This window comes from Anabrus simplex, chromosome 6 (genome assembly GCF_040414725.1).
Source record: "Anabrus simplex isolate iqAnaSimp1 chromosome 6, ASM4041472v1, whole genome shotgun sequence".
In the NCBI taxonomy this organism is placed as follows: Eukaryota; Metazoa; Arthropoda; class Insecta; order Orthoptera; family Tettigoniidae; genus Anabrus; species Anabrus simplex.
Window position 1 is genome coordinate 186,930,562 of NC_090270.1, and position 144,179 is coordinate 187,074,740.

General features: G+C 39.8%; 1 protein-coding gene across 1 annotated transcript; it reads right to left on the bottom strand.

Moving 5' to 3' along the window:
• Positions 1-1,368: 1,368 nt before the first annotated feature.
• Positions 1,369-95,214, bottom strand: Pgd (phosphogluconate dehydrogenase). The gene is made up of 9 exons (XM_068228360.1): positions 94,979-95,214; positions 75,696-75,916; positions 74,113-74,357; positions 66,152-66,328; positions 44,280-44,364; positions 35,923-36,158; positions 26,227-26,360; positions 6,483-6,705; positions 1,369-2,337 (listed from the first exon to the last, which is right to left on the bottom strand). The coding sequence occupies exons 1-9, from the start codon at positions 94,987-94,989 to the stop codon at positions 2,218-2,220; spliced, it is 1,452 nt and encodes a 483-aa protein (XP_068084461.1). The 5' UTR covers positions 94,990-95,214; the 3' UTR covers positions 1,369-2,217.
• Positions 95,215-144,179: the final 48,965 nt, after the last annotated feature.

The window sequence follows — 144,179 nt, forward strand, 5'->3', positions numbered from 1 at the left end:
TTGAGCATCCATTTGGGTATATTGTGATACTGGTCGCCCACTTCTCACAGCTCCCCCCCACCCCACCCAGTACCTGAAGAACTTTGCATTGCCTGCAGGGTATGCCCTAACATTTTCCGAGTCCTCACCATATTTGCACTCATTTTAGGTTGTTATTATGGTGGGTTCGCCACTCCCAAAGGCATTTTAGAGTTGCTGCCAGCAGGTGATGAGGCCGCTCCAAACATGGAATACCGACGCCTTCTGCAGCTGCCCCTAACCTGGGGACAGACTCTGCTCAATGGGTTCCAGTGTAATTTTCTACACTTAGGGTCCATCACCCCACCTAAGAGAACTCATCCACCCGAAGCCATTGGTCCTCTTAGGAGGTACAGTTATTTCTCACTGCCCAACACTCGGCGCAGTGTCACTGGCTGTACGGTCTACTCTATTACCACAGTGGGAGATATCATTTCATATTATTATTATTATTATTGTGGAAAAGTATATAGGAAATTGTGGCTTTCTGGTCCATCCATAATGAATATATATCCTTAATGGACCAACTGACAATTTATCATCAATGCCCTCTTTTGTGAAAAAGATCTTTTGATGAGATCATGAAGAACAGGACATTTATAAATAAAGGTGAGGTGCTTTTCAACAGTACCTAGAACTGTAAACAATGTCTCTTTTTTAATTTCATGCAAAGAAGGGATAGTTTCTTAACAATATGGAAGAAAATCGTAACAATATCTTAGTTACAACCTATGTTATTGATTGATGAAAGGAGATGTTGATAACAAGTCTAGGTCTCTTTTAACCAGCTGGTTTCATTAGATGCATTCTTCTTAAACATGCCCATTAAAGGTTTAAAAAAAAAAAAAAAAAAATCATAGAAACACAGTCTACAAGACCTTGGTAGATCTGAGGTATTTTGATTCTGGGTTGCATAAGTAAAGAGGAATTAAGGTCTCAGGCAAGGATAGGGTTATTTTGCCACAACACATACATAAACTGAACTAATATATACTGAAGTAAGACCAACCAGAGTTGCTGCGCATGTTCCTGTTCATAAGCCACAGATGATTCTTCTCATTTTCTTACCCAATTTCATTCACCATCATTCATTTCATCTTCATTAGTTCATCAATCAAGGTTGGCGACAGAAAGGGCATCAGACTGTAAAACGTGCCATATAATTTCATCTCATCTCATCCCATCCCCAACCCTGTATCAGGAAATGGGACTAAGGGACAAACACATACAAACTGCAGTAATAATGAGCCTGTATGGTAGGTAAAATGATGTACTTGGAAACATGTAAGAGCCGACAACATTAAGAGGAAATGTAAGCATATGCAGCTATTAAGTTCATGTACTCATGCAGACTTTCTAAAATATTGTATTTTTTTCCAGTACTCTTTACAAAATGTACAAAAATATCTCTCAGAAAGAAATATCAACAATAACATGAAAGTCTCCTCTTCATTCTCTCAATAATACTAAAAATGTACATTTATTAAGACAATGATTTCCTCTGAAGCAACATACAATCACACAAATAACTTAAAAGAATACATGAAGATGGTCCCAAATGACAAAGTAGGTAGATCATTTTTATTGCCACAACAAGAACTATATAAAGCAGGTAACCTAACAGGAGCAGGAAGAAAGCCCACATTAAAACCACTACAGATTCAACATCTAGTCATTTAGGGCATTTACCGTGGTAATAACAAAATTACCTTACTCTCACATAGCTTCCTTCTGACAATATCTTGTTTACCAGACCACAGTTACTGCTAATCATTCTTATAATGATTTGCAAAGCTAAACCGTCACCAACAGCACACTGTCCCTCCAAAAACCTTAACCAATGGAAATTGCTCATACTACACCAGTCATTGCAAACAAGTGGCAAGTTCTGGCATTATTCAACAAAAGCACTATCATTCCAAGTATAGTGCTGCTAAAGGTGTCAATTGCAAACTCATGCTCCAATTTTACTTCTTTCTTGTGCCATCAGAAATGGTAATACTTGTAGAGAACTGGCACAAAATTAGCTAATACCCCACAAGATTTTCTCAGATTATTTCACTAGAAGCATGTACTTTACTAATGGCTTCAAATGCACAGAAAACGAGTTCCAAGGTTGACTTATGTCTGAAATCTTTCTCAATTAAGTATTCAGAGGATCTTGAATCAGAGTTTAACCTTGGTGAACATACTGGAGTACTAGGCTTGGTAAGTGCTGGCAGAGACATTTCCTCCATGACCAGTCCAGTTGGTATGCACAAACGTGCCAGGTTTGCTGAGCAACTCGTAGGTGTGTGCTCCGAAGTAGTCTCTCTGGGCCTGAAACAGGTACAATTAAAGTAATAAAAGCTATTCTTCTGCCACCATCCTTATACATTTCTTTACAATATTAAAAGTTGACACGCAATAAAGATTGGCATACCATAAGAATATATACGACAGTACTTGGATGTTTATTAATGAATACCAGTTGAAACTGCAATCCCTATCATTCCTCAGTGTAAAACTTAACAGCAATCTTAAATCTTTGACTGATCCATTCCAAAAACATAATACCCTCCTCGTAGTTAATGTTGCTAACATAAAAATAAAACTTGTTACTGTAATACACACATTCAACATCTTTTTTTGGGTGATTGCCAGGCCAAGTGGCTCGGACGGTTGAGGCATTGGCCTTCTGACCCCAGTTTGGCAGGTTCAATCCTGGCTCAGTCCGGTGGTATTTGAAGCTGCTCAAATACGTCAGCCTCATGTCCATAGGTTTACTTGCACATAAAACAAAGCCTGCAGAACTAAATTCCGGCACCTCGGCATCTCCAAAACCCATAAATGTAGTTGGACGTAAAGCCAATAACATTATTATTATTATTATTATTGGGTGATCTACCTTGACTCTGTAAAGTGATGCCCTCAATCATATCACAACGAGAATGTCAAAGAAATTGTTTTTCAAATTCAGGTATGGACCATCATGACAGGAATTCACTCGCCAGCAAGTGTGACGATTGTCTTCTGAGTGTTTCAATGTCATCGATTATGGGTTCTTAGATGGCTAGAGTCTAAGCTCTGCCACAATGCTGACACATCACATTAACCAAAGCTCTTTGCTGTTGGTGAACCTGGAAATCAGTACTGGTACTTTTCTGATTTCTCTTATTCTCTTCTATAATCTATTTTATCAGACTCGTGCCTTCACTCCTGTTGATCAAACTATTGTGGGTCGTCATGGATAGGGATCCAAGACATCCCAATTTTTTGAAGACAGTCCTGAGTTCTTTGCATCTTTGTAAGGGTTTTGCCCAGGACACTAAATGTCCTGATATTCAAAAGTATTATATTTTTAAAATCATAAACCTAACTTCTTTCTGCCTATAAGGAAAGTTGCCAAAACATGACTAATTTTTGCTTGTCGAAAAATGAAGCTAAGAAACTTGCTGGACACATCAGGAGAATGTAATTTAGGAAAATGTTTGTCTGTTTGAATATTTTGCTGATATTACGACTGAAGCACTTTCATAAATCGTTGCTTGAGGTACATTATGAGGATATGGAGGCCAAAGACCATCTCAAAACTTTGGGAGGCCACAAGTCAAAGTCCCGTACAGCAACAGATGAGAAGAAAGTGAAGAGAAGACCACAAAAAAGTATCATGAAGATGTCACTGAGCTGGAATTTGCAAGGTAGTCGCAGGCAAGGCAGACTGAGGATTACTTGGAACCACAGACAGGGAGCTGGAGTCAACCAGACTTGAAGAGAGGTGAAAGTATAGGCAGTAGATAGAACAAGTTTGAGAAATTTTGTAGAGGCCCTATGTTTCACCTAGGAATGAAAGGAAATAATTCAAGTCATGACTAACCGTATGAGATTGTAGAGTTAGACGGTTAGTTTGATTCGAGGAAAAAATTTAAGGCCTAAAATTATGTAATCCTAGTGTCATGGGAGAAATTTTCCTCTAATGAAATTTATTCTATATAAATAACCTATAACAGAATTGAATTTTAATATGAGTGTAGTTAATTGCACTAATACAATTAGGAAAGAGAGCAGCCACACAAAACCCATACTTAACCATAGGTTTCTTCATGTGTAGCTGGCATATTGGTATAATGATGTAATAAATGTCCTATGGCTGTAGAAACTTTTTAAAACTATTTTTCTTGTTGTTGACATACGAATACCACTGCCACTGACTCATAGTATTATTGAGGTGCACCTTTACTGCCAGTTCATCTGGCATGACCTCTTCCACCTCCATGACCGTTGGAAACCATAAGAGAATATGCTTACATATTTCCCTCCTGACAAAACAGATTATCTGTTCAAGAATTTGATTGTTTGATCTTGTATACAGATAAATCTTAATGTTTCACTAAACAATATAAGGTATTTCTTTCTAGTAACTCTCTTATTCAGACTGTAGAGTGATTTAGTGTACAGTTTAAGACACATTAGAAGCTGACAGAAATGATAAGGATTTTAAGGCCAATGGATGGAGGATGCAACAAACGAGGACCTTTCTTCAAGTCAGAAAACAGACTCGTATTATTATTAAAAGGAAAATGGAACACCCCTACCCAACCAAAAAAAAATTGCTATGAGGAAGTTTATCTGAACTACAGTCTTTCGGATAGGATTTCATTAAGAAATATTCACACGGACAAACATAAAAATATGCACGACTTGTGAAGCTGGGTACCTCTGGTAGTATGAAAGGCATGAACACTGACATTATCAAACTGCCCTACACCTGACCAAGTCTAACATAGAAACCAAATAAATGTGCACCTTAGCAAAGTCTGCGGTAGACATTGTACTGAATGGATTGCTATATGAACAGCATGAAAGGTTTGAGTTCTGCCACTACAAAATATTTTTTGTCCAGACAACTTTATTACCATATTTTAAAAGGCAAATCAGACTAAAACGAGCATCACTAATTTGGGCAAAAATCAGTGTTTTGACATATTTCTTGTCGTTTCTAGGCAAAATGCTCCATTTTTTTCTTTTTTTACAACTGGCTTTATGTCGCACTGACACAGATAGGTCTTATGGCGACGATGGGATAGGAAAGGCCTAGGAATGGAAAGGAAGCGGCTGTGGCCTTAATTAAGGTACAGCCCCAGCATTTGCCTGGTGTGAAAATGAGGGAACCATGGGAAACCATCTTCAGGGCTGCCGACAGTGGGGTTCGAACCTACTATCTCCCGGATGCAAGCTCACAGCTGCACGCCCCTAAACACACGGCCAACTTGCCCGTTAAATGCTTAACTGGATGCAAGTGTAAAGGACTAGCATAACTTGGAAATAATTCTCTAACCCATGGGTAAATAATGGAAACATCGAGCTTGATGATGATGATTATTATTATTATTATTATTATTATTATTATTATTATTGAGTTGTGAGGTGTGGCTATGATCATTATTATTATTTTTTACGTAGTCCTGTACAGACTTTATTTGATATAAATCGTGGTCTTATTATCTGTGTGTTGTATGTGAGTTTATGTTATGAAACATCTGCTGTATGTATATTAATATGAGTTTATTTAATGAAGAACACATTAATTAATAGTATATAATTTATTATTGCCTTATAAATGATGTATAAATCCAATTCAATTTTGTGCAACACACTGTTAATAGTCCAGAACAACGCACTTTGTCACTAGACGTTAATCGAGCATTCGATCCATTTGTAAATAGGCTACTGGAGACTCTCGAAATTAAGCGAAAACATGTGTCATTTTTCTACAAGCCTGACCAGGCAACGTATATAAAGAGGCAACAAGATCTTGGTACACGTGTAGGGCAAGCCCAGGAGTATAACAGGTTCAAGTAGTAAGGTGCAATTCTCAGCTGTTTCTGAGAAAATTAATTAGTGAAAAATTGCAGTAAGTCCTGCACGCTTAGAAAGTGCAAATGTTACAACTGAGCTACATACAGGGTGTTTAGAACTGTGGATGATGCTGGACTATCTTGCTACAGTTTCTGCCAGCACACTGAGAACTCTTCTGACATACGTTTATTCCATTATTGCATTTTCAGTATTTATATAAACATGTAAATTATTTTATTTTGGTTTGAGCGAAATATAAACATTTCTTAGTCTTAACAAAATGACTACACCTATACTTTTTCATAAAAACAGATACAACCAGAATTATGTAACCAACCAAACTTATTCAAATGCTATGGGTTGTCATGTATTCATTCACATTGTCATGAAAGGCACACCATCATACAATGGTCATAAATTGAATATACCATTCAAATATGGCTATTGCATATCTTCACTTGTTTATGCAAATTTTGTTACAACTGTACCCAGTCGAAGATACACAACTCTACACGTGCAAAATTTTATGTTTATCCAAGTGTACTGGAAGGATTCACAAACAATTCATTTGCAATTTAAACACAAACATTTAAAAGTTAAATCAAAATAAATGTAAAACTACTCACTTGTATAAGGTTTGCTGGCAGCCAGTCAGAGCGATAACCATCATAGAAAGCTAGAGCAGTACTGAATGTTGGTGTTGGAATGCCTAACTGAGCAGCAGTTGCTACTACAGTGCGCCATGATGACTGACAACGCTGGACTACGTTTGAGAAGAAACTGTCCAACAGTAGGTTGGGTAGATCTGGGTTTCGCTCAAAAGCAGTTTTGATGTTACCAAGGAATGCACTGGAAATATAAAAACATTTCTACATTTTATCTGGTATATTCAATTTTTTTAAAACTACCAATCTGAAAATTATTCTGTTATGGTGGGCAAGATTTCAATCACATGTACACGAAACTATCTCATAGAATAAAAGTACAATTGAAGCAAATAAAACATGACAAAAATATCTGAGCAATGAATGATCACTGAAGGTATTTATAAAACTATAGAGATACGTTTTATAGGCATAAATATGAAAAATGACTTCAGTACAAAGGGATGATATTTTCTCTATTCCTATACTGTATATAAATAATTTATTTCAATACTTTTTACTGCAAGTTTTGAATAATTTGACCAATTCTATATATAGGGCAGCAGTACATTGAGGTTTAGAGGTAGTGAAGAATTACCAATCATAAAAGTTTGATACTGCTGCAAAAGATGTACAAAACTATTTACTGTGGTAGTGGTCTTTGAACTGTACATTCAACTGTCTTTGAAGCTATATATAGTAACAAAAATTCCAGTAATGAAAAAGGATCATCATTCTTTGTTCAGGTATATTGCATTCAATTACAAACTAGGCCTAGCAGTTCCGGTTGCCATCCTGTTTCCCTTTTAGCCAAGTCTATCAATACTTGAGTTTCCTTGACATTTCTAAGCCTTCCTCATGTTTCTTTGTCCCAGATAATCCAATCTAATACTTTATTATAAATATGGTGATTGTATATAAACACATTCTGAAACCAGGGAAGGTCAAGTGACGAGACTGCAAATAAATTCTAGAATAAATGTGTAATACTGTGTTCTATAATTGTCATTATTTAATATTTTTAAGTGAAGATGAAGGTACCTTAGTGAACGTAGGGCCATGCCCTTTCCACATCAGTCTACCTAGTTCTAATGTCTCCTACCCTGTTCTTTTCCAAACCCAGATACATGCATACAGTGGTATGCATGAAATGTATATTTGCTATCACTTCTACTTTACAGCTGTCAGTGATTGAACAATTACAATTAACTAGTCTTAGAAAAAAGAAAATCCCTTTGTTGGTGAGACCTAGTATTTACAATGCACTATGTCTGCTGGTATAGGCTAGGAAAAAACTGATACTTTCATTAATCTGTCTGTCTGTCTCATCTTTGGCTTTGCAAAATACAAAAGTGATTTAGGATGAGCAATGCTAGTACCATTCCTTATGCAGCCAGTCTTTATGAAACGTGTGAAAATGTTGCTTATAGAGTCAGTTGGTGCATGCGTTTCAGTGGGCTTGGAAGACTGATATGCAATAATAACCTCTAGCTTGATGAGAAAAGCAACGGGAAACTACATCACTCATTTCCCTTGTACATCTCTTCAGTGATGCCTAGGCTATCATCTATGACAGCTGATGGCAGAATTGTTGAAGGTCCAAACAGCCTTCAGGCTGAGTACTCAACAGAAACAAGAACATTACAGATAAACAATTAAAAATCTGCTCAGAGATTTTTTTTTTTGCTAGGGGCTTTACGTCGCACCGACACAGATAGGTCTTATGGCGACGATGGGATAGGAAAGGCCTAGGTGTTGGAAGGAAGCGGCCGTGGCCTTAATTAAGGTACAGCCCCAGCATTTGCCTGGTGTGAAAATGGGGAAACCACGGAACACCATCTTCAGGGCTGCCGAAAGTGGGATTTGAACCTACTATCTTCCGGATGCAAGTTCACAGCCACGCGCCTCTACGCGCACGGCTAACTCGCCCGGTGCTCAAAGATCAACCGAGTGACTCACCAAACACACAGTATTAAGGTTGTACCTTATTGTGATCTGTTTGAATTTCTATACATTTTAAAAACATGGATTACAGTGTAAAATGTTAATACCTTAATGAGGCAAATAGAAAAACAGTGGGGTGGATGAAGACAAAAATTATCGAGGAGGTTGTTTGCTTGGTTAGGTCCACACAGCTGTTAGCTTGCATTTAGGAAATGGTGGGTTCAAGCACCACCATCAGCAGCCCTGAAGATTTTTCTCTAGTTCCGTATCTCCACACCAGGCAGATGCTGGGGCTGTTCATCAAGATCACATATGCTTCCTTCCTAGTCCAAGCACTTTCCTATACTATACTCACCAAAATAAGCCCTTCTTGTTGTCATCTCCCACGTAATGGATTTCATGATCATCATTACTACCATCATTTAATTTACTGAAATTTTTAGCAATGTATGAAAAATATTTACCAGCTATTATTACACTGGTAGGCATGTGTAAGTACACTGATAAACGTTTTGCAGCAAAGTTCAATAGTCTGTATGTCAGGGCTCAAAAAATCCTAGGCAACATGGTGACTGGAAATACAAGTGTAACGTTTAGCTTTTTTGATGTTAGTATTCCCAATTTTTACCAGCCAATAGATTTTATTTTTATGTGATCAGAAAATGAAAAATGAAAACCTACAACCTGTTTTCCAGTCATTGACCGGGTCAGGGATGTAATGAATGAAACATATATAGGCTGTTATTACAATAGGGTCGCCAATCCCAAGGTGACTTATTGAGTGATAAATGCTATGAAATGATAATGGAGTGTGTTTCTGGAATGAACGATGACAGGGAAAACCGGAGTACCCGGAGAAAAACCTGTCCCGCCTCCGCTTTGTCCAGTGGAAATCTCACATGGAGTCACCGGGATTTGAGCCATGGTATCCAGCGGTGAGAGGCCGACGCGCTGCCGTCTGAGCCACGGAAGCTACTTATGTGATCAGATCGATTTAAAAAATTAAAATAAATTTGTTATTAAGTTCCAAGTTTAATATTTACCTCGAACCTCAGACATATTTAATTCCGTTGAGTTACGAGTGTTGACAGTTTGCTTCCCTTGTGCACCAAGAAGCTTCTGATTTTAGAAAAGTTGCTTGGTACTGTGTCAGTGTTACCCATTTGAAGCGTTTTTTAAGAGAAAGGGTTTAGTTTAATGAACCTAATAAAGAACAATTTGAAGTGATCAATGCAATCAGACAGTTTTAATTATTTAATGTTTATTAACAAGAATGATCCATCACAGGATTATGGTTCATCCAGAACAGTGGACAATATTGGTATTTCAGCACTGGGATCTTTGGTCGCACAGAAAGGTGGCAATGAGCACACTGCTATGCTATGATGACAAAATGGTACTGTCCAAAAGGAAAAGGTAGCCTGAGTGTTCACAAGTAATACACTGTGCACTTGATCACACTCCAACATGGAGGTCCTCAAAACCAAGTATAAGCAAACTGATGCAAGCATGTACACTGCTCCTCTCCCCTAGTAAAAGATTGTGTGACCCCTCTAGCATGACCACAGAGCCCAATAACTGACAGAACAAGACATGTGCATGGATATAACACACACTGCTACTTTATAAAAACTTCACTTATATTGCCTTCAATTGCTGTAATAGTTGAGGGGAAATCTTTAAAATAAAGTAAGGTTGTACTTGTTATACCGGTTCTATAACTATAATTTAAGGCAAAAACTTCTAGGCCTATGCATTAGATTGTATTCGTATTATTGTGGCGACTGACTTTCAGAACTGGCACCTAGGTCAGAACAGTTGTTTTTTAGCTCAGGTCGATTACACTCAACAGCACAAAAGTTGGTCAGCAAAGAAATACACTGCTTTCCAAAAAAAGTGTTACACTTGATATTAAAAAAAGGAATCTCAGTTTAGTAAAATGTATTTGTATTTTAAAAACATTACAGAACAAAACAAATCTTTTCATACCTATTCCAGAGATGGTTCATGGCATGTGTTACTGTAGTCAAGTCCTAGTTCATGAATCATGGGCAACGGCTGAGTGGCCTAGTAAGTGGTCCTGAGAGTCAGGATACCAGCTGCTACGGAATGGGAGTGGGCATCTCGGACATATTCTAAGTTATGGCCCTCCTTTCGCTCGGCGGCTAGGACTATACAATCCATCGATGGTCCCTAGCCTATTGGAGGAGAGATCCTCGCTTTGACTATGTGTAAGTAGGGTAGCATCCTGCTTCACAAATTTACCGAGCTCAGAACATTTTAAGCAAGCCTTGGACCTACGGGAGTAACGGAGTCCCACTCCCATTTGACAGGCGAGGGACTCCTTGGAAAAAACTTGGCGAATGAAATGAATAATGATGGGCCTAATGGGAGAAAAAGTAGAACTGCCTGACTCAGCAAAGAGGATGCATATGGATGCGCTAGGAGTAGGTGATATTTGGGTAAGGGGACATAACGAGGAAGAGATAGGAGATTATAAAGTGTACTTGATGGGTGTTAAAAAGGGAAGGACAGAGTATGGGGTAGGACTGTTCATCAGGAATACTATTGCACGCAACATAGTTTCTGTTAGGCACGCAAATGAGCGAATTATATGGGTAGATTTGGCAGTTGGAGGAATTAGGACGAGAATTGTCTCAGTGTATTCACCATGTGAGGGTGCAGATGAAAAAGAAGTTGACAAATTTTATCAAGCATTGATTGACATAGTGCTAATGGGCGATTTCAATGCGAGAGTTGGAAATAGAACTGAAGGATACAAAAGGGCGACTGGTAAATATGGCAAAGATATAGAAGCTAATAGAAATGAGAAGCGTTTGATGGACTTCTGTGCTAGTATGGGTTTAGCAGTTACGAATACATTCTTCAAGCATAAGGCTATTCACCGTTACACATGGGAGGGCAGGGGTACCAGATCCATAATAGACTATATCTTAACCAACTTCAAATTAGAAAATCTGTTAGGAATGTACATGTTTTTTGGGGGATTTTTCAATGATACATACCACTATTTGATTTCTAGTGAACTAAGTATTTCTAGGCCTAGGATAGAAAAAATAAAATCTGTCTCCAAACGAATAAGGGTAGAAAATCTCCAGAACGAGGAAATTAGAAGTACATGGATATGATTAATGAGAAGTTCCAAACAGTGGACAATAAGCAGGTTCAGGTACAGGGATGCTGTAGTGGAAACAGCAAGTGAATGCCTAGGAACAACTGTGTGTAAAGATGGGAAAAGCAAACATCTTGGTGGAACAATGAAGTGAGAGCAGCTTGATAACGTAAAAAAGGAAGACTTAATCAGAAATGGCCCCAAACAAGGGCTGATGCAGACAGGGAATTGTACGTAGATGAAAGAAACAGAGTGAAACAAATAGTTGTTGAATCCAAAAAGATGCCGTGGGAAGATTTTGGTAATAACCTGGAAAGGCTAGGTCAAACAGCAGGAAAACCTTTCTGGACAGTAATAAAAAATTTTAGGAAGGGAGGGAAAAAGGAAATGAACAGAATTCAGGTGAACGCATAGTAGACCCCAGAGAATCACTGCACAGGAGGACGGAAGATTTTGAAAATCTTCTCAACATAAAAGGAAATCTTCATGGTGGTGTCGCAAACAACTAAGCTCATGGGGAGGAGGAAAATTATGTTTGAGAAATTACACTTAAGGAAGTGGAAAGGATGGTAAATAAACTCCATTGTCATAAAGCAGCAGGAATAGATGAAATCAGACCTGAAATGGTGAAGTATAGTGGGAAAGCAGGGATGAAATAGCTTCATAGAGTAGTAAGATTAGCATGGAGTGTTGGTAAGGTACTTTCAGATTGGACAAAAGCAGTAATTGCACCTATCTATAAGTAAGGGAACAGGAAGGATTGCAACAGCTATCGAGGTATCTCATTGATTAGCATACCAGGCAAAGTATTCACTGGCATCTTGGAAGGGAGGGTACGATCAGTGGTTGGGATGAAAACCAGAGTGGTTTCAGACCACAGAGGAGCGGTCAGGATCAGATAATTGAAAAATGGTACGAGAGGAATAGACAATTGTGTTTATGTTTTGTAGATCTAGAGAAAGCATATGACTGGGTACTGAGGGAAAAGATGTTCACCATACTGGGGAACTATGGAATTAAGGGTAGATTATTAAAAACAATCAAAGGCATTTATGTTGACAAGTGGGCTGTAGTGAGAATTGGTGGTAGAATGAGTTATTAGTTCAGGGTACTTACAGGGGTTAGACAAGGCTGTAATCTTTCACCTTTGTTGTTTATAGTTTACATGGATCTGCTGAAACGTATAAAATGGCAGGGAGGGATTCAGTTAGGTGGAAATGTAGTAAGCAGTCTGGCCTATGCTGACAACTTGGTCCTAAAGGGGAAATTGTGCCGAAATCCTGCAGTCTAATATCTTCGAACTTGAAAATAGGTGCAATGAGTATGGTATGAAAATTAGCCTTTCGAAGACTAAATTGATGTCAGTAGGTAAAAAATTCAACAGAACTTAATGTCAGATTGGTGATACAAAACTGGAACAGGTAGTTAATTTCAATTATTTAGGATGTGTGTTCTCCCAGGATGGTAATATAGTAAGTGAGATTGAATCGAGATGCAGTAACACTAATGCAGTGAGCTCACAGTTGCGATTAACAGTATTCTGTAAGAAGGAAGTCAGCCCCCAGACAAAACTATATTTACATCGGTCTGCTTTCAGACCAACTTTGCTTTACGGGAGCGAAAGCTGGGTGGACTCAAGATACCTTATTCATAAATTAGAAGTAAGATGATGATGATGCTTGTTGTTTAAAGGGGCCTAACATCGAGGTCATCGGCCCCTAATGGTATGAAATAAAATAACAAAAAATTCAAATTCATCCACTGACCAAAATAAAATAAAAAATGTCATCAAGAATGAATGGATGGACATGAACCCTACAAAAAAATACAGTGGATCAGACTCAAAAAGAAAGTAGTTAATTAGAGTATTACTGACCAAGGGACCATTTATAAAGCACAATGATGCTTGATGTCGGAAGGTGTACAGACCGGGCGAGTTGGCCATGCGCGTAGAGGCACGCGGCTGTGAGCTTGCATCCAGGAGATAGTAGGTTCGAATCCCACTATCGGCAACCCTGAAAATGGTTTTCCGTGGTTTCCCATTTTCACACCAGGCAAATGCTGGGGCTGTACCTTAATTAAGGCCACGGCCGCTTCCTTCCAACTCCTAAGCCTTTCCTATCCCATCGTCGCCATAAGACCTATCTGTATCGGTGCGATGCAAAGCCCCTAGCAAAAAAAAGGCCCCACAGAATGGTACATGTCGCGAGTAAAGTAGAAGCATGGTATTTGTCATTTTGGGGTACTGATGAAAAGTAGCGAAGACTCACGGTGGTCCACACAAGATGGTACTACTCACAAGTATTGCAATTCGTACAGGGAACGCAGGCCTATGGTGTTTCTCACACAATGGCGCCACTCATAGCCAACACAAACCGGTAAGGTTCCTCACCTAGGTGTGCTAGTCACGGGCGCCGGTATTCCCGTGGTGTTCCTAACATACTGGGTACCAATCACAGGCAACGCTGACCCACGGTGCCACTCATATAGCGGTGCAACTCACAGGCTACGCCCAGACCTGCGGTGTTGCCCACATGGGTACAACGCATGGGTACTGGAATCCACCAGGCCTGGCTTTTACTGCAACTAATCACAAACCTATTTCGGACCAATTTAGTGATACTACTTGCAAGTACATGCAACCCATGGTGTTCCCCGCATGATGGTACGAATCAAGAGTAGTTTCATGGTTCTAATTCAATCATCCCTTGGTCGCCCCTTGTAGTCGCCTCTTACAACAGGCAGGGGATACCGCGGGTGTATTCTACATGTGTGTCCCCCACCCGCAGGGGGTAGTTTGTTTGGTCTGCGAGAGGTATTTTATTTTCCTCAAGTCCGCCGGCAAGCCGGCTCTGAAGAGTCTAGTGTCAGACCTAAGACGAAACGCTGGTTAATAGAGCAAACGCCTGAAAAGCCATACATCTAATTTTTGATCTGATTTTTGATATGCTCTATTGGTGGAAAAATATCTAATTCCCTCCATGGGAACTTAGAATTTCCATTAGAACCCCCCTATCCTCCACCTGGGACATGCCACGTGAGAGTATCACCTCTCACCCTGCTACGCCTGCGTAGCAGGTTCGTGGAAATTAGACAAGAAAGTAGCGAGAATGATTGCTGGTACAAACAGGTGGGAACAATGGCAGGAGGGTACTCAGAATGAGGAGATAAAGGCTAAGTTAGGAATGAACTCTATGGATGAAGCTGTACGCATAAACCGGCTTCAGTGGTGGGGTCACGCGAGGCGAATGGAGGAAGATAGGTTACCTAGGAGAATAATGGACTTATGGAGGGTAAGAGAAGTAGAGGGAGACCAAGACGATGATGGTTGGACTTGGTTTCTAACGATATAAAGATAAGAGGTATAGAACTAACTGAGGCCACTAGTTGCAAAGGGAGGATTGTGGTGATGTTTAGTAAATTCAGAGAGGCTTTCAGATGATGTATGTGTGTATTCCACAGACAACGCTCAAAACATTTCTATTTTAAGAAGATAATTAAAAGAAGCATAATCTGGCAGATTTTCTGATTACCAAGATTATTTATTTCAATAATGTAAGTTTAAAGAAACTGTACTGGAAATTTGTTAGTTGTTGATTATGTGACCAGAGGTATTGCCACCCCTGGCTGCAAGAAGAATTCGAGAACACCACAAGAGGACATCCAGAGCTTGTGTACTTGTCATATGACTTGCCAATTTTTGGTTATAATGACTTAAGGCGACCTTTAGCAGATCGAAACGAGTCCCATGATGTTTATATGTTAATATAATTTTCATCATTTAACAATGTGTATTGATTAGGAGGATCTTTCCTTAATTTGATAATTGAATAGTTTATTTCTGAAACATGTCAAGCGACATTTTTTATCAGGAATTAGATTCATACATATTATAAATCATTTGCTGTAAACACACATTTTTATGCACAACCCCGTCAACTGCGATGTCTCTATGGGTTTGTTCAAACACAGAATATTGTGTTTAATTCAGAATCCTGCTAAGCGACATCACATGGTGTGTTTCTGCAGTTAATTTCATGTTTGTCTTGTGGTACCCCTGGTTGCTATTGTTTATCGTGTTGCATCACCTGTTTCAACCTTGATACTACATCAACCAGTTGTTATTGTTGTATGTGATATGTTAAACTCCATTAGCGTTGAGGTTATAATGTAATGTTTTGTGGGTTTACGTTATGTTTTATAATAGTTTGCTTTAAGAAATGGATAGCGGAAGTTCTGAAGATGAACCTAATTTTTTTTTAAACAAGGTATTGCCGTTTTGTTGTTATTGTTGTGCCTTCTCCATTACTGAAGGTTGGCCACAATCACACTGAAGTCTGTATGATGTTTGGATGTCATCAGTCTACTAGAATCTAGTCCTGTCCAATGCCGTAAGTTCCTCAGCCAAGAATGTTTCCTTTGACCGCGACCCTCTACGTCCATCAATTTTACCCTGCATGATCAATTTAGGTTGTACTTTTCATTCCTCATAATATATATTTCTTGACTGTACACATCAACATTCGTTCTCTCCTCATGCGTTTGAGTACAGCAACATTGGAGACAGAGTCAGTCTACGAGAACCATACCATCCTTCGGAACACCCACATCACAAAGGTATTTATTCTCTTAATGATGTTAAATTTCAGATGCCATGTTTCAGCTCCATACAGAAGTACTGAATATACATAGCATCTGACGAAGTTGTGACGTGTATCCAAGCAGAGGCTTCTGTCACACATTGGATTCCTCATTTTCAGAAAGCTAGTACGAGTCATTTCTATTCGTACATGGGAGGTACTGCCAATGAAGGTCAATATAAACATATTGTCATACGAAAAGCAAGAGTGAAATGTGAAGGATACACTAACTATAAAGCTAACATTGTTCCAGCAAAATCTAGTTCTGATGACCTTGTGTGCTTATGTCCACAGAAATGCAGTTTATCTCTTGATAATGACACAAAAAGTGCGATCCTGACTTATTTCTACTTTCTTGATACTGAAAAACCAACAAGATAGAACTTTGATAGAAGCTATCAATATTAAACGTAGAGTGAAGAAAGTAAAAAATTGCTCTGCTGGTACAAGTGAAAATCAATGCTCACAAACAAGAAATACGTAGGTCGAGTCATAAATCATGGCAACTATTTTTTTTTCTCATGAATAGGAGACAACACGGAAAATCTAAGATATGCATTTGGAAATGTACCGTATGTACTTGCGTATGATGTCACTAGATGCCATGCCATGCGTACAGATCTTTTGGACAACGCCATAAATCTACACGATAACGCGACAGCTCGCACAGCAGCCATCGTTCAGCGTCGCTTACAATGGTGGAGATGGGAGGTTCTTCCACACCCGCCTTATTCGCCTGATCTGAGCCCATGTGACTATAATCTAATCCCCAAAGTCAAGAAGCCATTACGTGGACAACGGTTTGCTAACCAAGAGGACATCGTAACAGCATTTTGGAGAGAGGTGTCACACGTTAGCGATACACATGCAGCGAATGGTATTCAGCGCCTGCCCTACCACTGGCAACGCGCAGTGGAAACCTTGGATGATTATTTCAAGCGCAGTGTAATAGCTGAACAAATAGTTCATCAGCGCAGAGCTAAGAAGTATTATATGAAACAGAAAAAATGAAAATAAGAAAGAAGATACAGTAGCATTTTGATTCGACTTTATGCAAAACCTTACGCATCCAAATATACTTGTTCAAGAGATTCTACATGCATCAGCTTTGGCCTAATGTATTTTGTGTTCATGATGTGAAGACAAAGCAAGTATGTACATTTACCATGAAGGTGAAGCCAATAAAACTCCAGAGGAGGTGTGCTCGATGTTACTGCATTATTTAAACACCGAAGTTCCTACTGGTGTAAAACATATTATTCTCTTCAGTGATGGCCCATCAGGCTGAAATAAAAATCACTGTGTTGAGCTATTTTTAATGAACATTTGTGATAGGGGAATATTTGAGACTGTGACTCACTACTCCCCCATAAGGGACAATCCTTTCTACAGTGTCAGTGATTTTGGGTGAATAAAACGTCTTGTGTGACAAGTGGACAGAGTATACACTGCAGATCAGCATGCTGAGATAGTTCTTGAAGCCAGTAAAACAGGGTGTCCACCAAGTAACCAGTGCAATGACCTACAGTTTTAATACGGGGTGGCCCCAGTTTTATAAAGAAGACTGTGAAATCAAATGAAACAAGTGGAAGGGGTGTTTGCAATGAAGAATAAATTCCTTTCAAAGTCATAACAGAGTACAAAGAATTTAAATACAGCAAAGCTGAACAAAGAAAGTTGTTGCATGATCAACATTACCTTGAAAAAGAACGTTGCTGTTCCTGAACAATAAAAACATGCCCATCTGGATGAATACCAATCAATATAAAGAAGCTTAATGATGTGCAGAAGCTTAGCAAATACACCAAACAGTATGAAGCTTTGATCAATCACTACTGATCTGCATTTAGGGCAGTCGCCCAGTTGGCAGATTCCCTATCTGTTGATTTCCTAGCCTTTTCTTGAATGAAAGATTTCAAAGAAATTGGAACTTAATTGAACATATCCCTTGGTAAGTTATTCCAATCCTTAACTCCACTTCCTAGAAACAAATATTTGCCCCAATTTGTCCTCTTGAATTCCAAATTTATCTTCATATTGTGATCTATCCTACTTTTCAAGACACCACTCAAACTTGTTCATCTAATAATGTCATTCCACGCCATATACTAAAGACAATGGGTTGGGATATAGTACCATATCTGAAGTACTTATTTGATTATTGTTTGCAGGAAGGAGCTACACCAAATGAATGGAGAGTTGGTATAGTAGACCCTGTGTATAAAGGAAAGTGTGATAGACAAAGCTGAAAATTACAGGCCAGTCAGTTTGACATGCATTGCATGTAAGCTTTGGGAAAGCATTCTTTCTGATTATACTAGACATGTTTGCGAAATTAATAACTGGTTCGATAGAAGGCAGTTTGGGTTTAGGAAAGGTTATTCCACTGAAGCTCAACTTATAGGATTCCAGCAAGATATAGCAGATATCCAGGATTCAGGAGTCAATTGGACTGTATCACGATTGACCTATCTAAGGCATTTGATAGGGTAGATCATGGGAGACTACTGGCAAAAATGAGTGCAATTGGACTTGACAAAAGAGTGACTGAATGGGTGACTATGTTTCTAGAAAATAGAACTCTGGTTAGCATGCTGGCCTTTGGTCACAGGGGTCCCGGGTTAGATTCCCGGCAGGGTCGGGAATTTTAACCTTAATTGGTTAATTTCGCTGGCACGGGGGCTGGGTGTATGTGTCGTTTTCATCATAATTTCATCATCACGACGCGCAGGTCGCCTACGGGAGTCAAATCAAAAGACCTGCATCTGGCGAGCCGAACTTGTCCTCGGACACTACCGGCACTAAAAGCCATACACCATTTCAATGATGTGTAAAGAAGTGGAATCAGAGATAAGGTTTTTTGCAGATGTTATTCTGTACAGAGCAATAAATGTTACAAGATTGTGAGCAACTGCAAAATGACCTTGATAATGTTGTGAGATGGACAGTAGGCAATAGTATGACGATAAACGTGGTTAAAAGTCAGGTTGTGAGTTTCACAAATAAAGTCCTCTCAGTTTTAATTACTGCAGTGATGGGGTGAAAGTTCCCTTTGGGGATTATTGTAAGTACCTAGGTCATAACATAAGGAAAGATCTTCATTGGGGTAATCACGTAAGTATGATTGTAAATAAAGGGTACAGATCGCTGCACATGGTTGAGAGGGTATTTAGGGGTTGCAATAAGGATGTAAAGGAGAGTGCATGTAAGTCTCTGGTAAGACCCCAACCAGAGTATGGTTCCAATGTATGGGACCCTCACCAGGATTACTTGATACAAGAACTGGAAAAAATCCAAAGAAAATCAGCTCGATTTGTTCTGGGTGATTTGCAACAAAAGAGTAACGTTACAAAAATTTTGCAAAGTTTGGGCTGGGAAGACTTGGGAGAAAGGAGAAGAGCTGCTCGACTAAGTGGTATGTTCTGAACTGTCAGTGGAACGTGTGGAAAATCAGCAACACTATTGCCGTCCTCGGACCAGCATTACAGACGAAAACATTCATGCGGTTAAAGACATCACTGACGACAATCGATGAGTGAGAAAATCAGGAATTGAGAACAAGCCAGAATTAGTTATGGAAGTTAACAAAGAATCATCTCTCATCGCCATAAGACCTATCTGTGTCAGTGCGACGTAAAGCAAATAGAAGGGAAAAAAAATCATCACAACCGACCTACAGTTCCGTAAAGTGTGTTCCAGATGGGTCCCTCGCCTTTTGACCGAAAATCTGAAGTTGAAAAGTTTGTAGGTTTGTCAGCGTTTTACAGCAAGGTTTGTGGAAGAAGGTGATCATTTTTGAATCGGATCGTCACCTGTGACTAAACGTGGACCCACCACTACACTCCCGAATCCAAACAAGCCAGTAAGGAGTTGTGGAGGAAAGGGGAGGCAGCATCAGTGAAAGCCAAGACTCGACTGTCAGCTGGCAAGGTTCTTGCAACCGTTTTTTCGATCGGCGGGGCGTTTTGCTGATTTGAATTTTTACATGAGCGACACACAATCAATGCTGCTTACTACTGCAAGCCATTGAACAAGGCGGAGGTTGTATATCGCCGCAAAAGATGAGACCAACTGATTCGACAGGTCATCTTCCTCCACGACAACGCATGGCCCCGTACTGCAGCTCTAACCGTCTCCAAGCTACAGGAAATGCACTGGACTACACGTGATCATCCTTCTTACAGCCCAAACTTATCGCCCTCGTTTTCCATTTGTTTGGACCGCTTAAAGAAGCTCTAGGAGGGCAAGGATTTGAAGATGGCGTGAGTGTGGAAGACTTCGTGCGCAACTGGCTGGAGACAAGACCCCGTTCTTTTTACGATGAGAGCATCAAAAAGCTGCACATATGCTGGAACAAATGAATTTAGAAAGCAGGAAACTATGTGGAAAAATAAATTGTAATTATCTTGTGTTTTTCAATAAATTAAATAAAAAATAAAATCCTGTTTATATTTGATACCTCCTCGTATTTAATACTCTATACAGAATAACATCATCTGCAAAAAGCCGTATCTCTGATTCCACTTCATTACTCATATCATTTATATATATAAGAAAACAAAGGTCCAATAATACTGCCTTGAGGAATTCCCCTCATATATTACAGGGTCAGATAAAGCTTCACCTACTCTAATTCTCCAAGATCTATTTTCTAGATATATAGCAACCCATTCAGTCACTCTTTTGTCTAGTCCAACTGCACTCATTTTTGCCAGTATTCCTCCATGATCCACCCTACCAAATGCCTTTGACAGGTCAATCGCGGTACAGTCCATTTGACCTCCTGAATTCAAGATATCTGCTATATCTCGCTGGAATCCTATAAGTTGAGCTTCATTGGAATAACCTTTCCTAAACCCAAACTGCCTTCTATCGAACCAGTTATTAATTTTGCAAATATGTCTAGTATAATCAGAAAGAATATTTTCCCAAAGCTTACATCCAATGCATGTCAAACTGACTGGCCTCTAATTTTCAGCTTTATGTCTATCACCCTTTACATTGTACACAGGGGCTATTATAGCAACTGTCCATTCATTTGGTATAGCTCCTTCATGCAAAAAATAATCAAACAAGTACTTCAGATATGGTACTATATCCCAATCCATTGTCTTTAGTACATCCACCGAAATCTTATCAATTCCAGCAGCTTTTCTAGTTTTCAACTTTTGTATCTCATTGTAAATATAATTTTTATCATAGGTAAATTTTAATGCTTCTTTAGGATTAGTCACCTCCTCCATCTGGACATTATCCTTGTAACCAACAATCTTTATATACTGCTGACTGAATACATCTCCTTTTAAAGATCCTCACATACACACTCCTCTTGTTCACTAATGATTCCTGGAATGTCCTCCTTGGAACCACTTTCTGCCTTAACTCATTGCGGACCGTAGACGGCGTAAGACGTTTAAGCTTGCTCCTATGCTGCGGGCCGTGGACGGCGTAAGTCGTTTAATGTGCCGCGCGAAGCAATGCTGTTTATATTCGTCATCTATGGATTCTTACACCTTAGTCAGCGTTACTGGTTGTAGCAGGAAGTTGCTTGACCTATTTGAGAACTCTCGCGTTGAGTGGACTCATGTTTATCTTAGCTGTTTTAGCGGGAATATCTCAGCACTTCCTCGCGCGTCAAGACGGTACTTGAGATTCCAATGCAGTGCGTGTCGTTCTTACCGAGTGTAGTATAATGGCTTATAATACAAAGTTTCTTATGGAAGATTAATTATTAGATATTGTTCACAATGATTATTCTGGTGATGAACTTATTCCTGAAATAGACTCAGGTAGTGAAAGTGTGAGTGACGAGGAAATTCCGATTCCCGAATCCGATAGGCCTATAAAGAAAAGTGAAGTGCCTGATACATATCATCCTAGTTAATGTCCACCCGTTCCAGCATTTACAGAGAATTCAGGTACAAACGTTCAAATAGAAATTAGCAGGATATTTTGAGTTACGTGAGTATTTTTATGAATGACGAATTTTATCAGTATGTGTGTGAGCAGAACATTCTATACGCGAGTCAAGTGATAAGTGCGGTGCCCTGGCCTTTCACAAAGAATTCGATCATGCAATCGTGGAAACCGACTAATCCAAAATCCTGATATAAAAATGTACTGGACCGAAGACCCTGTTCTTCATACTCCGATATTTTCTAATACAATGTTCCGAATGCGCTTCTTTCATATTCTTTCATTTCTTCACTTCGGTGACAGTAATCATTATGGCGAATATACAGATAGGCTGTATAAAATTAGACGTATTTTGAAACCTGTGACACCAGATATCACACCCTAAATATTTACTAGAGGCAAGTACAAAGTATCATTTTTCTAACATTTATAGTTTAGGAGTAATTGTAAATTGTATTAAGTGATGCACGTCAAGAGGGCCGGGCATGAAAGTGTCCCGCTCAGAAGCAGGTACTGAACGTGTTAAAGTACCTATACATACCCTTCCATTTTTCACTAAAATTTATGTCTGCCAATTATGCTTGCCATCATGTTATCCTTAGCTGACTTCTTTGCTAGATTCAATTTCTTAGTAAGTTCCTTTAATTTCTCCTTACTTCCACAGTCATTTCTATTTCTTTCCAATCTGCACCTTCTTAGTCTCTTTACTTCTCTGTTATAATAAAATGGGTCTTAACCATTTCTTACCACCTTTAAAGGTACAAACCTGTTTTCACATTCCTCAACAATTGCATTAAACCCATCCCAGAGTCTGTTTACATTTTTATTTATAGTTTTCTACCGATTATATTTATGTTTTAAAAACTCCCTCGTGCCTGCTTTATCAGCCATATGGTACTTCCTAATAGTCCTACTTTTAAGACCTTCCTTTCTATCACATTTATTTTAAACTATGAGAAAAACTGCTTTGTGATCACTAATTCCATCTATTACTTCAGTTTCTCTATAGAGCTAATCTGGTTTTACCAGCACCACATCCAGTATATTCTTCCCTCTAGTTGGTTCCATCACTTTCTGAATCAGCTGTCCTTCCCATATTAACTTATTTGCCATTTGTTGATCATGCTACCTTTCCAACTGACATTTGGTAAATTGAAATTTCCCGCTACAGTCACATTCCTTTCCATGTCGTTGCCCACATAGCTGATTATCTCATAAAATAATTCTGAATCAGCGTCAACGCTACCCTGTCACTCCAAAGACTATCAAGTTGCCTATTATCTTTAGAGATGAGCCTTACACCTAGAATTTCATATTTGTCATCTTTAACTTTTTCGTAGCTTACAAATTCTTCTTTCACCAGAATTAATACTCCCCCTCCTACCATTCCTATGCTATCTCTACAATACACATTCCAGTTCCGTGAGAAAATTTCTGCATCCATTATATCATCTCTTAGCCATGATTCAACTCCTATTAGAATATCTATTAAGTACACATCTATTAAATTACTTAATTCTATTCCTTTCTTTACAATACTTCTACAGTTCAATGCTAACATTTTTATGTCATCCCTACTTGACTTCCAGATCCCTGTACCCTTATCACCATACCCTATAACACCCTGATTCCCTGAATGTACCTCCCTATAACCCATCTAAAATTTCCTAATTATACATACCACTGCGGTTTAAGTGAAGGCCATCTGAGCACAGATCCCTATCTCCTACCCACCCATTAGGATCTAGAAATCTGTTCCAGTTTCCCCACATACCCACTCCATATCCTCATTTAAATCCCCAATCACCTTCCAGTCACTATCCCTCCTATACAGTATTCCACTTATAACAATCTTCGCTTTCTTAAACTTCACTCTTGCTGCATTTACCAGATCCCACACATCCCCAGCTATGTTGGTACTTATACCTGCTTGCCTTACTTTTGTTGGTACCAATGTGAAATACTACCACCTTCTCCTTTCCCTCCTCCTCCTCTTCTACTTTCTTCAACATCTGCTTCAACCTAATTTCTGGATAACACTCTACCCGGGTTCCCTTTCCTCCACACACTTTCCCCCACCCACACGTCTAACAATGGAATCCCCCATGACCAGAGCCTCAACCCTACTCACTTCATTTGATCCCCTCCCCTCCTGGTCATCCCTATCTTTCTTGTGATGATGATGATGCTTGTTGTTTAAAGGGGCCTAACATCGAAGGTCATCGGCCCACCCTATCTTTCCTCACTGGTGCAGAAGCTACCTCCTCCTCCCAAGACCCTGTTTCACCTGTCTTTTCCTATCCTCTACATTTCCCTTTCCCACCTTTCCTCTTCCTCCTATTTCCACATTTCTCAGCAACAGTTCCCTGTTCCTCACCTTCCTTCTGTCGTTCTACCTGCAGTGACTTGTACCGATTTCTCACAGACACCTGTCCTGCATTCTGAACTTGAATAGAGCCCTTAGCCTGCAATCTCCTTCCCCTTAGAACATTTGACCACCTGTCTTCTACAATTTCTCACTTTCCTTCTCATCTCTCTTTTATACCTATTGTATCCTGTACACTGTTTGAGGAAGGCCTACCTTTCTTCCTGTCTTCTGAGATAATCCTAACTATATCCCTCAAACTCCTCCCTCATACTCCTTAATGCCTAGTTTTCTATGACAGTATCCCCCAGCAACCTACTACGGAAGTGGAGTACAACATAGACAAGGAATACCAAGATGAGTAGGAACATAGACAAATAAGTTAGTATTTTGTGCACTGTATTAATATGTTGTATCTGTTAAAATTCTGTTCATGCACAAAAATAATACAATATTTATGTATTTGTTATTGCATTTTAATAAATAGTTTTTATTGGTTTGGACGATAGCTACAGGGTAAATTTTTAAACAATCTGATAAGATACCAGAAAAGCATTTGTAAAATTTTAGAAGTGTGTGTGGAAAATACTCAAAACTGATTTGTTTATTGTTTCACTATTTGTGCTAATAATACATTTAAGTTTATATTATAGCAGTTTTGTTTTTACACATCCTACTGGTACTTACCAAAATTAAATGAAGCTTTAAAAAAGAAATGAAAAGAACTTTTACTGCAGAAACCTGTCAAACTGATGAGATTTTATTAATTTTTTTCAAAACAGTAAAACAATTTAAATTTAAAATATAAGCACCATCTCTTTTGAGAAGGTATAAAATATTAATCTGAATTTTTTTAGGCAAAAATCAACATTCATTTAAATAAGTTTTCTTTCTTTACCAAAAATTTTAAAATGTACACTTAGCGGGTTTCTGAGATAAATGATTCAATAGTGATTGCTTATCAATAAAGATCATTATGAAATTCATAATTTACAACATGTGGTATGTTTTGAGCTGTCAGTGAAGAGATGGTGTGGAATGACATTGGTAGAAAAATAGGTTAAGCAGAGGTTTTATAAGTAGGAAAGATCATAATATGAAGATAAAGTTGGAATTCAAGAGAACAAATTGGGCAAATATTAATTTATAGGATGAGGATAAAGGGATTGGAATAAGGAAAATGTTAGATAGATTTCCAAGTTCTTTGAAAACCTTTAAGGGAAAGCTAAGTAAACAACTGATAGGGAATCTGCCACCTGAGCGACAGCCCTAAATGCAGATCATTGATGACTGATTGATGCCACAATAATGGCCCCTCAATGAGTGTTGATGCTCGCCCTCCTGATTAAGCTGGGAAGCAGAAGGGAGCTTCTCAGAGGCTGAGAAGAGGTGGATGAAGAATAACTGGGACTGATGAGGAAAGAGCCTATGTGTTCGAAGATAACAATGTATGAAGATGTAGAGATTGCCCTTGAACTTGTGTGTTTTCATATTTGTCCCTGTCTCCTCTTTCTGTTGCCCCCTCTACCCACAATGACCTGCCATTATTTAAGTCCTATTTTGTTCCTATCTATCTCTCTCTCTCTCTCTCTCTCTCATATATATATGTGTGATGACCTGTTAGTGTGTATAATGCCAAGTTAAGTTTCCATTCTTGTCAGGTTTCACTCATTGGTGTACACTCTCGAGATTGAATTGAACTCACAATACACACAACACATTACTCACCTACGAATAATACAGCCTCCACGCCACATGAGTGCAATAGCGCCATAGTTTAGTTTCCAGTTATGAACACGGGCTGCTTCTCGGAGGAGCATAAAGCCCTGAGCATATGATACAATTTTTGATGCGTATAATGCCTGAAACATAGACATATTCATTAGCATTCTTGAGATGACAAAGAAAAATATATTACATGAATAGGCCAGAAACCAAATACCGTATTTCTCCGAATCCAAGATGACTTTTTTTTTCTCTGAATTTCACGTGAAAAATCATGGGTTATCTTGCATTCGTGACGTGACAGTAATGAACGCCACTGCAGCCACACTGCTTCCCCTCACTATCCCACCACAAAACTATCTTCAACGTCCGCGTCTTTATTATACATCAATTGATTGATTGTACTGGTTCTCGGAAAATAGTGAAGACAGAATGACATTCTACTAACATCTACAAAAATACCGTATTTACGCAAATAATACTCGCACATTTTTAAAAAAAAATTTGAGGCACGAAATTGGAATGCGGGTTTTATTTGCGTCAATGTTGGCATTTTTTTTTTTCCTTCAAAATCAGCCTTTCTAAATTTAGGGTGCGGGATTAGTCTGTGGCGGGTATTATTCGCATAAATACCCGCACATTTCTTAAAGAATTTGAAGCACGAAATTGGGAACTGGCTTTTTTTGTGTGTGTCAATGTTGGCTTTTTTTCCAAAATAAGCCTACCTAAAGTTAGGGTGTGGGGATTATTCGGTGGCGGGGATTATTTGCGTAAATACGGTACTTCTCAAGTCTGCAGAATGGCATCAAAACATCAGGCCTATTCTCGTGAGCTAATTGCAAGGTTGACCATGATGTACTGTACTTCCGAGCCCCAGCCGTGCAGGATATGATATTCGAATTGGAATAGTAAGGCTGTGACTCTTAGAATTCCTAGAAAGGCCATGGTTACTCAGTAACTGAGCTATAACACGTCTACTGTACCTGATGCTTAGTAAAGGTAACTGTTTTATAGAGAGCAGAAATAATATTTTTGCAATGGATCATTGCATTGTACAGACACATGGAACAAGTATTGCCGGCAAATTTTCAACCAGTTCTCATTGATATGATGTCAATTTTAAGTTAATAGTTATTAAACACACAGAAATGAATAATTGTGTAGCCATAAGAAAATGCGGCATAACTAAAGCCAAAGTTCGGTGTTGGCTTGAAGCCAAAGATAGCTTAAAAAATGCGTACTGTACAATAAATGCATTCAGTAGCCTGTAACAAAGATGCTTTACAGAAGTCGAAGATGAAATTGTGAGGTGTGTGTGCCAAAAAACCAAGGGTGGAATGGCCATATCACGGCACACGAAACTCATTGACCTTCAAAGTCTGCATCGCTAGCTGCTGAAGCCGGCAAAAGATGTGTGTCTAGCAGCAGACGCTTAGTAAGTAACAGTTTTAGAGACAACAGGAATACTTTCATGATGGATCGTCTTATTGAAAAAAAAAAAGTAATGGAACAAGCAATGCCAGCAAATTTTCAACAGGTTTTCTTTAATAGTATGCTCACAATTTTAAATTAATGGTTATTAAACATGCGGAAATAAAGAATAACTGTGCAGCCACAGGAAAATATGGCATAACTAAAGCCAATGTTCGGCGTTGGCATGAAGACAAAGGTAGTCTAAAAATGCGTACCATACAAGAAAGGCATTCAGTGGCCCACAAGAACACTTCAAGGAAATCGAAGATGAAATTGTGAGGTATGTGCGTGAAAACCACAAGTTCAGAATGGCCATAACACGAGATGCAATACGAAATGCAGGCTCGCGAATAGCAATTCCCTGAACTTGCTAAGGCAGTATCAGATACTTCTAATGAAAATAAGTAGGTGGGATTTTCATGATACTTATGTTTGTATTTTATTTTTCAAATTAAATTTGAAATTTGATTTAAACAAAATTATTACTTCATAAAGCCCTTGTTAAACCTGATTTAAAATTTTTGAAGGAAAAAGTGGGAGTCATCTTGGATTCAGAGAAATACAGTAATATTTTTATGACGGAAATTATACATCTAATGGAGAGTTAAGAAACACAGAAAACTAGCAAATGAGATACAGTATTCACCAGACATAAAGGTCAAAAAGGCACTTAATTTTGATTGTCCTTTACCACTAGAGATGAACTAGAATCTCTAGAGCCTCTAGTCATAGTAAAATGCAAGATGTACAAAGGAAGTAAAAAATGCAGATCACAGTCTGAAGACAAGAGAGACCTTGTAATACTTAGTACAAATTTTTGAGGTATTCAACAGTAGGTAGAGGAGGGAGACTATTCATATTATCTTGATATGTGTACTTGTCTACATTTTTTAAATGAATATACCGTATTCATATTCTTTTGCAATGAATTATCTCCTAGAATGAATTTAGTGATATGGAGCAAGAATGAGGATGAAGGATTGGAATGCTCTTTTCAAGCATTTTAGTCTCTAAACAAATCTACTTGTTTTCCTAGTGGTTTAATGTTGAATTCAAAGGTTGTTGGTGATGCAAGGATGAGAAAGAGCTAGGATTGGGAAGATAGGGCTATGCCCTTAATTAAGGTACAGCCTCAGCATTTGCCTGGAGTGAATATGGGAAACCACATAAAACCATCTTCAGGGCTGTGGGACTCAAACCCACCCTCTACCGAATACAAGCTCACAGCTACATGACCCGAACTGTGTGGCCAACTTGCTCAGTCAAAATATACCAATCCAAAACAGAGGTGGTGTTGGCCAGTCAAAAGAACATCTGTACTATCGTCATTACAGATGAAACAAAGCTAGAAGAAGTAGACCAAGCTGAATATCTCGGTATTACAATAACAGCAGATGGTAGATCTACAGAAATCAGCTGAAGAGTACCAAAGGAGCACAGTTTTACCACCTAGTGAGAAAGCTCCTCTGAGATAAGAAAGTCCCTTTAAGATCTAAATTAATACACAATAAGAACTTCTTTGTGCTATTTGCCACATACAGTTTAGTAACCTGCACTACAACCAGATACTTCAAGTTGCCGAAATGAATTTTTAAAGGACTCTGGTCCACAAAAAGAAAGGAGATGAGCTAATAAACGGTATATTACACTGTAAATCTATGTAAAATAGGTGCTCAGTGAAATCAGTGTTGAGTTCAGCTAAGATGGTTTGATCATCTGGGGAACAGATCCACAAAGAACAGCCAGAGTTGGAGAAAGAAACTAAAGACATGAGACCAAGGGGTCAGTTGAAGAAGAGATGGCTCGAACAGATGAAAACAAAACTTGGGAGGGACGAGGGTTGGTGTGGTGACTGACTGAAACTGAAGATGACCTACCTGGATAGGCAGAAGGTGGGGGGGGGGGGGTTGCTCATTCGACTGGAGCTGGTTACTAATCATGATTATGGTGTAGTTTTCTGCATTACAGTATTACCCCTCTTTTACACTTCTCAACGGACCCAAGGAATACTGGTGTAAACGGGGAGGGGAAAGGTGTAAATCATGGGAAACAACATAAGTAAAAATGGTCTGGAAAAGGAGGGAAATGTTGCACAAATGCATATTACTAATTTACAGAGTATTTCAATCTTAATCCTATTTCTTACCTCAAATAAAGGTCCAAAGTTAATTAACTGTTAATGCTGCATTCCATTTGTAATTCTGCTCATCCAGTGACCAGGAGAAGGGTACTGGTATGTAGTTAAAATATTGTGTAAAATATACTTTTAACCTGGTGATCTTTCTTAGAATAGCTGTAGAATTATCTAAGATGCAGTTTTCTTCTTCTGGAGAGAAGATTTTTATTACTGTAATTGTATCTATTTACAACATTAATACACATTTATTCTGTAGGAAAACTACATAATCACCATTTCCTACTGAAATAGTTCAGAATCAATTTCTGTTTATACTTCTTATCTCTAATGTCCTCTACTTGTAAGTTCATAAAGGTTATGAAATTTATTTCCCTCCTCCCCCCTCTACAGATGACATATCTACGTAATGTGTCCACTCCTGCACTTGCCTCAGCACTGGTAGGCAAAACTTCACAACTTCACTATGCTCCATCTTCGTTGTCAATGGTGGGAGACTCTGCTACTAGCCTATTTGTTTTGCAACCGACTCCTCCAAACTTTTTTCCTCAACAGTCTTCAGCAGTGCAGTCTTACTGCAACATTCTTCATACTTCAGGAAGCAGGCTGCTGTCGTCTTCTTCTTGCAACAGAGTTGGGATGATTTTTGAAGAATCTTGCTAAGTCTGCTCCAAAACCTTTCAAGAGTTCACAATAAAGTGAAGGGCATCAAGGATTGAAACTTCAAATGATGATGGATCCTTTCCAGCATCCGAAAGGAATAAAATCTGCTGCACCAGGCTCTTCTTATAAAGTGACTTAAAGCAGTATAACTCCTAAATCCATAGGCTGCAGCTTGCTTGTGCAGCTGACAGGCAGAAATTCAGAAATTCTAGCTGCATGTTCCTCAAACATCCATGGGATGTGCAGGACAATGGTTAATGATGATTTTCCCATTTTTGCATCCAGAGCAGATAACTGCTGTTGGAAAAGATAATCCAAGTTTTATGGTAACGATCACACATGCTTGACACAAGGCTTTTTAGATTTCCCTATCACAAAGCAGTAGAGCTTCTCAGAGCCATCAGCATTGCCTCCCAACATCACTGTGAGCTACATTTTGCGTTTCTTCCCCACGTCACTTATCCCCTTTGAATGCCAAAGTCTTACTGGGCAACACACTAAAAAACAGTTCAGTTCTGTCTAAGCTAAAAATGTTCCTGAGTTTTGTTGTGATTATTGGGATTTGATTATTTGGACTCGGAAGACGGCGATTAATTATGTATGTAAAGTATTTATTCATTTGTTTGTTTTGGTTTCTCCTCAGTATGTGAATTTTGGAATTGTTTGATTTGTTTGAAGTTAATATGATTTTAAGATTATTTGATTGTCATGGTAATTCTGGTGCATCCTGTACCACATGCGCCACATCGGCGTGGGATATTTCCGGTTTCGTAAAGTTGCATCAGTTTAGAAATTTCTCAAGGCTTCCTAAATGTTCTTTGTCAGCACTATTTTTTTTCTGCGCTCCTATTGGAGAAAATAAAAGTAAATGTGATTGGTAGGTGAAGGAAAACATCGTACGCTCATTGGCCGTAGTAAGATTTCATAATTTCCGCAGAGAAGCATTGTCGCTGGAGCCTCGCTCTGCGAGGGCGTCTTTTCTGTTTGACCACTGAAGGGAACGGTCACCTTCCAAGGTACGGGTCTTCTTGGCCCCGCCATCCGGTAAGCACTTGATTATTTTTTTAACTTTTTAGGTATTCAGTTTCAGATGTAGTGTTTCATTTAATTTATCTTGCCGGAGCGTACCCGTGTTTCCTTCTGCTTCCAAATGTTATCATTATGACTTAGCCGTTTCAGTAAGTCACCTCACTTTGTTAAGAGATAGTTCCCGTTTGTTGTTTTGTAAATTAAATGTTATACGCCTTTCGAAATAATCTTTGTAAGTAATATTTTCCTCGGGACTGTCTCGTTCATTCTGCTTTATCGTGGAATATTCATCTTTGGGTCGGGTACCCTTTCTCAGAAGTGTTTTTGAGGGGGCGACCCAATGAAGATGCTCTGCTCCATGATTAGATGTAAATGTTTTTCTCCTTAGATGTACATCTTCACTTTAGTATGACCTTACCTTCTTTTTACTTATTTCTAAACGTTTTGGGTTTTTAAAGGTAAAGCCACGGCAGTGGAACGTCATGTGTGATGTTCTGTGTAAAAGAAATTTAATAACTAAATGCTACCCTCATGGTAAACTACCATTAAAATTTTGACGGCATTATTTCAACAACCATTACAATTTACAGTTTACCATGAGGGTAGCATTTAGTTATTAAATTTCTTTTACACCGGAACATCACACTTGACGTTCCACTGTCGTGGCTTTACCTTTAAAAACCCAAAACGTTTAGAAATAAGTAAAAAGAAGGTAAGGTCATACTAAAGTGAAGATGTACATGTAAGGAGAAAAACATTTACGTCTAATCATGGAGCAGAGCATCTTCAGTGGGTCGCCCCCTCAAAAACACTTCTGAGAAAGGGTACCCGACCCAAAGATGAATATTCCACGATAAAGCAGAATGAACAAGACAGTCCCGAGGAAAATATTACTTATAAAGATTATTTCGAAAGGCGTATAAAATTTAATTTACAAAACAACAAATGGGAACTATCTCTTAACAAAGTGAGGTGACTACCAAAACGGCTAAGTCAGAAGCAGAAGGAAACACGGGTACGCTCCTGCAAGATAAATTAAATGAAACACTACATCTGAAACTGAATACCTAAAAAGTTAAAAAAATAATCAAGTGCTTACCGGATGGCGGGGCCAAGAAGACCCGTACCTTGGAAGGTGACCGTTCCCTTCCAGTGGTCAAACAGAAAAGACGCCCTCGCAGAGCGAGGCTCCAGCGACAACGCTTCTCTCTGGAAATTATGAAATCTTACTACGGCCAATGAGCGTACGATGTTTTCCTTCACCTACCAATCACATTTACTTTTATTTTCTCCAATAGGAGCGCAGAAAAAAATAGTGCTGACAAAGAACATTTAGGAAGCCTCGAGAAATTTCTAAACAGATGCAACTTTACGAAACCGGAAATATCCCACGCCGATGTGGCGCGTGTGGTACAGGATGCACCAGAATTACCATGACAATCAAATAATCTTAAAATCATATTAACTTCAAACAAATCAAACAATTCCAAAATTCACATATTGAGGAGAAACCAAAACAAACAAATGAATAAATACTTTACATACATAATTCATCGCCGTCTTCCGAGTCCAAATAATCAAATCCCAATAATCACAACAAGTTTGTATTTGTTGGTCAGCTCCTGCAATCATCCATTGATCCACTCTTGCACAGTTCTGTCACTACCTGCATTTGATTAAATCACAAATAATTTCATAGGTTATGTTATATCTTTTCCCGTAAGAACACACCACCAATTGGAATGCCTGCAGCTCAAGTTTTAACCGCTCAAGCCAGTTCAACATGTACGTGTACCGACCTACAAAACAAAAGCCAGGAGCGGTTTGACGTATACCTGTATGGACCAGGCTAGTGATGTTTTAGATGTACATCTGCGCGCCATCTGTTAGTTGTCAACGTGAATTTTTAGCATGGCTCAAGGCACAGAGTGTCATTCTAGGCAGGGGAGTATCTTCTACCATAATGCGGCATTGTATTGGTGTAATAAGAATTTGTTTCATCAACGTTGACCGTTGTAAACAACATGGCAGCATCCTCGCATGGTCTGTATTTATCTAATGCAGCTCTCAAACACATGTTAAGTGAAAGTAGTCATGAGAATAATCTGAGTGATAATGAAAGTTTTAGTGATTATGATTATGCACAGCAGGCAATTACGTGTGATGTAAATAATGATAGCAATATAAGTGGTCATGGACAACTGTTTCAAATTTTATTTCAACAAGAAGGTAATTAGGTATTTTCTTACTTTGCATGTCAACTTTTTGTATATAGATACAACTGTATAATAAGAACTGCGTATCCACTTATTTTGAACAAAATCAGACAAGTCGTTTAGAAGTTGGCGGAATTCCATGCTAAAAGGTGGACAATAACTGTTTGAATTGGTCATCATGCCATACTTATTCAAAGTGTTTTAGGTTAGTTGTGATGCCATTTTACTTCAATCCCCCACCTTTTGAACATAAAATGTCAAAAACAAATGTAAGGATTTTAACACATTGTAAGCATAGGAATTTGAGGGGGCAAACAAAAAATGTTGTAAATGACAGGGAAAACATTGAATATGGAAACGTAAAAGCAGGGCAATACTGTACTTCCAAACTTTAATGTATATTTGTACAATGTAACTATCTGAATTACTATAAATATGTTTCTGTGACTTTAACCGGGTGTTTAATTTGACTTATTCTGCCTTTCTATTTTTCTAATTTATTCATATGTAAAAACTGTTTTTTCGAAAATATCGCTTCCAAAATTGGGCGCGGGTCTTTTTTAAAATTTTGGGAAATTTATCTTTCCAAATGCGCGTAAATCGGGCATCACCGTCGGCACGGCTTGGCATCAATGCTCTGTCCGTTCTCAGTATACGCTACTCCCGTGCTTGGCGTCAGTATTAACATGAATTTCACAAAGCATTTGCAATCTTTTACTGCGAGTGAGAAACTGAAAGTAGTTCGGGAAGCCGAAATTATTGGAAATCGTGCTGCCAGTAGGAAATACGATATTGAAGAGTCGTGTATTCGCGATTGGACAAAAAAGAAAAATGTGCTGTTAACATGTAGTGGTGATCGCAGAGCTTTTCATAGACTGAGTGGACAGTTTCCAGAAACTGAAAAAAAACTTTATAAATATGTGACAGAAAGGCAGGAATTGGGATATGGTGTGTCAACCAAAATATGTCGGCTAAAGGCATTAGAGATCGCAAAGGAACTTTCAACGGAAGGGTTTAAGGCAAGACGAGGAAGGGTTTGTAATTTTTATAAAAGAAATGGGTTGAGTGTACAAAGGCGTACCTCAATTTCACAGCGTCTTGCTGGTGCCTACGATGAGAAGTTATTGTTGTTTCAGCATCACATAATTTGGTTGCGGAAGGAAAATGCATATTTGCTTTCCCAAATTGGCAATGCAGATCAGACGCCAGTCTACTAGGAAATGCCAGTGGACAGGACTGTGAATGTTAAGGGTGCGAAAAGTGTTACCATTAGAACAGGTGGTAATGAAAAACAACGGTGTACGGTAAAGTTGTGTATTCTCGCCGACGGAACCAAATTGCTGCCGTACATTGTTCTCGAGCGAAAGACTCTTCCTAAAAATCTACCCGCCGGTGTTATCGTCGGATATCAGAACTCTGGCTGGATGGACAGTTCACTTGTGGAAGACTGAGTAAAGTGTGTCTGGCAACGTCGCCCTGGTGCATTATTAGGACAAAAGAGCTTGCTTGTTCTCGACAGTTACCGTGGCCACACAACAGACGCTGTGAAGAAACATATCAAGGATGGGAAAACCGACCTAGCAGTCATTCTGGGCGGGATGACGTCTATGCTACAGCCGCTGGATGTCTGTGTGCACTGTCCATTTAAAGCAGCCTTGAAACAGCTCTATACAGAATGGATGGCGGCCGATAATCGCACACTGACGTGAGCTGGTTGCATTCAGCGCCCGGAAGTTCAGTTGCTGTGTTCGTGGATTTTGATGGCATGGAATCGTATCTCTGGAGCCCTCATACGGAAGAGCTTCAGGAAATGTAGCATTTCTAATGCTATGGATGGCAGCGACGACAACATTTTGTTGGAAGGTCATGATGATGAAAGTTCCAAATTTGGTACTGATGAAGATGATGATGAATGAACTCGTTGGATATCGATCTGGAAATGTTTGTTTACTTTTATTTGTATTTTCTAATAATTTGATGTGTGTTAGTAAGGATTGTAGGCTTAAATGATTTTGACTTCACTTTTTATTTTTTATTTTGTTCTTTCAAAATAAGGGTGCGGGTCTTATTCGGTGGCGGGTGGTATTCGAGATTATACGGTAGTCCCTTGAAACAGGGTTGATTCCTACATACATTGATCTTTTTGTGCATTCTTACTACATAGCTATACACATCTATTCTCACCTGGCGAATATGTTCCAAGAATTCTTTCTTGTCTCCTTTGTACTGGGAAGTAGGGGGACCTTTCAGAACCTTGCTAGCTTCTTGACGCTCACTCTTAAGTGATGACAAACATCGGGCAAACACAGCCTCGCCAATTAACGTTACTGGAACACCATACTCCAATGCTGAAATAGCTGTCCATTTGCCAGTACCTTTCTGACCAGCAGAATCACGAATTTTCTCTACCAGATATGACCCTGCAACAAACCATCATAAGATTCCATTATCGTGATCTGTATACCTATAAGTAAAGCACTTTTTTTTCCTTCTGATAACTTTTAAAAATATCAAGAAAAAAAGAGTAAATATTCATGTGGTCAATGTTTATGGAGTTAAGTAAGGCAATATACCAATCTGAAATAAAAAGTTCAAAGGTATGACTAAATTGACAGAAAGAGGAATATGACAAATTTGGACTTGAAATAGTTGAACCAAAACAGTACGCTTGGTCATGAGCAAAGGAAGTGAAACAGTCAAGCTGAGACTTGAGTAACTGAAATTGGAATGGATCAGCACTTCAAATAGCTCAGAAATGTTCTGTCAGCTGACAACAGAGTTACATATGAAAACAGCTGCAAGGTAAGCTCTGTTTCCCAACTATTATGGGACAAATATCACTTCATAAGACATACTTACTACCCATTCTAACATATCGTCTTGAAACTGCAACCCTGACTGGCAGGGACAACAGCTGTCAACAAGCACAGAAATGAAGCTCCTTAGGTTCAGCATACAGAAGACCAGAAGGGACAAAATCAGAAATGAATCAGGCCTCCTCCAACAAATACCAACAGTGTGCCCGATATTCTAGAAGAATCACAACTGAAATGGTTTGGCCAAATCATGAGAATGGAGCCCATAACATTCAAGACCTACTCTGAAAGAAATATTAATGGAAAAGTACCACAAGTTAGTCCTGGATAGCATTACATAAAGCAGACAGAAAAATAACTAGCTGTGTGGAGCTTAAGATGGGTAAAGATTGGTGGCAAGATAGATGGAGGCAGCTTGTTCCATTTGCATACCTGACCTGCTGGAGTGGAGAAGTGATGATGATAGCAACCTGAAGAAACTGGAAGAATGACCAACAATGCATGTGCTTAACATTCCTGTAACTGCATAAGGCAAGAGAATTAGAATGAAGAAAATAGTAGGTGAAGGCATCATAAGCACATTAAAGCACTGTGAAGATCCTGATGAAGGAGGTCATAAATCACCTAATGTGATAGAGAATGCTGTTGAAAGCTTAATACCATATTTGCTCACCTAAAATACCCACTTTTTTTCCTAATTGTCATCGTAAAAAATAGGGGAGGGTAAAATATGTAAAAATTTCACATCCAGTAATGTAGGTTAGGCTGACATAGTTTAAAAGCAGAAAAAGGAACATCAGACATCTTCAAATCAACCCACAAAATAGTTACAGTGTTTAAATCTGTACTTTATTTTTCATAAAAGGATGGGAAAAGGCAAAACATCTTGGTGGAATGATGAAGTGAGAGCAGCTTGTAAACGTAAAAAGAAGGCTTATCAGAAATGGCTCCGAACAAGGGCTGAGGCAGACAGGGATTTTTACGTAGATGAAAGAAACAGAGTGAAACAAATAGTTGTTGAATTCAAAAAGAAGTCGTGGGAAGATTTTGGTAACAACCTGGAAAGGCTAGGTCAAGCAGCAGGGAAACCTTTCTGGACAGTAATAAAGAATCTTAGGAAGGGAGGGAAAAAGGAAATGAACAGTGTTTTGAGTAATTCAGGTGAACTCATAATAGATCCCAGGAATCACTGCAGAGGTGGAGGGAATATTTTGAACATCTTCTCAATGTAAAAGGAAATCATCCTGGTGGAGTTGCGAACAGCCAAGCTCGTGGGGAGGAGGAAAGTGAAATTACGCTTGAGGTAGTGGAAAGGGTGGTAAATAAAATCCATTGTCATAAAGCAGCAGGAATAGATTAAATTAGACCTGAAATGGTGAAGTATAGTGGGAAGGCAGGGATGAAATGGCTTTATAGATTAGTAAAATTAGCGTGGAGTGATGGCAAAGTATCTTCAGATTGGACAAAAGCTGAAATTGCATCTATCTATAAGCAAGGGAACAGGAAGGATTGCAACAACTATCGAGGTATCTCATTGGAAGGGAGGGTGCGATCAGTCGTTGAGAGGAAGTTGGATGAAAACCAGTGTGGTTTCAGACCACAGAGAGGCTGTCAGGATCAGATTTTCAGTATGCGCCAGGTAATTGAAAAATGCTACGAGAGGAATAGGCAGTTGTGTTTATGTTTCGTAGATCTAAAGAAAGCATATGACAGGGTACTGAGGAAAAAGATGTTCGCTATATGGGGGACTATGGAATTAAAGGTAAATTATTAAAATCAAAAGGCATTTATGTTGACAATTGCGCTTCAGTGAGAATTGATGGTAGAATGAGCTCTTGGTTCAGGGTACTTACAGGGGTTAGACAAGGCTGCAATCTTTCACCTTTGCTGTTCGTAGTTTACATGGATCATCTGCTGAAAGAGATAAAATTGCAGGGAGGTATTCAGTTAGATGGAAATGTAGTAAGTAGTCTGGCCTATGCTGACGACTTGGTCTTAATGGCAGATTGTGCCGAAAGTCTGCAGTCTAATATCTTGGAACTTGAAAAGAGGTGCAATGAGTATGGTATGAAAATTAGCCTCTCGAAGACTAAATTGATGTCAGTAGGTAAGAAATTCAACAGAATTGAATGTCAGTTTGGTGATACAAAGCTTTGCTTTACGGGAGCGAAAGCTGGGTGGACTCAGGATATCTTATTCATAAGTTAGAAGTAACAGACATGAAAGTAGCAAGAATGATTGCTGCTACAAACAGGTGGGAACAATGGCAGGAGGGTACTCGGAATGAGGAGATTAAGGCTAATTTAGGAATGAACTCAATGGATGAAGCTGTACGCATAAACCGGCTTCGGTGGTGGGATCATGTGAGGCGAATGGAGGAGGATGGGTTACCTAGGAGAATAATGGACTCTGTTATGGAGGGTAAAAGAAGTAGAGGTAGACCAAGACGACGATGGTTAGACTCTGTTTCTTACGATTTAAAGATAAGAGGTAGAACTAAATGAGGCCACAACACTAGTTGCAAATCGAGGATTGTGGCGACGTTTAGTAAATTCACAGAAGCTTGCAGACTGAACGCTGAAAGGCATAACAGTCAATAATGATAATGTATGTATATAGTTATATTAGTACATTTAAACAGTTTTGTATCAAGTCCCCTGCTACAGCTGGCTGGTCACACGACTAAGCGCCACAGCATAGTGTGGAGCCAAGTTCAAGACTGTACAGCATTGCAATGTCATCATGTGGCGACTGCCTGAAATACAAAATATTTTGTTCTTAAGACTTGACTTCTGTAGTCACAAGGCTGGCTCGAATCCTTATTTTTCACTCTCCTCTTCCCAAAGTAGATAGTCTTTGGTTCCAACCAGAGCAGAAGAAATTTCTGTTTTCTTAAAACTTTTTTGGACAATATCAGGTGTGATTAGTCCCCACACACTTACGATCCACTCGATCACACAATTAGCCGATCACTTGGCTTTGCCGCCTTTTGTCATCTCGTGCTAATCATTTACCATCCAACTTGTGTAGAACCTCCTATCATGATCTTTGAATGGCTTATTTATGGAGACATCCAACGGTAGTAAAATTGAAGAAAGGCTTTCTTGGATGATGGCTGGACAGGTCTGAGTCATGTTCATCTGCTTTTTCACAGCATCCAGTAAGTGGCTGCAGAAGGTAACACCAGTCTAGACTTCCTTGTTCAGCAGGGATCCTGGGTGATGTTCCCACACTGTCTTTAGGTCCTTCATTCAAACTTTCTCCTTATTCGAACAAGTATGCCCCCTATGAAAATCTTCTTTCAGCAGTGTTTTCCTTTTACATATGCAATACGGCAGAAGCTTTCTGCCATCAGCAGTCAGAGTTAACATCGCAGTGCATTGTAATTTTTCATTTCCAGTAGTTTTAACTGGAATGCTTGATGCACTGGCTCAACCGAATGTGCACATAAAGCATTCTGACCAACCCCTACTTGCTTTAAAATCCTTCCCTGCAATACCAAGTTGGTAATTTCATGTACTTTTTTTTTTTTTTGCTAGTTGCTTTACGTCGCACCGACACAGATAGGTCTTATGGCGACGATGGGACAGGGAGGGGCTAGGAGTGGGAAGGAAGCGGCCGTGGCCTTAATTAAGGTATTAAGGTACAGCCCCAGCCCCAGCATTTACCTGGTGTGAAAATGGGAAACCACGGAAAACCATCTTCAGGGCTGCCGACAGTGGGGTTCGAACCCACTATCTCCCGAATACTGGATACTGGCCACACTTAAGCGACTGCAGCTATCGAGTTCGGTAATTTCATGTACTTTAGAAAGCACCATTTCATGATTTACAGTGTTGCCGATGACGCTTGCTTCTCTAAACCATCCCAGAACTTTTCGGTGCAAATTTTCGTATTTTCAATTCTTTGGACTGAGGAAGGATTTAAATGCTTTCTTAGCTCTCAATAATTTCTCTGATTATGCCAATAACAAATCATTGTGTGTAATAAACTTCATATTGAATTCCATGTTGATGTTGACTAAGCGATGTATTAGAAGTTGAATGGGCTAAGTGGGTCCACCTATTCAATACCTAATATCAATGACAATATAACTATATTTACATTTTAAAAAACATTGCCTATATTCTCATTAACAAATTAATGGGACTAGTTTTTGAGCTTAGTTTGAGGTCATATTCAGCCATTACATAAAACAAAAATTGACGAAAGCATTAAAACACTGAAAATACCATAACATTTATTATTATTATTATTATTATTATTCTCGTATCAGAAACATACATGTTGTACACAGTTATAATTACTATATTACATTTGCCCAAAACTTGGCCACTTCCAAAGCATTTTTTGATGCTTGATATAGTTCATCTTCTGTGCAGGAGGCTGGACATAGACGACACTTTATAAAAGTTCACGAGTCCTTGATCAAAATTTTTTTGAAGAATAACACTAATGTCCCCCTGCTATTATATACAGTGAAACCTCGATTCTCCATTTTTGGAGGGACCACAGAAAAAAAAAAAAAAACCACGTGCAACACGGGAAAACGGGAAATCCGGGAATGAATGAACCATCAACTATTTGGCTAAACATCACAAAAATGAAATATGTAGACTTATAATCTTACAAACACCCCTAAACCAATCCAAACTACAGCCCCAATGGCCTTCCGCCTGCCAAGCGACCGCTGTTCGGTCAGAAGGCCTGCAGATTACGAGGTGACGCATGGTCAATGTGACAAATCATCTCTGCCGTTATTCCTGGCTCTCTAGACCAGGGTCGCCATCTCACCATTAAATAGCACCTCAATTAAAGGTAATCGTGGAATGAGTGAACCTGTAACCAGCCCTCATATCCAGGTAAAAATGCCTGACCTGGCCGGGAATCGAACCAGGCCATCCGGGTGAGAGGCAGATAAGTTAGACTGCGGGGCCGGCTTCAACATTAATTACCAGTAATGGTATGCAACTTAAAAAACTCGAAAGTTTACATTAACTTTTATCGGGAAAACTTTGTCAGTTTCTTCTGAAAACTTCTTTCAGTTCAGCAACTTTGATCAGCCAAACTCTTCGAAAAATCTAACACCTGTAATGCTAAGACAAACAACAATTGACCGCAAGTCAAGTCTAATAAAATAAAGCACATTAGATACAAAAGCGCCCAACATGATGGCGAAATCCCTTATTTTTTAATCTTCCATTGTAATTTAGTCACCGGTATAGGCTACTGTTCGTAGTCGGTTTATGGAAATCTTGCACTGCGTAAATTACGCCTACATCGACTTTTAAAGGTTATGTTGAACTCAAGAATATTGGTTTCAAATGTAAGAATCAATCCTAAAGTTCTCGAATGCATTATATTCAATTCTGCCCGTCACTAATCACAATCAAATTGGAAAGAGAAAAAATATCATTAACACTTCCGAAGTTACGGTTTTTCACGACCCTGACTCAGCTGGAAAGCGCGCCCGCTGCACAAGTCAGTACGACTGCGAAATGATACAAAGTTTTTAACTGTAACGTACACAAAAAAAAGACTGCTGTTTTTATAACATTTTAGCACAAAAATGTGAAATTCCCAGTCTTATATTAGGATGAAAACAGTAATAAGCAATCCCAAAACGTCCCATGACTTTCTGTACAGTACGTAAGGTTCTGGTCTTGATAACGTAATCGTGTACGTTAATATTTATATTGGTATTATAAATTTACTCAATCGGGACAAATATTTCAGATTCCCTATGGGAATTGATGTCTATATCATACGTTAATATTAAAATACCAAATTTGTGTTACCGGTACTTAAGAAGGAGCAGTTTTGATTCCTGCCTGAAGGCCTAGTGACTATACAGTGCCCTGAGCAAAGTGCCAAAAACATGTTCGGCGATACACTCGAAAAAAGTAAAAACAAACATGTAACCTGGGACATAATGCAGACGTTTTGCAAGTACGAATATTTGATGAAACTCATTCCGTCTTTAAGTAGAGCTGCCTAAATGCACTCTGTCTCCTCCCAATTGTTGTGGACACTCTTGCTTTATGATTTCCGACAAGTCCCTAAACAATTACCCCCCACATGCGATGTTAAGATGGTCGCTTATGCAAGTTCACTGCCGATCGCTTTTCCAGTACGGTACAGTAGGCTACTTCCTCAAATTACCACAATGATGGGACGTTAACACCAAGATCCGTAAGAATGCTATAGCCGTCCTTTCATGAGATACAGTTTCTTGAAAAACGTGTGATCGAGGTTTTAACGTTGGTGAGACCGAAATTTCTGGATGCTTGATCCGGGAAATCATTACTTCAAGGAACGGATAATGCAGGATTTTTACCCCGTGATTTAACCCCTTTACTGGGAACTAAATTCTCCACATGCGTAACCTGCCGTGGGTACTTTTTCCCCACTTTGAGATATTTAAATATTTCCTTCATAAATGTGTACACAATTAGTTTAATCTAATACGATAGTAATTATTAGTCTTCAATAATGTGATACTAACATTATGTACATTATTTACATTGTTATGAATCCAAATGTGTTACTAACATAATTTACATTGTTCTGAATCAGGATGATTATAGGTTTTGTAGATAGTTATCTGTGTGATATAGGCGGAAACAAGGTGTTACACACAAAGCCTTTTCACAGTAAGGACACCAGTATGATGTTTCCTTCCTCCTCCCTTGGGACCAACACACAATACACCTTCGGAGAGGTAGCCGATCTACTTTACGTTTGGAAGCCATGCTTCGCGACATAAATGGCTGCGCAGGAACTTCGCGCAAGGCGCCAAAACAAATGCATTTCATGAAGCTGTGACAGCTCTAAAAAACAATACACAGCGTGATCTCGTGGAAAACATATCAACTAATGCGATAGATTCCATGGACACGCCATTTGCCTTCATCGTCAAGATACATACGCAATAAATTTTACAATTGACTAATGCCGTCATACCCACTGTAGAAGCCCAGCGCGAAAACGTCTAAAGACGTCATACCCACTTAAGGGGTTAATTAGGATGCTCGCTGGACCACGTAATTTGAACGAATAATACGGGAAAACGCAGTTTCCGGGAATGTATAATCGAGGTTCTACTGTAACGTACATGTTATTTAGTGAAAATAATGTTTTATTAAGTTTGATGGCACTTTTTTCAAATTGTAGGCTTAGAAACCAGTCATAATCTTGATTGCACTGTGACTTATACCAAGTGGATGTGATGTTAAACAATTTTAAAAGTTAGCTGAGGCACACAATGCCATAGTAGCAAGACACCCATGAAGCTGTATGAGAGAGGGACATCCATTCTGGATAATGTACGAATCATACTGACAACCGCTTCAGAATGTCTACTGTACTACACTCGGGACCACTGACAGACCTTTTAAATGCTTCACTAATGAATGAATGAATTAATTTTTAAAACCATGACAACATCTAATTTCAAGACAAATACATCTCTATATTGAAGATCTTCAAAATACTGGTACAAAACCTCGAACTGTAGAAAAATTTTATAAGCATCTTCATACTAAAATTTTTTGATAACTTAAATTTATCCTGTAATATCACAGGATATCAAGGATCAACCAAACTTAAAAAAATAATTTACTATCTCATACTTCACTGACTGACTTCTTAATTGTATGTAAATACTATATAGCCAATTTTGGTAGAAATATTTGTTAAAGCCTTTTTGGGCACCAAGGTACTCACCATCAGTATCCTTGAATTTTAAAATATTAGTAGTTATTTCAATAAGAAAGGAGTCCAGCTCCCCTTTGTTCCACTCTGCAAATACCTGTAATAATAAAAAGTAATGCCTAGTTACGAAGGTATCACTCATGTAAATATAAGGCTGTAATTTAAAATGAAACAGTTATATCCCTTGATGTCGAAGTAATGGAAAGAAATGAGGATATAGTGATGACCTTCCATGATTTAGAAAATGCTGATGCTAGTGTCCTGAGAGCAAAGGTTTAGGAAGCCCTGATGCAGAAAGCTACATGAAAAGAAAGAAAGAAAGAAAGAAAGAAAGAAAGAAAGAAAGAAAGAATATAGCAGCTACAATGTATATTCAGTTCTGCAGCTGCATCAAAATAAAAGATAAAACATTTTGGTTAGAAATTAAAACAAGACCAAGACCGGAAAGATCTCTGCTGTTTATAATTGTAATATCCTGTGGCCAGGAAAAGGAGCATGCAGAGATACATGAATATAATGCACCATTGCCCTACAACATCTACACTAATGACCAACCAATTACTACCGAAGTCCCAAGCAGTTTATCTACGCTGATGACACAGCAGTGGCAGCACAGGGGAACACATTTGAAGAGGTTGAAGAAAAGTTGGCAAAACCTCTCAAAGAACTTGCTACATACTATGAGAATAATCATTTGAGACCCAACCCCCACAAAACTCAAGTTTGTGCCTTTTATCTATGTAACAAAGAAGCCAGTAGAAAACTCTGCGTGGAATGGAGAGTAGTAGTCCTTGAACACTGTTATACACCAAAGTACCTTGGTGTGAAACTGAACATTATCTTTCAAACAACACTGTCAGAATACCAAACAAAAGATGTGCTCTAGGAGTCATCATCATTTCCCAACTCCAGTTTCCCGGGTGTGGTATACAAGCGCTCGCCATCTCCTTCTGTCTTCATACATCTTCTGATCCAGTACATCCTCCCATTTGTATCCTCTCTCCTCCACATCTGATCTTACAGTCTCTATCCAACGGGGTCTTCTTCATACGAGATTAAGGTCAAATATTTTCTGGCAGGTCTTTCCCTGTTCATTCTCATTATGTGCCCATACCACTGAAGTCTGCATTTCTTTATGACACCGGTAATAGAAACCTTGATACCAGCTACTTTCCTATTCACTTCATTTCTGATCTTGTCCTTTCTGGTCGTTAGGTTCATGGTTCTAATGGTTCTAATGAATCTCATTTCAGTTGCTTGGATTCTACTGAAGTCTTTGTTTAGTAGGGTACACGTCTCTAAACTGTACGTGAGGATTGGTACAATGTAAGTGTGGTACACGATTGTTTTTGCTTTTTGTGGTATTTTGCAGTCCCAGAGAAGATTTCTGACTGTCTTGCTGAGTATTTCCTGCCTAACAGTGTTGTCTTTCGAGATTGTGCTTCCGAGATACTTGAAGTGGGAAGCTGATTCAATTTTTACTCCTTCCAGAAATATATTTGAGCTTGTTCCTTCCCTATTGATGGTCATTTCCACTTTCTTTGTTTTGCTCATCTTCAGTCCAAAATTTTTGAATGTATTGTTCCTTTCGTTAAGTTTCTTCTGAACTTCAGCTTCTGTCTCTCCCCATAAAAGCATATCATCAGTAAATACCAGGGCGTTTGGTTCACTGTCCATTTTCTTGATAGATTTGATGACCTTGTCCATTACTATTATGAACAGGAGTGGTGATAGGGCACTTCCTTGTTGGACACCTCTCTTTGTTTCAAACCATTTTGATCATCCGTTGCGTATCTGGACACAGCTGTAGCTCTTCTGGTATAGCATCTTGACTTTGTCAATTAAGTACTTTGGCACCTTTAGGTCTTCCAGACATTCCCATATCTTGCTCTAGGAGTAATATTATTTAAAAAAAACTAACATGCCCATCTTGGAGTGCATACCCACATGTCCTATGCACATACGCCCTGGCCCTCTGCAGAATATGCATCACCCATATGGAGAAACTCTGCCCATGCTAAGCAAGTAGATAATGCTGTGAATAAGACTGGTCATATAATTACAGGGTGTCTGAGACCAACTCCAACAGAAAATATCTACCCTATTGCAGGGATCGCCCCTCATCACATAAAAAGGGAAGTAGCAGCGGAAGTTTACTCCAGAAGCAATCAACCGATCCACGTCACCCCCTTTACAGCCATCAAATGCAGGCTGTTAGACTCCGGTCAAGGAAGAGTTTTTTTAAGGACCATACCACTTATTGATACACCAGAAAAACGAAGTCATGAACTGTGACAACAGCGAGTACGTAACCCATCCCTGAGTTTAAAGGAAGAACCTTCTGCAGGTTTTCGCCTTCTGTATCCCGTCTGGAAGACCCTCGATCAATTACAGACAGGTGTTTCAAAGTGTAAGTCTAACCTAGTTAAGTGGGGTTATGTACAAGAAGACATGACCTGTGACTGGACTACTACAGAATGAAGAACACCTTCCAGTTTCTCAACATTTACCATCGCCGTGCACAAAGGAAGATGTTTTGCACGCCAATGATGAAGTTGTTCTTGTAGTCGAATACTGGAAAAAACATTTAACTAACTAACTAATTAACCAAATAAATAAATAAATAAATGAATGAATGCTGTTTGCCACTGACTGTGCTGTTAGATAAAGGATATGAGAGCTAAGAATGACCTGATGAAGACATACAAACGCTGTTACAGGAATTATCTGATGAGGAGGAAGGATCTGACGCAGCTGAAGCTTGTGATTTTTCTGATTGTGAAGATGAAGTGGTAAATTATTCAGACATCGATCATGACAATGAGAGTGAACAAGAAGGTGATGTAGGCGTAGTTGATAGCTACGAACAAGACGAACTAGAGAGCGATTTTTTCTTTGGGAAATACAAAACAATGTGGTGCACCACTGACTTTTCTAGGGCTACTTCTAGGATTGAAGAATCTTTCGTTTCAACTCATGAATAAGTGGTTGGTTGAGCGAGCTAAGATAGGAACACTGCCTCTGGATATCCGAGCAGTGTTATCCCCATACCATCAGGAAGAAACGTCAAAAGAAATAAAAGTGCCATCAAAGAAAGGGCAATGCATTCACTGAGACTGGAAACAAAATAAAGTCCCCACAATGAAGCGTAATCAGTGTCATAACTTTGTGTGTAAAGCAAACTCTAAAAGATGCATTAGATGTGTAAGGTGTGAGAATGACAATGATTAATGAAGACTGTTAGAAGCATTTCATTTTAAGTTCTCATGTTTTTAGTATTCATTTGTTTCAATTTTATTTTCAGTCTTCAACCCATGAACATTTTTACCCTTTTTTATTATATATATGTACTGGGCGGATAGTGTATAGTCACGAAATACGAGGCTCGTGGTTTGTGCGGCATTAGGAGGTGAATTTTAGCAGTTTGACAGTCGCAAGTGTGATACATTACTCTAACTTGTACAGTTATTCACGTCAGAGTGTTCGTGAAGTGTTCAGTGAAACCTGAAGCGAAATATCTACAAAAACAACCATGCCACCCAAAGTTAAAGAGGTGCCACCAATGGAAGCCATTGTGAAAGCAAGCAGTGCAGGAAGCGCTGAGCAGTAAGGAGACTCTCAACACGCTTGCCAACCTCATCCAAGATCAGGTGACGAAGACAGTTGTAGAGCAACTGAAAGAAACCATAAATTTCAATACGAGCGTGATCGAGGAACTAAAGCGTATGCTGGAAGAAAGACACGACCATAAGGGAATTAAAAAGGGAGCTGCAAATTAAAACAGACAGTTTAGAGCAGTACCAAAGAAGACAGTGCTTGCGTGTGTTTGGTGTGGAAGAAACTGCAGGAGAAAACATGGACAATATTGTCATTGATATTGCTCGTGAAATTGGGGTGGAACTCTCAGTGGACGAAATAGACAGATCACACAGGGTTGGGAAAAGTCAAACTGGCCGTCCAAGACCCATAACTGTGAAGTTTGTTTCGAACCGGAAAATAAATGCGATGTTTATAAACAAAAAGAAACTCAAGGGTACAAATAAAACAATTAGAGAGGACCTAACCCCAGAGAGACTGCGGCTTCTACAGGACGCTATAAGTAAGTTCAGTGTGCGGAACGTGTGGTCGAAGGATGACAATCTATGTTAAGCAGGGAACTAGTAAAATACCTGTGTCAAACCACGAAGATCTCAATCGTATTTGCTAACCATGAGCCAAACATTCTGTAAACTAAATACCACTGTATAGAATTTTAATCAGAATTTCAACTGTAGCTATAGCCTACATTTTTATCATTAATTTCAATTTTTAGTTTCTTAATTTTATCTAGTGTAGTTTTTCCTTTTATAACCACAGTTAAATTTTAAGTTGGCAGCAACAAGTAACCAGGAAACATATGCCTCTAGTTTCAGCCTCTCCAACCCACAGTCCCAAGCAGGTCACTACCTGTATCTCCCAGCCCCCACCCCAAGTACCGCTAATCACCTTCAAGACATTCTTTCGCCTTACCCTACCTCCTTACAAATAGCTCATGTAAACACTCAGAGCATTCTCCCGCATTTCCAGGAATTCTCTGAAATATTCTCAACCTGCAACCTGCATGCCATACTATTCTCCGAGTCGTGGTTTCAGTCTATCCCTTCATCTCTTGTTAGTATGAATGGTTATTCATTAGTTAGGAATGACAGGAGCGGTAAGCTCGGTGGAGGAGTCGGTATGTACATACGGGATGATGTGAAGTATAAGGTGATATTAAAATCCCCCAGTGAGTTCTCCAGTAGCCCTGAATTCTTGTTCGTTGAGCTCCTAGTTCGCGGTACGAAGTGCTTGCTTAGTGTGGTGTATCGTCCACCGAAGACTGGTAACATCACAAATCTAGAGGAAGCCCTACATGATCTAACACCCAGGTATGAGCATTTGATTTTAATGGGAGATTTTAATACAGATTTGACAAACAAATCTACCGAAACAAAATGATTGACGGAGATGTTTTCATCCATTAATTTGACAAAACTACTCCTAAACCCTACACACCATGTTGCCAACTCGCGTATGCTCCTCGATCTAATAATTACTAATGATACCAACCGAATCCTAATTCATGGACAAATGCCCGTTCCCGGTCTCTCCCGACATGACATGGTTTACACTGCATATCCCTTGAAGTGCCCTAAATTCAAGCCGAAATTAATTACATATAGAGATTTTAAACACTTTAATGAAGACTCATTTTTTGAAGATGCTCTTAACACACCATGGCACAACATTCAATTCATAAATGACATTGACAGAAAAGTAAATCATTTTAACGAACTACTTCTGACTCTGTATGACAGACATGCACCACTACGCACTGTAAGGGTACAGAGACCTTCAAACCCATGGCTGTCCCAAGAAATACACGACCAGATGAAAATAAGAGACGCAGCCTATAATTATGTGAAATATCCCAGATCTGACAATTTCGGAAAGTATAAAAAACTCCGAAACAGAACAAAACAGTTAATTAGAAATGCTAAAATATGTCACTCCTATGATATTTTGAACACTCAAAATTCTAGTCAGATTTGGAAATCTCTTTGCGAAATGGGATTATGCAAAAACAAGACAAATGACAACTGTAATGTACCACTAGCTGACCTAAACTCATACTTTAGCTCACGATCCTCTCAGATTGACGAACAGACCAAAGCAGCAGTAATTAACAGAATATCCTCAAAAACTAGACATAATGGCGAGCAGTTCTACTTTTCTCATGTGACCCCCAGTGACGGGAATTCTTCAGTGAAATAAAGTCAGGGTCCACTGGCCATGATGGAATCAACCTGTCTCTTTTAAAAAGAATCATAGACATCATACTTCCAGCGGTCACGCATATCATTAATAACTCACTCATGACTGGAGTATTTCCTTCGAATTGGAAACATGCAATCATCCGACCTTTCCCTAAAAACAACAACCCCAACAGTCCCGAAGATTATCGTCCTGTAAGTATCCTTCCTATATTAGGAAAATTGTTGGAGAAAATAGTACATAAACAAATGACTGAATATCTTATACAGTACAACTTACTTGACAAATATCGATCGGGATTCAGACAAAACCACAGTACTGCCACTGCATTAGTTAAAGTGACAAATGACATGCAACTAGCGATAGATAAAGGACAAATTACTATACTTGTTCTCTTGGACTTAAGCAAAGCCTTCGATTGTGTAGATAGAGACATATTACTCGCTAAACTTAAGGCGCTGAAATTTTCTTACAGCACTTTAACCTGGGTACACTGCTATCTTAGTGATCGTCAGCAGCGCGTATCAGTGGGAAACTATACATCTTCGTGGCAAACCACTAAGATGGGCGTGGCTCAGGGAGGAGTATTGTCACCACTTTTGTTCTCATTGTACATGAACAACTTATCTGAGATGCTGACCAATTGTAAATATCACCTGTATGCAGATGATATTCAGTTATACAGTCACACAAAGCCTAATGACTTAAACAATTCAATCACTAAGTTAAACACCTAGCAGGCATGGCCTGAAAGTGAACCCATCAAAATCATAGGCCATCATAATTGGCACGTATAAATCTCATGCTAAAATACAAAACACGTATATACCCAGTGTTATGCTCAGTGAAATACCAGTAACATATAGCGATCATGTAAAGAACCTTGGAGTAGTATTCGATAAATATTTAAGTTGGTCGGAACACATCACAAAAATTTGTCAAAGAGTATTCTACTCATTACATTCTGCAAAAAGGATGAGGGACTTCCTTCCAAGAAACACAAGAAAATTATTAGTACAGAGTCTAATATTTCCAATATTTGACTATGGAGATGTAGTTTATAATAGTATAAGCAAAACACTTTCATGTCGATACAGCGAGCCTACAATGCTTGTGCTCGATTCGTATCAAATATCCCAATACAAACTCATATTAGCCCTTTCCTCTCTCAGCTGTCATGGCCAAGATTGACTGAACGACGTAAATACCAAGCTGTTTCCCTTCTCCACAGTATTCTGCAAACAAGCAAACCAGACTATTTTAGAACAGACTTTAAATACCTCTCCCCTTCCGATAGAGCTCCCTCAAGGTCATCCACACGTTCCCTCTTTTCCATTCCCATTCACCACAGTAACTCGTACAACAACTCATTCATACCTGCTACCATCGTTCCTGGAACTCAATCCCAGCTGAAATTAGAGGCATAGGCAATCCGAGGCTATTTAAAAGGAAATGTTTAATGTGGTACTCAAATATGTAAAAAGTAGATTTCACCAACGTAAAAATTTAATAATTAGCTCTTAATTATCAATAAGGATACAAAATTATAGAGGTTAAGTAAATTAATTTTAGTGATTTTTAGAAATATATGTAAAAATTATTTTATGTACATTATTCTGTAAATTGTATAAAGCTGTTGTATAATATGGTTTGGCATAATAGCAGGCTTCATAGCCTGAGCCCCGCCATATAAGAAAGGCAATAAACTAAACTAAACTAAACTAAACTTGTAATTTGTGTTGTAATTATTATGTCTAACGATTATAAAGCACATAAGGAGTAACAATATCAGTCGTGTAAGAGTAAGTACTTCTTAACCAGTTGCTAAGACTAAGAAAAATGAATGGTGAACGAAATTCACCACGCACCCGGTAATGTAACATTTATAGGTGCCCCTGCTTTAGGGTTAAAGGGGCCTAACATCTAGGTCATTGTCCCCTAATGGTACAAGATGAAATGAAATAATTACAATTCCTACAAAATTATTTAAAAATAGATTAAAATGTAATGAAATTGAATAGGCCAGAAATCGTATTTTTCAATCAAATTAAAAACATAAAAGAAACACATTAAAAATGCAAAAGGATGGATAAAAACATAGTCAATACAATAAAATAATTAAAATACAAATTTAAAAGCCAAATTTATATTTGTTTTTAACATGATAAAACAGACCACTATCCCTCATGAAACTGATGACGAGGTCTACCGACTGCTCGTCATCTGGTAGTATGAGGGAAATCATTCTCAGTGTTATTTAATTTAATTTCCAGAAATTAAATTAAATAATTCTTCACACCGTGGAAGCTTCACTTCTAAAAATTCATTCTCAGTGTGTTGCTATACCATGGCCGATCTGAAGACGACATAATACCTCTGCTTCTCTTCGAGAAGTCTTCCATACCTTCATAGTTTCCTTAATTGTTCTTGGCTTGTTTCAAAGAGGGGGAGCCTGCTGCTCTAAATTCCAATGGGACATTACCAAATGTTTCAGTTGAGAACAAATATCACTGGCTGAACCTTGTAAGGTAATGGAACAATGTGACCGCCTTTTTGGCAGCCCTATCAGCTAACTCGTTTGCTGCTACACCCATGTGGCTTTCTGATAGTATAGCAAAGTCATCTGCAAAAGCAAGGCAGTTGATATAAATCCCTCCTAATCTTCTTCCAAGGTAGATTGGAGTTATCCCTTGTCGTTCAAGTTCAGAGTTCCCAATTTTCACAATCTTTTCTAGGATGTAGTTGAATAGGAAAGAGGATAGTCCAGGCCTTGCTTTACACCTGTCTTGATTTCAAACTGTTGAGACAGGCCCTATGAACTTCACCCTGGAGGTTGTGCATGTTAGGGCCTTTCTGATTGTATTTTCCAATTTGCTTTTGACTCCAAATTTCCTCTCTGTCTACCAAATCAAAAGCGTTTTTGCACTATGAAAGACACCACAATTTTCTTGCCACTCAGAATTCTGTGGCGAAGTACTGATTTCAAGTTGGAAGATTTGTTCGATACAGGAGTGGCCTTTTCTAAACCCTAGTTGCCATTGATATCTTGTTTGTCCCTTTTCCTTTGTAGCAGATTGTTCAGTGGGAATTCATTGGGGATTTTCTCCATTTCCCAGATCCTGATGATTCAGAGAATATCATCCAAGATTTCTATTTCTTCCCATTTCAACATTTCTGCCATTATCAAGTCTTCTCCCTTTTCCTTATTGTTTTTAAGGTTTCTTTAATTTCTTCCTTTGTTGGTCATTTGACATCTTCTGGATTCCCTGGCCTGTCCAGTATTTCTAGTTTGGAGGTTGGGGAAGGACAGTTCAGAAGATCATAGAAGTATCTGGCTAATATCTTGCATTTTTCCTGACTGTTCTGACCAGTTTTGTCCCGTTTATTTCTAAAGCTCAAACTTGGTGCCTGGTATCCTTTGAGTTTGTTTTTGAATATCTGACAAATCTCTGGAGTTATTCTTGATTTTGTCAGTCTGGAGTTTTTCCTGGTGAGACTTTTCAAATGACAGTTCATCCCTTCACAATGTCCTGGATGTTTCGTTCTTCTGTTGCCTGAATTCTTCCATGGGCTCCGTTTTTCCAGAGCTTTTCCACCTTCTCAATTTCTCAGATCTCTCCCTGAGAGCTTCCTCACATTCACATTCTCTCACATTTCTCTTTTCCTCTTAGCTGTCCTGAGTGTTTTTTTGTGTCTTTGTTGATTCCTGTGCAAATTCCTTCCCTGAAGTTTTTAATGATGTCTTGAGTGATGATGATCAATTAGTTCGCGCTATATCTGATCACTTGTCTTTTGGCCTAATGGGAGAAAGCGGATTTTAACTTTGGAGAGGGTGGTCTGAATAGAATTTACCGTTCCTAATCACTCCGACGTTCATGAACTCTCTTGAGTTTTTCCTGGTTATCGCTACATGATACAATTGGAATTCCCCCAAGTTGGAATTTAGACATACCCATGTCCTTGCTTTTCTAAGGAGGTTCTTGAAGTGTATTTATGTTAGTTTCAACTGAAGGCTTTGCAGAATCCAATGAGCCTTTTCGCATTCCTATTTGTCCTATGTCCTGGATATTCTCCTAAGACAAATCTGTACTTTCCTTCCTTCCCAATCTGCACAATGAACTCTCCGAATAAGATTTTAAAAACTTTGTTCTCTGGTATCTAGTTTATTTTGGTCTCTAGAAGATCCTAAAAGTCACCATATTTCTGGCAGTGCTGCTTCTTGTCTTTATTGATTAGGGCATGGCAGTTGATTCGAGTGTACTTCTTATTCTTGCATTTAACTGTTAGTAGAGATAATCTTTTAGATTTTGACGAGAAGTCTGCGACAATGTTCAGGGGCTGTCTGGCCGAGGCAGTAAAGGCGTGCTCGGTTCACCCGGAAGGACGTGGGTTCGATTCCCCGTCAGGAAGTCTTAAAATTTAAGAAAGGAGATTTCCGCTTCCGGAGGTGCATATGGCTCTGACGTTCACTCACCAAAAATGAGTACCAGGTTCATTCCTGGGACAATGGCAGCCGGGCGTAGAGCCAAAGTTACGGATAGTGGAAGCATTTACCTTCCACCCCTCCAGGGGCCTTCACGGCCTGTACGGAGATTAGTTTCACTTTGTTATGTAACATTGTTCATGATGTTCTTGCTTATGTAGATGAAGGCTCCAAGCAGAGACATGTTGTTCTTATCACCGGCTTTACTTCGAATACTATGTAGTGGTTGGTGTGCATAATGTTTCCATCCAGAAATCTGGTCTCTTGTCCAGTTAGGATCTGGATTTGATTTTTGTCCAAAAGCTTTTCTATTTCTTTTTGTTTTCCAACTCTGGTACACAAGTTGAAATTTACTATCTCAATGAAATAGTTGTTCTTGAATATGAGTTTGGAAGGTTTTTCAAGATGGTGTGACTCATCTATCTTGCACAGGTTAGACTCCCCAGAACTCCAAGTCCTGATGCACTGCATAAGTCGTGAATGAATGAATGCCGTTTGCCACTGACTGTTCTGTTAGGTCAAGGATATGAGAGAGAGCTAAGAATGACCTGATGAAGACATACAAACGCTGTTACAGGAATTATCTGATGAGGAGGAAGGATCTGAGGCAGCTGAAGTTTGTGAAGATGAAGTGGTAAATTATTCAGACATTGATCATGACAATGAGAGTGAACAAGAAGGTGATGTAGGCGTAGTTGATAGCAACGAACATGACAAACTAGAGAGTGATTTTTTTCTTTGGGAAATACAAAACAATGTGGTGCACCACTAACTTTTCAAGGGCTACCTCTAGGATTGAAGAATGAAGGCTCCGAATAAGATTTTTTAAACTTTGTTCTCTGGTATCTAGTTTGTGTGTTTTTTTTTTTTTCCTCAACCAGCACATGAACAGCGTGGCGTTAAGCCACAATAGTAGAAATGGATAGAAGGGCAAAACGAGCAAAGCGAGACTAATATCCCCATCTCTCTTCTGAGCTACCAGCTGGGATAGTGCTTTCTTTCAGGGGTTTTTCCTTTCTGCAAATGACGTGAATTGTAAGGGTAGGAATTAGTTTAAAAAGTAAGATCAGATTATTACTCTGAAGTAATTATTTTTTCGTAGTTTACACCACTAGGTTCTTCCACTCTTCCTGCCATTAGGAGATCAGATTCCTCTCTGCCTTATAGAAAATTTGACTGGGTTTCACCTGTAACCCTAGCAAGGGCTTTTACTGGTTGCTACCATCCGGAGCCAGATGACCTAATTTATCCCATACTAACATTTCGGCTATGGTGTTAAAGTATCTTGAATATCTAAAAAGTTTCTCTCTCTGCTAAACCACCATCCATATTGCTGGACGTAAGGCATTATATGCATATAGTTAACATCTATTAACATAACATATTTTTCTCTATAATAATTCAGTGGCCATGCTGTTGGATCTAAATAATAATAATATAACAAATGCGCACATTTGTGCATTTTTAAATAGTTACTTTTCCTTGCTGTACTCTATGAGAGATTTCACTCCTTTTGCACAACTGAGTAGATGGTATCTTGTACATGTTTTTGCAAAGTTCACATTTACACTTATCACCTGGCGTATGGAATGACTTGATCATGCATATTTTATGATGGAGGCCATTGACCGCGTAACGGGTTACCATATGCCTGAGCTCATAGTTTGCCATCGTCCAAGCTCTGTTCATCATGGCTTCAGTGCTGTAAAAATCTTCCCAAATACTTGATCTCTTTTCATATCTCTCTTTTATATGTTTCTCTGAAGCAATCGTGTATGGAAGTCCTAGTTTGGATTTGATATCCTCTATATAGAAAGACTCCTTTGCCAGTTCATATACCAGCCTCGTTTGTGTGAATTTTGACACGAACAGAATGCGTTTGAGGAAGCTTGCTTTCACTCTTTCGATGACTGCCAGGTCTGCAGTTGTTAGATTATTCCATATTAATTGAATCCCGTATGTGATTATGGGCGTTATCTTAGTATTGAAGAGAAATAATGCCGTCTTGAGATCTAATAGTTCTGGATGTGAGATGCCTGAAAGGCTCTGATTGCTGCTATTGCTTTCTCTTTTACATGCATTTTGAATGATGTTCTTGTTGATTGTAGTCGTATTCCTAGGTAGTTATAGTGGTTGACTACCGTTAGTTCTTCTTTTCTATATTGTATGATATCCTTTTTGGCTATTTTGCCACCCTTTCTGAATATCATTTGCACGGTTTTGCTTCTGTTTAAATTGAAGTCATTCTGCTTAGCCCAGTCTCGTAGTCTGTCAAATTATTTTTGTAGTTCTTCTTTGTTACTGGAGCCGATGACCACGTCATCTGCGTACATGTATATTACTACTGGTACATTGTCAGCTATAACCATCTCCACAATATCTGCAGTTGCCATGATGAATAGTATTGGGCTTATTGGGTCTCCTTGTAGGACTCCATTTGTTTGTATAATACTGTCTGAGATACTGGTTCCATCATCTATGGTTATTGTGTTTACTGTGAGAATGTTGTTTATTATGGTGACTAATCTGATTTCCTCCTAAGATCGCTTCTAGTTTCTTGATTAATTTCTGCCTATGTAGGAAGTCAAATGCCTTGTTGCAATCAATGAAGATTGCGAAGAATTTTGGTTTTGGGTGTCTTAACGTGTCGTCGATACTATCTAGTAGATTCTGTACTGCATGCAGAGTCGATCTTCCTCGACGAAAGCCGAACTGGTTGTCCGGATTCTTTTCATCTAATTCTTTTGTCAGTCTTGTGTAAGGAGTCTGGTGAAAACTTTGAATATATTGCTCTCCAGAGCTATGCCTCTATATGAGTCTGGTGTGCTTGTATTACCTTTGCTTTTGTATAAGATTTTTACTGGAGATTCTCTCCATATTTGAGGTATATCCCCTTTCTCAATGCATTTATTGAATAGTGAGGTCCATACTTCAATAAAGGATCCCAATGAAGTCTTTATATGTTCATTGTATATTCCATCGGGGCCTGCTGCTTTATTAGATGCTAGGTGTTTTACTGTTGTTTCCACTTCCTCTTTAGTGAAATTCTGGAATGTCTGATCTTGTTCAGTGACTATCTTCTCTGTTGCATGCATTCTACCTTCTCTATTTAAGACACCAGAAAAATGGGTATTCCATGTATCCATTGTTATGTCATGAGGGAATCGCGGTTTCCGTGGGTTTTGGGCTTGGAACAGTCTTTCTCTTGCTATTTCTGCCATTTGTTTTGCCTTATTCTCAAGGTATGATTGTTTCTTTTCTTTTATCATCATCTTAAATGCTTTGCGTTTAATGGCATATTCTGCCAGGTTGGTGGTTGTATTATCAGCTTTAACTTTGTGTAGTGCTTGTAATACTAGTCTTCTGTGTGCATAACATTCAGCATCAAACCATTCTTGTGTTTCCTTGTGTTTTGCTTGACTGGAATGAGAGCCTGCCTTAGTCTGTCTGTGATGTCTCTTGCTGCTTCCTCAATCGTATTCTGTTCTACTTTTTGTATTAGTTCTAGTGTTTCCTCTGTTGATGGTAGTTTCTCTTCGTTCAGTTTCTTTGAGAATTTTGGTCTTTCGTGCGAGATGGAGAGTGCGACTTTTGATAGAGTAAAGGTTATGATCACCGGTAGGTGCTTCCTCAATGGATAGTTCTCAATCTTGCACGAGTGTACATGTATGTTCTTGTTTATGAATATTAAATCAATCGTACTGGTGCCATTGTAGCAGATATAAGTTGGTTGTGTTTTTGTATTTACCAGTTGGAAGCCTTCTTCTTCAAGGAACGAGAACACCATATCACTTTTCTTGTTTTGGACATCAAGTCTGCAGTTAAGGTCTCCCGCTATTATAACTGGACCGTTTTGATTTGTCTTACTTATGGCCTCACTTAGTGCCTCTATCACTCCTTCCAGTGCGAATTCTGGCTGCATGTATATTCCAATGATTGTTAAGTATTTAGTCTTGGTGATCAATGTATTTTCCCCTCTGAATAAAACTTCTATTGGTGCCAGATGTGGTTTGGACATACATGTGATACCACCACTGGGTCTGCCTCGTTGACCTTGTTGTGCCAGGTTGTGCGTGCTGTAATATCCAGTTGTATCCAGTTGGATCTGTGAGAAAAGTCTCGGTTAATATCATAATATCGTCTTTCAGTATAATTTCAGTCATTAAGTTTATAGCACTCTTCAATCCTTCGATGTTCCATAGAAGCAGCAATATAGTCTTCCTGTTAGTAGTTTCCTGTTTCTTCATTATTTCGGTCTTCCTGTCTGCGATGAAACCTGAATCCAGTTTTTCTTTGACTTCGAAAAATAAATTGTCTTATTGTTATCCCCATTGGCCAAAATTCTGGTTTGTTTACTAACTGGAGGTTGTCGATTGGTAGGCCAATTTTATAGGATTTGTTGTACCCTTTTGTTTCGAGTTGTTCACACTCTTATTTTCCCTTGTACACTATTGTCCTTCAGATATTCAATTAGATCTTCATTTTTCATCGATGGGTGGACCTTACCTACATACAGCCATCCCATCCCCTCTGCAGCCTTCAGTTTATTTTCTTGGTCTTTCCGACATCCTCTTATTCCTGAATTACGACGTCGCCTCACTATTTCCGCCCGTAAGGGTCGGTCTCCTTCCTCCAGTTCCTTTGTATGTCCCTCCTGTAAGCTCGGTTGACAGTCAGTCACTGTGTCTTTTATGCCATCTCCTCTTTTTTGTGATCTATCTTCTCCATCTGGGTCTGAGACTAATGAATGGGGATATACTTGCAGTTCGGTATCTTGGGACGAGTCGTTTCGTTCTGTTGGTGGTTTTGGTGCTCTGTTCTTACCCTGTTTCATGACGGTTGGTCGTTGAAGGTCTTTTCCCATTTCCTTTTGTAGAGATGTCACAATTTCTTCTCTGATTCTCTCTTGTAATTTAATTTCCATATCTGCAAGCATTTCTTTAATTTTATCTACTATTCCTTCCATTGGATTCTCTTGCCCTCTTAATTTTGTTTGTAACTGTGGTTTGTATTCGTTGCAGAGCCATAAGAGTCTACAATTTTTTCTCTTTATACATTCCAATTCTCCTTTCGTTAGACCACTGCAATCGAAGTGCCGCCATCTATTACATCCATCACATTCGATAGCCAGCTCGTCATTACGTACCGTTTTCTTACATATGTCACATGTCAGATCCTTGGTCACTATTGTCCTTGGTACTCAGCATTTTTGTACTCCGTGACTTCTTGTTTGATCTAATCTTTGTTGTTGCATTTTCACTACTCCAGAATGTTATTTATTCCGAGACTGTTCCTTGAAATACCGGTATGAATAGTCTATGTCTATATTATCTCTGCTAACTCGCCAAATTAGTATTCAATCATACAATATTATCAAAGTTCACTGCACTCCTTATATCACATTACACATTACACTAAAAACAAACAACACTTCATATAGCCTATGTACAGTAAAACAATTTTGTCAACGTCGGTAGCGCAACAAAAATTTATGACACCTCGCGAAAAATTTCCACTGCACAACTCGTAACAGCATGCTTCACCCCTGTGCGATGCTAGAACGTCTTGTTGCACTTGTGGCATGTGCTGGGAGCTGCTCCTCTGTGGGTTCTAGGATGTCTAACTGCATCTGTTACATGAGATGGGAGATCTTCGTGTGTGTTGTGCTAGAAAGTCTTGTCGCATTTGTGACAAGAGATGGGAATTTGTCCTCTCTGCAGCCTGCGTTGGCAGCGTTGCGATCTAGTGGTTTCGCTGTTCAACACACTGGCATGTAGCTCCAGCGAGCAACTTACATGTTTGAGGTTAGAATTCCGCCAGTTTTACGAGCATTGATCTTCTCGATTTTCGCATACTTACGGGATTTTCGTGTTATTAACTAAGAACTAAAACAACACATTTACACACGCAGAATAATCAAGCTCACTACACTTGCACAATTATACAATTAGCTCTCTCTCACTCTCTCTCCGACAAACTAGTTCAAACACTCTCTTAATTTATCAATACGCAATCTTGTTGGATCTAAAGCATTACTGAAAGTTTACAGTGCAGTCTAATAACAATACACTTGTTACAGTTTAAAAGATGACAAAGGCCCTAATACTCTCCATAATATCTTCCCATTTATTGAAGAAAAATTTCTTTACATATTCACGTTCTTTCAATCACCGAAAAAGAGAGGAGAATTTAGATGGAGTAAGATAACATATGGTTTGTGAGGCAGTTATTAAACTTGTGACTATTTTGTAAAATGATAAAGAGCTATCTAAAATTCAAGTTAATCTTAGAGGTAAAATTTGCACCTAAAACATGAAGCGTTAATTATGTTTATGATCTTGCTCTAAACTGGGTACAATTTTATTTATGCAATAAACTATGGTTGTCAAGCAAATGTAAACTAACATCGATGCTATTCGAAACATATAAATATCATTCTTCATCACTAGACTTTGCGGTTTTTAGCATTTGCGATAAATGCAAAATGTGTTCAAACTTTGTCAGTGTATGTGCTTTCATCTTATATGACCCATATGAGTGGCTTTTAGCACTTTCAAATTAGCAATAAAATGCTAAATTGGTTCAAAATTCAAAATTATACAATTTATGTAAAATTGATGCAAAATTCTCTGTTTTATCCGAAATGAACACGTATCTTTTTTAAAACAAGGCATTTTTCTTAAAAATAAGATATATGTGGTTATTTATTTCAGTGGAAAGAATTATTACGGCGCCGAATCTTTCAATGTGCGGACTAACTTTCAACGGCCAAAGAGCGATGCAAAGAACAACCAATCACACAGCTTAATACAGTATGCATGGAGATTCCTACTCTATTCATAGTTTGTGTTGCAAAGTTTGCCAATATGAATCTTGAAGATAACCGAGGTGTACCGATTCAGCACTAGGGAACTCAGGTATCACTTTCAAGCACACGCACTCATTCACTGTGTTGATTCTTGATCATAGTTGGTTATTCTTGACACAGGTGCTGAGTAGTAGTTCTATTTTAAAGTATGGTAGCGATTTATTGTCTGTTAGCCATGGGTAGAAACGAAGTGACGATCAAACAGCATGCCGAGATATACAAATCTGAAAATTTTTATGTAAGCGATACAGATATACTCTGCAATCAAAGACTTGAATGGAAGAAGAAAAATGTTTTGGATAAACACTGCAAGAGCAAAAACCATGTGCTACTAAAGTAGTGATTTTTTTTTCTCAACCAGCATGTGAACAGCGTGGCATTAAGCCACAATAGTAGAAATGGATAGAAGGGCAAAACGAGCAAAGCGAGAAACAAATGTTCATTGAGAACACTGAAAATGTGCCTGCAGACTAACATCCCCATCCACAAGCTGGACCATCCTGCTTTCCGAGACTACCTTGAAAAGGGCGTGTCGATTTCAGACATATTTTTGGGCATTATTTGTATTTAAAATACACTTGCACCATCTTAAGTGGTATAGCCTACCTGACTGCAAAATATTCATAAACTATCCTATATTCCTCATCCCCCCCCCAAAGAGAACCATGTGGATGGTTGTTCTGAAGTATTACAATTGCTATATGGCCTTGCTGAATTTTAGGTTAGGTAAACTTTCTACCAAAAACCACGTAGATGCATGTTTCTGAATATGACTATTTCACGTGAAATTTTAGGTTAAGTTATTCAAATTTTCAACCAAAAAACCAAACAAACGTGGATGGACATTGTTTTAAAATGTTACAATTTGATAGACCATCTAGGATGTAAAATAATAGCTTGTTTTCATGTACATAAATGGAATTTTATAGGGAAAAGCTATGAAATTCATTCAGTGATTCACTAGGCCAGCACTACAACAAATCTTTAAGTACGAGTGTTGGAACTTAATAGTGGCAACACTGCTGTGGAAACGCTATGCAACGGAATCTAATATTGTCGCTGATAGCACATGTTGATTACATACCTACCTTACCTCAAAGCAAATGGACTCGCCCTTCCCACAGCACCTGTGTGCGCACAAGCAAGAGAAACACAGTCATTTGTGAGCTAGCGGTCTAACGTAATGCTATCACTATGTTTTCCAAACAGGAACAACGGAGTTGGATCAAGATTGAATGTGCCAAAGGTCGTACAGCATGACAGTGTCATCAAGGTCTTCAAGAGGCTTGCATGGAATTTGCACTGCCTTACAGAACAGTGGCACGTTGGGTAAAAGCCTTCAATGTGGCAGTCAGTCATCGGGCAGGTCGTCTTACAAGTGTCAATGAAGAAGAAGTGCATGCTCTTGCCGCGTTACTGGACAGTGATCAAAACCAGCGATTTGCGACGTCGCCCAAGAAACCGGATTAGCGCATACGACTGTGCTTCACATCCTGAAGCAACGCATGGGCATGCAAAAAATTGCATCACGATGGGTTCCGCATGATTTGACAAACGCACAAATGGTTGCATTACGATGCTGCTAAGATGCACTTGTGGCTTTGATTTGATTCCGAAGATGATTTGCTTCAGAGCTGTTGCACAGACTGAACAGGCAGTAGACCGCTCCATTCGCACCATCAACAGAACAGGCTCTGCTAAAGGTATACGACAACTTCCACATCGCTGGCAACGGGTTATACACAATGTTGGTGACTACATTGAAGGACAGCAAAGGTTGTTAACATGTAACTCTTTTGTATCTGTTGTAAATAAATAGTTGCCACTATTTAAGTTCCAATCTTCGTATTTGTCCTTACCTCTAAACTTTATTATTATTATTATTAGCATGTTAAACAAACTGTTAGTGGCCCCACAGGTACGTCCCAGGATCAGGAGATCTGCCTCAAATGAGTACCCTTAGCAGATATTACGTTCCACGTTGCGGAGATTCAGCAAGGGTAGAGGTGAATGCTGCATTGGACAGGAAGCCCATTGTAGTAATCGCAGATGAGACGTCAGACACCTGAGGCAGATGTGTCTTTGCTGTTCTATTCAGGACGATAATGCCAACTGCAGAACAACAAGTTTATTTGGCAAGCTATTCATTTTTGGATGCTGCCAACGGGACATCATGCAGCCGAGCATTAGTGATGCCCTTAAAGACCATAATATTGATTATGAAAACGTGTTGGGTTTACTGTCAGACTTTGCCAGATACATGGGTACATGTTTCCAGGCATTACAGACGATTATTGGAGACCAAATTCTTCACTTCCAGTACTTTGTACATAAGTTGCATCTTGTGGGGTATGTTATTCTCAAGGAACTGTCACAGTTGAACAATTTGGTTTCAAAACTTAAGATGGGAAGTTGAAGAACTCACATCTAAATGTTTTGCAAGATAATTTCCCTGATTTGAATGCACTGTTGTTCCCAGCTCCTGTCATCACCCGATGAAGCTCTTGGTTTCGCTCAGTCCAGTATCTCGACAAGTATTTCACACCCCTGGTAGAGTTCTTTAGCTCTCTTGATGAGAATTTCCTAAACAGCAGTGGCCATTCAGTGTTGGATATGTTTAAAGATCAGGATATGCTTCCGTTGCTGAAAGTTCAGATAAAGTTTGTTTCACAGATATCTGTAAAAATGAATGCAGCACTCATAGTACTGGATGGATCATCCTACCCGTATGCTCACAAGCTGTAAGATGATCTTACCACTATTTGTGGAGAATTGAAGAGGTGTGCTGATGGATAGTTTCCGTTGGAAATGAGTGACCTGCTGGAGAGTTTCATAAACAATACGAAGAAAGAGGAAATTAAGGTGCAATTTAAGCAGTGTATGCTTAAATGGATAACTAAGCTCCCGAAGCACATGGGCGTCAGTGATATTATTGTGTTTTTCAAAGAAGTGTGCAATTTATTTAATCCTAGAGTTGCAGGGCAAAACAGTGCTCTGGAACCCAAATCACTTGTGTCTTTGAAGCATAAGTTGCCATTTTTTAGAAGTGTCACTGTTGATCAGTTTGTTGAGGGCTGCGAGGCATTTCACCAACAGATTCTGCAGAACATTAGAATGGACAAAAACACTGACACTCTTCAAATGTTGATGGCACTTAAGTTACAGTTTCCTTCCTTTGCCTCGGCAGCACTGCAGTGCATTTGGGCCCCTACAAACAGTGTCGACGTAGAGAGGTTTTTTAGAAAGTACAACATGATTGTAACTGATAGGCAGTCTCGAATGAAGGACACCAAACAACTGGCATGTTGTCATGGGCGCCCATAGGATAGTTTGTAGGAGGGGGGGCCTAGACCTGGGGGTATGTAGTATTTTTAATATTTTGGAAGATGAATGGTGACTGGTATTCCACGGTAGAATACTACGCATGGTATCCCCTACCACTTCTACATAATACCGATTTTTAAATCATTTTCTTGAAAGAAAAACACCTGACTATATATTCAATTTTTTTCTTTCCCTGAGAGCTACGGGGGGGCCATGTCCCCATCTTGCCCCCTCCCCCGGGCATGGGCGCCCATGCCTGTTGTAGCCTACTTCAATCATCATTGAAATTTCTCTTCCTTGTAGGTCTGTTGTACTGTGATAGATGAATATGTTCAGAATAGTATTTTTCACTTTGAAATTGTGTTTGTAAATTTGTAAACATGCATATTCGTGCGTGTCTGTTTTAATACTTCTTGCAATCTTATGCTCATGTTTGTCTTATTTTTCATAGTGTATTCAAAACTGCATGATGAGCACTTTGTGATTAAACAGTAGGATTTTACTCCCAACTGTTGTGTGCAATTTTGCAAATTATGCCTATTTTTAACAAATTTGCTATACTGTAAAACGCTAAATTTGAAAAGTATAGATGCTACAAAACGCCAAATTTAAAAATCAAAATGCTAAATATCTGATTTTTAAATGCTATAAACCACAAACTCTATTCATCACTCAAGAATCTTTACAATACATATACAATCAAAAACTACCAAAAAGAGAATTTTAAAAATTAGAAAATCATCTATATAAGTAATAAACAAGGCAAAATAACTAACAAAAACACTGCATCTTACATCACATGAAGCAACTACATGTTGATTATTATTATTATTATTATTATTATTATTATTATTATTATTATTATTATTATTATTATTTATTATTAGCACAAGAATACACCACAAGAGTATTAACTGTCACAAAGTGCAGAATTTACAATGGACCTGAGATCTACTTACTGAACTTGCAGGCCAATGGCAGGACAAAATTTGAATATAGGCATTATAGAAATTAAATTTCTGAGAATTTTATGAAGGGAGGGGGAAAAAAAAAGACTTACCGGATGAAACAGAGAGAGAGAGAGAGTTCTGGCATATGAATGATGAAAGCATGCTACAACAAACTACAGAATTATTACAAATTAAAGGAAAGAGGACAGACAAGCCCCAAATCACAAGGGATACTGGGTTAAGAACAGACAACAGAACCTTGATAAGAACACGGTGATGGATAAGGAGTGCTGGACAGGTGGATAGATAAGGAGTGGTAGATAAGGCAGAGCAGAGGAAACTACACTTGCTCCAATAAGGCACTAAGAGGATAAAGAGAAACAATGGTAATGAATATCTAGCAGCATTCATTTCTCATTATACTGTTGTATGTACATATATTTTTAAAAAACTTGTTAATACTCACATCACTCATTTCCTGATGTGAAATACCCAGGGAACTTTTCATCAGGTGGTAAGCTTCGCAGATCAACTGCATGTCACCATACTCAATACCATTGTGTACCATCTTAACAAAGTGGCCAGCACCGTCTTCTCCGACCCAGTCACAACATGGCTCGCCATCAGCTTTGGCCGAGATAGACTGCAAGAAAATGAAGCACATTTTAAAATATAAGTAGACTAAAGACAACAGCAAAACTAGAAAATGGAAAACAGGAAGACTAGTCTGGCTACTGATGAAAGAGAGTCAAATTCTTCTGTCATCTTGCTCCATAGCATGTCCAACTATTGTATCCTTGTCACAGTAAGTTATTCTTCCTGTCTACAGTATATTTCGTTGGCACCAGTGGCCAAATAAGCAAACTTCTTGCATTTATGATTGCTAGTTTGATATCAGCTGAGATTGGTGGCTTTTTCAATAATGAATGTTGTTCATGACGAAAATTAAAACTGTGATAATTCAGCCATACTTTCTTGACATTTTAATATATTCTTAATGTATTCTAATGTCTATACAGTAGTCATAAAGTCTGTCTTCCCACTAGGAATGGTGACTAGTGAACAACAGTGAAACTTCTCATGAGAATGGAATGTTCAAATTATGTACGAGTAGTCTAGGTGGCATCAACTCGACAGGCTTATATTTCAGCTACTAAGACCACATGAAGTTAGCTGACCCTGCAGTCTAGGGGTAACATGCCTGTCTGTCACACGGAGGCCCTAGATTTGATTCCCGCCCAGGTCAAGGAATTTTATCTGGATCTGAGGGCTGGTGTAAGGTCTACTCAGCCTACATGATTACAATTGAGGAGCTATCCGACTGTGAGATGGCAGTGCTGGTCCAGAAAGCCAAGAATAACAGCCAAGACGATTTGTGGCATTGACCATGTGTCACCTCATAATATGCAGACTTTTGAGCTGAGCAGCGGTTGCTTGGCAGGCTAAGGCCCATAGGGATTGGCTTGGTTTCTTAGCCATACATTACCATTAATAGTTCCTTTTCTAGCTTGGAGAAGATTTTCGCTACTTCAAATCTTATTTTTTAAGATTTTAAATATTTGTTTATGTTGATAAGTAAAAGAACTCCAGGTGATACTTTAGGCGATAATTTTTAAATTCTGCAATAAAGTGTTTCTCAAACTTGGAGGAAAAGAAAATTAAAACTTTAGTACTGTAGTTATTTTCAAAACCTATCTCTATACAGGCCATGAAAGCCCTGTAGGAGTGCTAATACTTCAATGAAATGTCAGCTGATATTCTTACCTACCTTTTCCATTGATTTATTTCTGAGCCTTGTGTTCTTTGCTATTTCTATCCAACATATTCAGGCAAATTCACCAATGACTTGGAAGACATATTTTGTAATTGAGATACTTTGTCCTTGTGGCAGCCTCCTCATGGGGGGAGTTTTATTATTATTATTATTATTATTATTATTATTATTATTATTATTATTATTATTGGTTTCTGTCTAGATCAGAGGCAATCCAGCAGACGATGGGTGTGTTGCAGGGAGATCCTTTAAGTCCGATATTGTTCAATACTGCCACAAGGGACGTAGTTGAATCAATCACCAGTGAGGATGTCTCCATTTACATATATGCTGATGACATGGCGTTAGCCTCATCACATAAAAAGCTACGGGAATCGGTTGATAAACTTATTACTTGGTCGAATACAAATGGTCTAAGTATTAATTTAGAGAAAACAGTCCAAATGACATTTAGAAGAGGTGGAAAACTCCCAGCTGCAGAGTACATCAAATTCAAGAATAAAGATCTTGCCAGGGTTAATTCTTACAAGTACTTATGCGTGACTTTACAATCAAATGGAAAAGGCTTCAAACACATCAGAGACAAAGCAGCCTCAGCAGTCGCAGCAATGAATGACATCAAGGTTCTTCGACAATTATCTATAGACAGCAATAGACCTATTCCACATAAAGATCTCCCCATCATGACATATGCATTAGAGATTATCTGGGAGTACCTAACAAAGGACAACCTAGCTGTACTAGAACGAGTGAAGGCCACGTATCTCAAGAAAGCTCTCTGCCTGGCAAAGAACACTCCAAGTTTAACCTATGAGCTGACAAGACAACCCTTCTATATAGAAGATCTACGATTAAGATTACCATTACCTTCCAAGACACAATACCAAGTTTACTTGAAGAGCTACAGGATAAAAAAATGCTAATATTTGGATATACGAGGCATGTTTTTTAAGTAAGTACAATTTTGAAATAAATGAAACAGATTTTTTAACAATTTTATTTTTATATGAAGCCTGTACATTACTCTACTTTTCAACATAATTCCCACCAATATTGAGGAATTTGTCATATCGTACAACAAGCTTTTGCATACCATCCTCATAGAAGTTGGCCGCCTGGTTTGTCAGCCACTGCAACACGGCCATATGTTTCTTCAAATGCAGGAACAAGTGGTAATCACTGGGCGCAAGATCAGGACTGTATGGAGGGCGATAGAGTTGTTCCCAGTGAAATGATGTGATGAGGTCTTGGGTTCGATAAGCCGCATGTGGGCGTGCACTGTCATGAAGCAAAACGACGCCCTTACTGAGCATGCCACGTCTTTTGTTCTGAATTTAAAGTCTCACAATACGTTGCTGAATTGATTGTCTCACCACGAGGCAAAAAGTCCACCAGTAACACCCCCTTTCTGTCCCAAAACACGGTACACATGATTTTCCGGGCTGACATTGTTTGCTTAAACTTCACTTTCTTGGGTGAAGTTGAATGTCGCCATTCCATAGACTGCTGTTTTGATTCAGGTGTAACGTAGGCCACCCAGGTTTCATCCCCCGTTACAATTTGACTCAAAAAAGCATCACCTTCCTCGTGGTAACACTCCAGGAAAGTTAAGGCACTGCCCAAAGTTTTCTTTTGTGTTCCTCCGTCAACATTTTCGGTACCCAGCATGAGCACACCTTTCAGTAATTTAATCGTTCACTCACAATTTCATAAAGAACATTTCAAGAAACTTGAGGAAACACGTCAGATAACGATGTAATCATAAAGCGACTGTTTTCTCTCACTGCTCGGTCAACTGCCAGCACCAAATCTTCACTAATGACTGAAGGTCGCCCACTCCGTTCTTCATCATGCACATCTTTGCGGCCACCTTAAATGCTCAAACCCATTTCCTAACCATTCCATCGCTCATAATGTTTGGTCCGTAAACTGCACAGATCTCATGATAAATATTTGTAGCTTTCAAAACTTTTGCACTCAGAAAACGAATAACAGACCGGACTTCACAGTCAGCGGGACTCGATCAGCGAGGCCATTTCAAATGCTTGCCAACAAACGTACACAAGGGCGACTATTGCCGTAATGGTGTCTCAGCCTTGCCAATAGATGCAGGTACACAGCACGCATGAACGCAATGCTGACTGCAGCGCTGCATCGGCGGAATATTAAAACGGTACTTACTTAAAAAAACATGCCTCATATTTCTACCGAACAGATGCCATGATGACGTCAGAATGGAAGAATTCTGGCTATGACCTGCAACACACCATGACATGCTTCACGGTCTATGGATTTCACTACAAGGTGTGCAATAGAAAGTACTTCCATGAACCAGATGTAAAGTGTGTTTATGAACTGTGTGGAAAAATTTGCCAATGGTATCATGCAGAGCTGTGCTCCAAAAGAACAATATCTCTAGTTGAACTAGGCAATTAAGATAATTTCTCTTTCCTAACTGCACACTGTGTGCTATCCTCCTATAATAATTATAGGTTTCTATGGTGATATGCTCACTGGTTCCTGCACAACATATCATACCAATGTGTCAGAAATTTCTAACAGTTTTAGGCTGACCTTGTTGGGTGTACTGGTTGACCCAACCTTTCTTACAGTACATCTAAACATAACCAGCTTTTTCTCAGGAAACCTCCCTCAGTTCGAGAGGTTCCAAGAATTGTTGAATAGTATGTGTCAGATGTGATCTTCAAGCATTCCTAGTTAGTCTTTATAGAGTGAGGAATAGCTAAATTCATATACCATACTTCTCTATCTGGGGTCATACTGCACACTATATCTATAAATCGGTGTTCTTCCCAGAAATTTTAATTAGCTGCGTGGCAGGAATGAGTAGCCGGGCATGGAATACTATGTAAAAAATGAGTATGATAGAATTTCAATTTATTTTCCTCAAGTCATTAACAGCACTATCAGAAAAATGTTAACTGCAAAATTCAACTACGGTATTTTAGTGTTATCATGAACAAGACAAAGTATTTTGAACTTATAGTGTTTTACTGTACATTCATAATCATACTCGGTTGCTGTGGAATGCCATACAGGTTTGTGAAGTCATGTGGAATTGAGTGCTCGCATGCGATTCCATGCTAATCCAGACACCGCTCGTTCATGACATAGTCAAGCTAAACATTTACACTCCAATGTAAATGATGCAATTATGCTGACAATAATGAAGATGTATCATTAAAATAAACAGTTTTACAGTATTTACAATCTGAAGCACCCAATGACTCAGACATGTATTAATATTATGTAACTAGCACATATCTAGGTTATGTTAGCTAGGTGGTCTGTAAGAAAGGTCCTAGGGAGAATGCTGAAAATGATAAGATTTGAAAAGCAGGAGTATGGCTGATTTGAGAAACTCAAGTGTGGCTGCAAAAGACATTACAGGCTAATCCTTGTATCTTTTGGTGAGCTTAGCAGTTTTTTTAATTGTCTCTTGCTGATAAGTATAGTTTACCAATCAACGACAATCACTACATGAACTATCTAAAAACTATGCACAGAGTGGTAAACAGCAGACTAATGAATTTTATGCACTGCAGCCTTCTCAATTCCAATACTGACTTAACAATAACTTTAGGTTGCCTGAAAAGAAATATTTATCAATCTTTCCAATCTAAGAACCTGAAGGTATTATATTTCCAATCTTACGTGAATATACTCCACCAAACAATACATTTACTGACTTAAAAATATGAACATGAATAAGGAATCATTTGAGTGATGGTACAGAAAAAGGAGAAACAAAAAGAGATTTCATTACCATTGCATTCAGCACAGAATAAGGTCACTTTTAAACATCATTAGACCACCACCTTGTGGCTGGATACAAGTAATGAAAACATAAAATGAGGAAACGATAGATGTCTCTTTACTTGCAGCAGATTTACTCAAAATTGTTGAAAATTATTCCTAAAAAAATCTTTTTCTCTCCAACTTGGAAGAAACTGAAGACCCATCTGGTATCAAATTTTTTATTTGCGACACATAAGACGACCCAGTGGGCAAATAAAGTACTGTATTGAAATGCGACATAACCACTCCTTGAAAACCAAAGCTGTGTACAGATGGAAACTGCTCACTGGCACTCTGCCAGGAAAGGTAGCAAACAAGGCCACAGGATTTCTTCAAAATCCTACTTTGCAATCAATGACCTTCATATTGCTACCAGTGATGAACAACAATAATATGTGATAGTTGTCTATACTATCATACCAGAATGAGTGTACGTGTGGCATTGTTAAGTGAGGCAGAAACTGAAGTGCTCATCCGTGGTTCTATGAACTCTGATATGGTAGGTTTCATTTTTGCTCTTTGTTTTATTACAAGATATTTTATGTCGCACCAATGCAAAGAGGTGTTACAGTGATTATAGGATATAACAGGACTAGGATTAGGAAGGAAGTGACCATGGCTTTTATTAAGGTACTGATTTCCTTGGTGTGAAAAAACAAGAAACCACAGAAAACCATCTTCAGAGCTGCTGACAATGGGGTTCAAACTCGCCATCTCTCACATGCAAACTAATAGTTACGTGACCCACATCGCATAGCAAACTTGCTTGGTGACACGGTGGTCATCCACTAACAAAGAAAAGGGTGACTAACTGCTACAGAATACATTATTATTTGGTAGCATTCAATACAACCATATGCTGATACCACTGCAAATAAAGGTGATGTTTAGGAATTAATGACAGAAAACAAAGGTCGTCGAGATAGCAGATTTACCAGGGCCAGGCATCTGGTAGAGATAAGCTGTTCTAGCGAGGTTGCCACATATCTCTAAATCAGAGGTTCTCAGCTGGGCGCCCGTCGAGGCCAGGCCAGTGCGGCCAGGCTGACCTGACGTAAATGCAGGGAGATTACATAACAAGCATACGTCACAGAGAAGCGAGAGAGTGAACGCACTTTGCAGGGAAGCGACGAAGTTGGATCACGTTCAATTGTGATTACAAAGCTCTCCTCCACTACTTAGCGAAATGCTGATTGGGGTGTGTTATTAAAAATAAAAAACAAGAACCTGACCTTTTCAAGATATTCCGGTTTTATTCCGGTTTGATTTATACTGTGCTCGATATAAACAGTCAGATTTTCTTACGTTTATTCATTCAAAGAAAACTGACATGTTATACCTTTTATGTTACAATCTAGAAAGGCATAAGGTTTAAGCGTACAAGCTACGATTTACAATTCCTTGGATGGGAAGGACAGTATTTCCATTTTTAAAGAAAGTAAAATTCCTGTTATTCATTAAGCAAAAAATAATATAATTAACTTACATAATCTAGATTTTGCAGTGTTGTGTTGCTGTGCGACTTTCCCTGTTCACTGAATTTCTGAAAATAGTATTTAAAATTTAACAGGCGTCCGATGATAATAGCTTGCCTGTAAATGGCGAGAGGGAGTTTCATCACGAGTGAGGACATAGCAGGGTTAAAGTACAACAACAACAATTTAAATATACCTACCAGATAGATTTTATTCCTGGTAAGCATGATTGGATTGTTGGAGAGTTTATCAGATAACAACCACAACCCATAGCTTATCCACCTTAACTCCATATTATATAAGAAGTGTTTCTAAAGCACCTCTTAAAATGTTATAGTGAAAATTGTAATTTATTACGTACATTATAAAAATATTTAAGGTTGTAGGCCAACTCATTACTGTATCCGGTCAAAATACATAAACTGCAATGAACATAAATAACTTATTTCTCACAATGCAGATTGAAAATGACATGGATTTCTGCCCTCTTTCATTATTTTCTCCCTCCATTTCAAACTCTGGTATCATAGCAATGATTGAGAGTGACTGGGAGAAATTCGTCCAACCTTCTCGGCCTGTGATGTAGCCACGTCACTGCCAGCCTGCCCACTTACAGTGCTGGGCGCCTGCAGGATGGAATGCCCAGTGTGAGCACCTCTGCTCTAGAAAGTGGACAAGGAAGATCAGTTCATGTCTGTCTGAGAAACAGTCATCTGCCCTGGGGTTTGTACACAAATGACTTCATGTTTCCACAGTCCTCAAAACAAACTGACTGTGATGACCAAACAGCCCATATCATGGACATTCGACACAATGTCCACCCTGCCCCTTCATATCACTACTATATTAGCCTCTTTCAACCTTCATCACTTGTTCATACCGATATCTCAGGTGTCATCTACGTATGCCTACCACAAAATGGATCACTTCTAGTATCATGCATGTCATGTTACATACACATTTCTGTGGATTGTTCATATAATCCACATGAATAGTACCTGAAAAATCCTTATATAATGCATGTGCATGAGCCATCGCATGAAACACTACAATCATTTCCATATCTACCACTGATATAGTTATTCATCAAATTTGGCAATTATATAATATTTTTTTACTTAGTGCACAAATATGTATGTCAATATTTTCGCGAGAACTTATTCTAAAAATAAAGCTTCTTGCGCCAGTAAGGCACGCTTCTTAGCTACCTTTATCCTTTAGAAGCCTGATATTTTGACCTATAGCTAGCTGCTGTTAGAAAATAAATTGAGAATTAACTAGCACTCTGAACAAGAGTATCTCAGTAAGTATCAGTGACAGATCAGCAGCTCTTATTAGTCATATTATGGAATACATTACCTGGAAGATACTTTTAATATGAGGCCAGGCAGAAGGATTTCCACCAGGCATGAGTGATGGTCCATATCGAGCACCATCTTCACCTCCAGACACACCAGAACCCACAAAAAGTATTCCCTTTTCAGCAAGCTGCTTACAGCGTCGCTGAGAGTCCTGATACTCTGAATTACCTCCATCAATGATTATATCACCTTTCTCCAGCAAAGGCACCAGTTTTGCAATGAAATCATCCACTGCCTGGCCAGCTGTTAAATATTCAGAGACTATATAATATAAACACAGACACGTGAAAAATTGTCTTTTACAATACAAAGGAGAAATTCATATTAATCCATATTGACCAAATACATTAAATTTAAATTCAATTAACAGTTGAACCACCAATCAATATTCTAAAATTGTATTACAATATTATCCATACATGATCCTCTATAAGGGCTTCCACAGAGTGATTCTTTACCTCAACATCATATTAATTAACAGTATAATACTATTAGTCATATTATAGAATATTGCAAACATTTCTTAATGTATGTACTTCTATAATAAAATTTTAAAATTGGAAGTTTTAAAATTGAATTTAAAATGGGATTTCAAAGTACTCTGTCATGGGTTTAATGGTCTTCAATAAGTAGTCAAAACATTGCACACAATTATTAATCTTTGGTTCTGATGCTAAAATATCCAATTTAACATTTTTTCTTCTTTTATGACCAGATAGGATCATTTTAGTCAGTCCGTCGTTCAGGTATCTTTGAAGGTATTGTTCGGGCTTTGCGGTTCTCCCAGTACTTCTTCAGATGCTCCGATCTTCGTGCCCTTTCCTCAGTTGAAAATATGCGTGTTGTTGGTTTGTTTTGTGTAAGGGTAAAGCAGAGGTTTGTATTCATGAGTTTTGTATTCAATTTTATCTTATTCGTGGTGTCTTCTATTGTAAGGCCTATTTCCTTCAGATCCTCTCTTACTTCTCTGATCCATTTACATCCTGTTGTGGTATTTTTTGAGACAAGATTGTGTTGCACTAGTTGTTTCATAAGTCTCGAATCCTGCATCCTCATGATATGTCCAAAGAATCCCAGTCTCCTCTTACGCATAGTATCTGTAATGAGTTCTAGCTCTTTGTACAAGACTTTGTTAGGTATATTAACTGCCATTGTCCATCTTTCTGGTATTTTTTGTTGATGCAGGTTCTTCCAATCCTCCTTTCAATTTTCTAAAGTCTATCAGTCTTTGATTAAATGCTGATTCTTTCTGCAGTGACACAAACTCAACAACAAAATGACGTATTTATTACTTAAATTAAAACATCCTGACTGGCAGATCAACTGATAACTTTAATTAATTATTCTACCAAATGGTTTTAGCCATAGTGGTGTTCCTAATACATGAGCACAGTTGTTGCATTGCCTTTAATATGATTACTGAAGCCTGAACCAAGAAGTTTCTAATTATTAACTTCTACCCCTATGTTGACCCCAATGGATATTCATTTTATTTCTGTACTTGTCTGAAGAGTTAGAAATTCACAAAGTATACTTTGCACTTTGTTAATGCAAATATGTAGATAGCATGTTGTTCCTAACCTTTAACCAGCATCATGACTCTTCGAGGTTTCTTCAACTTCGACACCATCTCTTCTAAACTGTGTGCGCCGATCACCTTTGTACCTTTGGCTTCATTTGCTAGGAACTGATCTACCTTCTCAGTAGTACGATTGTAAGCACACACAACAAAACCATGATCATTCATGTTGAGGATTAGGTTCTGACCCATAACAGCCAGACCAATAAGAGCAATGTCAGCCCTGAAACAAAAAGAAAAACAGTCAATTGGCAACTAGCGGTCTAGGTTATAGTGTCAAACTAAACCAAATATTAAGTCATATCAAGAGAGACAGGCTAAATACAATGACATATCAGTGTGTAAAGAGGGAGCAATAGAAAGAGGAAATAAGGGCAAACATGGAGAGAAAAAATGATAGAATCTCCACATCTTCATACACTGCAGTCTGTAAATAGACAGTCCTCATATATACATTTCTTCTCAGCCTCCGATGAACTTGTTTCTGCTTCCCAGCTTTATCAGGAGGGTGAGCATCGACACTCGTGGACAGGTGCATGTATCAATGCCGACAGAGGGCATTTTGAACATTCTGTGTAAGAAAGAGTTTCGTGTGGTGTGCTGGTATGTTCTGTTTCTGTGTGTTTCTCATGGTTCATGTGCTATGTAGAGTTGTAGAAAATGAGTTCTAACAGAAATAAAGCATTTCCAGATATATGTCTTATAGTGTCTTCTACGTGTGAGAAATGTGTCCCAGAAGTTAAGAAAAAACTAAAGCTGGATAAACACAGGAAAAGGGAAAAGATGATTACAGCAGTAAAAGCCTAGTACAAATACAGGAGAGAAGGATCCCAAAGGGTCCTTTCTCTGTTCCCATCCTTTTATTTATGGCTTTATTTGTTCTATTACTTATATTGAATTAAATATTTAATGTGGCAACTAGTTTCATAAACATATACAAGAATGCTGTGTTTTTTTTAACTTTTCAAGTGGTAATGACAGAATACATCATGATAGCCACATGGCTTGTTAAGTGGTTATGACGGAATATATTGTCATCACATTGTAAATGTCTTTCAGTGATGGTTATGATGACTTACTTGTCATAGGAACAGAGATTGCATTTTATTGTGGGTATACAGTGTGTAACAATAATGTTCAGCCAAACTTACAGGACACATTCCTCACACATAGAAGAAAATGTGTTATATACACCTGGAAATAATTTATTTCTATGTTAGAACTCATTTTCTACAACTATACATAGTACATTAATCATGAGAAACACACAGGAACAGAACGTACCAGCATAAAATGCTCAAACCGCACTGTCAGCATTAATACATGCATCAAACCACTGTGGCACTGAATCCTGAATGTGTCTATGTATCCCTGAAGTATTGCTTCTGGTTTTGCAGCTTTCCACAATACGAAGACTCTCTGCATCTTGTACAGTACCGCCTGACAGGCTGCTGAGAGTGGTAGAGTAAGCATAATGGCAGGTGCAAGCCGAGCTCAGAAACATCTGCAAGAAGTACTATGTGATTTAATACAGTACAACAATTCAGAGAGAAATGTGTCATCTGATAGTGAGACTGACGTTGAAATGTAAACGCCATTGGCTTTATGTCCCTTTAAGGTTTTCAGAGATGTCAAGGTGCTGGAATTTTGTCCCATGGGAGTTCTCTCTAACGTTCCAATAGATTGACAGACACGAGACTGACATATATGAGCATCTTCAAATACCACCTGATTGAGCCATGATCGAACTAGCCAACTTGAGCTCAGAAGTCGAGCACTCTACCACTTTAGCTACTCAGCCCAGTAGTTGATGAGCCACGTTACAGCGAGTACGATGGTGAACGTGACTCAAATGAACGTGACTGTAGCTCTAGCAGCGATATCCAGATCAATGCATGGACAAAGATAGGATCTGAATGGCCTTGGTTCACAGTTACAGTGCAACTTGGACTAAATGTACAAACTAATGACTTGCCTTAAGGAAAATGTGCTACTCTGGGAGCAGCAAGTCAAAAGAAATGTACCACTTGAAAGGTTAATATCCCTTTAACAACTGTACACTCTAAGAAATGAAAAAGACAGAATTTTGCCTTAACAAGGAATTCTTATATCAGTAATTTTATTAACATGAGTCTTTTGCACTAAAACACTCTTACATGGCAAGTGACTGATCTGGTATATTACACCACAACCTTCAGTACATAAAGCAAGCACTAATCAAATGCACTATGCAACTGATCTACAAAACAAAGAATGCATACAATATATTCATATCGATGATAGAAGGAACTACAGTCAATCGATTACTGTGATGATTCCTGGATTCTCTAAGAAATATTCTGTATGTCCTGGAAGCTAACGTCAGATTTCTTCAAGCAACTGTTAGAAAAGCTTGCAAAATGCAACAAGAAGCAAGGCGTATGATTGTTGAAGACTATGATGATGATTATAATTTTTTCAACTATCTGTGGAACAAAAAGACGACAGCATGGATTAAGGAAGTTTGTGAAGATCTGGAGAAGTCCAACATCCATGAAGTTCAGATGTTAGACAGGAAAAGCCTGGATGGATGAACAGAAAAAACAGCACAGCACCCCTATGAAGGAGTAATGGAGGAAGAGGAAACTTTAGAGAAAAAAATGAAATTCTAGCATGATCCTACATGGTCAATTCACAAATTTAAAAAAATTAAAATAATAATAATTGTATGACCTCAGCTACCATTTGCAGGCACTTTGATTTGATGCCATTTAAGCTGCCTGCATGTCAAATAGATGTTCCACTTTACTCCATCAGATGGTAGAGAAATGGACCTCTGTAGGGTGATTTTTAGCTGTATTTTAATTCCTTTTTTCAGGTAAATGCCAAACGTGTTACCAGAGATCTATTAGATGCCACCATCATGCGACACAGAGTGCACAACGGAAGTTTTTCCATCCTTAAGAAAATATAAATACCTCTGCTGAGTTTGATCACACAATCTCTGGATCCAGAGACCATCACTCTACCACCAGTCCACAGAGGGAGCCAACAACTATTCAGATATACATAGTTTTTCTTCAATGAACTCTGATTTCATCTTGTACACTGAGATAGTTGTTTATAGGTGGAGATATGGCCAAGAGGCATTTTTGTGCTATGGCTATGTGTCATTTGAGTTATCAGTCCACAGATTGGCTTGATGAAGCTTTCCATGTTACCCTATCCTGTGCTAATCTTTTAATTTCTACATGACTACTACATCCTACATCTGCTCTAATCTGCTTGTCACATTGTCATGCCTTGGTCTACCCCTACCATTCTCACTGTCTACACTTCCCTCAAAAACAAACTGAAGAAGTCCTGGGTGTCTTAAGATGTATCCTGTTATTCTCTTCCTCTCATCAAATTTAGACAAATCAATCACATCTCACCAATCTGATTCAGTATCTCTTCATTTGTGATTCAATCTACCCATCTCACCTTCAGCATTCTTCTGTAACACCACATTTCAAATGCTTCTATTCTCCTCCTTTCTGAGCTAGTTATCATCCAAGTTTCACTTCCATACAATGCCACGCTCCACACAAAAGTCTTCAAAACAATCTTCGAAGTAAGCAACTTTCTTTTCTTAAGAAAGGCCTTCCTTGCTTGTGCTAGTCCGCATTTTATGTCCTCCTTACTTCTGCCAGTGTTAACTATTTTACTACCCAAGTAATAATATTAATCTATATCCTTTAAGACAATTTCCTAATCTATGTAATATTTCCTGCATCACCTGAGTCATTTGACTGCACTCCATTACTTTTGTTATGGACTCATTTATTTTCATCTTATCTCATAATCCTTCATCAAGACTGTCCATATGATTCAGCAATTTTTCCAGATCTTCTGCAGACTACAGTAAGATAAAATATAATCGGCAAATATTAGGGTTTTGATTTCCTCTCCTTGAATTGTGATTCCCTTTCCAAATTCCTCTGATTTCCTTTACTGCCTGTTCTACAGGGTGGTTGGAAATAATGTGAACCGGGTATATGAGCATTAGAGGGTTGGTCATGCTGATAAATTATTTGAAAGAACTAATTTGATATCTTGCACCATTGTCATTTCATCAGCAGCTCAAGTTAGCCAATCAGATCGCTTTGCGGACGAATTCAAATGGACTTTGTGTGCAGGTGTCTGTATGTGATTTAAGAATGGCTTGAGAGCCATGCCAAGAAATCAGCATCAAACAAACACAGTTGGTTTCAGCCAGTGTCACCGTAGCGTACTTGCTTCAGTGCGATACTGTCAGCTCGGAGGTTTGTATTCAAACCCCTCCCCTGGCGAAGTTTCATTCTTCGACTGGTGCTCTCCTGCCGGTCTTAAGTCATGCACAGATTTAGCAACACAGCCTCGCAAAGCCCATTTAAATTCACCCACGATGCGATCTGACTGGCTAACTCCTGAAGCAGGTAAAATAATAATGGTGCAAGATACTGAATTATTTCTTTCAAATTATTTATCAGCATGACCAACCCTCTAACTGTCATATACCCGGTTCATGTTGTTTCCGACTACCCTGTATATAACATTGAAAAGGAGGGGGGTGGGGGACAAATGAAGGTTTGTGATGTTCTAGGTCAAAATAATGTAATTATTGTACTGACCTCTTTGTCACTCCCCAGCGACTGAATGAAGTCAGGTGTTTTGAGAACATTCCTGAAGACTATGTGATATTACTTTTGTTGGTATAGGCTCTTGATTTCAGCATATGCTCTATTACAAAGATGGTTGCCTAGATATACTTCCCCTTAACTCACAAGCACACACACCAAATTTCAGGACACAAACAAGCATGGGATGCATTATACTCCAGATTCTACTCTCTGTAAAATTAAAGAGATTCATAGTCTGTAATAAGATATTAATCGGGAGTTTTAGGATACACCTATGTAAAAAATAATTCTTCTTGTGGGCTACTACCTAGACACATGCTTTTATTTGTTTCTAAGACTATATCTAGTGTAGGAGCACAACTTGTGAACACTTCATATATTCTGCATGTTAGTACAAAATGACTTGGATGTCCTAATATTATTATCAGACATAGTCCTTGTTTATTTATTATGAGGATGGATTGATAAAACAAATTATATCATTTAAAGCATATATTAATTAGGGAAATTCTCTGATGAAGTGCATTAAAATTAGACATTGAAAAGGAGGGGGGTGGGGGACAAATGAAGATCAGATGGTCTGAACAGGAACATTTCAAATCAGGAAGAATTTTTGTCGCTAAACTAAAATTGAAATAATCTATACTAATTGGCCATAAAAACTCATACAAGAATGGAACGTTCTTACATAATCTTTACACAGATAATCCATTTGATGCCTGGGAAGTGCTGAAATTCCCACTCAAGAATGCATTCTTGCAGAACACGTGACTGTGTTTCATGCAGATAAGCTTGCTGCACTGACAGTAAATATTTCAGTTTCTTTGCCCTTCGTCTGAAAGTCCAACAGGATCAAATACTTGTTCCATGCCTTCTTTTCTATTAGTTTGTGGGGTAGGTTACGCTTTTGGAGACCAATGTTCCAGTGCAAGTTAATTTATGAACCTTTGGTAAATCCCTGGTGAGAGGAACACTCATAAACCTTGAATATTTAATTTCTGTAAACCAGTCATCATAGAAAATGTCCAGTTACTGGCACACAGATGGCCATTAATCATTTTAAAACATCAGCTGGGGAATTAGACACACAATAAGGTCTCTCTGGCTGCACACCAACATCTACTGTGCCACCATCTAGAACCAACGCACGTCTGGAGATTCGAAGATATTTATATCATATTTCACAGGCTTACATTTGATATACCGGTATTGTCTAAACAGGCACTTGCCACACAATAGTTTTAAATTTTTGTCAGCAGTCAGATATTCGGATGGTGAAAATCCCTTCTGGAAGTTACTGATGATCTCTGTTCAAAGTATTGATGTTGTTGAACCACACACCTAAAAAGATAAGATTATTTTTTTCCCCATAGTTGCAGGGAAAAAATCCAATTCCACTCTCATTGCTGTTCTATCATCTTTCATAAAATAATTATACAAGTTTCTGGTTTCATGCATGCTAAGTCTAGTTCATTAGTAAGGAATACACAGATTTCACTATGACATACATATACATCCATCTTTATAGACTGTTATGCCTTTCAGCGTTCAGTCTGCCAGCCTCTATGAATGTACTAATCACCACCACAATCCTCTATTTGTAACTAGTTCTGTGGCTTCGTTTAGTTCTATATATCTTATCTTTAAATTGTTGGAAACCGAGTCTAACCATTGTCATCTTGGTCTCCCTCAACCCCTCTTACCCTCCATAATAGAGTCCATAATTTTCCTAGGTAACCTATCCTCCTCCATTCACTTCACATGACCCCACAGTCAAAGCCGGTTTATGAGTACAGCTTCATCCATCGAGTTCATTCCTAACTTAGCCTTTATTCTCCCCCCCCATTCTGAGTACCCTCCTGCCATTGTTCCTACCTGTTTGTACCAGCAATCATTCTCGCTACTTTCATGTCTGTTACTTCTAACATATGAATAAGATATCCTGAGTCCACTCAGCTTTCACTCCCATAAAGTAAAGTTGGTCTGAAAACAGACCGATATAAAGATAGTTTAGTCAGAGCCGACTTCCTTCTTACAAAATACTGTTAATCGTAACTGCGAGCTCGCTGGATCAGCTTTAATGCAGCTTGATTCAATCTCACTATACTATCATCCTGGGAGAAAACACATTCTAAAGACTTCAAATTATCTACCTGATCCAGCTTTGTATTCCCAATTTGACATTCAGTTCTCTTGGATTTCTTACTTACACCAATTTAGTCTTAGAAACATTAATCTTTATATCATACTCATTGCACCTACTTTCAAGTTCCAAGATATTAGACTGCAGGCTTTCAGCACAATCTGCTATTCAGATCAGATGGTCTGCATAGGCCAGACTGCTTACTACATTTTCACCTCACTGACTCCCTCCCTGCCATTTAATGCCTTTCAGCAATTGATCCATGTAAACTATGAACGATAAAGGTGAAAGTTGTTGATAAATTTAACCACTTGATTTGATCCTGTATTGACTTGTCTAAAGCTATGGAAAAAAACTATTAAAAATAGTTTGTGTTGGGTCCACCCTTGTCAATACACTTTTTATAATTGAAAATTATTTATTCATACGTGTTTCAGGAAAATTGTGCATTCCCTGATGAATGCAATTGACAAGGTGGACACAACACGAACTACTTTATTAAACTTTTTTTTTTTTCCCCCCCATAGCTAAAGGTGAAAGATTACAGCCCTGTCTAACCTCTGTAAGTACCTTGAACCAAGAACTCATTCTACTGTCAATTCTCACTGCAGCCCAATTATCAACATAAATGCCTTTGATTTATTTTAATAATCTACCCTTAATCCCATAGTCCCCAGTACAGCAAACATCTTTTCCCTCGGTGGTACTCTATCATATGACTTCTCTAGATCTATGAAACAAACATAAGTGTCTATTCCTCTTGCAGCATTTTTCAATTACCTGCCGCATACTGAAAATCTGATCCTGACAGACCCTCTGTGATCTGAAACCACACTGCTCTTCATCCAACTTCCTCTCAACCACTGATCGCACCCTCTCTTCCAAGATGCCAGTGAAAACTGCCTGGTATACTGATTAATGAGATACCATGAAAGTTAATGCAATCCTTCCTGTTCCCTTGCTTATAGATAAGTGCAATTACTGCTTTTGTCCAATCTGAAGGTACCTTACTAACACTGCATGCCAATCTTACTCATTTATGAAACCATTTTATCCCTGCCTTCCCCCTATATTTTACCATTTCAAGTCTAATTTCATCTATTCCACTTCATCATGTGTAATTTCACCAACACCATTGTCCTCCTTCCCATGAGCTTGGTTGTCTGCGGCAGCACAAGGAAGATACCCTTTTACGCGAAGAAGATTTTCAAAATATTCCCTCCACCTCTCCAGTAATTCCTTGGGATCTATTACGAGTTCACCTGATTTACCCAAAACACTATTCATTTCCCTTCCCTTCTTAAGATTCTTTATTACTGTCCAGACAGGTTTAACTATTACTTGACATAGCCGTTCCAAGTTTTTACCCAAATCTTTCCACAACTTCTTGGATTCAACAAATATTTGTTTCTTTCCTTCACATACAATTCCCTGTCTGAATTAGTCCTTGTTTGGAGCCATTTCTGATAGCCCTTCCTTTTACATTTACAAGTTTCACTCATTTCATCATTCCACCAAGATGTTCGCTATCCCCCCCTCCTTGCACACAGTTGTTCTTAGACATTCCCTTGCTGTTTCTAATACAACATCCCTGTATGCCACCCATTACCTTTCTATATCCTGAATCGGCTTACCGTTCACTGTTTGGAACTTTTCACTAATCACCTCCAAGTACTTCTGTTTAATTTCCTCATTCTGGAGATTTTCTATCCTTATCCATCTACAGACAGATTTCACTTTCTCTATGCTAAGCCTAGAGATACTTATGTCACTACAGATCAGATTGTGGTCTGTATCATAAAAAAAATCTCCAGAATACCCTCACATCCCTGACAGATTTCCTGAATTCAAAATTAGTTATGATATAGTCTATTATGGACCTGGTGCCCCTACCCTCCCATGTGTAGTGGTGAAGAGCCTTATGTATTTGTAACTGATAATTCCATACTAGCACAGAAGCCCAACAAACGCTTCCCATTCCTATTAGCTTCTATATCTTCCCCACATTTACCAATCTCCCTTTTGTATCCTTCAGTTCGATTTCCAACTCTCGCATTGAAATTGCTCATTAGCACTAATCTATCCTTGCTGTTGACTGACTACGATGTCAGTCGATGCTTCATAAAACTTGTGATTTCATCCTCGCCTGCACCCTCACATGGTGAAATACACTGAGACAATATTCTTGTCCTAATTCCTCCAACCACCAAATCTACCCACATAATTTGCTTATTTACGTGCTTAACAGAAATGATGTTGCGTGCAACACATCCAGACGCATCCTGTTTGCTGACTCAGCAAGCTCTACTTTCTTTCTTCCATGAGCCCCATTAATATTGATAGCTCCCCATCAAATTCCATTTCGTTCCCCAAGTTGTTCCCAAGGAGTCCCTCGCTTTTGAAATGGGAGTGGGACTCCGTTACCCCCACAGGTCCGAGGCTTGCTTAAAATGTTCTGAGCGTGCTCTGTAAAAAATTCTGTGAAGCAGGATGCTACCCTTACTTACACATAGTCCAAGTAAGGATCTCTCCTCCAACGGGTTAGAGACCACCGGTGGATTGCATAGTCCTAGCCACCTGAGCACAAGGAGGGTCATGATTCAAAATATGACAGAGATGCCCATTCCATAGCAACTCGTATCCTGACTCTCAGGACCACTTACTAGGCCACTCAGCCATTGCCCATTGTTCATGAACTAGGATGTGACTACAGTAACCCATACAATCAAACACTAAGAGTGAAAATAATATTCAATATAAGACAAAACTGTGTAAATACATAAGTAAACTAGTCAGTAAAATTATCCAACTGGATTCTGTTCACATACACACGCGTGGGATGCAGTCTATCTGAATCAAACTTTTATACAGTCGCCAACAGTGACATGGGAACTGGCTGATATTTGATAAGACATGCAACGATGGTACAGATAGGAAACTACAGCAAAACTTATACCAACAACAAAATTTTTGCACTTTTGTGAAAAGAACTTTAGGGTAGATTACACCCAATGCATGTGTTACAGGGTTAAAAGAATAATCACCATCATCATCTCCATGCTTTGCAATGCTTAGGTACTTGAAGGGACTATGACAAGAAATTTCCTGAGTAGGAGGAGGAAACTGGATAGGGTTGAGTCACTGCATGTACAATTTTAGTTTTTCCCTTTACATGTAGAAAATAATGCAGAATATATAGAAATCTGGGTAAAATATGGGAATAACAAAAAACCAAAATCATGCAGCATAAATTTTATACAAAAAGAAATATATGTTACACCAACTACATATTGTACACACAATATTTAACAGAGAAGTTGGGACATGGAACGGAGAAAAGTGCCACTTTGGCCTTCATTTCTTCCGCACTGCCAACCAAAGAGTGAAACAAATAGGACAGGTAGTAAATCGAGTCTATGCAATATTTATTCCATACACCTATGTATATATTTAAGAAAAAGGAGAATTTTTTTAAGAAGTGCAGTGTCATAGATATTTGTGCCAGTCTTGCATGCACTTTGTAGTACCAAGAAAAGTTCTCAGTAACGTGACAGAAACATACTAGGGAATCATAACTATATTTTATTTCTCATGTTAAATACATACCACATCAAGGCGACTGGGTCTATGATGTTAATGATAAATACAGTTAAAGTCTGATAGAAAACAATTGTTGGGAGGCATAATTTGTATTGTAGTTTAGCAACGGTATATTTAAAAAATGACAGTGCGGTCAAGAAAGTTCACGCGATCATTTGAAGTTTCACTCACAAAATGTGCTTTCATCTTCTGTGACAATACTCTACTAGAGCCTACACTTGTTCACAGGAAAGGAGGTGGAGTAAGGGCTTTGTTGGCTGGTTCCAGAAACACTGCTGCTTACAAAGAATTCTTAGAAATGTAAACACTGTAAAACTTTTACATACAAAAATATGGTGTTGCAATTACAACTGTCTCACCATGTTACTGAATATTTACGATAATGAAACAACTTCTTTATGCCAGTTTGAGTTGCATTAGCCATAGCAATGATCTAATTTACTCCAAATCACTTCAAAAGAACTGCTGAAAACCTAGCTATCATTGCCAGAACACAATACACAAGCATGATAAGCATGACAAAACTAAAAAGATTTTAAAATGCCATGAGATGTCGAGCAAGTTAAAGCTCATTACACATTTCAAGAATGCTAGCTCCACACATGAAGTTGACAAACCTGTCAAGTAAGAACTAGGGAGGAGAGCATGCCCAAGAAAACTTGAGTGTACAGAAATTATCTCAGAAAGATCAATTAAGGTTCTTCTTCTTTTCTTTGCTTACCGTCGCACTGACACAGATAGGTCTTATGGCGAAGACGGGACAGGAAAGGCCTAGGAATGGGAAGGAAGCGGCCGTGGCCTTAAGGTACAGCCCCAGCATTTGCCTGGTGTGAAAATGGGAAACCACGGAAAACCATCTTCAGGGCTGCCGACAGTGGGATTCAAACCCACTATCTCCCGGATGCGAGCTCACAGCTGCGAACAATGAAGGTTCAAAAAAAAACTGAACTGAACTGATAAGCACCTATTTATTTATGAAATGGATATTACATGATGTTCCCCCAAAATATTTTCAGACCTAAATATTGCCCATGGAGTAACCCAAGTTTTAATAAATAAGAGAAAATGAAAACTGCTTACCATTTTTGTGCTATTAAAATGTTTTGAAAAATAATGTTTCTAAAAAGACAGGTTATAAAATGTGCTGAAGGTTAAGGGATGGAGTACGAGAAAATAAAGACCCAATGCACGATGTTTGTACTGTACGCTATGGCAGCCACCTCAGCTGAACTTATGTCGCATGCGGCCACCCTGCTTTAAGCGTGTATAAAATCTGATAAAAGATGCTGGAAGTGTCATTCTTCCTGGGTTATACGGGCATTGTATCTTGTAACAACATTCTGAGTTCTGCCACTGTTCTTACAATTATTTATTTACAATTACGTGAATTTGCACTCGTGTAGGTGGCACGTTACCAGGAAATTGCTGAACAAATACATCACATACCCGTCGAGCTGACTCGTACTTGTAATAACTTTTACATATGAAAATACGGTGTTGTAATGATACCTGTTTCGCCATGTTAACAGCTAAGATTCAGACTAGCGACTCATGCTTGCCAGGTTGTTGCATAATTCTAGCATGACTTTGCCTGTTAATGGGTGTGAGGAGGGGAGGAACTGGTATGGTGTTTCTACGCGTGTATGGGAATATGGGAACAGTGTGATGGCAACCGGGCTCTCATTTACAGACATGTGACATGTGGGAAGGCTATAAAGTTTTTCAGGACCCATCCTGTATCTCTTCTTTTGATCAAATTTTGCCAAATCATTCTCTCCTCATAAACATGATTCAGAGCCTCTCTATTCATGATAGAATCTATCGATGTATGTATGTTGGGTATTCAAGCCCAAAGGCTGGTTTGATCCTCTACAGCTCCACCAACAGCTGTCATAGATAGCCTAGGTGTCACTGAAGAGGAATACTAGGGAAATGAGGAGCGAGGTAGTTTCTCGTTGCTTTCCTCACTGAGCCAGAAGTTGCTATTACGTATCATTCTGCCAAGCCCACTGAAATGCATGCATCAACCGACCCTATGATAGATATTTTCACACCATTCATAACAGGGACTGGCTACATAACAAACGGTATTACTAGAATCACTCATAACTGTCACTTTCACAATTGTCAAAGCCAAGGATGAGACAGACAGGTCAATGAAAGTAATAAATTTATTCTAGCCCATACCAGAAGACGTAGTGCACTGTAAACACTACATCCCGCCAGCAAAGGCATATCTAAAGGCTTATAACTTTCTTTCTTTCTTTCTTTCTTTCTTTCTTTCTTTCTTTCTTTCTTTCTTTCTTTCTTTCTATGCCAGTTATTGCCCATGTTCCACTTCCATAAAGTGCTCCATACTATAGTATGAGGGATGGTTTATTTTTTTTCAACCTCTGATCACGCAGGTAAACAACCACACAAGCAGTGGGAACCGTTTCCGCATGGAGGGTGACTGTGCATGTCCCCCACTCTATTCGCGGCCACAGCCAACTTCATCACACCTTTGTGAGCCGAGTTATTGGCATGGAAACATGGCCGTTAGAATTAATGCTCCCGTCAAATGCAAGTTGTGTAGTGTGATTTGTTTCCTTCAAAGCTTTGAAGATAACTTATAATGGTCCACCTATTCAATACAATACAATTTGTTGTTCAGATTAAGTTACAACATATAATTTATTCGGTTTAGTTTCAACGCTGGTGCACGTCATCTTCAGCCGCTCGTGGAAACAGGCAATCATACAAAAATTACATATACAGTACACAATATAAAATATAAGTTACATGTCACTATAACAATACTCTTAAAATGAAAAGTTCCTAAATAAATTGACAATTGGTTCCCAAGACTCCCAAGATCCCAACTTGGAAGATGTTCGGTTCACAATGTGTTACATTCGACTCTCAAGAACTTAATTGTTGAAATATGAAGATAAACATAGCCATTATTGTGGACCATTAAGTTCTCTTCAAAGCTTTATTATTCTCAGTTCAATATGAACCCATAATGAAATTTATAACTTTAAATTGTTTCCTTCAAGCACAAGGGAATAGTGCAGCTGACATTCACCGACGAATGAGTCCGGGGTATACAGTCCAAACTGTGCGAGTGATGGTGTTGAGCGTGAACGATGCAAGAAGTTTAAAGAAGGCCAGACCGATGGATGTTCACGATGAAGGGGGGCAAGGACGCAAGTCTGTAGCTACAGATGATATTGTTCAACAAAATGACCACGAGATTCGCAAGAACCAAAGGTTTACCGTAAGAGAGTTGCGAGAAATTTCCTGCAGTTTCAAGGTCATCTGTTTACAAGATCTTACAGAACACCTGCACTACAGGAAATTGTGTGCTCGATGGGTTCCAAAGATTATGCCTGATGACCATAAAAGTTGCCGGACAGCAGCAGTGTTGACGTTCCTCACCCGTTATGAGGCTGAAGGTGACGATTTGTTAAAGAAAATTGATAACTAGCGATGAGACCTGGGTTTGTTATGTCACCCCCCCGAAACAAAACAACAATCACGTCAATAGATGCACACACTCTCATCAAACAAACTGGAAAAATTTAAGCAAACCTTCAACGACAAGATGGCTATATCTTTTGGGACCATAAAGGTGTGTTGCTTGTTGAGTTTATGGAACAGGGGTCTACGATCAAGGCAGCTGTTTATTGCCAGACTTTACGAAGACTACAGAGAGCCAAACAGAACAAACGAAGAGGCATGCTGACGCTTGGTGCCCTCACAGTGCTCATGTCACCCATTAACTTCTTCAGGAATTTGGACGGAACGCTTTTGATAACCCACCGCACAGCCCCAGTTTAGCGCCGAGTGATTTCCACCTCTTCTCTTGATTCATGACAATGCTCGCCCTCACAGTGCTCATGTCGCCCAATAACTTTTTGACGAATTGCAACATTTTTTGATAACCCATCGTACAGCCCCAGTTTATCGCTGAGTGACTTCCACCTCTTTCCAGGACTGAAAAATTGGCTGGGAGGGTGGAGGTTCTTTTTCGCTATTTGCTTTACATCACACTGACACAGACAGGTGGGTGGAGGTTCAAGGAAGATGAAGATCTAGTGTAAAACAAAAGCTAAAGGTTTCCACCTATTCAATACTGTTTGTTGTAACCTTATAAAAGTTACATATATTTGTTGAAACTAGTTTCAGTCTTACCACAGACCATCATCATTAATGTTTCACCTGGTCTTCTGTGAGGTGCAGTCTTCCAATTGGAGGAAAGCTGAGAGCTTGCACAGGACATGCGAGTGTGATGAGTGTTTTTAAAATCTTTACTTGTTTTGAATTTCATGCTTGCTTCATTTATTTATTTATTTATGTCTAGCCTTTACTTTGATTCTGACAGATGACTGTCTCTGGTAAGACAGAAACTAGTTTCAACAAATATTTGTAACTTTTTAAAGGTTAAAACAAACAGTATTGAATAGGTGGAAACCTTTAGCTTTTGTTTTACACTAGGCTATATTGCTCTTCAATACGGATTAATATGAAATTTATTACCTATGAGGATGAAGATCTTCAAAGCAATGTTCGTGCCTATCTCAACTCACTGGCGACAACATACTGTGCAGAGGTGATCAAAAAAGCTTGTCCACAGGTATGACAAATGCCTTTCAATCAATCAATCAATCAATCAATCAATCAATCAATCAATCAATCAATCAATCAATCAATCAATCAATCAATCAATCAATCAATCAATCAATCAATCAATCAATCAATCACTACTGATCTGCATTTAGGACAGTCACCCAGGTGGCAGATTCCCTATCTGTTTTCCTAGCCTTTTCTGAAATGATTTCAAGGGAATTGGATATTTTAATTGAACATCTCCCTTGATAAGTTATTCCTATCCTTAACTCCCCTTCCTATAACCTAATGTTTGCCCCAATTTGTACTCTTGAATTCCAACTTTATCTTCAAACTGTGATCTTTCCTACGTTTAAAGACGCCACTCAAACTTATTCGTTTACTAATGTCATTCCACGCCATCTCTCCACTGACAGCTCGGAACATACCACTTACAAGTAATATTTGTGACATTCCACTTAGTCGAGCAGCTTGCCTTCTTTCTCCCAAGTCTTCCCAGCCCAAACTTGGGAACATTTTTGTAACGCTACTCTTCTGTCGGAAATCACCCAGAACAAATCGAGCTGCTTTTCTCTGGATTTTTTCCCAATTCTTTAATCAAGTAATCTTGGTGAGAGTCCCACACACTGGAACCATTGTCTAGTAGGGGTCTTACCAGAGACTTATATGCCCTCTCCTTTACATCTTTACTATAACTACTAAACACCCTCAAAACCATGTGCAGAGATCTGTACCCTTTATTTACAATCCCATTTATGTGATTACGCCAATGAAGATCTTTCCTTATATTAACACCTAGTTACTTGCAGCGATCCCCATAAGGAACTTTCACCCCATCAGTGTAGTAATTAAAACTGACAGGACTTTTCCTGTTTGTGAAACTCACAACCTGACTTAACTGTGTTTATCATCATACCATTGCCTACTGTCCATCTCACAATATTATTGAGGTCATTTTGCAGTTGCTCACAATCTTGTAATTTATTACTCTATACAGAATAACATCATCCACAAATAGCCTTATCTTGATTCCACTTCTTTACTCATATCATGCCTCAATGCTCATGGTGATTATGTTGAAAAGTAACCACATTTGTACCTAACATTTGGTAAGAAATTAATTTGGCTATGTACACTTGTCCTTTATATATGGCCCACTGGAGGTTGAAAAAAAAAAAAAAAAAAAAAGAACAGCCTTCATATTTAGAAACATCTTTCTATTCTGAATATATTTTTAAAGAGAGAAATTTTATTTTCTTAAGGACCTTGGCCTTCTTGGGCTCATTTACATTTTATGTATCCCTTAATTCTGCAACAATCATTGGTCATTCTACTATTAAAACAGCAATATTCATCCACATCCTACATAGGACCCTGGGACCGCTATGGCAGCGGCTCTGAAAAGCAGTGACAAAAGGGGCTCTGGTTAACTCTTTACTGCATACTGTTGCCCTCAGGCAACATATCACTTTTCACCTGTATAAATGGATACAGATTGTGTGGACAGAGGTAGTTTTACGGCACACCTTCAACTGTACAGTCAATTAAACACATATACCAGTGATGCCTTGTTTTCTTTTCATAACATATGACAAAACAGTCCTACAACCAAAGGTACTCCTTCCACCCCGTCAACATACACGCGTACCAACCAATGTTTATTTTACATGGGCCCTCCCCATCACATTACCACAGGCTATTAAAATAGCAACATTCATCTACATCCTACATAGGGCACTGGGACCACTATGGTAGCTGTGAAGGTCCTTCAGGAACTCTGAAAAGCAGTGGCAAAAGGGGCTCTGGTTAAGACATGGCAGGTTGTTATACATGTTAGGTACCAAAAATGGGTTTTAAAAAAAGCAATGTACATTTAAATCTTATAGCAATATTGTATAGTATTTTTTGAAGTGATTCCATGTACTGTATATGAGTGGATTATGTGTGTAAGTACAGAAGATATTATGAATAGAATTTTGTAAATAATATAAATTTATTAAGGATGAGTTTTGCATTTAATAGAAAAAATGTTAACGTAAATTGTATAATGCTGTATTTTAGGAAAAATGACTTTTCTTTTTAACTTAAAATGTAGTTGTTGAGAATAATGTATTTTTGTATCATTTGCCACTGAGGTAGAGACCTCCTTTGCAAATAAAGTATTTTGATTTGATTTTTGAAGTCCATTTCCTAACCTGATATTTCCTGCATCACCTAACTTCATTTCATGTATTCCATTACTTTTCTTTTTGGATGTATTTAATCTCATACTCCCCTAAAACTGTCTCCATAGATTCAGCAGTTTCTCCAGATCTCCTGCAGATCCAGCAAATCTCGGAGTTCTAATTTCCTCTCCTTAATCTGAAACTTCTTTTCCAAATTTCTACTTTATTTTCTATAATGGAAATTCAATATTAATATTAAAGAGGTAAGGAGAGGAGAGGGACAAACTGCAACCTACTTCACATTGAATTTTTGCTTCTTTTTCATATCCTTTGAATTTATAGTGATTTTTATACAGATTGTTGATAACCCCTTTTTTCTCAGTATTTGCTCCTGATCATCTTCAGAATGTCAAAATAGCCTGGACCAGTGAACACTGGTGGTGGTGGTGGTGAATGTTATTTTAAAAGAAGTAAAAATGGGAAACCATCCTCTCTTTTCTAATTGGAGGAAACTGGTTGACTGATAACGATTAAAGTGAGGAGCTTGGTACAAATATGTGAAGTAAAGATAAGCTTAGCTAGGCATCCCATGCTTCCAAGATTAGTGCCCCTAGGGCTTCCCCCTTGAGTCATCTCTTACAACATTATGTGCAGTGGCATAATATTAGGCAGCCCTGCGTCTTATGGGACCTGGGGACTTCCCCATAAAAAGTAAATAAATAAATTAATGAATACATAACTTAACCCGAATGCCACTCCGCACAGCAAAGACGACATCATGATGTGTTAGTAGAATGGGCCGAAAAAGTTTGTTTTTACAGCGTGCATGAAGAGTAACTGTTGGATGGTTACACCTGCTTGGAAATTATTGTTCCTATGTTGAGACTAAGACTAATGTCTCTTGTAATATGTGTGGCATGCTCTTTCAAAATATCTGCACTAAATTATTACTAGAGAAACTGTGAAAATTTGTACCAAATTATCAAATTTTAGACCTAATTATTCCTGTTGCTGTTTCTCCCACAAAACAATTTTTGAAACTAAAACTTATAAAGATACTACCTATGAAATGTTATGGGCCAAGACAGATTCTGCGAACTCAGCCTCCCCAGCATTAAAAGTATCATCCATGGAGATCATTGAATTGTCAATTAAGTATTATGCTGCATCCTTGTTTTGTTTTTTGAGAACCAAATGTGAATACAGTGAAGTTTTAAAAATGTAAAGACAAAAGAATGAAACATATTTATATTGTATTTCAATCACTACAAAATAAAGTCTGCTAATAAATTAATTTGTTTTGTAATTTTATAGTACGTGCTTTAAGTACCATATATTAAATGGATATACCGATATAATGAATTTAAAGTATCTGCTGTAGTTTAATTCATGTGGGTCATTGATAGGTTTTATATGAGACACTAGTTCAGTGACTTAGCTGCTGACTTCTCACCCAGAGGTCCAAATCCTGGTCGATCGTGAGTTGAGAGTTTCATCTCAAAAATTATGTTGAGTCAGGATGGGCGGTCAAAACCAAAATGAGTCTGGGTGGCTCCAATGACACAAGAAATAACTGGGATAAGCTGAAGAAAGTTTTTATTGATAGTTTTTATACAATTTCTTTGAGGATGCCCAATTTTGTTTCCTGCAGGCAGGCCCTTATCATATTCGTCGTGCCTCTGATAGTGTGGCAGATGTATAAAAATACATGGTACTATACTGTATACCAGTACACCCTGAAACACAAGCCTGCTTAAATTAGAGCTTGCCACCAAATGAGTACGGTAAGTCGATAGGTGTGTGAACTCCTTTTTCCCCTTCACTTATACTTGACCTACATCTGTTGTATTAACTAGTCAGTGCACTACATAGAATGGGACCTGAAGATATAAAATGTTTAAGTCAAAAATGAATTTGAAGAAGTAACTCTGTAGAGAATATAAATGTACTTATTTAACAAGTCAGCAACATATATAAGAAAACTGTGTAGTCACCGGCAATTTGCACGCCTGATAAAGTACGATGACAAAGCAATATAGCCTTTATCAATGACACCGTATGAATTATCAACGTACTTACAACTACGGGAGAATAATATGAAATAATGCATTTCTTAAGGTACTCACTTCTCAGCCATTATATGTTTATTTCTATAAATTTCTTTACTCGAACAGGCTCCAACGTAAGCCGGCACCTACACACACTCCTTTCGCTATCTGGTACTGCACACTGCTGAGGACTGACCACCAGCTGCTGACAAGTGGAATATGACTGGACGTTTGTCGATGTATGCGATTATACAAGTGCGATTACAACAGCGGCGGGCTAGGCAACTAGGCCAGAAAACTCAAGGCCAATCAACTATCACGTCACGACTCACGCCCGTTCACGAGCTGAGCAGGTAGTGTACGAAGGAACTCTTACATCATAACACGATGAAAACCACACGCCTCTTAAGATGTCATCTTAATATACAGAAAGCCGTTGGCAGCACTGTCTGTCAATGCAAGTTCAGAGATGAATCTAAAAAGATAGTTGCTCCATAACAAGCATAATGTCTCATTTAAGCACAACACCACTTGGAAACTTAACAACATCACCACAGTTCCGAAGAGTCACCGCGGACGGAACATATGTTTATTGTCAGACATTGAGCGCAGAAGTGAAATGAGTCTCCAGACATTTTCAGGAATTACCGGTACCTAGAAGTAAAGTGATAAGAAACGTCTCTGTCAAGTGCCTTTTATTTGGTTATCTACGATAGTAGGCACCAAGCCACAAAATTCCAAGCCTATTCAATTTTATTTATAGTCATTGTGAGTCTGTTCGGCTCCATGATAAATGGTCACAGGGGTCCCGGGTTCGATTTCGGCAGGGTCGGGAAATGTAACCATAATTGGTTAATTCCCCTGGCCCTGGGACTGGGTGTATGTGCCGTCTTCATTATAATTTCATCCTCATCACGATGCGCAGGTCGCCTATGGATGTCAAATCAAAAGACCTGCACCAGGCCTTTCCGCAGGCTACACGCATTTCATTTCATTGTAAGTCTAAAGCTGAAAACTAGCATAAGGCTACATCAGGGCCATGCAGAAGGATTAAGAAACAGAGACCGCCGAAGAAACCATTCTCGACCCATTATATTGATTTCTCTGATTAACAATCAATCAGTCAATACTGATCTGCATTTAGGGCAGTCGCCCAGGTGGCAGATTCCCTATCTGTTGCTTTCCTAGCCTTTTCCGAAATGATTTCAAAGAAATTGGAAATTTATTGAACATCTCCCTTGGTAAGTTATTCCAATCCCTAACTCCCCTTCCTATAAATGAATATTTGCCCCAGTTTGTCCTCTTGAATTCCAACTTTATCTTCATATTGTGATCTTTCCTACTTTTATAGACGCCATTCAAACCTATTCGTCCACTAATGTCATTCCACGCCATCTCTCCGCTGACAGCTCGGAACATACCACTTAGTCGAGCAGCTCTTCTTCTTTCTCTCAATTCTTCCCAACCCAAACATTGCAACATTTTTGTAACGCTACTCTTTTGTCGGAAATCACCCAGAACAAATCGAGCTGCTTTTCTTTGGATTTTTTCCAGTTCTTGAATCAGGTAATCCTGGTGAGGGTCCCATACACTGGAACCATACTCTAGTTGGGGTCTTACCAGAGACTTATATGCACTCTCCTTTACATCCTTACTACAACCCCTAAACACCCTCATAACCATGTGCAGAGATCGGTACCCTTTTTTGCAATCCCATTTATGTGATTACCCCATTGAAGATCTTTCCTTATATTAACACCTAGATACTTACAATGATCCCCAAAAGGAACTTTCACCCCATCAACGCAGTAATTAAAACTGAGAGGACTTTTCCTATTTGTGAAACTCACAACCTGACTTTTAGCCCCGTTTATCAACATACCATTGCCTGCTGTCCATCTCACAATATTTTCGAGGTCACGTTGCAGTTGCTCACAATCTTGTAACTTATTTATCACTCTACAGAGAATAACATCATCCGCAAAAAGCCTTACCTCCGATTCCACTCCTTTACTCATATCATTTTTATATATAAGAAAACATAAAGGTCCGATAACACTGCCCTGAGGAACTCCCCTCTCAACTATTACAGGGTCAGACAAAGCTTCACCTACTCTAACTCTCTGAGATCTATTTTCTAGAAATATAGCAACCCATTCAGTCACTCTTTTGTCTAGTCCAATTGCACTCATTTTTGCCAGTAGTCTCCCATGATCCACCCTATCAAATACTTTAGACATGTCAATCGCGATACAGTCCATTTGACCTCCAGAATCCAAGATATCTGCTATATCTTGCTGGAATCCTACAAGTTGTTGGAAACTTAACAACAGCACCACTGTTCCCAAGAGTCACCGCGGACGGAACAGGTGTTTATTGTCAGACATTGAGGTAGAGCAATTGTGCTTAAGTGACACATTTACTCTAAGTATTGCTTAATGAACAGTTTAATAATAAACATGTATCTGTTTCAGAGAGCTCACACTGTCTTCACGACTAATCTCAAGTCTCAATGCCTGACAATAAACGTATATTCAGTCCGCCGTGACTCTTGGGAACTGTGGTGCTGTTGTTAAGTTTCCAAGTGGTGTTGTGCTTTAGTGAAACATTTACTGTATTACCGTACTTAATGAACAGTTTAATAATGAACACGCATCTGTTTCAGAGAGGTCGCAATGTCTTCACGACTAATGTTTATAGCATAGTGTGTAGTACCTGTTACGGTATTTGTGCCGTACCTACAACCAGCCGCGACTTATCGTCAGACGCAGATAGTACGTCGCCGGTTCAGCATAAATGGCATGAGTTACCCTCTTCTGTTAACAGCATCGATGAATTGATCTTAAGGAGGAAGGGGGAAAAAGAAAGGAAATGGTCAAAGTCCCACCCCCTAGCGAGAAAGTGCGGTGAATGACGGGAGAAATATCACCCCAACCTAACCAGTAGCGTAGCCAGGATCGGCCGATTGGTGGTGGAGAGTTATAGTTACAAAACGATGACAGAACCAAAGAGGACATAATAGGATACAATGAAGGTGCGGGTGTGGTGCGTGCATGCATGGCTTTTCATTATAAGAACACGTGGCAAGTGAATTATGTTGATATTCAGATTGCAGTACACTACAACATCTTACATTAAAATACAGAACGAGAACAATAGATCAAGGTCAACAGTTTTGTAGCGAATGGTAAGTTCATTTTACAATCGAAAATCCAGGCTTCTTTGATAATAAATTCAACAGATCTGTTGGTTCTACAACTATGTCTCTGAATATGTAGCCTATTTAGTTTATTGTCAGAATTTTTTTGTAAAATGTCCATGGTCGGGGGGGAGGGGTTTCTAAACCCCAGTAACCATCCCCCTCGCCTCCCCCTTCCCCTCCGGCTATGACCCTGAACCTAACAGACGTAGCGAAGTACCACTGCTCCATGATTCTGGTTCCACTGTTTGGGGAATAATACATAAACTTAATTGTACGTGTCTGCTGGCTTTTTTATAGGCTTTTTAGTTGGTGTAATACCATTGACGCATTGCAGCTTGCAAAATGGTAAGTACAGTACAAAGTGGAAATTCCCTATGTTAAAACGGCAATGGCAATATTTGCTAAGCTACTCTTTATTGGCATTTTTCTGTTTGTCCTGGGTTTTGCATAAGCATAAATGTATATCAATTAAAAGGCTAGGGGTGAACGGGGCAAGATGACGAATCAACCATAACTTTTGTAGTATTCAGTTCACTAAAGTTGGCTACCATGTGACCTTGGGTCTGATATCTCACACGTATAACTTGTACATAGAGGGAAATTCCTTTCAGTCTGAGACATGCAGTGGTAGGGGGGTGCCTGCCTGGCACTGTCACACTAAAATATCTGAGGTATGTGCAGGAAGCTTCTGCTACTAGTGCGCTCACAATACGAATTAACTGTTTTATTTTCTTTAAATGTCAATGTATTTCTTACTTATTTGAATGTTGAATGAATCTTGATTGAAAGACGTGTGTCGATTATAAGGGCAAACCGCTTCCTAAGCAACCTGGGGCAAGTTAACGATTTCGTCATCATACCCCAGGGCGGGTATACGCTACACTTAGTCACTCATATCCTTGCGCTAATTACAGAAATGCGTAGAAATCAGCGGAAGACGGATAGACGGGACTGGGGTGAAGTAAGCATGATAGCCGCAATGCATGCTGTCGAAGAATCTCGGATGTCTTGTAATGCAGCCGCAGCACAATATGGTATTCCTGAAGTAACTTTAAGGCGTTATTTGAAGAAGCCGCAAGAGGTAAGCCTGTAGTTTAATGAGTGTAAGGAATTCGGCCAGTAAATAATCCAAACCTTATGATTTGGAAAACGGTATAGCTTATTCAGAAGTTCCCTTTATTTCTTCGCAGAACCTGCCAGCACCTTCTACATTAGGAGCACACGATGAGAGTAATGGACATGCAGATTTGCCTTCAGTACATGACACTTCAATTTTAGAAGAAGATACGGCTATCAGTAATCAATGTGATAACACACTACAACCCGAAGTGTCAGAATCACCACAGCCAGGAACATCAACGGCAACTAGGCCTATATATGATATTCGACCACTACCGCACGCTCAAAGTCCTGTCACAACTAGGAAAAGAGCTAGGAGATCAGCATCCATCATAACCAGCACACCCATGAAGGGCATGCTACATCAAAACGAAATTCTGAAGAAAGAGAAGGAATGTAAAACCCAGAGAAGGAAAGTATCCAAGCAGTTGGACTTCATATCCGAATCGAAATAATCGGCAGCAAGAAAATTCTGCATGTGCCATGTGTGGGGGGAAAAAAAATGTTCATCGTCCAAATGAAGACCGGATTCAGTGTGATAAGTGTAAAGTGTGGTGGCATGAAGACTGCTCAAGTTATGAAGGTAGTGGACGGTTTCTCTGTGATATGTGCTGAGTATATTCCAGTTTAAAACTGTTTTCTTCAGAGTTCTTGTGTTCACTGTAGTGTACAGTAGTTATTAATTTTAGCCGGAACTTCTAAAAGTTATTTTAAAGTATTTTAACATTTTTTCAAAATATATGTTCTTTAGAAATGTATGGCCTTGTGTAGTACATAATTAAAATCAAGTTACTTCAAGTTTTGATGGTTTGTTTAACAAATTTCAGTGAAGTTCTATGTTGAAGTAGTTGAGAAGAATGCTCGTCATCTTACCCCAATAGGTTCGTCAACTTACCCCGGGCACGGGGCAAGATGACGAATTTACATAAAATTAAACTTTACTACTTCATGTAAAAGCTATTAAAACTAGAACTTTGAACATTTCAGAACTGTTGCATAAAAAGGTAAGCAGTAACACACATGTCATCACAGGCGTAAAACACGCCATATTCTGGCGGAATGATGAAAATAAGCTTATTATCGTCAACTTGCCCCGTTCTCCCTTATTTGAAAGAAATCGTATTTTTCCCATAGCCTATCTATTAGAGGTGGCTAGAAGCACATGACCGACGATGGCAGTTTTCATGCCGGGGCTGCTAAATCGGTTTGAAGCAACGCAAGCGCTGATTGATCGGCCCTTAAGCCACTGACGCTAACCACTATACCATGGGGTTGCAAAATTCGTAAAAGAGAGAGCGGACTGTTAGCACATAGCAGAAGCCCGACTCTTTGGCCGGGGCTGGTACGCCATCCCCGCAAAGAAGAACAAATCTGTCGTGTGGTTGACGATGTCCACGTACTTCTTGCCGGGGAGACCTCCCTTTAATAACTATGCCCTGAAACAACGGTTCCGGACACACACACATCCTTGTCTTGTCCAACCCCCTCCCCCAGCCTTAGACCGGCGTACGGGCCCTTGGTCTTTATGACAGGCCTTAGAGTGTGGACACAAACAACATACATCTGGTGTGCACCACTCAAAACCACTGCTGAGATGTCTATCAAAGGCACTCATCAAAACAACACTGCTAATGGGTCCGTCCCACTTTGTGGATCGAGTAGCCTCAACCAGTGAAGAGCCAAGCAACACTACTACAGCACCAGATTCACACCTCGCCAGAAAGCTAGAAGTACGTAATTCTATGTATATTCATCCGTCGTGGGACGAAATTCATGTCTCAACCCAAAATGCAGAAGTGCATGAGAAGGAGGAGAAGAAGAACAAGAACACTGGAAACCAAGTAACTAACAAGAAGATGCAGAAAACCACAATTATTAAACCTATGATTTAGATAACAAAATTGTAATTAATTAATTAATTAATTAATTCTGACACCAATACGTGTTTGCCAAAGGACACATAATAGCTCACATTTTCTTTGAAAAAAATTGAATTGTTGGTTTCGGTAGGCCTATATCAATGTTCTGAAGAATATGAAACTTTGTTTTTTGTGCTGTCAGGAGGAAATTAAATACAGTACTATGTTTTTCATACAAATGGTTCCGCATTATTGCCACTGAGAATTTCATAATCGTGGTAACAATTTTGTCTTGCATATTTCTACACAGTCTGTACGATTGCCGAAATTCGACAAAATTTCTGGGGATGGTCTCTCTAGCACCCAGAAGCACTCCTCTTACTCGTATGTTCATGACGCTGTAGGCTCTCTGGGAGTAGTGAGACTTGTTTGGCCAGGGGTCGATGCCACCACATCCCAAGGCTCAGAATACCTGAATGGATATATGGACAACGGCCCCCTTGTGAGGCCGTGCGTGGTCTGTACGCATTTCCCTCCGCTGTATATTCCGGCTCCTTCAGGTGGTGGAACGTCCTCGGCTAAAAAATAACTTAATATACCTTAAAAGTGTACAATGTGGAGGAGAATCTAGGAATAATACATTACGGCAAATCAATAGGCATACATTTTCAATTACGAGCTTTAATTGACCTCGTTACGGCAAAATGATCATGAAATAAACAAACACTATTCAAGAACTCAATGGACACAGTTCTGTACAGAAATAATTCATTACGATTTCAAAGTTTGCGGTGAAATTTCGCTTCAAAATGTTAAAAAATATATTTTTAGAAGATGAGACGTTCATTTCCTCTTTTAGGTTTCCCCCACATACAGTAAGTCCTCTACCATCAACGACCATATTAATAAATTCAACTATTTTGTAGTCATTAGTGAATGCATGCACAAAGAAACTAGTACCATGCTAGTACGGTGCATAATTACTTCACTTTCAAACAATGCGGTAAAACATTACACATAAAACACAAAATTCTATGAGACGTGCCGGCAGTGGCTGACTGTTCTACATAACAAAAACAAATGACCGAAGCAAATGACGGAAAACACATCACACACAATAAAACACGATTTTGGGCCCGGGACTCCACAAACTCCACAAACAAAAGACAAATACGACCATAGGACGGAACCTATGTCGAAACTAAGACACAAACAAATTCAAACAACTATGTAGATATAATTTCCTTTGCGTCATGCCTCACTCACACGAGTGTCTTGAACACGTACTGTATCTGATTACCCCTGATTTGTCACATCGCTTCCTGTCAAAAATACACTGTTTCTGGACGAACAGTCCTCGTGTGAAGAGAATAGATGTTAAGTTAAATGACACAATGAGAATGATCACGGGCACGATCAGATCAACTCCAATTCAGCGGTTGCCCGTACTAAGCCATATTCCTCCACCCCACCTCCGTAGATGCATTGTTCTGATGAATGAATACAACAAGATCCAGAATAAATAATCAAAGATTGCCCATTAATGAGGATATCATCCACCTACATATAGACAGACTTAAGTCAAGACGTCCACCCATCTGCACGGCGGAGAACCTTATAGCCAGTAATTTCAACCTGACTGAGAGATGGTCTAATGCAGGGATGACGAACCTTTTCCAACTAGTGTGCCACTTTAAGTCTGGTTTATTATTCACAACTGTTTACCGTGCCACTCGTTATTTTCCTTTAAGGACTGGCTAACCCCACACCTCACTTCCTTTCCTAATTATGCTCCATAATATGTTATTAATATGTTTATTTATTTATGTATTTATTTATTTATCATATCTTGTAAATACATTCGATTGCATGTTCCGTGGTCGTATTTTGCAAAATTTATCAAAAATATATTTTAATACGCATTTTTTGAGAATAATCAGCACTCATTGTAACACAATTAAATATGAATTAAATATAATTAGATATTACAATAAAAAATACTAATATTGCCAGTGGACTTTATGTTAAATATCGTTCTCACATTTAGCGTGAAACTTGTTGCTGAATCTTAGTAGCCATATTATTTATATTAGGTTCGTAACATGTTGTCTTCAGCAACATACAAGAAGCACTTAGGTCTGAAACAAGACAGTCCATAACTGTTGACTTCACTAAGTTCATTGTAGAAAATAGCTGATCGCAGGCGTACGATGACCCAAACAAAGTTCTTTTTTTTGCTAGTTGTTTACGTCGCACCGACACAGATAGGTCTTATGGCGACGATGGGACAGGAAAGGGCTAGGAGTGGGAAGGAAGCGGCCGTGGCCTTAATTAAGGTACAGCCCCAGCATTTGCCTGGTGTGAAAATGGGAAACCACGGAAAACCATTTTCAGGGCTGCCGACAGTGGGGTTCGAACCTACTATCTCCCGAATACTGGATACTGGCCGCACTTAAGCGACTGCAGCTATCGAGCTCGGTCCGAACAAAGTAAGTAGCGTTGTAGCAAATTTCTTCATGGCCGAAAACTTTTATGGGAGGCTGTTCCACTGTTCAACTATAAGTTCTCTGGCTTCTGGAGAGAGTATTCACCATCCAAAGCACACTCGATTTTAACTAATGCTTCACCAAGTTGTAAAAATGTGTTCACCCATGTACTGCTTTCTTGAAATTCAATCACCTCCATCTCTAAATGGTCAATAAAAAATGGCCTTAATGTCACTCATGAACAGGTCAAGAGAGATGCAGACGAAATGAGACTTACAGCCGATGTGATCAACAATAGAAATGAGTTCAGAAGCCGAATAGACATCAGGATATCGGAAGAAAAACCACCAAAAGACGTAATGTTTTCTCCAAATTAATGTCAAAATTGGGAAATTATTTGTTTTGAATTTTGTGAGACGTCCACACACCTCTTACAAATACTTTTTGTGTCTGCAAAAGTTAATTGATCTGAAAAAATTGTCATCAATTCAATTTGTACTTTAAATGAAGGAAAGTTCTACAATGTCTTTGTTTCAAAATCAAAAAGGTGTTCGCCAGAATGATTTTATGATCTCAAACAATCTATCTGCAGGATGCCCCTTTCCTTGCAGTTCCTTATTCAAATCACTGTATACTCCTGTAAAATCAGGGATGAATATTCAAACACACAGCCAAATAGGGCCCGTGTATTCTGGAAATTCGTTATGCTTTTCTATCATGAAGAAGTGAATTTCGTCCAAGAACTCGACAAGCTTCTAAACTACTTGCCCACGACTCAGCAAGCGAACGTTGTTGTTCATGTAGTACGCTATAGTGAGATTATTTAGAGGACGTGCAGGTATGAAGTTCACAATATTGGTTACCCCGAGAGCAGTCTTTCACATGACTGCATGCCTCTTTCGCACATAGGGCTTCCTGGTGTAACATAGGCCTACCATGTAACTATAAAATAGGGTGTTTAAATTTTTCTTTAAGAAATTTCATAAACCCATTATGAATACCCACCATACTTGGGGCAGAATCAGTTATCCCAGACACAAGATTATTTAAGTCAAACCCTATTTTTAATACAAGTTCTTGCTTCACTCCGTTCATTATATCTTTCCCTGTAAGTAATTCCTTTCTCACCACACTTCAACAAGGAAATCGGACAAAAAACAGCTATCCTTGCTTGTTAGGTCACATACGTGCTTTCATCAAGGCATACCGAATACATCTGGGAGGCATCCAAATCAGCTTTAAACCGTTCCGAAATATCTTTACCCATCCTTATTGCTTGACAGTATTTCTGCTGGCTGGCATTTCTTTTAATTCTGTTAATTATTTGTTGTTTGCTAGGAAATTTTTCAAATAATGTGTCGGACGTCAATAAGAAAGTATTTTTCACGAACTCACCGTCAGAAAGCGGTTTCCTATGCTGTACTGTGTAGTGAGACAGATGGAAACAGCTGCATTAATGTTATTCCTTGGCCTGAAAAATGATACAAAACAACTAGTTTGTTTTGCGTATTGTTCGATTTTTTTTGTAAAACGAGCTCCCTTCTTTCTTCATTTGGCATGTAACGAACATTTGAATTATTCGTCTCAAAAGGACGGTTTACATTAAACGTGCGGGATACAACTGTTTTCGAACACGGGAAACACAAAGCTTTATTACTTATTTCTATCATTGCGAATTCCCTTGTCCACTATTCTTGAAGAATCCGGTCACTACCATTGTTAAGTTTCTGTATTTTTTATTTTTTTCGGCACCGAAAACATGTTTGTGAAGTCCGTATACAAACGACATTCAATAAAGAGTTATAAACAGAGAATAATTACCCGCTACTGGCTACTTCACACAAGTCAAATTTCACTCACTCACTGACTGACTGAGGGCCAGATTTTCTATATTTATTTGTTACACGTAGAACACTATGACTATACAATGCACGAGATATGTATAGTCTGTAGTAAACAATGTATATAAAAACTTCATGTGGCGTGCCACCGAAATCATGTTCGCGTGTCACCTAGTGACACGCGTGGCATAGGTTCGCCATCCCTGGTCTAATGAATGGAGACAATTTGGTCTAGCAGAATCCTTAGAAATGCCATGCATTGCATTGAACAACCTCGGAATGTATGGTCCAAGATAAACGGGATCCGGACTAACCATGGTGTGTGTGCAGATCTGCTGTATAAATGGAGGAAAAAGTCATCATCCTGCTGCGACTGTGATGCTGAGAGGCAGACTGAGAAGCATATCACACAAAGATGCCCACTGAGAAGTTTCAATGGAGAAACAAGTGAATTTTTCCTGGCGACGCCACAGACGATTACCTAGGTAAATAATGTAGATATAAATCTGTAATTTATTGTACCGTACTGTTCATGTATATGTCATACGATAGATAAATAAATAAATAAATAAATAAATTGTTCATCTCACCACAACTGCCTTGCGCACAAAGGAATATTTATGCCGCTGCCCGATACATCTGAACACATAGGCACTAGTTTACGAACTCTCTTGTAGTCTCCCTGTTCGTCTCTTAAATACACACACCCCAAGCCACGCAAACACTACCCTAGGCTCCCCACCATAATGCTCATTATAGTTAACCTAGGGGTTGTACTATATCGGTGATACGACCAAAGTTCAGCTCAAGATCTCATATGACCAGTTGTCACATGCGGAAAGTACTCCGATCGTTCATTAAATTAATATCTTAGTTAGCATAGTCACGCTTCTTTCGACACGCCCCCTATGACGCGTAGTCTCTGGTCTGCTGCGCACATTGAGTAATACGGAATTAAAATAACCCGTTATAATTCTCCTTGAAGTCTAAAATACTCACGTCTGTCTTGCCGATCTTTTACGCAGTGATTAATGTAGTAATCCCGAAATGTGCTATCGTAAATCAAGTTAGTTTGTTGGCACTCACTGCATTTCGGCCATTTTTAGTGGGCGGGGCGATTCGAATTTCGTCTTCCCGCTCTGTATTCTGAACTGGGTGCCGTTTTTCTTATCGTCCTAACGCCAAAAACTGGGTGAGGCTCGTCGCCACAAAGTCGGTGTTCACGTTGCGCAGTCGGAAGCATAAAGAAAACTGGAACACATCTTGAATCCACTGTCCCATTCCTTGTACGTTTATAATAGGGTATTGTTGGCGCATATACAGGGTGTTAGGTGTATACGTGCAGATATTTATCGTAGCAATAGAGAACGATGTGACGAACCACTATATATCAAACTTTTAGTAATCCTCGGAAGTTATTTTCGAGAGCAAAGGGGTACGATGTTTTTAGAATAGGTAGTATGCCTTGTTCTTGTGAATGAATAGCTTTCCTTTGATAACAGGCAAGTCACGCGCCATCCCTGCCAAACTGGTTTCTGTTCTGTTTATGTTTAAGAGCAAATGTACTACTGTGACAGCTGAGCGCTCCCTATTCCATGCCACGAGATGTTACGTAATATACTTGCCAAACTGGTTTTATGTTTACGAGCAACTGACCTACGGTAACAGCTGAAGGCTACCAGTCTACAACATGTTACGTTACATTATCGCCAGACTGGTGTGTTGTTGTTAGTATTTAGTTTCCGTCTTAGGGGTTTCAGACAACACTAGTTATCGGTTTCGGACCCTGGAGATGTATTGAATTCTCAGCGTTAATACTGGTTCATTTGCTGTTACGTCCTTTAGGGGATAGGGATATCTGTGGTCGTCAGCCCTGTGGTCTAGTGAGTATGGAAATGACCTGAAAACCTGTGCCGGTGCGCGACCTGTACGAGCGTGTGATATAATTATTGGTTGGGATACGCACGCCGGGACGTGAAATGCGGTACGATCCCCGTTGTGCATTGCGTAAAGGTAGAAGAAGGAAGACAGTTCCTTGCGCCAACGAACAAATGCATGGCATAGGATATCCATATGAGTAGAATCAGAATTGAATTATCGAAGCACATCGAACGTTTTGTTTCAAACGAAAAATGGACATATTATACAACTAAGTAAATTAAACGTACCTACATTTCGTGCTACCGGGCGAGTTGGCCGTGCGCGTAGAGGCGCGCGGCTGTGAGCTTGCATCCGGGAGATAGTAGGTTCGAATCCCACTATCGGCAGCCCTGAAAATGGTTTTCCGTGGTTTCCCATTTTCACACCAGGCAAATGCTGGGGATGTACCTTAATTAAGGCCACGGCCGCTTCCTTCCAACTCCTAGGCCTTTCCCATCCCATCGTCGCCATAAGACCTATCTGTGTCGGTGCGACGTAAAGCCCCTAGCAAAAAAACATTTCGTGCTTCCTGCCTGGTTGAGTGGCTAAAACGGTTGAGGTGCCAGCCTTTTGACTCCAACTTCGCATGTTCGAACCTGGCCCCGTGCAGTGGTATTTGAAGGTGCTCAAATACGTCAGCCTCGTGTCGGTATATTTACTGGTACACCGAGCTCGATAGCTGCAGTCGCTTAAGTGCTACCAGTATCCAGTATTCGGGAGATAGTGGGTTCGTACCCCACTGTCGGTAGCCCTGAAGATGGATTTCCGTGGTTTCCCATTTTCACACGAGGCAAATGCTGGGGCTGTACCTTAATTAAGGCCATGGTTGCTTCCTTCCCACTCCTAACCCTTACCTGCCCCGTCATCGCTATAATACCTATCTGTGTCGGTGCGACGTAAAGCAACTTGTCATTCGAGCCAAGACACCACTGTGGTTCAGAATATCCTCTGGTGCTTAAACATACGTTCACGGAGGTCATCCGAAGTGGTTACCTCAGTTCGGTATACTTTGTTTCTCATGTCCCCCCAGGCATAACAATCCACTGGAATAAGGGCTGGCCAATTGATAGTTCCACATCGTCCTGTCTACCGTTGAGGAAATGTCTGCACCGTCGTGTAAAATCCACGTGGTTCGGCGTAGTCGAAGCGACACGTCCTCTGAAAGCTCCAGTAACGTACTGTATCTACTGTACAGGAGCAAGATAACATTAATAAAAAGATGTAACCGACCTCCAACTACACCCATCCTGATATTAATTAGAACCGGTGCTGGAAACTGCCTTGTCCTATTGAATGGGGATATTCCACAGCTCATGAGTGGGATATAGTGGGTTCCAACCCCTCTGTCGGCAGCCCTAAAGGTGGTTTACCGTGGTTTTCCATGTTCACACCAGGCAAATGCTGGGGCTGTAACGTCATGAATGCCACGATCGCTTCCTTTCCCGTCCCATCGTCACCATAAGGAAAGCTACACCGATCGAATTTATGCAAGTAAGGTGATTGGTACCGGTCTGAGTGTCTGAGACCGTTGAGGTCCTTATCTTCCGACCTCCAACTTGGCAGGTTCAATCGTGGCTCAGTCTGATGATATTTGATGGGGCACACATACGTCAGTCTCGTGTCGTAGAAATACTGGCACGTAAATGAACTCCTGCGATATGAAATTTCGTCACCTCAGCGTCTCAGAAAACGGTATAAATAGTATGTGGGACGTAAAGCAAAATAACGCTAATAAAAAGACGATTGGTCAAAGAGACAGACTTCCCACTGCATCCATCCAGATATTAATTGAGAGCCGGTGCTAGAGGTTGCCTTGGTATACTAAATATTAAACACTCCTTCTATAAAAATTGCCTCATGTGTCACTAATACACTTGACAGAAATTCTGGATTGAGTGCTTGATCAATTAACCAGCGGCAGAAATCCACTCTTAAATCATCACCGAGCTTGATAGTAGCAGTCGCCAAAGTTCGAACAGTATCCAATATTCGGGATGTACTGGCTTCGAATCCCTCTGTCGGCAGCTTTAAAGATGATTTTCCGTGGTTTTTCATGTTCACACCAGGCAAATGCTAGGGCTGTACCTTAATTAAGACCACGGTCCTAGTCCTTAGTTATATCTGTCGCCATAAAACCTATCTGTGTCGGTGCGACGCACCGATGGGATAGCAAAGGCCTAGCAGTTGGAAGGAGGCGGCCGTGGCCTTAATTAAGGTACAGCCCTAGCATTTGCCTGGTGTGAAAATGGGAAACCACGGAAAACCATCTTCTGGGCTGCCGAGAGTGGGATTCGAACCCATTATCTCCGGGATGCAAGCTCTCAGCCATGCGTCTCTAACCGCACGGCCAACTCGCCCGGTAATAATAATAATAATAATAATAATAATAATAATAATAATAATAATAGTAATAATAATAATAATAATAATAATATTTTTTGCTGCCGGGCAGAGTGGCTCAGACGGTTGAGGCGCTGGCCTTCTGACCCCAACTTGGCAGGCTCGATCTTGGCTCAGTCCGATGGTATTCGAAGATGCTCAAATAAGTCAGCCTCGTGTCGGTAGATTTACTGGCGCGTAAAAAGAACTCCTGCGAGACTAAATTACAGCACCTCAGCGCCTCCAGAAACAGTAAGAGTAGTTAGTGGGACGTAAAGCAAATAACATTACCGGTATTATTATTAACAAGTCATTAGGAGCTGAAAGGCAGGGAAGAAAATAGTAAAATATGCGTGGTGTAGGAGGAAACAAGATGAAATGTACTTCACCCGTGCCTACATCGCTCGCAGTAGTTTACTACAGGATAGTATGCGTAAGACCAGAACCAGGTCTCTTTGCGATGAGTCAGGTGTATCTTCGTACTGTGGTTAGCACTAGAGGACAAAGTGTGACAAACAGGTTTTGTGTATAAACATCAAACATGCACATCAACAGACACACACACGCAATGTACCCAAACCAGTACAGTGTAGAATGAAGAACTGCCATGCTGTGTTCAAGGTCAATATCTAGCGTTTTAACAAGCACGTCTTCCGTGTGTTGTGTTCAGCTTGCGCCACGTACAAGGCAATCGCGAACTGAAACTCTAGATTTAGAATTTTTGTTACCGGTACTTCAATTTTTCTGCTCGGATTTATGAGAATATCGAACTATCGAGACTCAAAATACTACATCGATTGAGAACTGAACTCCCAACTCAATACGCTGCAGAAAGGGTGTAACATCTGACATACCAATGTGAAACACGTAGCAATTGTTCAAGTGACCTCCCTGGACTACTCTGCAGGCTTCACTTCTCCGTACCCGGCGAGTTGGCCATACGGTTAGGAGCGCACAGCTGTGAGTTCGCATCCGGGAGATTGGGGCTTCGAACCCCAATGTCGGCAGCCCTGAAGATGGTTTTCCGTGGTTTCCCAAGTTCACACCAGGCATTGCGGGGGTTGAACCTTAATTAAGGCCACGACCACTTTCTTACCATTCCTAGGCCTTTCTTGTCCGATTGTCGCCATAAGACCTCTCTGTGTTGGTGCGACGTAAAGCAACTAACAAAAGAAAATCACTTCTCCGAATCCAGTCTTCCGTAATATCCATTGGAGATCTGGCGGGCCAATTGATGGGTCCATGTCGTCCTATTCGCCATAGACCAAAGGACTGATCCAAATGATCACGCAGTAAGCGGCTTATATCAGGTGGTGGACCATCGTGTAAAAACCACATGTTTCGGCGTAGTCGAAACGGAGCGTCCTCTGAAAGCTCTAATAACGTACCTATGAGGAACTCCAGGTAAGATACCCCTATGAACTGTGCAGGTAAGATGATGATAATAATGTCATTGGCTTTACGTCCCACTAACTACTTTTCACGGTTTTCGGAGACGCGGATTTGCAGGAATTTAGTACCATAGGAGTTCTTCACGTACCAGTAAATCTACTGACACAAGGCTGACGTATTTGAGCACCTTGTCAAGACTGGACTCAGAAGGCCAGTGCCTCAACCGTCTGAGCCACTCAGCCCAGCAAGATGATTGGTGCAGCACTGCGTAAAGTGCTGGCCTTCTGAACCCAACTTGGGAGGCTTGGTCTTGGCTCAGTCCGGTGGTATTTGAAGGTGCTCAAATACGTCAGTCTCGTGTCTGTAGATTTATTTGCATTAAAAAATACTGCGATAAAAAAATTCTGGCATTTCAGCGTCTCCGAAAACCGTACAAATTAGTTAGTGGAACGTAAAGATATTATTGTTATTATTATTTTTATTATTATTATTATTATTATTATTATTATTAGTAGTAGTAGTAGTAGTAGTAGTATTTTTACGGAAGTTCTAATTAAACGGGTCCATTACAGTCATCATTTTACCTATCGGTACTTACTGTTCAGTAATAAGCCTTCCGTCCGCCTCTGTGGTGCAGTGGTTAGTGTGATTAGCTGCCATCCCCGAAGCTCGGGTTCGATTTCCAGCTCTGACAAGAAATTTGAAAAGTGGTACGAGGGCTGGAACGGGGTCCACTTAGCCTCGGGAGGTCAAATGAGTAGAGGTGGTCCGATTCCCAACTCAGCCATCCTGAAAGTTGTTTCCCGTAGTTCCCCCTTCTCCAGGCAAATGCCGGGATGGTACCTAACTTAAGGCCACGGCCGCTTCCTTCCCTCTTCCTTGTCTATCCTTTCCAATCTTCCCATACCCCCGCAAGGCCCCTGTTCAGCATAGCAGGTGAGGCCGCCTGGGTGAGGTACTGGTCATTCTCCCCAGTTGTATCCCCGATCCAATGTCTCACGCTCCAGGACACTACCCTTGAGGCGGTAGAGGTGGGATCCCTTGCTGAGTCCCATGAAAAACCAACCCTGGAGGGTAAACAGATTAGGAAAAAGAAGAATAAGCCTTCTATTAGAAATGCCCGGCGGCAATTCCACAGGAGGTCTTTTTCCTTCGAGCAATGTTCACGATGGATGCAACTACGGTTTTTGAAATTTGTCTCATTAATAACAATTTCACTGAATACTTATAGCCTTTTCTTTCAGTGTCCACCGTCCTTTCAATGACCTAAAAAGTTTATGAATAAGCATAGACAACCCGCATTGTCTATTGTCAGAAATTCATCGTAGACTGTCGCAATAACAGCACAGAAATGTTGCGCCCATATTTCATTTACTTATTAACCATTTCCTTTCATTTTGTCACCTTGGATCACTGAGTAATGCCATTGACGTCTTAAAAATCGTACACAAATACACAACACTTGATTCGCACGTATGTGCTTGTACGGATCTTCGACGTCACTGTAAGGATTCTGTGTACTTTTCACACAGAGTACCCTACACCGGTTTTCGAGTACAGCAAGTGACCTGGCGCGCGAGTCATCCTCTTCTACTTGCCAAGCCTTTAGGGGAAGTGCACAACAACATGTGTTGGCCTGCGATAAGAAACAGGTTCAACAAGCCCTATACTCGGCTACTGTACTTCCGCTGCGCGTGGACAGAATGACATCACCGGCGTATCCTGCTACGGCCGTTCAAAACACATTAGGTCCTGAAATATTTGGCTCAGTTATGGGCAAACTAATAGGACAAGGTAAAAAGTGAATAGCATATATTATGAGATGTATTTTTCTTAGCCGACTAGCTTAATATCTGCACGTATACACCTAACAACCTGTATAGCCTGTTTTTCTTTATCTATGTCATCTGGCTGGGAAAAGGAGTCTTCAAACGTTATCGTATGGTTAATGATTTCTGGTTTGTTTTGTCTCCGATTGATGGCAATTATGTCAGTACGGCGGTTATTTCCACCTTCTGCTACACAGTGGACTTCTTCATGAACCTCAAGGCTTTTTTGTTTGAGACTGCTCGCTAATAAAGATCTCACGGTGTTATGACGCTTAATGCGAAGTAACTCTCCCTGAGGGCAACTCCCGAGCACATGAGGTAGGGTTTCTTACTCACTGCAGTGGTTACAGTGGCCTGTGCTCGTAGAACGTCCAGGTAGAGTGCGCACTGGGGTGACCATTGCCGTCATTTTTGGCATGTCTCTCCATTCCGAGGACGATAGCCCAGCATTTCATCACACATGAGTCGGCGGTTAGTACTTTGGCGAATAATGGAACTCCTCTCCCTTTGAGCGGGTAGTTACCCCAAGCACGAAATTTCTTTAGTTGTAGAGTTTCTCGGATCTTCTTAATATTTTTGCATCTGTCGTCAGTACGTATCCGCATCTCTGAAAAGCAATGATTACTAATGGCGTTATAATCTCTGACAGCACTAACATGAGGATCATTCACTACTTCAAGCTTGCGGTTGATGTTTAATTGACCGGGCGAGTTGGCCGTGTGGTTAGGGGCGCGCAGCTGTGAGCTTGCATCCGTGGTTTCTCATTTTCACACCAGGCAAATGCTGGGGCTGTACCTTACTGAAGGTCACGGCCGCTTCCTTCCCACTCCTACTCCCTTTCCTATCCCATCGTCGCCATAAGAACTATCTGTGTCGGTGCGACGTAAAGCAAATAGAAAAAGAGAGATGTTTAGTTGTTTGAGATATGGTTCCCACGTTGCACGTAATATAGACAAGCCTTTATATTTATTGCTTGTGTACAACAGAGTGTCACTTGGTAGCTGAAGAATCTCCTTCACCGCACTCTTGATTAGATTATCTGCTTTTATAAAACATTTCTTGCCGACTGAAAAGGATACATTAAAGTGGGGGCTATGAATTGATTAATAACGGTTAACTTTTGTTGTGGTTGCAGCAAATAGGAGGCAGCAAGCGTGTATAAATTACTTCTTAGATGTTCTTAAGTTTGGTTTTTCATTGAATATCAGCGTTTTATTGAAAGACGCACCCAGATATATTACTTCATCATCTCCGCCGATACTTGTGATATTGCCACAGACTGTTGGAATTGTGAAATAAAAATCCACAGCCTGTTTCCAGTCATTCGACCGGGTCAGGAATGGAATGAATGAAGCCCCCATCTAGCGGCGAGGATGGGAATTGTGCCGGCTGCCGAAGCCTATCGCACTCCTCTGTGGCAATGATTAATGAATGACAGATGAAATGAAATGATATTGGAGAGTGTTGCTGGAATGAAATATGACAGGGAAAACCGGAGTACCCGGAGAAAAACCTGTCCTGCCTCCGCTTTGTCCAGCACAAATCTCACATGGAGTGACCGGGATTTGAACCACGGAACCCAGCGGTGAGAGGCCGGCGCGCTACCGCCTGAGCCACGGAGGCTCTGTTGGAATTGTATTATAGATTAATTTTCCATTTTGGATTATAGTAGCTCTAGATTTCTTAGTATTGATTTCTAAGCCTATCTCTTGCAGCATATTGATGGTGCTTGTGTCCAAGATCGAGGCTGTATCTTTGACATTTCCGACAATTGCTATATCATCAGCGAAATATAATGCAGTTACTGTATCTGTATCTAGGGTCAGTTTGAAACCATAAGCTTCAGCAACTTCTTCTTCTGTGATGTTATTAAGTATGTGGTTAACACCCCAGTTAAATAAACAAGGTGATATTGGATCTCCTTGCATCACTCCGCATTTGATATTTATTTCCTCAGTACGGCCTTCATGTGTTTGTATCTGTGTTTTAAACTCGGTAAGTAGTTTAATTAGAGGACGTTTGAAAGACTGAGACAACTGGGAATGCTCAATGGTAGTAGTTTTTTTTTTTGCTAGGGGCTTTACGTCGCACCGACACAGATAGGTCTTATAGCGACGATGGGATAGGAAAGGCCTAGGAGTGGGAAGGAAGCGGCCGTGGCCTTAATTAAAGTACAGCCCCAGCATTTGCCTGGTGTGAAAATGGGAAACCACGGAAAACCATCTTCAGGGCTGCCGATAGTGGGATTCGAATCTACTATCTCCCGGATGCAATGGTAGTAGTTAGATGGTTATGCCCAATGCTGTCAAAGTCTTTACTGACATCTAAAAACATTATGCATGTGGAGGACTTGCGTCCTTCAGCTGTACGGAGAATACCATAGATGAAATTCATGTTAATAAAAGTTCCAGGTGTCATAACAAATCCCCGACAGACGACAGAACAGATGATGACAGGTCTCTAATTTGAAATATCCATCTCGCCCCCTCCTTTGAATATAAGAGCTGTTCTAGCAGTTTTAAGCACATCCCTTATTTAACATCAGCCTAGCTACATGTGCTACCACATTCGCTGCAATTGGTACTTGTCTTAAGTACAACTTTATTCGGCCCGGGGCTTTTATAATAGTGTACATGTTCAGAACTATAAGGCTCATACCTTATATATTATCTTGTTATTATACCTGATTTTTGGATTTACAGTCCGCTGACGAGCTCATTTGTTTGTGTTTGTTCCAAATCTTCTTTTAAAATAAAATAAAAAGAGGAAAGAAATGTCAAGATCTTTTTGCTAGTGGCTTTACGTCGCACCGACACAGACAGGTTTCATGACGACGATGGGATAGGAAAGGGCTAGGAGTGAGAAGGAAGTTACCGTATCCTTAATTAAAGTACAGCCCTCAGCATTTGCCTGGTGTGAAAATGCTAAACCACGGAAACCATCTTCAGGGCTGCCGACAGTGGGATTCGAACCCACTATCTCCCGGCTGCATGCTCACAGCTTGGCGCCCCTAACTGCACGGCCAACTCACCCGGTGATTTCAAAATTTAATGCTTTAACTTATGCTCGTATCATTTCCTTGTCCGCCCATTGCCCGGCACCTGCTTACACCTCTCTGTTCCACGATATTTCCGTAACAATGACTGTTATTATTGCCATCGTCGTATTCAAATTGTTTTGTAAACTACTTAGGGGTTCTTAATGAGCATGCAGTTGGCTGCCTATTATACCGGTGATTTTCCATTATGTAAATTTCGCTTACAACTCGTTTGAAACTGTACTTGCATTATTATTATTATTATTATTATTATTATTATTATTATTATTATTATTATTATTATTATTATTACACTGAGTGACAGAGCAAATGCATCACCAAGAAGGAGTGGTCAGAACTTTATGCCAATTACAGGGTAGACTGACGTCACTGAGGTATGCTCATGATGTGAAATGCGCCGCTGTGCTGCGCACGTAGCGAACGATAAATGGGACACGGCGTTGGCGAATGGCCCACTTCGTACCGTGATTTCTCAGCCGACAGTCATTGTAGAACGTGTTGTCGTGTGCCACAGGACACGTGTATAGCTAAGAATGCCAGGCCGCCGTCAACGGAGGCATTTCCAGCAGACAGACGACTTTACGAGGGGTATGGTGATCGGGCTGAGAAGGGCAGGTTGGTCGCTTCGTCAAATCGCAGCCGATACCCATAGGGATGTGTCCACGGTGCAGCGCCTGTGGCGAAGATGGTTGGCGCAGGGACATGTGGCACGTGCGAGGGGTCCAGGCGCAGCCCGAGTGACGTCAGCACGCGAGGATCGGCGCATCCGCCGCCAAACGGTGGCAGCCCCGCACGCCACGTCAACCGCCATTCTTCAGCATGTGCAAGACACCCTGGCTGTTCCAATATCGACCAGAACAATTTCCCGTCGATTGGCTGAAGGAGGCCTGCACTCCCGGCGTCCGCTCAGAAGACTACCATTGACTCCACAGCATAGACGTGCACGCCTGGCATGGTGCCGGGCTAGAGCGACTTGGATCAGGGAATGGCGGAACGTCGTGTTCTCCTATGAGTCACGCTTCTGTTCTGTCAGTGATAGTCACCGCAGACGAGTGTGGCGTCGGCGTGGAGAAAGGTCAAATCCGGCAGTAACTGTGGAGCGCCCTACCGCTAGACAACGCGGCATCATGGTTTGGGGCGCTATTGCGTATGATTCCACGTCACCTCTAGTGCGTATTCAAGGCACGTTAAATGCCCACCGCTACGTGCAGCATGTGCTGCGGCCGGTGGCACTCCCGTACTTTCAGGGGCTGCCCAATGCTCTGTTTCAGCAGGATAATGCCCGCCCACACACTGCTCGCATCTCCCAACAGGCCCTACGAGGTGTACAGATGCTTCCGTGGCCAGCGTACTCTCCGGATCTCTCACCAATCGAACACGTGTGGGATCTCATTGGACGCCGTTTGCAAACTCTGCCCCAGCCTCGTACGGACGACCAACTGTGGCAAATGGTTGACAGAGAATGGAGAACCATCCCTCAGGACACCATCCGCACTCTTATTGACTCTGTACCTCGACGTGTTTCTGCGTGCATCGCCGCTCGCGGTGGTCCTACATCCTGCTGAGTCGATGCCGTGCGCATTGTGTAACCTGCATATCGGTTTGAAATAAACATCAATTATTCGTCCGTGCCGTCTCTGTTTTTTCCCCAACTTTCATCCCTTTCGAACCACTCCTTCTTGGTGTTGCATTTGCTCTGTCAGTCAGTGTATTATTATTATTATTATTATTATTATTATTATTATTATTATTATTATTATTATTATTATTATTATTATTATTATTATTATTATTATTATTATTCACAGCAGTTGCAGCGTCACGCCAGCGCAGCGGTCAGATGAATTACAGCATGCAACTTTGAAGCAGGGACAGTTTCGCACGGCTTTGGATAAAGAACTGTACTGTATTATACATACGGAAACTTCCTCATTCTCCCTCTATTTGGTTCAGCTTTACCATTCTTCACATTATTGCACAAGCTTCTGGAAGGAAATATCGGTTTAACATTCCGTAATTAATGTGTGAATTGAGCTAGGGAAGTTAACTACATTCATGGAGAAATTATAATTATATTCCAGTGCAAATAAATTATAGTACAAAAAATCCAAAGAAAAGCAGCTCGATTTGTTCTGGGTGATTTCCGACAAAAGAGTAGCGTTACAAAAATGTTACAAAGTTTGGGCTGGGAAGACTTAGGAGAAAGGAGACGAGCTGCTCGACTAAGTGGTATGTTCCGAGCTGTCAGTGGAGAGATGGCGTGGAACGACATCAGTAGACAAATAAGTTTGAGTGGTATCTTTAAAAGTAGGAAAGATCACAATATGAAGATAAAGTTGGAATTCAAGAGGACAAATTGGGGCAAATATTCGTTTATAGGAAGGGGAGTTAGGGATTGGAATAACTTACCAAGGGAGATGTTCAATAAATTTCCAATTTCTGTGCAATCGTTTAAAAAAAGACTAGGAAAACAACAGATAGGGAATCTGCCACCTGGGCGAATGCCCTAAACGCAGATCAGTAGTGATTGATTGATTGATTGATTGATTGATTGATTGATTGATTGATTGATTGGTTGATTGATTGATTGTTAGTGTCTATCGATATCTTTCTTACGACTGAAGAGAAGAGGTCTGCAGAAATATCTATAACATTATCGACATCTTCATTGTTAGTCAGTTCATACATTTCTCTCAAATGAGAATTAGCGGTCCCAAATGTATTTTTAAAGTGTTCTTCGACAAGATCTTTCCATATTTTAATACTGCACGTTTTAATTCGGCGTGAAATTTTCCTGACGGTCTTCCTTCGTTGATAAAAATACTGACATTGGGTGAGTTCATAATCAAATTTTCATCTCCGTCTTTGACGGTCGTTTTTGGAATTTCTTTGTGGATTACTGCTAGTTTTATATTGGCAATTGTTATTTGAAAAAACCCCTTCTTTTCGAGCTTCATTAGATTTACGTACTGGATTCTTTGAACCGGGTAAAAGATCTGTAGCCCTAGCTAAGAACTCCGCATATTTCGTAACTTTTTCGTTGAAGTCCGAGTCAGTCAACTATTGCTGAAATATATGTAGTCATTTCCTCATCCCCCCCCCCCTGATATGTACTATTTACGTCTCCACGTTCATCGGGTTCTTATAAATAGGGCGATGATGAAGATGAGTCAACATCTTTCAAGTCTACATTTTGGTCATTTCTATACTGGTCATATGTATCTGCTAAACAAAACTATTCGAAGGACCCCTCTGACGTCCTTCAAGAAGACAAGCGTACGGCCATTTCTACCTCCAAAAAGAGGGTAATCAAAGACATTATTCTACCCCCACTGGAGACCAATAGAGGACAAATTACAAAGAAAATGCACACAATCACTGATGCAGAAAGATTCCAATTCCATCGTAAACCAGTGGCAACTAGATACGCCACCTCCATATTTCAACCAGTCCAAATATCCAATAGATATTCCGGACTGGATGAAGTTTTAGAGACACAATCAGAAAACCATGTCCCACAACCAACACCACACCGCAAATCACCAACAATTACAATGAAAGAAGATGCTCTACCATATGTCCAAAGAAGAGCATTCATTAAATCATACATCCATAGGTAATTCATAGCCAAGGTCGTCCGAAACAACATAGTCAAATATCAGTTGACAGAAATGGATGACTATCATGCCTAATAAAGGCATTAAAAGAAAACAAAGCAACATTTTACACACATCCTGTAGCACCCAGCGGAACGATATCTGCAATAATCTGAGATCTACCCATTGACATCCCATCAGAAGTTATAACAACACCACTGACTGAAAAAGGTTACCCTGTCTGCCAGACAGTGCTGCTTACCAAGATCTACACCTACACGAAGAGGAAAACTCAAGAGGACGGAGAAGACATAGAAGAAGTGACTTGTCACTATCAAGTTCACAGCAAATTTGAGACAAAACTACGATAAAAATAAACTATTAGAACTCGTCATTCGACTTGAAAGATCTAGAAAGCACACAGGACCGCCACAGTGCAAACTGTACTAGCGCACAGGCCACACGCACCGCAAATGCAACCTGGCTCCTAGATGCGTGAAACGTCCGGGAGCCCACAGCACCGAGGAATGTATCATCATTGACACTAAGAAGTTAGTATGTGTCAACTGCAAAGGCAACCGTACGAAAAACTACGGATATTTCCCTGCAATTAAAAGGGCCAAGGGCCAAACGAAAAGAAGCAGAACAATCAAGGAAGGAATCTGAGTTCACTTCCTGACCTGAAGACTTCCCTGCGCTCCAAGATAAAGCAGGTCAAGACATCTGTTCGTATCCTTTTGTTGCTGGCAAACATTCCACCCCATACAGTATCACTGGGCGAATGACTGTGGGGTAGATCTTCAATTTCAAACACAGCAGGCTATTGCAGTCACACAGGGCGCCACCTGAGATCTGGCACCACTTCGTGCTCGAGCGTCTACGAGTGTGTCACCGTCAGCTGTCACGCGGGAGCCAAGGAGCGCAGATATCTTCGGGATGGCGTCGATCAATATCATCCCATCTGCTTGGGTGACGCACTCCAGATATCTGTTTCTTGCCAGGTTCAGCCACAATTCACATGTTTCAAGCCTTGTTTTTCACAGGGTTATCAATTCATTAAAGCTTGTTTCGCGAGTCGCTAGGCAGCATAACATCATCTACATCTAGATAGAGATGGGTTCATGGATGGGGTGTTTGTAGGTTCGCAGTTACTGCGTCCATGCACAGGATGAACAGGAGTGGTGACAGTGAACTCCCACTCGAATGTCAAACGTTGCTGTGACGCCAGCTGCACAGCAGTCAGAGCTTGTAGAGCTGTGGTAGAGGAGACGAACCTAACGGAATGTTGCTCTGAGACACCGTGGGTATGGAGCGAATTTCAGATGAGTTCACGGGGGACCCGATCAAATGCCTTTTCTATATCTAGAAAGGTCATATGTACCGTTCTTTACTTTTGTCTGTGCTTCTCTGCCAGCAACCGGACAGCATGGAAAGAATCTGCTGTTCTGCGACCTTAAACAAATCCACGTTAGTTTGATGAGACAGTAATGATGATAGGTGTACGTCAATAACCTGTTCAAATATTTTCATGGTACGGCACAGGAAACGAATTGGGTGGTAGCTGGCGCGCATATTAACATCACACTTACCATTCCAGATTGGCACGCTGATACTGGTCTTTCAGGTGATGGTATGTCATTGTCTTCAATGCATTTGTTGAATAGTTTTGTTAGAAATTCAGTCCCACACTGCCACATGTGATGGGTGGAACAGCGCTCTGTACTGGATTGACTGTGAGGATAGGTGTTGTGGATAATCCTCATAACAAATGGCATTAAAGTGTTCACACCAGTGTCTACGCATGGCGCTGGGTTTCGAAGGAGCTGTCTATGTTCATCCTTGATGAGGATGTGGCAAAATTTAAAACTATTGTCCCTCAACTAAAAGTCTGAACCGTGTAAAATCCAAGAATGCTTCTCATGTTCTCGATGATTCTGACTTGATATCATTGCGTAGGACATAACATCTTCAAAATCTTCTAAATAGGAATTCACTTGTTGAAGTAAATGTGTTTAATTGTATCCCACAACCAGTAGTGTAGCCGGGAACGGCCGATGGGGACGCGGTTATAGTTACAAAATGATTAATTAATTAATGATGTATGGGCTCCGGAGAGGCCTGGTGCAGGTCTTTTTCCAGTAGACGGCCTATTAGGCGACCTGCATGTCTGTGAAGATGAGGGCCCTACCTAGGACGATTTATAATGTTGAATACGCCACACACACCCAGCCCCCGAGCATCTGGAATTAATCAATTAAGGTTAAAATCCCCGACCCGGCCGGGAATCGAACCCGGGACCCTCTGGACCGAAGGCCAGTACGCTGACCATTCAGCCAACGAGTCGGATTACAAAATATGATAGAACACAATCAAAGTGCTTGTGCGTGTGTGGTGCACACATGAAGACTTGTCATTAAAACGTCACTGAAACAAGTGAATTATGTTGATATTCAGATTGCAGTACACTACAAAATCTTACATTGAAATGCAAAACAAGAACTATACGATCAAGGTCAATATTACAGCGAATGGTATGTTCAGTTTACAACCTAAAATCCAACTTTCATGGCTTCTTAGAAAACAAAGTCAGCATACTGGTATCTGTTAGTTCTACAATTATGTCCCTGTATGTTCATTTAGTTTATTGTCAGTTTCTGTTTATTTTTTTAAATTAAGTTTCCAGGGTGGGGGCGGGGGTGTTCTAAACCCCCTGTAACCCCACTTGGCTACGCCCCTGCCCACAACAACCAACTCAAGATCATTTAGGTAGTTACCTTTCTCCAAGAAATCGGAAAGGGCATTCAACAGTTGAAGAATAACAAGGCATCTGGGCCAGATGGAAGTTGTTGTTGTTGTTGTTGTTGTTGTTGTTGTTGGTGGTGGTGGTGGTGGTGGTGATGGTGGTAGTAGTGATTATTGTTTTAATAATAATAATAATAATAATAATAATGTTATTTGCTTTACGTCCCACTAACTACTTTTTAAGGTCTTCGGAGACGCCGAGGTGCCGGAATTTAGTCCCGCAGGAGTTCTTTTACGTGCCAGTAAATCTACCGACACGGACGGGGCTGTCGTGTTTGAGCACCTTCAAATACCACCGGACTGAGCCAGGATCGAACCTGCCAAGTTGGGGTTAGAAGGCCAGCGCCTTAACGTCTGAGCCACTCAGCCCGGCGATTATTGTTTTAAGAGGAAGTACAACTGGGCAACCATCGTCTATTAACACTAATCAGACGAAAAAATGGAAGTGGTCCGACAATTCGAAAATTGAAGGAATCGGCCAAAGAAAGACAAGGGCAGTCCGGCCCCGCGGTGTAGAGGGCAACGCGTCCACCTGTCATCCGACGGCCCCGGGTTCGATTCCTACCCGGTTCAGCGGTTTTTAATTGTAATGAATTATGCCGGTATCCCTGACCTGGGGGCTGGGTGTTAGTGACGTCCTTAATCTTCTTTTCTTCACACACATCATTCCACACTACCGCCATTCCAATTAACACGCAGGTTCATAAAATATGGTGCCAGTAGGGGCAAAAGATCCACATGGGTCGACGCCCCGAACAAATAGCATTTTTTTAAAAAGACAAGGGCCACGAAGGGCGTGAAAATGAAAGACTACCTAGCCCTAGGAACCTAAAAGTGTCGGGGTCAGAAAATAACAAGTGTTGACCAAGGGAGGTCAGATAGGATAGATGACAGTGAGGAGCCTGTCACAAGTAAGTGGAAGAAATGCTAACCCACGCTTCAAAGTTCAGAGCCACTGGAGCTCCTTTTAGTCGTCTCTTCAGATGGAATTCAGACCGAACTCTTCAAGGAAGGATGTCCTATACTACTAGAGCATACACACATGCTGATTACCAAAACTTGCTGAACTACGGAATGCTTCCATCAACACCATCTTTTTTTTTTTTTTTAAAAAAAGGTGACAACATTCACTGTGGCAATTATCCAGGAATATCCTTGCTTTCCGTTACAGGGATATTCTCGCTAGAGTACTGTCCAATCGTCTACTATCTTTGGGTAAAATATATTTGCCAGAAAGACAGTGCGGATTTAGACCCAACCGAGGCACAAAAGATATTATCTTTAGCGCAAGACAAATGCAAGACAAATGTAGAGAAATATCAACCCTTGTATGTGGCTTTTATAGATCTTGTTGAGGCTTTTGACTCTGTTAATCGGGAAGCTATTCGGAAGGAGACAAATTCATTCGGATACTGAGACTGCTGCCTGGTGACATGTTTGCTACTATTCTTTCCAGTAATAGTCCTAAGAATCTTTTCCGCATCATAACTGGAGTTAAGTAGTGCTGTGTGATTGCCCCAACGTTGTTCTCAGTATTTGTGGGAGCCATATTCCACCTTATAAATGACAAACTGCCATCGGGTGTAGAACTTGAGAACGGAACTGACGGTAATCTGTTTAATATTAGCAGACTGTGAACTGTCTAAAGTATCCTCAGCGTCAGTTATAGAGCTTCAATATGCAGATGACAATGTTATTTTAGCTAACTCAGAGAACGATCTGTAAAACTTTAAATGTTTTTAAAGCTTATGAACACCGGGCGAGTTGGCCGTGCGCGTTGAGGCGCGCGGCTATGAGCTTGCATCCGGGAGATAGTAGGTTCGAATCCCGCTATCGGCAGCCCTGAAGATGGTTTTCCGTGGTTTCCCATTTTCACACCAGGCAAATGCTGGGGCTGTACCTTGATTAAGGCTACGGCCGCTTCCTTCCAACTCCTAGGCCTCCCTATCCCATCGTCGCCATAAGACCTATCTGTGTCGAAGCGACGTAAAGCCCCTAACAAAAAAAAAAGCTTATGAAAGTGTTGGTCTAGAAATGAATAGTGCTAAGACTACCAGCCTGCACCAAATTTTAATAAGAATAATCCAAATATTACGAACAATGATTAGGCTCTGCAGAATATAAATATTTTTTCTTATACTAGTAGCCACCTTTCAAGATGTGCGAGCATTGATGCAAAAATACAACATCGTTTAAGATCTCTAGTGCGGGTTTGGTCGTACCCTAAAAAGAGTCTTTGACAATCATGATATAAGTGTTAGAATGAAGCTCTCTGACTACAATGATGTTATAATTCCCACACTTACCTATGGTTGCGAGACTTGGACTACTTACAGCAGACACCTAAAGTGCCTGGAGAGATACTATCAACAATCAGTGGCGTAGGCCTATACTGGGGCTATCCTAGCCTATCGGTGAAGCACAAGCCTCAACTGAGAACGATGGAAGTCTAAAGCACATTATAATGTAAGCATCTGACACATTGTTCCATTTCCAAAACCTGAAAGCAGTGAGGAAAAACGTCGCACGTATTATCGGAGACTGATATCGCCGCCCAGACTCTCGTCCCTCTCTCCTCTACTCACCCATAGCCGCTTGCTGCTGCATATCGGATAGGAGCGGCGACCTTGGGGGGGATAGGTGTGCTAGGCTTCGGTCCGTCAGAACGCCACTACTATTAAATGTTACTCATCGTATATACTTCCTCATCTCATACTTCTGAAAAATCATATAGATAACAGAGTGCTGGTATTTCACTCCCGTTTCCTTCTACATCCCCGTAGGAAGACACTGCAGGGCTCCTGTTATAGGAGCAATATATTTTTATTTTTATAGGTACAACTGCTAAAATGAAATGCAATCTTTCAGGTTCTCTTTTGTTGGTTGGAATCGAACCCATGACAATGGGTCAGGCACCACCACTGATCTTCCGAGGAAGCTAATAAACCAGTGAACGATGGTTACGACCGCTGTAAAATTCAGCATTTGTATTTAATAATAATAATGGTGCATGGCATCTGTGTAGGCTTGGTGGTGTCCTAATGAGGATAAAATGGTGAAGACGTCATAAATACCCAGTCCCCAAGACAGGGGATTTAATAGTATGGGGGGGGGGGGGGGTGATTCTGAAATTTGATCCGGGGCCATCGGACCAAAGGCAAGCATTCTATCCATTCAGCCACAAAGCCGGACTTTAATTTGCTAAACCTTCGGCTACCATCTCCACTGATCAGGGGTTGAGTATTGACAGCAGCAGAGGCCAGGGCAGTAGCTTGTGAAGCAGGCTTCTCCGTTGGGTGTTGGCTGCAGCTCAAAACGCTGAAGGCTTGACGTTCAGTAAACCTACCAACGAAAAGGGGTAACCTAAGTCTACTGGTAGCCCACGTCTTGATCCCAGCATAAGCCACTGATCAATCAATCAATCAATCAATCAATCAATCAATCAATCAATCAATCAATCAATCAATCAATCAATCAATCAATCAATCAATCAATCAATCAATCAATCAATCAATTAATCAATCAATCAATCAATCAATCAATCAATCAATACTGATCTGCATTTAGGGCATTACCATTGAAGTCATAACTTTAATTTTTTTACCGCTAAACACATCGAGATAAAGGATAAATAACCAATAAGCATCTCTTCTGACGCTTATTTCTAGGTGTTTTAACACGCAATCGTCTTGCGTTTCAAGCCATTAATCCTTTACATCACCGATTTCATTCTTATATTATAGCGTAACTGTGCAGGCTACAGAGGTGAAAGTTGCGACATTGTGATCCTCTCCCCAAGGTCTAGTACGTGCGTTAACTTGAAGCATCAGTTACCTTCCATTCTGTATACAATCCCGTCCGTCTGTCTCTCACAGCTTAAATATTAGATTAATAATAATAATAATAATAATAATAATAAAATATATTATTATATATATAATTCGCTGGGGCCATCAAGGACCACGTTAAGTCTTGTTGCATTTGACACTGAACTTGGCCTTCTTTAGAGCCCAAATTTCCCTCATTCTTTGTGAGTGGGCCTGCTTACGCTCCTCTGTCCAAGGGTCACCGTGTCTTCTCTTCGGTTGCTCGTCTCGGTTTAGCCCGTTCGTCAATCTTTTCTTGCGAAAGAGATCTCTGTTAAGGGCGTCTTCAGCTGAGATATGTAGCATTTGCAGGTCTTCTTTGGTATTTCTAAACCAGGGAATTCTGGTTTTGGGGTTTGAATCAAAAAAGTGAAAGATTTCTTTAGTTAACTTTCTTCTGTCCATTCTTTTCAGATGACCGTAAAATCGTGCCCTTCTTTTTCTGATTGTGTCGGTAATTTTCTCTATTTTGCTGTAGACTTCCTTGTTGGATCTCTTTTGATGGATTCCATTTCTGTACTTTGATCCCAAGATTCCTCTCACAATTTTGCGTTCTCTTTTCTCCAGTTCTTCAAGAAGTCCTTTGTTGGAATTTAGAGACAGGGTTTCGGCTGCATATAGAACTACTGGCTTCAGAACTGTTTCATAGTGACGTATCTTGGTGTTTTTGGAAAGGCATTTTTTGTTTTAGATTGTGCGGGATGTTTGGTAGGCTATTTCCAGTTTGCGTATTCGCTCCTGAAGTGCTTCTTTGTCCAGTCCATTCTTCATGATGATCTCACCTAGGTATTTGAATTTGTCTACTCGGGTGATGTCCCCGTATTTTGTATGGAGTTTTGGTGGAGCCTCTTTGATGTTAGTCATTACTTCTGTTTTCTCAAACGATATCTGCAAACCAGTTTGTTCGGCAATTTCCTTTAAAATTTCAACTTGAGCTCTAGCGGTTTCTATGTCGTTTGAGAGAACAGCAATATCATCGGCAAATGCTAAGCAGTCTGTTGCAATCCCCTTGGATTTGGTTCCTATTCTCAATGGACTGTAGTTGGTTTCCTGTAATCTCACCCGCCAGGTTCTGATGATCTTTTCAAGAACACAGTTGAAGAGTATCGGGGATAGTCCATCACCTTGTCGGACTCCTGTTTTGATGTCAAAGGAATGAGAGAGACATCCGTGGAACTTCACCTTGGATTTTGTATCGGTCATGGTGGCTCTAATTAATGCCAGCAGTTTCAAATAAACTCCAAATTCATTTAAGATGTTTAGTAGGACTTCCCGGTCAAGGGAGTCGTACGCTTTCTTAAAGTCCACAAAGACAGACACATACTGCTTGGACCTTAGTGTACAATATCTGATGATCGTTTTGAGATTTTGGATCTGTTCAGCTGTTGAGCGACCTTTTCTGATCCCTCCTTGGTATTCACCTATTTGATGTTCGACTTGTGCTTCCAAACGCTCCAGGATGGCAAGTGATAGAATTTTGTAAGTCACGGGTAGCAAAGATATTCCTCTGTAGTTGTTGATGTTCTTCATGCTGCCTTTTTTGTGTAATGGATGGATCAAAGCTATTTTCCAATCTTCGGGTAGGGTCTCCTTGTTCCAAATTTCTTCTATTTGCTTTTGCAAGATATCAAGTGATTCCTCTGGGGCATATTTCCATAGTTCTGCTACTACTGAGTCTTCCCCCGGCGCTTTGTTATTTTTGAGACGGGCAATGTGGCGCTTGATTTCATCTCTGTCGGGTGGTCTGGAATCTGGGTACCTGAGTAAGGGTTCCTTGGTCTTAATGGCGCTTTGCGGTTTAGAGCAATTAAGTAAATTCTTGAAGTAATCTGCCAGAATGCTGCAATTTTCTTCATTTGACGTCGCCAGTGTGCCGTCCTTTCGCTCAAAGCATAGAGATGGTGGTTTATAGCCAGTGAGTTTGCGTTTGAAGGCTCTGTAATACTCTCTGCTTTCATTCTTCCTAAAGTTTAGTTCTATCTTTTCAATGAGAGATTTTTCGTATTTACGTTTCTCAGTTCTGAACACCCTAGCTAGGCCACGGCCGCTTCCTTCCCACTCCTAGCCCTTTCCTGTCCCATCGTCGCCATAAGACCTATCTGTGTCAGTGCGACGTAAAGCCACTAGCAAAAAAACAAAAACAAAAACAAAACCACCCTAGCTGCTTGGGCACGTTGGGTTTGTAGATTTCCCAATCATTTTCTGATTTCGTAGAGTAGTACTGTTTCCACATATTGAGTCTTTCTTGGAGGACTGATTCGCAGGTACCATTCCACCAGGCATGCTTTTTGCTTCTCTTGATTTCTGCAACGTCTTTGGCGGCCTCAACAAGGAGACTTTTGGCGTTGTTAAAGTCACAGTCATTTGGTCCAGCCTTTTCCTGGAACTCCTCGACCCTTTGCCGAAGTTTATCATTGTCAAAGCGTGTGATCTGTTTGGCTGTCTTACTTGTGTTTGCGGGAATTGCTTTGAATTTGATAAGAGACATATAATGATCTGAGGCCACATTGATGCCTTTCTTTACCTTGACATTCATAATCTCAGGGCTGTTTCTCCTGGAGATTGCAACATGATCAATTTGGAACTCTCCGAGAGCTTGGACGGGAGAACGCCAAGTCATTTACTTTCTGGGTAGATGGCGAAAGTGGGTCGACATGACCTGCAGATTATTATTATTATTATTATTATTATTATTATTATTATTATTATTATTATTATTATTATTATTATTATTATTAGATATATTTTTATTTTTGCGAGGAGTGTGCGGGGCCCCTTAAATCTTAATCCTCTTAATCCTAGCTCTTAATCCTGTTTCTGTGGCACCGGCACAATGGCATGTTTCGACCTATCGAAGTTCATTCTTTCACGCTTCTTTCCTTCCTTCCTTCCTTCCTTTAACGGATCAAAGTACGGGAACCCTAATGTTCCTTCGAAAAGTGATCTTACAGAACTGATACTTTTCTACACGTGTCCCTTCATAGAAAGCATAAATTCAAAACAATTTATTATTATTATTATTATTATTATTATTATTATTATTATTATTATTATTATTATTATTATTATCATCATCATCGATACGGTGCTTACCCGTGGACCAGCAGAGTTGAAATAAGGTGCCGGGATAAATGGATCTAACTACAAGATCAAAGTTAATTTAAAATTTTAACAAAGGTTATATTTTTCGAAAAATAACAAAACTTTAACAATTTTTCACTTAGTGAAATAACAATGACATACCAAATTCGAAACAAGATTTAGAAAGATCCAAGATTTCCGAACTTGAACATTCTTGGGCTGCAAGCCCCTAGTTTTACAATTTTTGGGTTCCCAGCTCGATTTTACAAAGAATGTACATTTACCCAAAGGGCAGAAATCCCCTAATACCTGGAGCACTTGCTCCGAAAATTGCAATATCAGGCCTCCCAGAGGCAATTTTACAACACTTGAAAAAGAGCTCACGCGCTCTCAGTTCTCAAGCCTATTTCAGGCAACACAATATGAAAATCTAATAATCACTGGCCTTACAAGGCACTATTTACAAATAGCCATCTTATTACACAGAGGTATCTAGTACCCAACCTACGGGGCCTTAGTGAAAAAGAACAGGTTCAATAAACGGCCCGAGTACAACTGGAATGGTGTCAAAGATTGAGCTCCCCTCCCCCCGCCAAATTTAAAAACCTATAGGGCACTTGGCCAACGAAACAGGGGCTAATCCCAAACTACTGAGGTAGCGCGAATGGAGGTAACTTCAATACATTGCAGAAACAAATGCGGTACCTCAAACCAAGATGAAGGGGAGCTCGAGAGGGAATATCACTCTCTATTCCCAATTTACAGTTTAAGATTTATGAAATTTTACATGAGCCGACAGTAGATTTATATTTTAGAGAAGTTAGTTACATATTTAAGGATTCGGACCTTTCACTCAGGTTAAACTGCGGGGCAGAGAAAAAAAGAAGTTAACTGGCCTTTACCTTACTGAAGACCTGCTGCCTGATGAAAGTGTACAGAACGAGAGAGAGAGAGAGAGAGAGAGAGAGAGAGAGAAGCAGTGCGGTTAGGAGCGCGCAGCTGTGAGCTCGCATCCGGGAGATAGTGGGTTCGAACCCCACTGTCGGCAGCCCTGAAGATTGGTTTTCCGTGGTTTTCCATTTTCACACCAAGCAAATTCTGGGGATGTACCTTAATGAAGGCCATGGCCGCTTCCTTCCCATTCTTAGGCCTTCCCTGTCCCATCGTCGCCATAAGACTCATCTGTGTCGGTGCGACGTAAAGCAACTAACAAGAGAGAGAAAAAGAAAGAGAGAGAGAAAAAAATTGTTCAATACCTGAAATATCTGCAGCTTCATCTCTAGAACACTAAAATATGTAGGCCTACATTCCTTAATTTTATTGACAATACGTTGGTAGTAATTTGTCCGCATGTTTTAATAATTTCATTTAGTATGCTTGGACTGGCATTGGCATCACAATCTGTAAGATGTTCTTTTAGCTCACTGTCGCCGGCTTCAATTCGAAAATGCAAAGATGCTCTAAAATTGGAAGCCAAAAATAATGGCCGAGGGGATTCGTCGTGCTGACCACACGACACCTCATAATCTGCAGGCCTTCGGGCTGAGCAGCGGTCGCTTGGTAGGACATGGCCCTTCGGGGCTGTTGCGTCAGGGAGTTTAGTTTTGGCTCTAAAATTGCCGTCAAACGAACCTTGATTTTTTTTCTGCTAAGAAATGTGACCGGATTCTCTATGATACTCTCTGCCACAAAAATAGTTTTTTGATAATTGGAATTTTTTCGGCTTTCATCAATTTGAGTTTTCCTGCCTCAGACTATTTGGCCAATAACACACCTAGATTTGTTTGAAAAATCAGGGAGAAAATGTTGAGCGATAATGCAGGCTTTTTTTGTGATATTCCTTATTTTCATTGTTTCTAAACTTTTCTTAAATGCGTTTTTAACCAGAGAACCAAGCTGAACATGACTGCCTTTCCCTGCTCCATAATCATATGGAAATGATGAAAATATTACTCAGTATTTAAAAAAAGCTCCTGGTTTTGTATCTGAATAGGCCAACATCGCAACTCGCATAGCCAATTCCAATGGAATATTTAATTTTCCTCTCCTGCTGGGGGCTTAGAGTCGTCAAGTATTTATATTGTTGTTTATCAGAAGAGCACACAGATGAATAGAGATCTACGTCATAGTGAGAAGTACAATAAAGTTTTAGAGTACCCTCTTCAGAAATAGAAGTACAAGGCCTATCAGGTCGAGTCAACACATCACTAGAAGATCCTTCACCTGCATCGTCTGTATTTAGTTTATATTTCTACGGTAAAAATTAATTGATAAATTTGTTCATTATGCTGTGAAAAAAATCACATCACTATAATCACGTGCACTCTCACATCACATCGGCAACAATTAGGTATGTCTTTCCGCAGAAACCGACAGTCCGACATCACTAGTTTACTTCACAAGGCGAACTGTCTGGTGTCTCACTCTCTCCGTCTGAAGTTCTGAGCTCATTACATCACAAATATTTTACTTGTTCGTGTCATCCATTGTTCAAGAAGCCCTGTGCAGTAGGTCATTCAGATTCAATTTCCAGGCTAACTGTAGCTTTTCTCCACAGATCCAAATTTCCTCCCACTCAACTCTTTGGCGGTTAAGGTAAAGGTAAAACTCATTCACTTAAAATCAAAAGGCCGTGCATCTTTTGCTAATGACGTATGGGAATTAAGTGTGAACTGCGATGTCTTAACATCTGCAGAATACAACACGGACTAAAGGTTAAATGCCAGATAAAACTCATTGTAATATATTTATGAACTAGCTGATGTACCCGTGCTTCGCCACGGAATTCTAGGTTAGGTAGTGTACACGTTGTGAGCAAGATTGTGTTAAATTGCATAGTTCTTTACGGTACCATAGAAACGCGACGGGGAAGTCACCAAACGCCCCTTCTCATATGAAGACGGGTTAGGGAATTTTCATTGTAATGGTAGGCCCGCTTGCTTACCATCAGTCACAATCAGGTTGGGAGTTTTCATTATAATGGTAGACACTCACTCTCCATCCTCCTTTTTACATCCTCAGAGAGACTGACTTAGTGGTTTTTACAACTGAAATGAATATAGGTCATTACAACGACGTCAGTAGGAATGGCGCGATTAAAAGCAACGCTTTCATATGAAACACTCGATCAAATAAAAAACTGCACATTTTCTCACTTTCAACGAACAGTACTACACTGCCGATCTAACAGTCCAAAGTTCTAGAGCTGGAATGACCAGGCCGCAGACAGTCGTGATTCGTGAACACTCTTCGTCTTTTTTCGGCGGGGGCGTCTAATAGTGGAGAGTTCCGGGGCCGTTTACTAATCTGTTCCCTAGGAGAACCCGATGAGTCGGACAATCTCAATTCACTACACTGGCGGCGGAAAAGTCTATCTGACGGAGGCAAATTTTTCCTCCAAACCAGAGAAGAAACCACCTCGTCACTGCTAATTTGGAATAAAATGAATATAGAATTGAACAAAAGTGAAGAGGAAGAAGCTTTTCTTAAGAAACGGCTCTTTTGAGTTATTTAGTGAATTGTGATGCTATAATTTGGAATAGGCCTAAATTGTAATTCTAGACCAGGTCATACTACCACCACTACTAAGTGAGCTTCTGTCTTAAGTGTGCACACTGCTCATTCAAAACAGCACGTCAGAGTAGGGATCGAATAGCTGGAATACTATGAGGAACCAGTGTGTTACGTACTAGCAGTGTCAGAAAATGTATGAACTAGAGGAATGACATGGTAAAGAAGAAAGTTTTCTAATTCCCCAGCTATTTTCCGCCAATATTCAGTCAGGCTGTTATACTCGGTACGCAACAGTAATCCCATCTATCGGAGTTGGTTGGCAGCATAAGAGACAAAGAACATCACAACAAACAATGGTCAATGTAATGTACTTGTTGATCAATGTTATGCGCTTTTGATATTGTAGGCCTTCACATTTAGTTTTCTTCCGACTCTGAAATACCACTCCTATCACAGTCGCTACGGTTAAACTGAATAAAACATAAATGATCGGAAATTGTATTCTCTATAACTTTTGTTATGTAGTACTTTTCGATAGGACCAATAATATCGGTATTTAAAAATTAAATTTTAGGCGCGTTCCCCTAAACTACAGTTTTATCCAGGGTGAATAAAATTGTTTACAGCTTTAGATTCTTATTCCCCGATTCTATATACCGATTTTCATTAAATTCTGCTAACCCATTTTCTCGTGGTTTGGCGTTGATATGGACTTAGCAGCAAAAAATTCATTAATATCTGTGTTGTCATAGCTGGTACGGTAAAAATGTATAAGACATAAATGATTGGAAATTTAATTCTATATAACTTTAGTTATGCAGTGTTTATCGATAAGACCACTAATAATATAAATATTTGAGAATTAAATTTTAGGCCTTCCCCTAAACTACATTTCACCCAGAGTGAATAAAATGATTTATAGCCTAGATTGTAGTGGCTCATCCCCCGACTTTACATACCGATTTTCATGAAATTCTCTTCAGCCGTTTTCTCATGATGCGTGTACATACAAACAGACAGATAAAAATGACGGAAAAGTAAAAAGTGCATTTCCTTGTTACTGTGGACCTGGCCGATACAGAAATACTACTCTTTTCAAATTCTGAGCAATGTACAGAAAAAAACTATTTTTTATAGATAGACTAGCTGATGTACCCGTGCTTCGCTACGGAATTCTACATTGTACACAGAATTCTAGGCTAGGTAGTGTACACGTTGTGAACAAGATTGTATCAAATTGCATAGCTCTTAACGTTACCCTAGAAACGCGACGGGGAAGTCATCAAACGTCTTTTCTCATATGAAGACTGTGTTAGGGAATTTTCATTGTAATGATAGGCCCGCTTGCCTACCATCAGTCACCACCAGGTTGGGGAGTTTTCATTATAATGGCAGACACTCACCCTCCACCAGCCATTGTACATCCTCAGAAAGACTGTCTTAGTGGTTTTTCCAACTGAAATGAATATAACCGAGCTCGATAGCTGCAGTCGCTTAAGTGCGGCCAGTATCCAGTAATCGGGAGATCGTGGGGTCGAGCCCCACTGTCGGCAGCCCTGAAGATGGTTTTCCGTGGTTTCCCATTTTCACACCAGGCAAATGCCGGGGCTGTACCTTAATTAAGGCCACGGCCGCTTCCTTCCAATTCCTAGGCCTTTCCTATCCCATCGTCGCCATAAGACATATCTGTGTCGGTGCGACGTAAAGCAAATAGAAAAAAAAATGAATATAGGTCATTGCAATGACGTCAGTAGGAATGGCGCGATTAAAAGCAATACTTTCATATGAAATACTCCATCAAATGAAAGACCACACACTTTCTCACTTTTAACGAACAGTACTATGCTGGAATTCCAGAGCTGGAATGACCAAGTCGCAGACAGTTCTGATCCGTGAACACTCTTCGTCTTTTTCCTGCGGTGCGGGGGGGATGGGGTGGGAAAGGCGAATAGTGGAGAGTCCCAGGGCAAAAACTATGCCTTTTTACTAATCTGTTTCCGAGGAGTACCCGATGAGTCGGGAAATCTCAATTCACTACAATGGCAACGGACAACCTATCTGATTTGGAGGCAATTTTTCCCTCCAAGCCAGAGGAGAAGCCCCCTCTTCACTGCTAATTAAACGAATGTAGAATTTAATAAAAGTGAAGAGGAAGAAGTTTTTCTTAAGAAGTGGCTCTTTTCAGGTTTGACTTTTGAGTTATTTAGTGAATTGTGGTGCTATAATTTGAAATAGGCTTAAATAGTAATTCTAGACCAGGTCATACTACTACTACTACTACTACTACTACTACTACTACTACTACTACTACTACTACTACTACTAAGTGAGCCTCTGCTGTAAGTGTGCATACAGCTCATTCAAAACAGCGCGTCAGAGTAGGGATCGAATAACTGGAATACTATGATGAACCAGTGTGTTATGTACCTGCAGTATCAGAAAATGTATGAACCAGAGGGAAATGAAAATGAAAACCTACAACCTGTTATCCAGTCATTGACCGGGTCAGGGATGTAATAAATGAAGCATATATATATAGGCTGTTAGTACGATGGGGTCGCCACTCATAGTGATATATTAATGACTGACAGATGCTATGAAATGCGAATGGAGAGTGTTGCTGGAATGAAAGATCACAGGGAAAACTGGAGTACTCGGAGAAAAACATGTCCCGAGATTTGAACCACGGAACCCAGCGGTGAGAGACCGACGCACTGTCGCCTGAGCCACGGAGGCTAAAATCTGCATAATCTTGGTCTAAATTTACAATTTAAGAGGTATGGATTTTAATGAAGTCTGCAATACGAGTGGACAGTTTAATGGCTGTGCTGCTAAAATAAAGAAGTAACCTCAGAGGCATTGTAAGGTAAGGATGTATTCTGCCCGAAGGCAGGTCCAAACCTCCGCAGAGGTGCGCCTGAGCCGGAGTTTACGTACGGTAGAGTGGCCAGTTTCTTTCCTCTCCTGCATTCCCTTACCCCCCACCAACAATGCGTGGCAACCCATCCAAATCTTGACCACGCCCAATGCTGCTTAACTTCAAAGACCTCACGGGATCCATACAGGCATTGTGTGGGCACTAAATAAACCATCATTAATTTAATTTAGAACTTTCTGTGCATGTAGAATCTATCTATCTTAATCTGTTTACCCTCCAGGGTTGGTTTTTCCCTCGGACTCGGCGAGGTAACCCACCTCTACCGCCTCAAGGACAGTGTCCTGGAGTTTCAGACTTTGGGTCGGGGATACAACTGGGGAGAATGACCAGTACCTCGCCCAGGCGGCCTCACCTGCTATGCTGAACAGGGGCCTTGTGGAGGGATGGGAAGACTGGAAGGGATAAACAAGGAAGAGGGAAGGAATCGGCCGTGGCCTTAAGTGAGGTACCATCCCGGCATTTGCCTGGAGGAGAAGTGTGAAACCACGGAAAACCACTTCCAGGATGGCTGAGGTGGGAATCGAACCCACCTCTACTGAGTTGACCTCCCGAGGCTGAGTGGACCCCGTTCCAGCCCTCGTACCACTTTTCAAATTTCGTGGCAGAGCCGGGAATCGAACCCGGACCTCCGGGGGTGGTAGCTAATCACGCTAACCACTACACCACAGAGGCGGGCATGTAGCATGCCCAGTATAAAGAATTGTTTGGCCACTATGAACAATATAATTACATTTTTAGAGCATCGCCTAAAATATAAATTATTTTAAAGAAACCAAAGTACTAAACGAAGAAAGATTACTCAAATTCTGAGAGAAGCATGATGTCATTGTTCACTCACTTCTGGAAATTCGGATTCTGAAATATCAAGCTGTGCATTTTCATTTACAGTCGCGATTTATTCTGAATTTTTAGTACCAATGGTTATTGTTAATCACATTTTCAGTTTGTCCCTTGGACTTCTACAGTTCTTCAGTCAAAGTAGGTAGATATGAAGACTTGTGTCAATCTATGTGAAGGTCTTGAAGAAGAACTGATACATATGAAATACAAGTTCAGTTTGATTTTCTTGAAGAAACTTTCTTTCTTTCTTAATCTGTTTACCCTCCAGGGTTGGTTTTACCCTCGGACTCAGCGAGGGATCCCACCTCTACCGCCTCAAGGGCAGCGTCCTGGAGCGTGAGACATTGGGTCGGGGGATACAACTGGGAAGAATAACCAGTACCTCGCCCAGGCGGCCTCACCTGTTACGCTGAACAAGGACCTTGGTGGAGGATGGGAAGATCGGAAGGGATAGGCAAGGAAGAGGGAAGGAAGCGGCCGTGGCCTTAAGTTAGGTACCATCCCGGCATTTGCCTGGAGAAGAAGTGGGAAACCACGGAAAACCACTTCCAGGATGGCTGAGGTGGGAATCGAATCCACCTCTACTCAGTTGACCTCCCGAGGCTGAGTGGTCCCCGTTGCAGCCCTCGTACCACTTTTAAAAATTTTTGTGGCAGAGCCGGGAATAGAACCCGGGCGTCCGAAGGTGGCAGCTAATCACACTAACCACTACACCACAGAGGCAGACATCGCAAGAAACTGCAAAAACAAATTGGAGTTATTAAGCTGGATATTCTTCGGAAAGTTGTCGATAAATACCTAGGTACATCGAGATTACTATGGGACTAATGACCCGGGGGAGTATTACAGGATATCAATTTTCTTCCCCTCCATTGATTTCTGCAATAAAATATATTCTCAAGAACGTGTTTTTTAATTAATCAATTGTGAAGGAATCGTATGATGAAATAAATATTGCTGTTGATGCCATTATGACTCAATGGCCAAATGATATCAACGTGGGTAAAATTGTATTGTACCCTGATGAGATAGGCTCTAGTTTCATGATTTGGTTTTTTTTGAAGAGAAATACAGATATAAAGGAATATTAAATTGAATACAGTGTCAGTTTTGTGTGGACGGGAGAATTTCAACATAGCTAGACATATCGCGACTGTCCGTCGCCACAGTAAGCTTGTCATTAGGGGGAGAATGTTTTTTGGCCAGAAGATAAGAGGATTAAAGCTAGAGCTCACAACAACGAAGTAATGACTTCGAGGAAGTGAAAGAGTATATATTTCGGACCAAGGGCGAGCAGATGTATCACCAATACCGGGAATATGACGTACCAGTTTTCCACGCCCGAGGCATTTGGTGTTGTCAACGTTACAAGGAAGAGATTTCAAACTAACCGAAGCGGTGTTGACCAATGAGAAAATTTATCATAGGCCCGCAGATAAACCAACATAAGAAAAACTCAGAGTGAACTCCAGTTAGCTTCTCCGATAACAATAATTAAATTATTCCAACCACATAATTGAATAGAGGGGATTTTTGTGATATCATTCCCATGTTGATTAATTGTAATCGTAATAAATTAAAGTAATGAATTCGTGGAAATGACCCACGCTATCTCGCCATTGGTCGAGATGAGCACGCCATCAGGGACGCCGAGTTAGCGCGCGAAAGGTGGAGGACAGATAAGTGATATTTCCATGATCACCGAACGATAGGAGTTCAGAATACGACACATGAATGTGTATTGCCAGTGTATTAAGTAGGATAAAGCAAGAGATCCAAATCCACCTGCATATGCCGATTTAGGATAACCAACCCCCCTCCCCAGGAGCTGACCGCGGATGACCCCGGCGGGAAACCATATCGTCCATAAAAGTCCAGTAGTGGGACCTCACTCACTCAGTTCTTACCAGACCCCAGTCGTTTGAAGTCACCAGTTGTGACCGGTCACCAGTCGTGTCAGTCGTATGAAGTAGTTGAGACTCTGACACGTTGACTCTGTAAGTCAGTACCTCGGGACTCGTTCGAAGTCAGTTAAAGCTGAAAGTGCGTGAGTTATTAGGAGAATGAATACGACCAGTGAAATTATCCATAGTACCGAGGGTAAATAATCAGTACAACTGTATGTTGAATTTAATAAATGTCATGTGATTGAATAATAAATAATTAACGGAACGCCGATAGTACCTTTGGAAGGCAGTGTGCGGAGCCTGAAGTAAACACCTCAAGATAGACGGTGAATAACTATCCGAGCAGGGAATTATAGGAGCTAGGCGATTATCAAGACGGCTTAGAAATAAACCAGGAAGTGCCGGTTGAAGACGCGATACGCGCCGGTTCAAATGAACGACATTTCGTCGTAATGTGTCACGACGTGTGTTTCGGGCGTATATGAAAAGTATATTGTGCGAGTGTCAGGGGTCTAGGAGCACCTATAAGTTTTTTTTTTGTTATTAGTATTCTTGTGTAAAATTGTGTAATACGGTATTAATCATGGGTAGTCACCCAGGAGTGTTTTATTGTGTTAAATTTGTATTGTGCGACATGATGGACGAGTAGATCACCATGGGGCCGTAAGGCCTATACCTCATCCGCTACGAGACAATGGAATTCTACATAGGAATGAGTACACAATTTTGATATTTGGGGGATGTTAACGCGACTAAAGGGGTTCAGTGTAAATTAATTATGGTTACTTAACATGGTCCGCCTCCCGAGTCCATGATTTTATTTTTTTGTTAGACGGACGAACTAATTTATATTAACGTAATAATGGGTTAGATGAATTAATTTGAGTATTTGTTTGTTGTATATAATGTAAATATGGGATATATTTCTTTCAATTAAGGCATGCTGTTTGTAATTCTTTGACTTAAGTTCATTTCAAGTGTTAAATTCCTTTTTTTGTGCTAACCCATTTATTTGATTTTCAATCACTGCGGTGATCATTTATATTTTAATTAGGAATATTTTCTACCTGACAGCCAGATTATGAAAGAGCCAGAGTATGTAAGATTTGTGTTGCGTACGGAAGGTCATTAAAATACTAATAATAATAATGTTTGTGAGTTGACAAAGGAATGTAAATTAATAATAATATTTGTGCGTTTGCGAGTTAAAGTATAATAATAATAATAATAATGACAGTGCCTCGTGAGTTAGCCAGTGCAAATATAATAATCAATGTGGAGATGACATGTAGCGTTAAAGACTTTCATTCGCGTAATCAGTTTGATTTTACGTAAATTTTTGATTTTACGTTTTTGGACTTTATTTTAACCATTAAAATTTGTTTAAAAGCGATATAGGCACGTGAAGTAGAATGGTCACGATATGTTAAAAGCCCAGAATGATTTGAGCCCATATTTAGAGTTGGAAGTCATGAGGGACGAATATCCGGCGTGAAATAAATTGAGCCGTATTGTTTGTAATGATGAAATAGATGAATCTCAAGGCCTAAGATGATATAAAATACAGATGCCGGTGTTATTAGTGGTAGAATCCACGCACCGAGGATTAATTTATAAATTAAATGTTTGAAGAGTTCCGATGAAAGGAAATGGACTTCAAATTGGAAGGAATAGTTTAGCAATCGGCGGCATTGGAGGTATTTGCCCAGCCGCGATGTGCCATAGGTTGTGAGATGTGTCTTGGGAGGACAGGTGTCCCCATATAAAATTAACGGCAGTACGAAACTGAAGGTACGGTCCCGAATACCGTGTTGTCCCGACCGATATAAAGCGGATCTTAGTGGTTCATAACGGGATTTAACATATGTGACTAAATTCTAAAGAGTGGAAATTAAAATATCATCTTTCCATTTTTAATAATACTAATAACAATAATCATACTCCAAGTGAATCTTGTCTTAAATCAAGTGCTTAGTGCCAAGATAAATCGGAATTGTAAAAGGGGTTATGCGTTAAACATATTAAGAGTGAACTACCGTGTAACAGGCGAAATTAAATTTTTTTTTAAAAAAATAATAATAATAAATAAAATAAAAAACTAAGCTACTTTTTTTAAAAGATTTTATTTTTTTATTTTGGACATAATAATGATGTTGGGAGTTGAAATGAAAAATTTGAGATTTTTAAATAATAATAAATAAAATATTTGAAGAAGGAGAAGAAGAATAACCAATGAAGCTACTTTTTATTATTTTTATTTTTGATGAAAATAATAAGAGCGAGAAGTTGAAGTATTATAGCGAGGGTGATTACGGGTTACGATAATCACGATATCCACTATTAATAATAATGTTAATAATAATAATAATAATAATGAAAAGTTGAAGGAGCAAAAGATGAAGAACTTGCAATAGTAATTTGAGAATAATAATTATGAAAGGAAATTAAGATATTTAATGGGCGATGATTCATTGTTACGAATATTATAATAATAATAATAATAATAATAATAATAATAATAATAATAATAATAATAATAATAATAATAATAATAATTTATGAGGAAGCTGATCATTATATTGTGCGGATAAATTACGAGGAAGAACGACCCTTCGTTTGAAACGTCGGCAAGGGTTGGCATATAATCATCCCGGATGACAAATGATAATAATCAAAAATAGGATTATAATTGAAATTAATGATAATAATAAATTAATTGATGGTAGTCACAGAATATGATAATGATCAGATAAAGAATGGTAATGATATTATTTAATAATCATAGGAGGATATGCTAGGGACAGTCATCCTGTGTCGAACTGCTCCGAACCAGATGTTGGGTTTTCACGGGGAGATTGTTAGCGGTAGATACGTAAATCACCCACGGACGGCACATGTCTTCAGGGTCAGAGCATAGTAATGAACCTTTCCGTACGTCTTGTCGTATTGACAAGTGTAAATATTGAAATAGGCTTTGAGTTAATGAACTCTACCTGGCGTGTTTGTGAATCTGGAAATAATAGGCTAGAGTTTGTCCGTATTATAAATTCCCGTTTTTTCGAGGCGATAACATTTTCCACGGTGGGTGTCCGGCTCACCAGAATGTACATACCGGAAGTGTCTCATGTCCAAACGGAACGAGGAGACGACAGTAAAAAGTTACTGTCGTGCCTTCGTCTCCGAAAGAAGATCTCCAGCGGTGAAACGTCCAATCATACGGATGTGAATTCGATCCCCAGTAACCAATTGGGGCGAATTCACCAGATGTTTTACACTACCAGAGTAGTGAGGTAAAATCCAAGTATTATGTCATTTATTTTTCAGGATGAAAGTGTCCCAATGTAAAATTGTCATCATGTGTAGTATGCAAAATAAGTGAATAAATTGCTCCTCATTGCAATTTCAATAGGAAACAGTTTCCATATCTTTTCATTGTAGTTAGTCCAGTATGCCCATGGAATTTAAGTTGTCACTTCCCAGTCCTATTGTGGAGTCAAAAATTTGTATCCATGAATGAGTCGTCCCCCGTAACCTTAAATTTGGGGCGAATTCACCAGATGTTTTACACTACCAGAGTAGTGAGGTAAAATCCAAGTATTATGTCATTTATTTTTCAGGATGAAAGTGTCCCAATGTAAAATTGTCATCATGTGTAGTATGCAAAATAAGTGAATAAATTGCTCCTCATTGCAATTTCAATAGGAAACAGTTTCCATATCTTTTCATTGTAGTTAGTCCAGTATGCCCATGGAATTTAAGTTGTCACTTCCCAGTCCTATTGTGGAGTCAAAAATTTGTATCCATGAATGAGTCGTCCCCCGTAACCTTAAATTTGCATGCCCCGTTCATCCCTGTGTTCATTTGATGCGCCGATATATATTTTTTTGATTTTCTTTATAATTTTTTTTTATCGTTTTCGAACTGATCACCCCTGAGATAAATGCTAGTCTGGGACTCAGGAAGTGAGCGGGTGCAGTATCTTCCAGTGAACTCAGAATTTGGTGGTGGTGCATCCAACATTATTTTATAGAAGGCCTCCATACGTAATACCGTCGGGATCGGAAAAGAACAAGAGTTGACCAAGGGAGGTCGGATAGGATAGATGAAAGGGAGGAGCCTGGCACAAGTAAGTAGAAGGACTCAGCTACGGGCCTCGTGGTCGCCAACCCACGCTCCCAAGTTCAGAGCCCCTGGGGGCCCTTTTAGTCGTCTCTTACGACAGGCAGGGGATACCGTGGATGTTATTCTACCGCTCCCACCCACAGGGGGATCAGAATGTGGAAAAGAAGTTTTTCTCCCGAAAGCAATCAACCTGAACCAATGAATTTCGTTTCTGCAATTAACATTTTGCGACAGTGATATTTTAACAGCAGTTCATAGAGTACTGACATTTTTGCTATCTTACCAACAACCACTGCCATACCAGAACGTTCTTTTTCATTCCTGAAGTATTTAAAATGCTATTTGCAGAATATGACTGCACAGAAATGATTGAATGGGTTAGCTCTTTTGTATAAAAACAAAGAAGAACATGTGACCGAAGAAAATGTAATCAACGAGCTGGACAAAATACCCAGGAGATGTCCGTTATTGTAATCAACAGTATGAATACAAATGTATCTTAATTAAATATTGTGTTATTTTGGAAGTTTTAATTTAGTGTTTTTAATTTCACAATATGAATCCAACATTATTTTATAGAAGTCCAAAAATGTTAATGTTTAATATCTCCCTCCCCCCGAAAATAATTTCTGCGTACGCTCCTGCCCTCCTGATTACTTCTACTGATAATAGGTAACTTTTTCTAAACAGTAATAATCCGTGTTTAATTCTGGATCATACAAAGCAATCAAATGCATTTTCCTGATCAATGAAGGTTTCTTATTCGGTCTTCCAAGATTAGACGTAGAGTCAGTGTATTATTTCGCTCAGAGGCCTAGCTGATGAGAAGTGTCTGGACACCTAGTCGAAACTGTCCTCTAAGTGCTCCTTGGATATATTGCCCAATAGTGGACTTAAGTATGGTCCTTTATTACAGCTCGAACTCTGCGGGAGAGGCTGTCAACCAGGTGTCGGAACGTTCCATCGTGAGGAGGGTGATAGACCATTCTTCCTGTCGTTTGGGTATGGAGCAAAGTCATCGATCTAGCTCATTCCAGAGGTGTTCGATAAGAGTGAGGTCGCCTCTGCGCAGGTTAGTCAATTTCCGGAACACTGTTGTCCACAAACTACTCAAGAACAGATCTGAACTGGTCTTCCACCGTAAACATTACACAGCTGGTCGAAATGTTCTTATATCCTTCCGCCTTTAACCTGCTGTGTGGCATTACGAAAGGATAAGTCACTTTTATTAAAACAAATCCTAACACCCACCACTATCAAATTTCACTATGGGCTCTGTACAGGTTGGCCTGTATAATTCCCCTGGCACTCGCCCGACTCAGTCCTTCTGACTTCCATAGTGGTACCGTATACAGTAGGGTGATTCATCTCTCCAAAACACGCATGTGCGGGTTATGCCTGGGTGCCTGAGCGTTGAACTTCAGACCTCTTACACCTCGCCGCTAGCTACAATTAGCGGCAATGCGGAATTCGCGGGTGATGGTACCATATTCCTCAATGTTCGACGGTTTCTGTTGGTCAATAGGCGC

What these genes read in the sequence shown, in the direction of transcription:
- Pgd (XM_068228360.1), bottom strand. An exon ending in AAAATTCAAGGATACTGATG is followed by an intron (nt 36,159 to 44,279) that starts GTGAGTACCTTG and finishes GGTTTGTTGCAG; the next exon opens with GGTCATATCTGGTAGAGAAA. An exon ending in TCTTGGAACATATTCGCCAG is followed by an intron (nt 26,361 to 35,922) that starts GTGAGAATAGAT and finishes TCTATGTTTCAG; the next exon opens with GCATTATACGCATCAAAAAT.